Source organism: Acomys minous (genome assembly GCF_964271855.1).
Source record: "Acomys minous genome assembly, chromosome: 19".
Lineage (NCBI taxonomy): Eukaryota > Metazoa > Chordata > Mammalia > Rodentia > Muridae > Acomys > Acomys minous.
The window spans coordinates 230,973-375,151 of record NC_140499.1 but is presented as its reverse complement, the minus strand read 5'-3'; the positions used below and the strand labels follow the sequence as shown (position 1 = coordinate 375,151).

Sequence of the window (144,179 nt, the reverse complement as noted above, 5' to 3'; positions counted from 1 at the left end):
CACACACACACACACACACACACACACACACACACTTCCTGAATACACAAAACTGTTACAGAAGGCCACAGATTTCCACCGCAAGATCCAGACTTTCTTCACAGCCCCTTAGAGCCAATCTTTCAGTTGTTTTTCAGGGTTATTAATAGTACTCCAGTATTTGAGATCACAAAGCACAGCTCATACCTTTCCCAGTTTGCTTTTGTAAATATTGTCAGCAAACTGGCCCCACATTCTGGTTCACTTAGTAAAAAAGTCTACATAAGACAGTGTGTGTCTTAGTTTTGTTTCAATTGTGGTGATTAAAATATCTTGACCAAGCAACTTAGGGGAGAAAGGGATGATCGTAGCTTAAAGTTTCAGGTTACAGTCTGTCACCATGGGGAAGTCATAGTGGTAGGGGCTTGAAACAATTATATCCACAGTCCAGTAGCAAAGAACAAATTGATACATGCACTCTTGTTTTTGGTCATCCTTTCTGCTCTCAGAGTTGGTGAACTGCACAGGGAATGGTGCCACCCATAGTGGGCTGAGTCTTCTCACTTCAATTAACAACATCAAGATGACCCCTCATAAAGATGCCCATAGGCCAAATAAATATATAAAATTCCTCAATACAATTTTCTACTCAGACAATTCTAGGTTGTGTCAAGGTGACAATTGAAACTATACACCAAATTTTCATTTACCCCACCATCTACCTCCTTCAATCATCTTTGTCTTTGATAGTAAACTTAGAATATCTCAGTTAAAACCTAGATAATTTCAAAGCCACTGAGACTCTGGGCATGGTGAGAAAAAACTGCCAGCAGTGTAAACTTATTTGGGGGTCTCTCACAGTGAGAAAATTGTCACCATTAATTGACCACTGAGAAACACATCAGTGTTGAAGTGTAAGTTTCTTTTTTTTTTAATTTTATTTTATTAATTTATTCATATTCCATCTCAATGGTTATCCCCTCCCTTGTATCCTCCCATTCCTCCCTCCTTCCCATTTTCCTCTTACTCCCCTCACCAATGATTGTGACTGAGGGGGACTTGCTCCCCCTGTATATGCTCATAGGGTATCAAGTCTCTTCTTGGTAGCCTGCTATCCTTCCTCTGAGTGCCCCCAGGTCTCCCCATTCAGGGGACGTGGTCAAATATGAGGCACCAGAGTATGTGGGAAAGTCAGTCGCCACTCTCCACTCAACTGTGGAGAATGTCTTATCCATTGACTAGATCTGGGTAGGGGTTTGAAGTTTATGGCCGGTATTGTCCTTGGCTGATGCCATAGTTTGAGAGGGACCCCTAGGCCCAAATCTGCCTATCATAATATTCTTCTTGTAGGTTTCTAGGACCATCTGGATACTTCTATTTCCCCATTCTCCCATGCTTCTCTCACCTAAAGTCCCAATATGATGTCCTCCCTTCTGACCTACTTTAGTGGTATGTGAAGATTTTCATGGGACATGCCCCTTGGGCTAGTGTCTAGATATAAGTGAATATATACCATTTGACTCTTTCTGCTTCTGGGTTACCTCACTCATTATGATCATTTCTAGTTCAATCCATTTGTCCACAAATTTCGGGAATTCCTTGTTTTTAATAGCTGAGTAGTATTCCATAGTTTAAATGTACCACAGGTTCTTTATCCATTCTTCTACTGAGGGACACTTACGCTGTTTCCATGTTTTGGCTATTATGAATAAGGCTGCTATGAACATGGTTGAGCAACTTTTCTTGTTGTGTGCTGGAGCATCTTCTGAGTATATTCCAAGTAGTGGAATAGCTGGGTCTTGAGGAAGCCCTATTCCCAGTTTTCTGAGATAACACCAGATAGATTTCCAAAGTGGCTATACTAGTTTGCATTCCCACCAGCAATGAAAAAGTATTCCTCTCTTTCCACATTCTCGCCAGCATGTGGTGTCACTTGAATTTTTGATCTTAGCCTTTCTGGTGGGTGTAAGATGGAATCTCAGAGTTGTTTTCATTTGCATTTCCCTGATGATTAAGGAGGTTGAGCATTTCTTTAAGTGTTTCTCAGCCATTTGATATTCCTCTGTTGAGACTTATCTGCTTAGTTCCAAGCCCCATTTCTCAATTGGGTTATTTGGTTTGGTGGTGTTTAATTTCTTGAGTTCTTTATATATTTTGGATATATGACCTTTGTCAGATGTAGGGCTGGTGAAGATCTTTTCCCAGTCTGTATGCTGTCACTTTGTTCTCCTGACAGTGTCTCCTGCCTTACAGAAGCTTCTCAGCCTCATGAGGTCCCATGTATTAATTGTTGACCTTAAGGTCTGGGCTGTTGGTGTTCTGTTCAGGAAGTTGTCTCCTGTGCCAATGTGTTCCAGGCTCTTCCCCACTTTTTCTTCCATCTGACTTAGTGTCTCTGGTTTTATGTTGAGGTCTTTGATCCACTTGGATTTAAGTTTTGAGCAAGGTAAGAAATATGGGTCCAGTTGCATTTTTTTACACATAGAAATACAGTTAGACCAGCACCATTTGTTGTAGATGCTATCCTTTTTCCATTGAATGGATTTGGCTTCTTTGTCAAAAAAACAAGTGACCATATGTGTGTGGATTCATATCTGGGTCTTAGATTCGATTCCACTGATCAACCAGCCTGTTGCTGTGCCAGTACCGTGCTGTTTTAATTACTGTTGCTTTATAGTACAGCTTGAGATCAGGTCTGGAGATTCCTCCAGATTATTTTTTATTGTACAAGATTGTTTTAGCTATTCTGGGTTTTTTTGTTTTTCCATACGAAGTTCAGAATTGAACTTTCAATGGCTTTAAAAAATTGTGGTGACCTGGAGAGATGGCTCAGAGATTAAAAGCACTGACTGCTCTCCCAGAGGTCCTGAGTTCAATTCCCAGCAACCACATGGTGGCTCACAACCATCTATAATGAGATCTGATGCCCTCTTCTGGCCTGCAGCTGTACATGCAGGCAGAGCACTGTAAACATAATAATAAATAAATCTTTTAAAAAAATAAAAAAATAAATAATTGTGTAGGTATTTTGATAGGGATTGCATTGAATCTCTAGATTGCTTTTGGTAAGATGGCCATTTTTACTATGTTAATTCTCCTGATCCGTGAGCAAGGAAGATCATTCCATCTTCTCATGTCATCTTCAATCTCTTTCTCAGAGTTTTGAATTTTTTTTCAAATAAGTCCTTCACTTGCTTGGTTAGAGTAATTCCTAAATATTTTATATTGCTTGTGGCTAATGTGAAGGGTGTGGTTTTCCTAATTTCTTCCTCTGCAAGCTTGTCATTTGTATATAGGAAGGCTACAGACTTTTTTGAGTTAATTTTGTATCCAGCCAATTTGCTGAAGGTGTTTATCAGCTGTAGGAGTTCCCTGGTGGAATTTTGTGGGTCACTTATGTAGACTATCATATCATCTGCAAATAGGGATAATTTGACTTTCTCCTTTCCCAGTTGGATACCCTTGATCTCCTTTTGTTGTCTTATTGCTCTGGCTAGAACTTTGAGGACTATATTGAAGAGATATGGAGAGAGTGGGCAGCCTTGTTTGTTCCCGATTTTAGAGGAATTTCCTTGAGTATCTCACCATTTAATTTGATTTTGGCTATTGGCTTGCTGTATATAGCCTTTATTATGTTGAGGAAAGTGCCTTGTATCTCCCGATCTCTCTAAAACTTGAAACATGAGTGAGTGTTGGATTTTATCAAATGCTTTCTCTGCATCTAAGGAAATGATCATGTGGTTTTTGATTTTCAGTTTGTTTATATGGTGGATTACATTTATGAAGCCTACCTGGTCATGGTGAATGATATTTTTGAAGTGTTCCTGTATTCGTTTGCAAGTATTTTATTGAGTATTTTTGCATCAATGTTCATAAGAGAAATTGGACTGAACTTCTCTTTCTTTGTTGGGTCTTTGTGAGTTTTAGGTATCTATGGCTTCATAGAATGAATTTGGTAATGTTCCATCTATTTCTATCTTTTGGAGTGGTTTTTGGAGTATTGGTATTAGTGCACCTTTTAAGGTCTGTTAGAATTCTGCACTGAAACTATGTGGCCCTGGGCTTTTTTTGGTTGGGTGACTATCAATGATTGCTTCTATTTCTGTAGGGGAAATGGGACTATTTAGCTTGTTTATCTGATCTTGGTTCAATTTTGGCAAGTGAAATTGATCAAGAAAATTGTCCATTTCCCTTAGATTTTCAAATTTTGCAGCATATATGCCTTTGAAGTAGGATCTTATGATTCTTTGTATTTCTTCAGTGTCTGTTGTTATATCTCCCTTTTCATTTCTGATTTTGTTGATTTCAATGCTGTCTCTCTGCCTTTTAATTAGTTTGGCTAATGATTTGTCTATCTTGTTGATTTTCCCAAAGAACCAGCTCTTGGTTTTGTTGATTGTTTGGACTGTTTTCTTAGTTTCTGATTTGTTAATTTCAGCCCTGAGTTTGATCATTTCCAGATGTCTACTCTTCTTGGATGTTTCTGCTTCTTTTTTCCCTAGGTCTTCCAGATGTGTTGTTAAGTTGTTTATGTGGGATGTTTCCAATTTCTTTTTAAAGGTACTTAGTACCATGAATTTTCCTCTTAGCACTGCTTCCAATGTATCCCACAAATTTGTTCCCAGTTTCTGTGGTATCTTCCTCGCAGATCAAATGCCACAGGAATCCCCAATCTTTGTCAGAGGGGTGAGTTTCAGTGTTTGAGTCATTGCTGGGCTCTGGAGCTGCGATTCTGGGAGCAGGGAGCAGGCAGGAAGCCGGCTGGTTCTGCTCCATGGAGCTGCTTCCCCAGTGCACAGTGGACTCCACCTGGCTTCCCCTTGACCTCTCCTCAGCTCCTTGCCTGTGCAGCAGTGCATGTGGAGGGTGCTGTTTTGCTGCTCTGAGCTGTCGAGCAGTCTGCCCTTCTGTTTCTACCTGCGGTTTACAGCCCACCACTGAGGCAGGTTGCTGGTCTCCACTCTCTTTCACCTACCACTGCTCACAGCCCCTGTTAATTGCCACTTCCCATAGCAATTCTTAAGGGACACCATGCCAATCACCTCTGCCGGCGGTTCCCTGTAGGCCTTCCCATCAGCCTACCTCAGCAGTTGCCACTGCTGCCATGCTAGTCTGCTCTCCAGGGAGTCCATGCTCTTCCCATGTTCAGGGGAGCACTGTTTTCCCATAATTTATTCCTTTCAAACTGTGGAGTTCTGCCCCTGTAGTAGGGTAAGGAGCTTGGTGTTCCTGGTTAAGAAATCAGTCCAATTCCCTGACTCGATTACTCTAGCTTCTAAACAAGGTCCACAACGCTTGCCATCTTGGAATCTGCCCTTAATTATTTCTTCTGGGTATTTATCATTCTGTATTCTGCTCTCCCCACAATTTTTAAAATTTATGCCTCTTTACTTTGTCTGTTGTCATCATATGTGATGAAGATTTTGCTGTCTTTCCTCCAAGTCCTAAAACCTCTTCCCTGCCTCCTCCCAGTTCTCAATATCATCATCTTGAAGAAAAGGGGAGTCAGGGGGCAGGGCTTGTTCTTTTGTATACTGTGAAGTCCATGTAAACAGCAGGCAATGAGTAAAATAAGACAGCAGCCAGCACCTACCTGATACTTACGTTGTGCTTGGTCCAGTTCCAAACACCTGCCATTTATTAACTCACTCAATCTCCACAGACACATAATAAAAATAGGTCCAAGGGCCACTCCACAGTACAGATGAAAAAAAACAAAGGCCAGAAGAGTTTAAATAACTGAATGCTACAAAGCACCTATTGTTTAACTAGATCTGAAATTATAGACATGAGGCTACTTTGCAAAGTTAGGACACCTTTTCGAAGGGTGATGGTGCCACCAGGGATCGCTACAGGAATATGCCTGGACTGGACTGACTTGACACTGACTGGACACATGTGTGTAGCCAGGAACCAGAACAAGAAAGGAGGAAGGAATTTGATCTGGATTTATGGAAGCACAACATTATATAATGCATTCTATTATTATATATTATGTAATATATAATAAGAGTTCAAAATTAGGTACCAAAATAATATTTATTTAGAGGGTTTCAGTCTGTTGATTTGGTGAAATACTCATGCCAAAAGCAGCTTAGGTAAGAATTTATTTGGCATATACTTCCAGGTCATAGTTCATCACTGAGGGGCATTAGGGCTGGAATTTAAGCAAAAAACATGAGAAAATGTTTGCTGTCTAGCTTGCAGGCTAATGCTCAGGTTAGTTTCTTATACAATGCAGGACAACCTGCCTAGGGAATGGTGCTGCCTATAGTGGACTGGATCCTCCCACATCAAAAAATAATCAAGATAATCCCCTGCCCCCCCCACCCCCGACATGCCCACAGGCCAGTCTGATCAAGGCAATTCTCTATCAAGGCTTGCATCACAGGTAGTTCTAGGCTGTGTGAAGTTGACAATTAAATGACAAAAAGAAAATAAATCATGACAATTACAAAAATTGTGGCAAATTCTATAATCCTTAGAACATCCAGAACAATAACATATAAACAAGTCAGCAAAACTTTCCTCTCTAATTTCCCACCTCCAGTTTCCTCACAGGCAGAATTTGCTACTTTGATTGCCTCACTATACCTCAACAATTTTGCATTATCATTTACTGTGAAGAGCATAGAACATGAATTCATTCTTAGAATTGTAGGTAAAAATGTAGTTTTCATATTAATGCCATAAGAGTTCTTTTCTCTTTCACAATTCATCATTGGAAATACTGTGTAAATTTTAGGTACTCCAACTTGGAGAAGCCTTTAGGACCCCCATCTTTAAGATATGGGTGTTTTGTAAGGAACTGATGATTCTGGGCCATTTCCAGTTGTTTGAGGTCATGACTATGTTTGTTTACTCCTTAAACTGATGTCATTCACAAACATCAGCATGGAGTACTATAACTTGCCTCCTTGAAGGACATGGAGCCCCAACACAAACCCCTTGGCCTCTAATGAGTCAATCACTTCAGGCCTCATCTGGAAGCTCTAGTGTTGCAGCTCAGCCCACGGTTGTTGTCCCTCAAAAAAACTGGCATCCTGCCTTCCAGAGAAAAGTAGGTCTGGTTTCGCAGGTGGACACTGGAGGGCAGCAGCAGCATGATTTTTCTCTGGCCTTGTGACCCAGGCCAATGTGTGCAGCGGTTGTTAGGACAGCAGAGTCCTGCAACTCCTGGACCTGAAAAACTTTTTCCCCCTCCCTTTTTATTGAAAAGCAGTGTTTTCTCACATAATAGATCCTGATTACAGTTTCCCCTCCCTCTACTCCTCCCAGTACCTTCCAACCTCCCCTCCCGTTTGGATCGGCTCTCTTTCTGTCTCATCAGAAAAGAGTAGGTTTCCTAAAAATTAATGCTGAAATATCACAAAACAAAATAAAATAAGATAAAACAAAAACCTTCACATTGAAATTGAGCAATGCAAACCAACAGAAGGAAGAAAGTCCAAGAGAAGGTATAAAAACCAGAGACCCACTCACTCTCACATTCTGGAATCCCATGAGAACACTAAACTAGAAGCCACAGCATGTGCACAGATGGCCTAGTGCAGCCCCACACAGGCCCTGTGCATGTTCCCTCAGTCTCTGTGAGTTCATATACATTTTCTTCATGTTGATTTAGAGGGCTTTGTTTTCTAGAGAGTCCTGAGGGGAGGGATTTAATGATGACATCCAATTTAGGGCAGAGTGTTCCAAGGTCTTTCACTCTCTGCATAATGTCTGGCTGGGGTTGGGGGGGGGTGTCTCTGTATTTGTTCCCATCTGCTGCAGGAGGAAGTTTCTCTGATGATGGTTGAGCAAGGCACTGATATATGAGTATAGGAGAATATCATTAGGAGTTATTTTATCACTACGTTTTTGTTTTGTTTTTCTTTTTAAAGATCAGTATTATTTGGTTTTACCCTATGTCTGTGTGCTATGTAGTCTCTGCTTCTTTATCACTCAAGCTGTGTCAGATATGGGCCCCATCTCATGGAGTGGGCCATAAGTCAAATCAGTTATTGGTTGGTTACTCCCACGAGCTTTGTGCCATGCCTCCATTGCACTAGCATATCTTGCAGTCAGGACATCATTGTAGGTCAAAGGGTTTGTGGATGGCTTAGTGTCTTATGTTTCTCTTTTGGTAGTGTGCAGAGTACTTTCCTGTACCAAAGGCACTAGAATGTAGGGGCAAAGTGAAGACCTGTCTTACTGGTGGAGAAGACAGGGATCCTAGGGGCAGGCCTGAGTAGAATGTGCTGACAGAAGCTTGCAGACTGCATGAGCTGAAAGGCAAAGGTATTCTTAGGTTGTTAGAGTCAAACACCCGAGACATTCCAACCCCTGGTAAGAGCAAAGCAGCTGTGAGAGGGAGTCCTGGGTCAGCAGCGAGGAGACCTGCACTCAGCTGCAGTCAGTGAGCAATTCACCCCTCAAGTTCCTCACTGAAATGAGGCAAGAACAGGTCACAGCCTAGTCCCTTTCAGTGTCCTAGACCAGGCAAGTGACAGGAATAATGGGAATCCTTTCCTTCAAATGGTAGCCCAGCACCAGCAAGCACTTAGGGGAGCAAGGGACATACCCTTGCTACCTTTGCTGGTTCCTCTGGGAGAAGTCAAGGTCATGTACCAGCCTGGGAATTTCAAAAGCCATCCAACAGAGAGCACCGTATGCCACTCAATAGAGACGGTTTTTTCTACTGTCATCCCACAGTTTTAGAAGTTTAGAAACACATGAGGCATGAAAAAATAAAAAGCGAAAGGGAGGATGGTGACAAGAGGAATGCTGAAGGAGCACCTTCTAAGAAAAGGCCAACGTGGTCTATTTTCAATGGAGAGAAGTCGAGAGAAACATTCTCTAAGACTTCTAGATGTTTCCAAATGTCTTTGCCTACTTTTCATTCTCTATTATCTCATTTGTTCAAAATAAATATTAATGTACATAAAAGGTCTGCCACTTTCCATGTTGTGCCAGCCAGCTGTGGTGGCCCACGACTGTAGTGTCAACAGAGGCAGGCAGATCAATGTGAGTTTGAGGCCAGCCTGATCTACAAAGTGAGTCCAGGACAGTCAAGGTTACACAGAGAAAGCCTGTCTTGAACAAACAAAACAAAACAAGAAACCTTACTATATAAATACTAGGAAATGAGACCTCAGGTCTCTCAGCTTTTCTGGTCAATGGGAAAAGTGTATTTGACTTGATTTGTGTGTGTGTGTGTGTGTGTGTGTGTGTTTTCACATGTGGAGGTCAGAGGGCAACTTGTGGGAGGCAATGTCTTCTTTCACTCTGGGGTCTTGGGAATCAAACTCAGGTTGTCAGGGCTGGCAGCAGGGCCCTCTACCACGTGCGTCATCTTGATGGCCCAGACAGCACATTTGACTGTACGCAGTGGCCAGATGTGACCAGGTAGGTAGAGAATAGAAACGTATCTTCCCAGATTTTAGGCACTGGTACTCAGACCTGTTCAGAAGGCAAGACTGACGGCCAGGAATGGCACTGATGAGCTCCTGGGATGAGCTGCTTTTCAGAATGGGAAAGCAAGCTTTTCTCTGACTAGAACTTTTCTTGCTTATTACAGCATTACCATTGTTATTCCGCATAACAAAACTAGTACATGGCTGTTGAATGTTATGTGTGTGTAGAATAGGGAGTCCCTCCTGCACCAGAGACAAGCACCGAGTGTGTGATCCCAGGTTTTTATAGCATTTGTAAATTCAAACAAGAGCACACAGCGTGTGGCTTTCCCTGCAGTTTTCTCCCTTTAATTCTGATCTTATTCTTCCTCTCTTCGGGGGAGGCAGGGAAGGACTCTTGTAGCCCGGGGTGGTCTCAGAAGAGGACCTAGAATCCTTGGCTCTTCCTTACTCATCTCCCAAGTGCTGGGATCAGTCTTATATCACCATAGCTCACTTATGCATTCTCCTTCCCTCCCCCCACCCCTGATAAACTTCAAAGTTTAATTTTTGGGTGTATGTGGTGTATGTGTATGTGTGCAAGGGTATACATCTGTGAGTGAACACATGGAAGGAGGTCATAGACGTGCATGGCCATGCTGGGCCTTAAGTGGGTACTAGGGATTCAAACTTAGATTATCAGGCTTGCACAGCCAGCCCCACCCCATCTCCACAATCTTTCACTTTATGTCCCAGTCTGTCCTAGAGTTCATGATGTAACCCAGGTTGGCTTTCAACTTGTGGCAATCCCTCAGTCTTGCCATACAAATGCTGAAGAGCCACTATGCCTGGCTCAGATCCCAAATGTGTACCTCTATCTATGTGGGTCACCGGTATGGTGCTCCACTCTGAAAGTGCTGAGGCTGCTTAACCAGCTGTTGCTGGGCGTTTGGGGTTGTTTCTGATTAATAACCTCAAAGAGCTAAGCAATAAAGAAGATGCTTCTACAACAGTCTCCTCTCATCTCTGTGGGTGTTCCTGCAAGATAAATGTCTGCAAAGGAAACCACTAGGTCGAGGTTTGTGTATATTTTAAATTATGACAAATAAAGTCAAACTGTCACTTTGAGCCCCCACTACAGTTATAAACATTAGCCTGTCTCTTTCCTTTCAGAGTTTTACTTATGCTTGTAAGTGCTTTTAAGGCATTACTAAACTGATAAAAATGTTTCACTTAAGTATCATATAACTGGATTTATTACTATGTAAGTTATACAATGTTATACAAAGATAGTTAACAAGATATCATTAATGAGAATGTTTTACATTCATATATTATCTGAGCATGTGTGTGTTGTGGGATACAAATACCATGCCTGTGTGTGGAGGTCAAAGGACAACATGCAGGGAGTCTGTCCTCTCCCATCAGATGGTTTCTAGGGATCAAATACAGGCTGTTAGGTATGCATGTCAGCGCCCTTGTCTGTAGTGCCATCTCATCAGCCACAGATGATATTAACAAAAGTACTGTTTAGTGCTGATGAGAGAGTCAGTTAAGTACTTTTTAAAACTTTCTCCAGCTTTAGACATACAAGTTAACAAATTTACAGAGTACTACAGGTGTCTCAGAGGCATATTGGAATCAGAAGGAACTCTTCCAGTTCCCTAGTGTAGAAGGCTCCAGAATTGATAGTCTCTTCTAGGTCTTGTAATATTCCTAACCATTTGCCCTTTCCTCTTTCACCATTGTCATTCAGCATCCTGAGGAGAGCAGATAGACCTCAAGGTCAAAGGTCCCATTTCAAGAATGGCTAGAGTGCTTTGGGCAAAGCTCGTGCACTAGGCTGGGATATGGAAAGAGTTTTTTCCATGGAGTGTTACAGTTTAGCTCTTTTAGAATGAAATTGCTGGTATTAGATGGCAGTGGAGACTGGGGAGCTCCATGATCCTGTGATGATACCAAAAACTCTTTGTTTAGCTGCCATGCTAAGAACAGCAGAGGATGTGGGCTGATCCTCCAAACTGGCCAGAAGGCAGGCCAGGCAGATGCTTCACCTGAGGTCGGCACTGAATTAGTGGAGCAGGCTTCAGTGGCTGCCAAGGCAGCAGTCAAGCTCAGGGTGTCCAGCAGTGATTCTTCCCCAGAATAAATGGAGTCTCAGATGATCGTGGTAGAGGAATGGTGGAAGCACTTTCTTGAGCATGCCAGCCAACTTTTATTTATAAGCCTTGCAATGGGGAGGGGTTTGTAGGTGAATGTGTCTGATTTGCTGGCGGTAGTGATCCCAAGATACTTAATTTACATGTAGCTGTACAGAACCTCATTTACATGCAGTAGCACAGGATCCTACAAAAGAAGGAAAACACAATACTTAATTATCCTATGAGTGGAGGAAGAACTTCTAGGTATGATTAAAGGTCATACCTTTGCCGAAGGCTAGGATCTCTTTAGCATAGGGTAAGGTATCCCCAGGAACCCCCAGATGCTTGCTGAACAGGTTTTATTAGTAAAGAGTAAGGCCTATAATCTTTCCTGAGGGCTATGTGATGCTTCTTAGAGCATCTGGGGGTGCCCAGATCAGGGGAAGAGAGAATGCTTCTGAGAAAGGGAATCTGTAGTAATAGATCAAGCTCAGATGGCTGTCTGAATAAACCAGAGTTCAACTTCTCCAGTAGCACCCCACTGCCTATCCTCCCCAGATCCCAGGATTTCTCACCCTTCCTTCCCTTCTCTCCCATTTATTACCTTGTCCCTCCATGAGAATGAAGACCCTCCCATCTATCCCTCTGTAAAAATGAGGACACCCTTTAGATTCTTTGGCCTGTACCAGATATGAAGGAGTTTTGGAGCCATATCTACTCTCAGTCCCATGAGCTCACATATTTGGAATAACACTAGAAAGACCTTGAAGGAGATGTGACATATAAGAGAACTTCTCCATGTTCTTCCAAACATCATCAGAACCAAATCACACTTGTTCTTTCATTCAAGGGACAAATGTGGTCTTTAAGATGTAACTGCCAAGGAGGGCCAGCATCCCTCTACACAGGACTTAGCCTCCTGTCCTGCATGGCATCAGTGTTGGGGAGCCCCTTTCTGTAATGGCCTATCATTTTGTGCTCTTCAATGCCTTTCGCTGGTTAAAAAGAAATGCATGGGCAAGATTTTTTTAAAAAATAAAATAATATATCTACTTTTAAGGAAACAAAAATATCTCTCTTGGTACAGACCTCCAGTGTTGTATTGCCACATATAATAACATTTTGTGTACCCTTCCAATAATTTTTATGCATTTACTTACTATTTTTCAATAAATAGGAACATATTAATTACACTATTTTATGCCTTGCTCTTTTACATTGACACAAGTATCGATTATATCTCATGTGGTTGCACGGGCCTTCAGATTGATCACTGTGAGTTCCAGTCCAGCCTAATCTCCATAGTGCATTCTAGGCCAGCCAGAGCCACACTGTGACTCGCTTCTCTAAAACAATAACAAGACCAGACAAAACAAAACAAAATAAACAGCAACAGAAGTCCAAAACAAAACAAAAAATAAGCAAGTATAGATTATTCTGAATTTTCATGAAGCCACAGGACTCTACAGTGAATCTTGTCCATTCTCTACTAAGTAGAGCTTGGAATTTTTTTCCACTGTGTGGCTATAAGCACAGACCCTAGGCATACAGATGCTACTGTATGAGTAAGGGCTACTTATAAACTGTAGTTGTAGGATTTTTACATTTAACTCTGCTAGGTACTGTACAGCTACCTTCTGAAGAGGATGCCCTGATTCCCAGCCTCCCTCCCTCCAGAGTGTGGGGCAATGCACATGAAGGGCTTTTCCTCATCCTGTCAAGAGAAATCCTTTGACAACTAGCAGCTGTGCAAGTAGTGAAATTACCCTGAGGAAATGTATTGTTAAATGAAAGGCCCAAATTATACAAATTGCAAATTGCCTGAGTCCCTCAGAGGGGTCAAGTCCAGCCCTGATAGCCCATGCCTCCTACCGACTCCTGGTGGACCACCCTACTTTGGCGGATCTATCCATCAAACACTGTCACCAATGGAAAGGATATCCTCAGAAAGTTCTCATATGAAGCCACCTTCTAGTACATTCCTCCATCTGAAACCTGAGTCCCAAGTTATTACCAGAATCATCTTCCTTTTTTTAATGGATCAGGGGAGTATTTTTTTTTTTGAGACAGGCACTCACACTGTAGCCCAGGCTGGGACAACTCTGCTGTCTCATCCTCCTGAAGGCTGGGGTTACAGGTGTGGTCACCATGCCTAGCTTCAGAACCACGTTCCCTTGCCCCCAAGTTTCTACTCTAACTGAGCCACTGACTTTCCAGAGCAGGGACGTCATGTCATACTTCTTTGCTGGGTAACAGCTAGGTTTCTAGGGGTCTGCGGGCAATGAGTTAGAATGAGAGGCAGGAGCTGGCTCAGTGGGTAAGAGAGCTTGCTGCTCCAGCGGAGGACCCAGGCTCAGTTTCTAGCACTCATGTCAGGTGGCTTACAACTGCCTGCAACTCCAGGGGATCAATGCCCCTTCCGGCTTCTGTAGGTACCCGTTACACTCTCACACAGAAACGTACACATATATACATACAAGGAATAAACAAAAAGTTTAAAAAATAATGTAAAGCAATTAGTTCAGTCAGTGAAGTGCTTGTTACACAAGCTTGGGGACCTGAGTTCAATCCCCACAATGAGTGTAAAAAAGTAAGGCATAATAGTATGTGTCTGCAATACCAGATGAGGGGTTGGGGTGGTGGGTGGGAGTAGAGATAAGTGAATCTTTGGATTTTCCTAGCTTAATTGGTGAGTACCAGGACAATAAAAGACCCTGTATCAAAAAACAAGGAACAATACCCAAGGCTTCCCACATGTGCTTACATGCACATATGCACACCTTCACACAGGCATGCCCATACAGGGGCATGTAGCCACACATAGGCAAAGAATGAGAAACAGAAGTGGGCTGGTGACTTTCATCCTCAGAGAGTCACAGCTCTGAAGAGGTTCATAGGAAATCCAGGCATGGAGGTCACAGGGACTCATATTTTTCTAACTTTGTGGACAAATGAGTTACAAAGTGGTGAGAGGACAGGGACAGAGAAGTTGGGCAGTTTCAACCCACCAGCAGCTCAGCTGGAATGTGACTGCAGTGCTCCAGGCTCTTTTAACCAAGTGGAGTGATACAGTTACATCAACAGCCTAGGTGGCTGCATTCAGGGAATACTGTGATTACTCCAGTGAGAATTCCTCAGAAGTGAGATGGCTCCTGATCACAGTAACATTTGCAGTGTAGGCTTGGCTTTTTCACTCCAGAAAGTAAAAGGAAGGTCTTGGGAAGGTTTCCACACACCCAGCTGGATGTCCCATGGTTGAGCCTGGCCATGGAATCCTCTGTGCCCCACCTCTGTCCTGAGACCCTGGCCCCTGTCCAAAGAAACCTGGCCAACAGGCCCATTGAGTGGGTCTTGAATTTTCTATTACCTAAAGTTTCATAGCCTGAAGTAGCATGACACCTTCAAGAACACTGTCTAAACATGGTAACTTGTCCAGGCCTTCAGGAGGGCCAGGAACAAAACAACTCTCTCTCTCTCTCTCTCTCTCTCTCTCTCTCTCTCTCTCTCTCTCTCTCTCTCTCTGTTTGTCTCTATCTCTCTCTCTTTCTCTGTTTGTCTGTCTGTCTCTGTCTCTGTCTCTCTCTTTCTCTCTGTGTGTTTCTCTCCCTCTAACTATTCTAGGAACATATTTAATATTTCTATATTTTCTGCATGGGTAGTGGTCTAAGCATTTCATTAAGAAAGAACATAAAGCCCAGAATCATTCAGCCCTTCCTGTCCCTGCTATAGACTTCTGTTGTCTTTTCCTGCCTGGTGTTCCTCTTAGACAGTAGTTCTCTCTCTCTCTCTCTCTCTCTCTCTCTCTCTCTCTCTCTCTCTCTCTCTCTCTTATGAGTTCAAGTAGCATTGATTGCTCCTTTCCCAGTTCAACCTCTCCTCAGGAACATACATGAGACTCTGAGCTGAACAGTCAGCATTCTGTCTAAGACCCCTGCATTAATATGGCATAGCATCCTTCCTTCCTCCATGCCTCACATGAGAATTGTGTGTCATTAGCTGGAGGAAAGCCTTGTCTTCTTGTCCAAGGGAAGAGACGATTCTATGATATCTGTGGTGGTTTGAAAAGGTATGACCCCATAAATTCATGTGTTTGAATGTTTGGCCCATAAGGAGAGGCACTACTGGGAGATGTGGCCTTGCTAGAGTTGGTGTGGCCTTATTGGAGGATGTGTGTTACTGTGGGCACTAGCTTTGAGGTCTCCTATGCTCAAACTATACCCAGTAGATCACACAATCTCAGATCTCTCTTCAGCACAACTTTGGCCTGCTCCCTGCCATGTCTCCCTCCATAATGATACTGGACCAAACTTCTAAACTGTAAACCAGTACAATTATATGTTTGCCTTCATATGAGTTGCTGTGTTCATGGCATTTCATCACAGCAATAGAATGGTATAAGTGAGGAGGGAAGACGCCCACCCCCTGCTTGTGGGAGGCACCACGATGCAATGGGCTGGGGTCCGACTGAGTAAAAAGGAGAGGGGGCTCTGAGCATTAGTTCTCAGCTGTAGACACAATGTAACCAACTGCTTCAGTCCATGCTGCCCTGCCCTCTTGCCATGATGGAACATACTCGCAAATTGTGAACCAAAATAAACACTTTCTTTCTTAAGTCACTTTAATACATGACCACTTTCCCATGGTTGCAACAAATCTGAGGGTTACCTTGTACTAGTGAGTGGAGGTTCGGGACACAGGGACACTTCTACTGATCTGCATCACTTTTTATTAGTCCAATTGGGGAAAGAAAGCATCGGCCATTGCAGCTCCCCGTGTGTCAGGTCGTATCACCCTAACTTTGGATCTGGCTCTGGGTTAGCTAACTCCCAGGACTCCTTTGGGTATATAGGATAAACCTGGTGCTTCATAACATTCTGGCACTACAGGAAACCTATGGAATCACCCACAGTTATTTGTTACTTACTTGGTAGTTGGTTTGAATAGGGATGACCCCCATAGACTTATGTGTTTGAACTCTTGGTCCATAGGGAATGGTGCTATTAGTAGGTGTGGCCTTGTTGGAGTGGGTGTGGCCTTGTTGCAGGAAGTACATCACTGACAGGGTGGGCTTTGAGGTCTCAGATATCCAAGGTACACTCAAAGTTTGGCAGTCTTTTCTTGCTGCCTGCAGATCAAGATGTAGAATTCTCAGCTCCTTCTCCAGCACCATGTTGGAGTGTTTCCTACCATGGCAGTAATGGACTAAACCTCTGAAACTGTAAGACAGCCTCAGTTAAATATTTTCTTTTATAAGAGTTGTAGTTGTGGTGTCTCTTCACAGCAATCGAACACTGACTGAGACCCTTGGCACTCTTGAATTGCTTCACTGCTCCTGAGCCTCCAGTCCACCATTCTCAGGTCTACAAAGATTAAGAGGAGTTCAATCTCACAAGCCATGCCAGAAAAGACCAGACGGAATCCTTGCAGACATGAGTCTTTTCTCTTTCCTGGATTCAAACCAAGAAAGTAAAGACAGATTTCCTCTGCTTTGTAATCCCCAACTCTATGTGAGATTTTTGTCATTGAACACTCCCCTTGCTGCACTTTAGGAAGGCACAGGTGCTGGCCTTTTCCACCAGAATTTTTTGTTGTCTAGTCTCCCAACTAACTCCCCCACTTCTCTTTGGATGCTCTTGAAAGGCAGTGGGGAGGCATCAGTCTAGAGCAGCAGAACAGGCCTTCTTCTCTAGGGTCTATTGCAAACACTCTAGGCCCATCTGTTCTCCTGATGCCCTGACTTGAAAGCCTGAAAAACAAAAAGCAAAAAATCTAACACTTGCCAGGAGGTGGTGGCACACACCTTTAGTCTCAGCACTCTCAAGGCAGAGGCAGGCAGATCTCTGTGAGTTCAAGGCCAGCCTGGTCTACAGAGTGAGCTCTAGGGCAGCCTGGACTACACAGAGAAACCCTGTCTCAAACCAAAACAAAAAACAAACAAATAAACAAACAAAAAGCCCAAACCAACCAACCAAAAAAAAAAACCCCAAAAACAAAAGTGCTAATATTTGACTCTTTCATGTTCTTTGCTTCAGCTTCTTCCCTTCCCTAAGGCAATAGCGTTGACTCTTTGGAAGAAGGGTCATAAGTTAGAGGAGGCATGGAAACCACATAACCACAGCCAGTCCACATGTGTGTTTCTCTGTCTTCCCTCCCACCTACCCTAGTGCTTGCTAAGACTAGCCACAACCATAACATGTATAGAAGGAATCCGATCACATGGGTCAGGGAAGCGGCAGCTGGATGGTGGGGCCAGCTCCAGTCTGACCTTAGAATTTTTGGTCTCTTCAGCACTCCTACTCTTTCCTTGTAAGTGTGTTTTAGGGACTGGTATACCACCAACCCTCATCAACTGGAGTAGGTCATCGTGAAGCAAGTGTCCCTTCTCTCTAGTCTCCTGCTGCTTTGCCTCTTTCCTCTCTACCTGTTGACTTTCCTCATTCTCCTATCTTCTGCTTCCAAAAGGAGTCAAAGGGCAGTATTCCAGAGTTTTTGCAGGAGACACTTGTTAGCCTCATTTTTAGAGGGACTGTTTACAAACACCTATGGCCTCAACATCCTCTGCAGTTAACACCTCCTGTTGATTCAGTAGTGCTCAGGTAAACCAGTTGTTCTGTTATTATAGACTAATTTGTTCTTAAAAATATATTTCCTTCACTGAGAACTGTTTAAATACTATAAAAATTTAAATGGGAGTTGGAGAGATGGCTCAGCTGTTAAGAGCATTTGTTTCTAGCATCCACACCCACATGATGTTTCACAACCACCTGCAACTCCAGTTCCAGAGGTTCTGATGCCCTCTTCTGGTCTTTGTGAGTATTGCATGCACATGCACACATAAAACAAAAATAAATATTTAAAAATAAACAAATATAAACATAGTACTTAATATATGGCCTCAAAGTCCAGGTCTTAACACAGCATATACAACCTGTGATGATAGGAGAGAGGTCTGGGCATGAAAGGGTGTTAGAAAAGCATAGAAGAGGACTCAATTTTAACAGTTTTAACATTAAAACCTCTGAGGCCTATGAATTTATCTTGGAGCAGAGGAGGGTGGGGCTGAGTGGGAGAAGAAGACATAATGTTGGGGTGTCTTCTAGCGGGGAGTCTTTACTAATGTTAGGTCACCAGGGAATGAAGCTGAAATGGCAGCCATGGGATGGAGAGAGATTCTCGCCAAGGAGTCCTGCCTCCCTAGCTGAGAGTGCAGGGGCACTGAGCCAGGATTCGCTCTGCCCTTCTAATGCCCCCTCTTCAGGGCTGGGTAAGCCTCAAGAAAACACTCCACAGGAAAACCAGAGCCTTTTCTATAATGTAAACAGCTCCTGAAGCAGTAAGCTCCTCTAGACAGCACCCATTACATCTTTATGAGAGAGCGGGAACAACTGAAGCCAGAATGTGTGTTTAAAAACTGGATATTTAGTTTGTTATGTATAAAAATGGTGATTAAAGTCATTGGTTCAAATCAAACTGATAAGAACATTTATGATCTATATTTATGTAGACGTGTAGCATTCTGGTTATGTTTAAACTATTTGGGAGATGGCAGTATGGTAGGGCTCTGAATGCTGGCATCTGGTACAGTGATATACACCCATAATATGAGGACTAGAGAGGCAGAAGCTGGAGATTGAAGAGTTATGGACTACACTTAACTACATGAGACCTTGTCTCAAAAATACAAAACAAGGGCTGGAGAGATGGCTCAGCAGTTAAGAGCACTCGTTGCTCTTTCAGAGGCCCCAGGTTTGAGTCTCAGCCCCAAAATGGTGACTCACAAACATCTGTAACTCAAGTTCCTTTTCCTGGCTCCAAAGGCACCAAGTACACATGTGGTACACAGATATACATGCCAGTAAAACATCTACATGCATAAAATAAGTATATTAAACAAACCAAACCCCTACAAAGTAAATAATTAAAAACGTGCTATATGTTGAGTTCGGGCATAACTTAGTGACAGAATACTTGCTGGATTAGTGGGTGAGGAATCACTTTGTCTTCAGGCATCATTTCCTCCCCTGGACCAGTGGAATGTCTGTCTCAGAGCAAAATACAGGGAGCTTGGTGCATATAGCCCACTGTCACCATTTACTGCAGTAGTGACAAGCATGGTTATCCCAGAGTCTCCAACCTGAACTGAATCACAGTTAAGTCACAGCCTCCATAGCCCATAGTCCACTAGAACAATAAATGCCTCTAGGATTTGGCCAGTGTGATATTCTTTTTCTTAAACAGAAGTGATATGAGAGGGAGAGAGAGGAAGAGAGAGAGAGAGAAAGAGAGAGAGAGAGAGAGAGAGAGAGAGAGAGAGAGAGAGAGAGAGACAGAGAGAGACAGAGAGACAGAGAGACAGAGAGAGACAGAGAGAGACAGAGAGACAGAGATAGAGACAGAGACATAGAGACAGAGAAGAGAGAGACAGACAGACACAGACACAGAGAGACAGAGAAAGAACATATAAAAATATAAGCAACAGGGCTGGGGAGTTGGCTCAATGGGTGAAATGTCTGTCACACAAATGTGAGGACCTGAGTTCAGATCCCCAGACCCCACATAAGAGAAGCCAGGTGGAAGTGGTGGCAATGTCTGTAACTCTAGGGTTAGGGTGGAGTAGCGGGGCAAGAGGGCAGAGACAAGCAGATCCTTGGATCTCATTGGCCAGCAAGTCCAGGCAATCAGTAGGCGCTGGGGTCAGTGAGAGACCCTGTCTCAAAAAATAAGGTGAAGAATATTAGAGAAAAATGTCCAGTGTCAATTTCTGGCATCCATAGACATGTACACACATCCTCACGCATACGAGCACTTGAGCAAATATTTATTTAATTTCAAATTACTGCAGTCTTTTATTAAAAGCATTTAGTCAGAAAAAGTTATTAAAGCCAAACTGTCATAAGACAAGAGAAATACATTAACTAACTTTTAATTTCAGAGAAGATATTTCAGACACATTTGTGAAACATTTAACAATTATTGAAAAATATAGGGATTTTTAAGCAGAAGGAACAGTGGCTACAGATGAAAAATCATATCTTCCCAATAAATAATAATAATGATTAAGAATATGGTCATGGTATCCCCTAACCAACTAAATTTGATTGTAAAACTATACTATCCATCCTTCAGTGTCCCTCAGAGACTTGAGAAGGAATAAAACTTAAATTTCTGAGTGAACCAGCAGTGCAGATTAGCAGCTTCCAAAACAAACAAAATGACTGAGACAGTTTACTGCCTAAACAGTCACCCAATACTCTCTATAATGATGGAGCCTCATGTTCAGCTTTCTGGCTCAATATCTCTGCCAGACTTATTCACAGGGCAGGGACTATTGAGGACTTGCTTACCTTGTCTTGCCTGCATCTTAGCTACCCAGTTTTAGGCAGAATTCTGTTTGTGGCAGGTATGAGGTCATTTTGCCCAGTTGCCGGTTCACCACGTTTGAAGCCGCCTCCATAGGGAGGTTCTTTGATGCTCATCATCTTCTTTGAGGTCAGCAGGGTGTTGTCAGGAATTAACTTGTCTTATTGTCAAAGAAATTTAGGATTATAAAAACAACTTTAAATGCCATATTCTGCGTGTCTCTGACACTTTTGAAGATCTTATTCAACTATTTTACCTCATCTATAGATAGAGTCATATCTATCTGTTAGACTTAGGATATATATTCTTATGCTAAAATCTGACAAGTATTTGACATGCCCATATTTTGTATCAATATACTAAATTGTATACCAATGACCATCTTACCCCTATCTAAATGGTGAACATCAATAACTTGAATGACAATACATGCTGGGGAGGATGTGGAGAAAAAGGAACACTCCTCCACTGCTGGTGGGAGTGCAAACTTGTTCAACCACTCTGGAAAGGGAAAGGAATATGGTGCTTTCTCAGAAAATTGGAAATAGCTCTACCCCAAGAACCAGCTATACCACTCCTGGCCATATATCTGAAAGATGCCCTGTAAGGAGCCAGCCACGATCGTGCCAGCCGCACCCAATAATGGTGCTGGTCTGTGTGCTGTTACCTGTAAACAATTGCCAGTACGCATGCGTTTGCTAGAGCTATCTCTAGTCGCCCCTCTCGTCAGGGGGATTATGCTAATGGTAATTATGCTTGTGTAAGCTGTTGACCTATCTGCATTCATATGTTAACTAGGCATTCTGCCTGAATCTGTGAGGTGTTAACGCGCCGGTTTAGATGGTATTTAAGCTCAAGCTCTGGGGGAGTTTGGGGTCTTTCGCTTCAGCTTCAAGGATGCTCCCAATAAAACGTGACTGAGAAGGATCCTGGTGTCGAGCATTTTTCCTGCTGGCAGGAGGTCGCATCAATGCCCCACTATACAACAAAGCCATTTACACAACTGTGTTCATAGCAGCCTTATTCATAATAGCCAGGACCTGGAAACAACTGAGATGCCCCTCAACTGAAGAATGGATAAAGAAACTGTGATACATCAACACAATGGAATACTATTTAGCTATTAAAAACAAGGAAATCTTGAATTTTTCAGGCAAATGGATGGAATTAGAAATGATCATTTTAATTGAGATAACCCAGACCCAAAAAGACACACATGGTATATACTCACTTATATGTGGATTTTAACCCAACATAAACATCCTCAGAGAGACTCTACCCAGCAGGGAATAGGGACAGTTGCAGAGATTCAAAGCTGGACACTGGACAGAATCCCAGGAGTGTAGGGTGGCTCTGTCAGGCCACAGAGGAAGAGATCACATGTAGTACAGGGGACACTAGATAAACTAAGGTCAGATGTTAGAGGAGGAGGGCTCCCCTTTCTAAGGACTAGGGGAGGGAGAGGGGAGATGGGATCGAGAGTTGATGAGGGAGGGGGCTACAATTAGGATGTTGTTGTTTTAAGATTTACTTATTGATTATGTGTTCTGCCTGCATATACACTTACACACAGGAAGAGGGTACCACATCTCATTATGGTTGTGAGCCACCATGTGGTTGCTGGCAATTGAATCTTTGAGAGATCAGCCAATGCTCCTAACCTCTGAGCCATCTCTGTAGCCCCTAGCCAGTGGTCTTAATCTACTGGTTTTAGGGCTAAATGTACAGCAAACAAAAACCTTGGCTGACTGTAGTCCCCCACTGAACTTAGTTTTATATCCTTCCCCTATGCCATTCCATCGGAGCCCAATTCATTTCAGAGCTCCTTTTAGTGTGGGCTCTTAGAACTCAAGGCTGATAGGAAATCTCTTTCGGGGCAGAGATGGGGCTGTTTTTGGACCATCTTTATTTTACAATTTTGCACATAAAGAGTAGGCAGCCGCACATATTTTTAAATTTATTTTTTCTATTCTCTTTATTCCAACACAGCTCACATTCATGTCAAAGCATCATCATTGCTTTAAATCACAAAATGGTGAACAGTACTCACAGGGTCTGTGAGGTCACATAGATGCCTTTCACCAGCACACAAGTCTGAGGGACATGTATGCAGGGCAGCAGAAACTCTCCAACAGCATTCAACTTATTTGGAAATTCTCTCTCTCTCTCTCTCTCTCTCTCTCTCTCTCTCTCTCTCTCTCTCCATACCAATTTGAGTGTTTTCTTGCTCCCAACTATGTTATGGTGTTAGTTGTCTGGGATGTTAAGGGCATCATTACCTGGCAAGATTTAATCCCACAGAGAGATGCCTCTAATGAGTGGACCTGTGCATGAGCTGAAGGGAAGCAAGCATTGGTTAATGGGCTTCTCTGCTGATGGTGTTTGTGGCTTAGGGAAGGCAGGTAGGTTCTGGCTGAAGTCCTTAGATAAACAAATTAGCTAAACAAGCATCACTTGTCTACACAAGGGCCTCCAAATTATGAGTAAAATCCAATTGTCTTGGGATGGGCTGCTAGAGTTTTGACCACAAAGTCAACGAATCTTCTAGAAAGAAACTTTGCCTGTGTATAACACACACTCTCACTGGAAAGACTTGTCCCAGCATTTCTCAGTTGGGCTTGACGTCACTATTTGTAATACTGAAAGCCTCCCATTAAAAATCTAGGGCATTAGAAATCTAGGGCATTTAGATTTCTAATTATGTGACCATCACACCGTACCTTAATATGGATGGATTGATGTGCTGTGGCTTCCCAAGGTGCTAATGGGAAGATGGTGAATCACTTTCAAAGGTCCCTTTTTTTTTTCTTTCAGGAGATGAATTAGGGGCTCTTGCTCCAATGCTTATTTCAAATACTCCAATATTTGTTTTAAAACTAGAGTTATTGGAAACATTTCTCTCTCTGGAAAAGCTAATGAAGTGTTTTTATGCTATAGTGGAGCTTAACTGTGTTTGATGGCACAGGGGATGGGGTGAGATGGGGTGGGATGGGGGTGCTCAGTAGCTTAAGCCTGAAAGCAGGGGAAGCAGAGAATGACACTCTGTGAGTCCCTCCTAGTAGCAAGCATGTGTCTGTCTCCTCACTTTTATGGGGCCTCCAAGACCTTAGTAGCCCCCAGACCTTAGCACAACTGACTCCATGATGGCAGTGCCATTCATGCTGTAAAATTCAGCACATAGATAGCACCACCTGCCAAAACAAAAACAAAGACTGAAACCATCAAAGTCCATAGTTCTGGGAAATTCCCTAATTTACTGACCTTGCTTTTTAATTTCCGTTGTTCTGCTTCTGGCTAACTGTTCTTGCTAACTAAGTATGTCAACCCAGATCACAGTTTTGTGCTTAACAGCTCATCCTAAGAAAGGCCCCGGGGTACAGTGAGGCCCTGATCACCCAGTTTAGTCATATGCTGGCTAATAAAGACTTTCTATTGGCTTAAACCCATGCCTGAGTATTCTTCTCTGGTGGATGTCCCACAACAGTCCCTTTATTTTCACTAGTTTTCTCTTACTAACCAGTCTTCTTGTTGAGAGAGACCCCTTCGAAGTCTAGCTTTCTATAAATGGTCATAACCATATTTGGGGGGATCAGCTACTTTGAGTTATTTTGCATTACAAAAAAAGATCAGTTTATTTTCTTTATGGTCTCAAAAGACTCAGTCCATACTGTTTTATCCCCCTGGGTGTGGGTGGAGCCTCATAGCAGTGCATAAGCAAGGGCCCTGTCATCTCATGATGGACAGGAAGTAGAGCAAGAGGAAGAAATCTTCAAAAGCACACCTCAGTGACTTACTTCCTTTCTCCAACTAGGCTTCATATCCTAGAGATTCTTCCCTATAGCACCACCAACTGTGGACCAAATGCTCGATACAGAACCCTGCTCAAACATAACACAGTCCCATGTCACTGAGTGCGAGACAGCTCTGCCTGCAAACAAGCAGGAGTCTTTGTTCCTTTTAGTCTCGTTTCCAATGAGACCTTAACCAGGCCTTCAGTTCCATGCCAGTCAGCTTAGTCTAGCCTGTGACACAACCCTCTCCCGAGGAGCACCAATCTTTAAAGTGCTTTCCAGATAATTTGGTCCACAGTTGGATCAGTTTTGGAAAAGAAAATGCAAATGATTAAGTAGCAAACGAATAATAAATGTGAACTTTCATCAGTAATTAAAGAACATCAAATTGAAGTCAAATTTAGATGGTTTTGTGTATGTGTGTGTGTGTTTATGAATTAATTTGGGAAACATTTTTTAATAACTGTAAGGCTGTTCCAATTACAATGCATTAGAGTGCTATGACAACACCATGCTTCTTTTTAAAAAAATAATTAATTAATTTATTAATTCATTCGTATTAAATATCATTTGTTATCCCATCCCTTCTATCCTCCCATTCCTCCCTGCCTCCCACTTTCACCCTGTTCCCCTCCCCTATGACTGTGACTGTGGGGGACCTCCTCCCCCTGTATATGATCATAGGGTATAAAGTCTCTTCTTGATAGCCTGCTATACTTCCCCTGAGTGCCACTGGGCCTCCCCATCAAGGGGACGAACACCATACTTCTTAAGCAATGAGTAGATTACACTATTTTACATAGAAAGGGGTCTCAGAGAAGGGGGCTTCTGGGTGGTTAATTCAAAGGCTCAACAGCTTCACTAGAGTTGTGTTCAAGTCGACATGGTTCAAGGTTATTCATGTAGACACAACAATGCCCATTGAAAGAATGGAAACTATTTCTTTTTTGGCTCTTTTCAAGAATTAAGACCAAAACCCCAGAAACCTTACAGATCTTCTAGGCAGCCAGGGCCCTGTGAGATGCTCACCTCACTCATGATTTTTTTTTCCCAAAAGAGGCATGGACACTTGATCAAGACAGGTCTTGTCAACAGGAAAAAGAAGGTATAGAGCTCTTGGGTAGGCAACCTATGGTGTCCACTCCTGCTGCCAAGCTGGAAAACAGTATACAAGTGGTTAGTGTGTGAACTTTAAAAGAATTTGTACAATGAGTTGAGATAATTAAAAGTGTCCAAACTCTTTGTTCCAGCAATCCCATGTCTAATAATGATGTTAAGTATACCTGAAAGTAGATGAATCTGTAGTCTCAAACAGGTGCATTCTTATACTAGAAAGACAGAAGGAAGGGAGAAAAGAAGTCGGGGGAGAAAAGAAGGGAACTTTAGGCCCAATAATGTGGAAATATTACACAATTCCAGTATACCCATTTAATGGGGCTTTCCTCTTGCATTTAGAAATTATATTTACAAAGAGATTTTAAGAATAGGGAAAATAGTAATATTATAATGTTAAATATAAATACATCTATAAATAAAGATAAATAGATGTAAAATTATAGATACATTTTATGATTCTGTGTAAAATACCAGTAGCAATTATCTGCTCCATCTATACAAGGCTAGAAACATGGGCTCTATCTTTCTCTTTTGGAAGTCTGAAGTGTGGTTACTCTTATACTTTGTTGTTCAGCTGACAAATGGCAGGGTAGGTACTTTAATGAAGGTCTCCCTTGCTGTATGAACAACAACCTCATATTTTGTAATGAATCTCTTTCACTTTCTCTTGATTTATTCACTCTGACCTGCATGAATAAACCTTGCTTAAGAAGTTTAAACACACACAGTTCTCTTGGTTTTTCTCACCTCTTCACTTTTGGCTAGCTCTTGACCTCTTTGCCCTCTTGACTCTTCTCTTCTCTTCTCTTCTCTTCTCTTCTCTTCTCTTCTCTTCTCTTCTCTTCTCTTCCTATCTCCTCTCCCTCCATTTGTCTCTTCTCAAGGACAAGTTCAGTCTGGACTCTTCCAAATCTCTGGCTCATATCTACAATAAAATTCTTCTCCTCAACCATAAAAAAGAAGAAATATAAACGCATGCATATTTGCTGAAGTAGAACTGAATACGGACATGAGAAACTGGGAGCCATGAAGGAGGCAGATAAATAAAGCAGGAGGAGACGGAGAGAGAGAAAGTGGGGTGACTTATTCACCAAGCCTTCTTGAACACTCAGATTCCTTATAGCCAGAATGACTCACTGAGTTTCTTGTTCCAGAATATCAGCCTTCCCACCAAGGATGACCCATACCAATTTACCAACAGTGTCCTTTGGGCTCTAAATGATTCTCCAGATGCTAACTCTTACATCTGTACATTAATCAGAGAGTTCCTGCTGGGATTGCCCAGGCAGGATTGGGCTGGCCCATGCAGGATTGGGCTGGGGCATGAGTGCTCCCAGGCACTAAAAGAGAGCTTGACAAGTCTGTCAAAGGGGAGGATGAAGAGTCATTGTTGCTTCTTAGAACAATTCTTCCAAGCTAAAGACACATGTGAAACTATTAAGTAAAAAGTCTTAAATTAAGGACAAAAAGGGCCAGAAAGAGAATTCTTCGTCAATCTGATTTTATTCTTCAAGTCAAAGCCACCTGTGGGGGTGACCAACACTCAAAAGAAATTTGCACAATGTATCAATATACTTCAACATGTCCAAACCCTTTGTCCAAGCAACTCCATGTCTTAATAATGATGTTAAGTGTACCTAAAAGTAGATGAATTTCTATTCTCAAAGAGGTTCATTCTTAAACTAGAAAGAAAGAAATAAAGGAAGGAAGGAAGGAAGAAGGAAAGGAGAAAGACAGGGAGAGGGAGAACCCTATTAGCGAAAGGCAACATGCTACCGCAGGATTTATCAAATGCAGTGGTTCTCAACCTGTGGGTTATGACCCCTTTGGTTGGGTCATATGTCAAATATCCTGCATATCAGATATTTATATTAAGATTCATAAACTGTAGCAACATTACAGTTAAGAAGTAGCAACAAGGGGCTGGAGAGATGGCTCAGTGGTTAAGGTCACTGACTGCTCTTCCAGAGGTCCTGAGTTCAATTTCTACTAACCACATGGTGGCTCACAACCATCTGTAATGTGATATGGCGCCCTCTTCTGGCCTGCAGGAGTACATGCAGGCAGAGCATTGAATACATAATAATAAATAAATAAATAAATCTTTTTTTTTTTTAAAGAAAGGGTTAAAAAAAAGAAATGGCAACAAAAGTGTTGTTATGGTTGGGTCATCACATGAGGAACTGTACCACAGGGTCACAGCGTTAGGAAGGCTGAGAACACGGATAGAGCAGACCCTCAGACAGGCCTTTATACTGTGCTCTTGTGCCCATTCCACAGGCTTGTGAGTCCTTGCTGGCACCATGCCAGGGTTATAGAAAAATGGCATCCACAGCCTTCGTGGCTCCTTTCCTTGTACGGGAAATGCAAGAATAAAACAGCTATGCAAGAATAATGACCGTCACAGCTGATTCTGGAAAGCCCAGTAAAATAATAAATCAGCAATATCTTTGGCAGAACTCACTGGAGATGAAAGTCTGGCAAAGAGCAGTTTCTTCTGTACTGAGCAAATCTTGCTACTGCTTCTGCTTTTTGCTCTGTCTTGGTGAATGCTCTTCTGTTTAAAGGCTGGTTTAATCTTGCACTTCATATTTTCAGGTTTATCTTCTATGCCTGATATTTCATGTTTAGCAATATGTTAAGGAGGGGAAGAGAAGAAATTCTTGTGTAACAAATGTACAGCGTGGGCACACTATGTCTTTGCAGATCTCCCCAGGTGGCCTGACCAGGAAACATGCCACTGTAATATTTTACAAGAGAGCCTGTATTCTCAAAGCTCTTCCCAATCATCAACCCAGTGGCTCTGGGCTCCCCAGCCAAGAGCCAAACACAAGTCCTTCCTTCTGTCTTCATGGAAAAGAGATTTATAGGTAGAGAGATGCTCAGTGACAGAGGTGAGAGGCCAGGTTATGGGCTGGTTGAAACAAGAGGAACAAGAAAAACTGAAACAGATGGCCTGGGGAAGAGGCTAAAATGTCTGAGAAATATGTTGAAGGAGTACAGCTTTCATCAGACCCAAAGAAGCAAGTTGGGGACTAGAAACAGAATGGGTGCTCAAGACTAAGGGAACATTAAGGAAGAAGCAGGAGAGCTTAGGAAATGTAGGCACAAATCCAAAAGACTCAGGACAGGTTCTCCCAAGCTTTTGTCATATGCCAGTTACAAAGAGTTACAAAGGTGGGTTCAATTGTTTCATAAGCCTTGTGTCCCGAAAGGACACTTTTAAAAATAGACGTATTATTCAAATGACTTTAGATTCACAACAAAATAGAACAGAAAATACAAAGATTTCCCTACCTTTGACACCAGCCCAGAGTAATATATTTTTTTTACAATAGATGATCACGCATTGGTACATTGCTACTACACCAAGTCTATCATCTCTGTTGGGTTTACTCCTGGTGGTATAAATTTACAGCCTATGGCACATACCCACCACTATAATGTGCAAAATCATTCCACTCCTTAAAATTCTTTTGTACTCTCTCTACTCAGTTCTCTTCCTTGACTCCCAGAAGCATGTTTGTGCTTTGACCACAAAATCCTATTGTTGAAATCATACATATATAGCTGTTGTATGATTTTCCCCCATGAGGACACATGAACAAACATGTGTTTTAGCCAGGATGCAGCCCTGATGATAGTTCAAAGAAATTGTTCCATTCAAATCTATCTTGGTGAAACAATATGCTTATTGGAGCTGATTACTGGAGCACAGGGGTAACTCAGTGAGAAACGTACCTCAGTGGAGTTGCTGACCACGAAAGCTGCTGCATCACAGAGCTCCCTACCCCCACTTGCTGGCACCTCCATTGAAGAGGCTCCTGTCTCCCAGTAATTGGTAACTAACTGCTTCTGTGTGCAGTTTGTTGTGTGTACAGAAGCTTCCAGCTCATCTGGATAAATGCCAAGGAGTGGAGCAGCCAGGTTGTGTGATAATAAGAGGGTGAGCTTTGTAAAATCAAACAAATGCTCTTCCAGAGCTTCTTTACCACTTTGCTTTCCCACGAGCCATGAATGGGAGGCCACATGTGTTCAGAAGTCAGAGCATGTGTGTTACTTTGTGCCCTATGCTCTTCTGTGAACTTCTACATCTTTTATCAACACAGTTATGACTGGGAAGAGATCTTACACCGCAAGCGAAGGCCTCAGCACAGACATTCTGGAGAGATCTGAACCTGGTTTCTCTCAGGCAGAAGCTGCCTTTGATTCTTCCTAAACTGGCCTGAAGTGAGTGGGTGGCAGTGGGCCTCATTAGCAGATGGCTGTGAAGGGTCTGAGTTAATTATCCTGTCATCTCTTAGCTATATAAATTGTTAGTGACATCTTTGACATTTCCCTATTAGAAAAATATGTTACTATAAATGACTATCACTTCTGATGTATTGTTGGCTGTGAGGGGAATGGAATTGCCAAGTATGGAAAATGAGAGCCAGGCTATTTCTCAAAAGGGACAGGCCAGAGCAAGTCCTGCAGTATCTGTTCCTGTAAGGGAGATTGGAGGCAAAGGGGAATGTTCTGGAGAGAGCACCTCTGAAGTCACAGTTCTTCCTAGGCTGTCCAAACGTGTGCTGGAAGACATCCAGGCCATTTACCCTCTGCAAAACTTTGGAAAGAAAAGGGCTGGATCTGGTGTCTTTTTGCAGCAGGAATGGGGACATTTTTGCATCTTTGAGACATAACTCTGATGATAGTTTCATGTTGGCCTCTTACTGGCTCCGTAAAGCCACCTTCATTTGTAGCGAAGTGTTTTTTAAGATAATGTTTTGGTTTTGCAACAGTTTCAGCTTTAGGAAAGTCATTAAGATGATTCTGGAAGTTCCCATATACTCCATGCCCAGCTTCCGTCATCATTAACACCACACATTGTTAGTACAGTACATTTACCACAGCCAACGAGCCAACACTGAACACTCTAGTCCATTGCTCTATCCATATTTCCCTAGGTTTTGTCTAATGTGCTTTTTCCCATCGGAATTTCTTCTAAGATAAAATATATCTAATTACTGTGGCTGCAAGGAACATTTTAAGTAGGAAAAGAACAGTATGGACTCATTTAGGGGTTTTTACTTTATACTTCTCTGGGATTAAACATTTCAGTCACCCATAGAGGATATCACTTCTAAGATTGCCTTAGAAGACAACCCATAACCCTGAAACAATTTGGAGTGATTTCAGATCTTTCCATATTGCACATGATATCCTTCACTTGCAATGAAGGCCCCAGAAGAGACCAAGGCATAAATAAATCCAGGAGCAGAAAGCTTGAGAGCATCTCCCTTGCTGTATCAATACAACTTCAGTGCATTGAAGTGATGTCAGCGTAGCCTTCTGGCCCTGTTCATCCTCCGCCCTTCTCAAGCCTTGGGTTTATTTTAACTCATTGTTTTGGCATGAGGCTTTCTGTTTTCCAAATTCAGAAGATATGAAGGGTAGAAGTAAAACACTCCTCACCTGCGAGAAGTATGAAACTCTCCGTATAAGTTTCTCAAGTGTTGAATGAGTCTTCAGACCAAAATCAAATTGGGCTTTGAACACTCAAGGTCAACAAAGAGTATTGGCTAATCTGCAAAACATTGCTCCTGCTTATACATTGTCACAAGAAAAATACGGGCAGTCCCCAGTCTCGGGAGTGTTCATTTAGGAATGTTGATGTAGCTTACTTCAGAATTTATATTGGTTTGTTTTCTGTTGCTATGAGAAACACCATGACTGAAGGAACAAGGAGAGGAAGGTGTTTATTTCATCTTACAGCTTATAGTCGGTCATAAATGGAATCAGGGCAAGAACTCAAGGCAGAAACCTGGAGGCAGGAACTAAAGCAGAGACCATGAAATAGTGCTGAACACTGGTTTGCTCACCCAAGTCTTGCTCAGTCGGCTTTCTTATACCATGTAGAACCACTTGTCCAGAGCTGGACCCACCCTTAGTGGGATGGGTCCTCACACATCAATCACTCATCATGAAAATGCCCCCACAGACTTGCTAACAGGCCAATTGGGTAGAAATATTTTCTCAACTGAGATTCCCTCTTCCCCAATGACACCATCTTGTTTCAAACTAAAAATGTTAGGATTCTGCTTCAGTCTGCCTACCTGTGATGTCACTGCTTACCTGCCACGAGGGTATGACCTTGCCCTGGGCCATATAAAAGACACCCTCCATGTGATGCTCTCTCTCTACTTTTCTACCTCTCTCTCTCTCTCCCATCTTACTTTCTCTCTCTCTCTCTCTCTCTCTCTCTCTCTCTCTCTCTCTCTCTCTCTCTCTGTCTCTGTCTCTGGAGTACCCCTTCCCCATTTACCTTCTCTCCCCATGCTCCTTTAATAAACTCTGTATAACATCTGTTGCCTGGCACCTTGTATTCTATTCTCTCATCTGTCTTAATCTTTAATTTTTATATATAACATTGGTGCTGAAACGGGGTACGAACTTCATAGGACCTTCCCATCTACTCTCCTACTTTCTGCTCTCTATACAACCAGCTGGGACCCTATTCCACACAAAAATTCTGCTACTTTGCTCTCTCCCGGGACCTGAAAATCAGGTATCTCTCTGCTGCTGTCCACATGGCCTCCCCCGACCAACGCTGGACTTCTTGGTAACATACCTATGGATCTCAAATACCACCCCTGGCCATTTCCTCCACCGGCCCTGGACTTCTAGGGTTACAGTGGGCATCTTTCCTCTGATTGGACACCAAGTCCCCTGGAATGTGCGCCTATCACCTCAGATAGTCTACTTTTATTCCTGGAGAGGCCCAGAGGGATGGTCCCTGCTGGTACCCTCTTGACTCTGTACCCCTGCCGGTTACTTTTGTTTCGCCAGCCACAATCTAGCTGGTCATGTTGTTCCACCGTGCTGCCACTGCTGCCGCTGTCCCCCACCCCGGCCAGGACAGGACAGAATGGGTCAGTGGGGACCCTGCAGCCGCTGCTTCAGCTGTGCTTCCCGGGTGGCAGAGCCACTACTCAGCCTTCTAAGGTACCTTGCTCCATCGCTTGCAGCCTGCTACCATTGAAAAATTTGCCAGCTGTTTTCCGCTCCGGCCACATGACTAGGCTAGTCGCCACCTTTGTTATGGGCGACCACGTGACTACCTTCTCTAAGGACAACTTGGTGGTTAGCTGCCATCTTTGTTAAGGGCAACCACTACATGCTCTGGCCCCACCCAATTCCCATTGCAGGTAAACTGGCAATCCAGTAGATATGCTCAGCTGATCAACCAGCTTTGCTGTTTATTACACCTGCCTTTTGACAAAAAAATCGTGTGATTATTTGACTGTGTTTTAATTTATGTTTTTGATAATTCCTAGACAAGTAAATAAATGCTATTTCTCCTATCACCAGCTAACCTGGATTCAACTCCTGTTTACAATATTAGATTTTCAATCATTGCCTTAAACCATGTTTAGCTTAAAATTCTAAATATGATATTATTGGTCATACAAAATCTGTTCTATTCTCTTTTATGGATTGTGTTTTTGGACTGTACTTGTGTTATTAACATTCCAACTTAACAGAGATAAAATCTAAAGTTTTAGTCTGTCTATTTAGATATTCTTAAGATAGACAAGACTGTGGTCTTGTTGCCATTTTAATTAAAAGGCTGAGGATGTGTCCTGAGCCCCATATAAGGACCGGTAAATCTTTAAACCCCAAAAGACCTTCCCAACAGGCTCAAACTACTCCAGGCCTTAACCACTACCTGAGGAAAATAGAAGTCGGCATGCCCCTTCCCACCGGGGTCCAGCCTGAGCCAGCTCTGCCAGGGACCTGTTTCAGATGCAGTCTAAAGGAGACACTGGTCTCACAGCTGCTGTAACCAGAATGGGATGCTGATCCCACAGTCTAGCCTGTTGGCAAATTTTGCCTATGGATGTCGATGCTCATACGCAGGCTTGTTTTCCTTCCTAGTCACTGGAGGTTCAAGCAACACAAGAGCTGCAGACATGTCCAGCCTTCAAGCCCCTTGACCTGGCAGAGTACAGATGGCTCTTAAATTCAACGTCACAAAACAGGGTAATGCTGCAGGTCTGTTTCAAATTCATACTCGAGCTACATACATAGTCACATTGCCAGCTTCTATCATGAGAGACTTCAGGTACCTTTCCAGCCCTCTTTATATGCAAGAGACCAAACTTTAACTGTTAATTTCACCTATTGCTTAAAGCTTCCAAGAAGGTGTTTTAAAAATGTGTTTTAAGTTGGAAAATGTAAGTTATGAAGGTCCACATGTCTAAACAAATGCTTCATTTCTTCCTGTTACTATGCTATTGTATTAACTGTTCAAAATATTGAGACTGATCAGTGGAGCTCTGATTTACTAATCTAATTATGGTAAATCATTCCACTATATGATCCTACCATGGTTCCAATATTTTAAATTTCCTTTTGTTACTGTTCCACAGAGGCCAAAAGGGCTTCTGCTTTCCCTAAGCTCATCTCAGAGCATTTATGCTCTTAACACAAAGTTCTTTTCCCAAGGATGATATATTTATGGTATATATATTTACTACCCTTTTCCTACAATGTGTTCATGTCTAACAATGTGTATTTCACTGCAGATTTCAAACAGTGATGATGTCATATTTATCTCCCTATATGAACTTAGAAGGATTCTTGTAAGCTACAGGAAATCCATCTCTGAGGTCAAATTAAGTCCAGCTAAGTACAGTAATCCGAAACCTAAGTTTCTCACCTATCTTTAAGAGTGGGATTCCTTTTCCATTTCCCTGGTTTTGGGACTCCCCTTTCCTTAACTCCCTGATTGCCACCTTTCTACACCCAACACCAGCTAAATTCTCCCTAAATGCTTCCCTCTAGTTAGAGATTTTGCTGGCCCTCTCTGATTGACTGGGAGCAGGGGACACCCTGGTCCTCTTCACTGACCCTCAACTAGGCTCTTTCTCTCCTGTTTAGTCACAGCCACTGAAAAATTAGAGTGCATTCCTAGCTACATCCCTGTGGCTAACTCATCTGTTGAGTTAGGCTGTGGCTAGCTCATCTGTTGAGCTAGGCTATTGGTTGCTGGTTAGTGCTGATGAGCTACTAACTGGTCTGCACCAGACCCCTGGGTCACTAACCATTTTTGGGACACCCTGATGGCTTACTGACCTCACCTCCCCATGGGAAATGTTCAGTCATCCATTCTTTCTGACACACCTCTGGGAACACCACCTTGAGGCTTATATGCCTCTACAACCAAACTTCAACATTTCCAAAAATAAACTTTTAATTATTGCCAACAATCAGATAAATGAAAGGAAGCTCCCATATCTAAACTTTTTCTTTGCTCTCCCAAAATTCTCACAGTGTCAGCATTGTCTTAAGCCTTTTCTGTTTGCTCTCCCAAGAGTTTCAAATATACACCTAAGTTTTTTTCCTCCCTGTCTTCTGCCCACATATATGTTCCAGTATTTTGCCAGACTGCCTACATGTAAGATATCTTCAAAGAAGCTACACACAAGTGCTCCTGTCCAACCTCAGAAATCGTGCCAGCTGGTCCTGCATGGTTCCTTCTAGCTGGACCTACATTGCCCTTCCCAGCTACAGATGTTCTCAGACCCTGGACAACAAATGCAAGAGCCTGTTCTTCTGGAACCTGACAACATTTCAGCCTTTTAAATCCCCTATCGGCGCCCTACTGTCAGCAGGAAGTAGTTAAGATGATTACTTCGCCTCTTATCTATATACAAAAGACTGAAATGGTGTGTTCCAGGTTCCCTCAGCACTCGTCAGCCCCTATCTACTGCAGGATATGACTAACATAGTCTGCCTTCTACCTTGAATTTTCAGGGCAGAACTTTTCCTTCCTCTTCATGATACAATTTGGACATTTTGTTGCTATTGCTTTTTTTCCTATCTTTTTTCTTCATTACCTACATTTATATACTTTAACTTGCCTTATATAAAAACAATCCAATGTTCTTCATTTTTAAATATAGGAAAAGGAAGGAATGTTAGCAGTCTGCCTACCTGTGATGTTGTTAGACTTTGATTGACCGAGTCTGTTCCTGGAAGCCTGACTGTGAGCCAGAGTCCAGAGATGATGCAAAAGCAACGGATTAATTAAGCTGACGAGTCAGGGTCCACCGTACTTTGGGGAGATGGAAAGACCCGCATTCTGTAATGGCAGAGGGTTTGAATACCCTTACAGATGCAGAACTTAGTACAAACATGATTGGTTAGTTGACCTTTAAAATGCTTGGTTACTAGTTATTTTATCCCTGAGGGGGCAAGTGCTCAGCTTGGGACATCATGTCACATAAAAGACACCCTCCACATGGTGCTCTATCTCTTCTTCTCTACCTCTCTCTCTACACCCCTCTTACTTTCTCCCTCTCTCTCTCTCTCTCTCTCTCTCTCTCTCTCTCTCTCTCTCTGGTGCCCCTTCCCCTTTTTCTTCTCCCTCCTTGTTCCTTTAATAAACTCTGTATTACATCTGCTGCTGGTACCTTGTATTCTATTCTATCATCTGCCTTAATCTTATATATAACGAAAAGCAAGCAAACAAACAACAACAACAAACTAACAAAAAAAAAAACCTAACGAGTATAGAATGTCAATCTGGTTTTTAGAAAACAAATAACAACCATTAGACACCCCTTAAAACCACATTGGATCTGTGCACTATTCTGAAGAAAAGCAGTCCCAGCACTTGGAGGCAGAGGCAGGAAGATCTCTTGGCTCTGCTCCTTAACAATTAGATTTTATTATGAATTTATTAAACAAAACTGTCTTCCTTACAACCCAACTACTCTAAGCAAAAAGGAAAGGAGGTTAAAAAAAAGAAGATTAAATCTTCCGGGTCCCTAGGTGTCTCTGGGCCTGTAGGAAGATCCTCTCCCTGATCGAAGGAATCCTCCCCTTGTGGTCCAAACCTGCAGCCCTTTCTGTTGTCTTTTTGTCTCCTTATTCCAGTCTGTCTACAACTCAGAACTTGGTCTTCTCTCCATTTCCCACCTCCCATCATTGGCAATTTGCAATACAATAGCCCGCCTGGAGTTCCCAGTCCTTTTTCTTAATTTTGGACCCAGGATGGATCCTCTCAGTCCATCACAATGTTTATCACAATAGGTATCCGTGGTGTCTCAAAAAAGCCCACCAAGATTGCTTTTACCTTGGGCCAAGTCATATTCCTTCCACAAGGATCTCTATGAATTTGAGGCTTATCTGGCATCTATATGAGTTCATGGCTGATCTTGAGTAAGTAGCAGCCAGCTAGGACAGACTGCATAGTAAGAGCTTGCTTCTGCTGCTGCTGATAATGAGGAGGAGGAAGAGGAGAAGGAGAAGGAGGAGGAGGAGGAGGAGGAGGAGGAGGAGGAGGAAGAAGAAGAAGAAGAAGAAGAAGAAGAAGAAGAAGAAGAAGAAGAAGAAGAAGAAGAAGAAACAGGAGGAAGAGGAGAAGAGGAAGAGGGAGAAGGGAGAGAAGAAGGGGAGAGGAGGAGGTAGAAATATTTTTAAAAGATATATTTTTTATTGGTTAAATGATTGTCATCACAAGTATTTGTACATATAAATATATAAACACAACCTGCTGAGTGCATTTATGTTTCCCATATGTATATGGTTTTAGAGCTGACTGTTTGGCGTTAGATAATCTATCAGGGATAATCCCTTAAGAAGATTGATTCTCCCTTCCTTAGCAGTCATTAATTGGCTGAAGCTCTTCATTTCTGTATGTGACCTTGTGAGATTTCTGTTCTTCATGATGATGTGTCAATTGGTGGAGTCATCTTTCAACTGTTGTTCAGGCAAGCCATAATGTTGAGATTTCACAGATACAGCTTCCCTGTTATTAATAGAAGATACTGTCTCACAACTGATTTCCTAGTTCTTGGGCTTGTAGGAGAGGTACACATGTTTTTGTATTGATCCAAAATGTGGGATGGGGAAGAGACTTGTGAGAGAGCAGGATGTTTTTTGGCTTAGAAGTCAAACCATTTTGCTGGAGAACTTGGATGTTTCCAGCTGAAAACATCCTAGTAGAGACTCTGGGAATATATATATGTATATATATGAGCCTCAGCTGCTGTCCAGGTTCCAGCAACAATCTTGGTTGAATTGCGGGTTTGCTGAGGGCCTGCTTACTACACCAGGAGAATTGTTCCTTATAACTGATATCCTTAAGATTTCATTATTGTGTTCCTTAATCTTCTTTTCCTATTGTTTGGGTTAGTCGGGTTGTAAGTGAGGTACTCTCTGTTAGGGAGTTCATAATAAAGTATAATTGTTAAGACAATTGGGCCAAAACAGGCTCTTACAGCCTTTCCACTCCCTCTTCCAAAATGTTCCCTGAGCCTTAGGTATAAGGTCTATGTTGAAGATGCATCAATTGGGCTGGATGCGAGGTGCTAGGTGCCAGGTGCCCAATGGTCAGATTTCCACGACATTTCGTCCAGTTGAGGCTTTCTGTAACAGCCTCTGTTTGGTGCTAAAAAAAATAATTAGAAGAATTTTCAAAATTATAAAACAGAGACAGCTGTGAATAGAATGCTTGCTACCATGTTCTGGCTATTATGAAACAGCCTAAGTGTCCCTCAATTGAAGAATGGATAAAGAAACTGTGGTACATATACACTATGGAATACTATTCAGCTATTAAAAACAAGGAATTCCCGAAATTTGTGGATAAATGGATTGAGCTAGAAATGATCATAACGAGTGAGTTAAACCAGAAGCAGAAAGACTCAAATGGTATATACTCATATCTGCATATTAGCCCAAGGGGCATGTCCCACAAAAGCCTTCACTTACCAGGAAACCAAGACAGAGGGGAGGACATTCTAGTGGGACTCTAGATGAGAGAAGCATGGGAGAATGGCAAAGTAGAAGGATCCAGAGGGTCCTAGAAGCCTACAAGTAGAACATTATGATAGGCAGATTTGGGCTCAGGGGTCCCGCTCAAACTAAGGCAACAGCCAAGGACAATACAGGCGGTAAACCTTAAACCCCTACCCAGATCTAGGCAATGGACAGAACACTCTCCACAGTAGAGTGGAGAGTGGGATATTACTTTCTCACATAGTCTGGTGCCTCACCTTTGACCATGTCCCCTGGAGGGGGAGACCTGGTGGCAGTCAGAGGAAGGACAGCAGGTTACCAAGAAGAGACTTGATACCCTATGAACATATACAGGGGGAGGTAATCCCCCTCAGGAACAGTCATAGGGGAGGGGAATAAGGGGAAAATGGGAGGGAGGGAAGAATGGGAGGATACAAGGGATGGGATAACCATTGAGATGTAACAAGAATAAATCAATAAAGGAGAAAAAAACCAAAACAAAACAAAAAAAAAATAGAATGCTTGCTACGTAAGCCTAATGGCCTGAATTCAATCACAGAACTCACACAACACTACAAAGGAGAGAATGATTCCAAAAAGTGGTTCTCTGACTTCTACGGACCCAACACACATACCTACACTCACACATGTGGAATATATGCACATACTAGGTAGATGGATGATAGATAGATGACAGATAGATAGATTATAGTAGATAAATAAAAAGAACAAATAGATGATAGATAAGGAAAAGATGGAAAAATAGATGATAGATGGGTAGAAAGATAGATGATAGATAGATAGATTATAGATAAATAGAAAGGAAACTGATGGTAGATGGATAGATAGAAAGAAAGATGATAGATAGAAAATAGCTAAAAAGATAGATGATAGATAGACAGACAGACTGATAGATAGATGATAGGTAAGAAACAGGTGGGGAGCTGGCTCAGTGGTTAAGACTGAGTACTGCTATCGCAAAGGACCTAAAGTTAAGGTCCCAGTATCTATGTGGGGTGGCTCACAACTACCTGTAACTCCAACTCTAGGAAACTCAATGCCCTCTTCTGTTCTCTGAGGACATCTACAATGTGTGCAAATACCCAACCCCTACACATATACACACATACTTAATAATACAATATTAAAATAATAAACACTTTAAAATTTTGAGACAATTAAAAATAAAAATGTTAAAAAGTAATTGATTTGGGTTAAAACAATTAACTCCAAACACAGAATTCTTTTTATTTTATTCTTATGGAGACTATTGTACCAAGAAGCAAATGTGTGATGAGACTAGATTGGTCACTGAGAAAGTGGCCCTTACTCCCTGTCTCCTCCATCTGCCTAGTACAAGCTTGCCACTCTGCTTCAGTTCTCCCCTCTTCACCCCACCTGTACAGACAGCTCATCTATGTCAAACAAGTTCATCTGGCATTTGAATACATTCTCAAAACAACAACAGAGTGAGTATTGTATCAGAAACAGCCCAGAGGATTGCAGGGATTTCTTGAAAGATGTGTGGTGACACCATTCAGGGATGTGGGGTACACTGGGGGTGGGGGAGGGACACTGAAGCTCCCTGGGCTGGAAAAGGAGATGTTGTGGGTTGATTTCACTTTCAAAACCCATAAGCTGATATAAAATCAGGACAGTAAGAAAAGGGGACTTGAAGTGGCCACTTTAATCTTCTTTGCTTTCCTTTGAGAGACTGAAGGAACCTAGATTTCCTTCTTCTGCAGGGCTGTCCAGTGTGTTGTGGCTCCAAGACTGGATCACATGGGCCAGGACATCATTCCAGTTATGAGTGCCAATGGGGATGAGCACATCATGGTTCAGTACTGAGCAGCTGCCCCAGCCAAGTCAGCATGACCCTTGAGCCTGTTTTCTTATTTCCAAAGCAGAGAAACTCAGTAGGACCAGAATTTCCAAGGGATGTTCTGTTGGAATTTAATGCTGATTATCTGGAAAAGGGCATAAGCAAGGTGAGGTGTGAAAATAGTGCGTTAAACATATTTAGCTTGTTTCCTCAAGAGTTTCTGAGATATTCATGTCGTGTGGCTTGAGAATTCTCAATCATGCTCCTAGTTCATGCTTGATTGTGGGATTCTTCCTACCATCCGGCTTACCTCAGGGTTTCTCAGATTATACTGTGGGTATGTGCTAATACCCATTAAGATCCCTGCCCCATCTCCAACTATAACATGCATGATTTTAAAAAAATCCATATTCATCAATGGAAGATGTTATCTATTTGATCTGTTTGGAAAAAAATACACAAGGAAGGACTGAATGCAGGTCACAGGATCTCTGAAGGAGGATATAGAGGTCATTGCCTTTGTAGCTCTAACTCTGTCATGGATATTTCATTATTGGTGGTAGATAAGTGCATAAAAATATATCTAATAGTGAAAGTGTAAAATCCAATGTTAAGCTCACTGAAATGTCATCAGTTTCAATGTGTGATTGCTACCTTATTTCCAAGTTTTTAATGATAAATTTATTTTTAATTTTTTAAATAAGTAGAATGAAAAGTATATTTTCTATGAAGTGAGAAAAGTCAGAGATCATGAAGAAGACAGCAGGAAAGAAGGTTGAAGGGGAAGGTGGGCAGAGAGGGTCCCTTAGGGCACTGGCTGAAGGAGCAACCAAAGCATGTGTGTGTGTGTGTGTGTGTGTGTGTGTGTGTGTGTGTGCGCACACACACACACACACACACACACACACACACACACACTCATGCATGTTTAAAATGATCTGTGAGCCCATGGGTGGTTGCTGACAGGTAAAAGAAGGCTTTGCATTATAGGTTCAAAAGTGTTGCCACCAGTACCTTTGTCTATTGAATAGCACAAGAGGGACAATGAGCAAGGCCTTAGCACTGAGCACTGAGCACTCCTCAAAGGAAGCTGAGTAAACTTCCTGTTGCTTTTCCCTGAGATAGTGTGGGCACTTCCTGAATATCTGCCACAGGGATGTAGAGATCCTGGATTCTCACCAGTTTCTAGAAGTAGAAACAGTCTCCCAGGATGACCAGTATAAGTCAGTTGCAGTGACAATTAGAGCTGGTTATGACCTGTGACTCACTCCAGCATCCTATCCCCAGATTGACACAGCCAGGTTCCACCAGAAAGCAAAATCAAGTCTAGGTGCTGAGCTGTGCTTCCTCCTGGAGTCTCTCCCTCTTTAGAAGTTAGTTAGTGGCCTCTCCACATGAAAATAAAGGCCAGCTCCAAAATGGCTATAGGGGTGTTTTCCTCCCCCAAAACACTTTTCTTATCAAAAGTTCTTGTTCAAAAGTGCTTGCATTCTATGGGTTCTTGGCTCTAAAATCTGGCCAGATAACCAGACACAATGGTTCTCTTCATTTACTCTGTGGAAGGGTTTGTTTTGTAATGAGCTGAGAGTCTTGGTGGACCTAACAGCCCATCAGATACCCAGCTGTCTAGGGTGCTGCCTGGTAATCAGGGCTTAGAAGAGGCCAACAATTCTTAACACTAAAACAGCAGCTGGAAAGCAAAGCCTGGTGGCCTAGCCTTACCCAACCAGATTGCAGGGCTATTTTTGTCCCTGGTGCTGACTATCCTGATGGAATGCAGAATTACTTTTGTGATTAAATGTGACCAAAAGGCTAGCAACTGTTAATCTCTGGAAATCTGTTACAAATTGGATGGCAAGCACCAGCAAACTGCTATTTTTTTTAAGTCTAAAAATAATTCTTAATGCCCTTTAATGTAAGTAACGCAGGAGTAAAAGGGATTTTCATTTATTAGGTTGGAGTGGTAATGATTGTTAGCAGTCAATTCTAAATATAGTAGGAGGCATGGATGTGTGGGCTCCCAAGGGAAGAGGAGTGGGTGGGGGTGCTAGAGGGGCAGGCAGAGCAGCAGGTAGGGCTTTGAGCTTCCACACTTTAGTCATTCTGGTCTGGAGAGTACTGCACAAGAGCCGATATCCTTTAACTCTGCTTCTGGGGAGCTTTCGTGACTGAGATGAGAGTATATGAGATGTGGACCAAAACAGGGTGGGGGCCTCACTGATTGGGATCACTCTGAAGTAGTGGTGAATATATTGCTAGTCTGGCTGTGTGTCATCTGTGTTTGGTTTCTTCGGAAATCAGGGTCAGATCCAGAAGAATGTTCTACCCCAGAAAAGGCTGTGATTTCTAATTTGGGCCATGTGCAGTCAGCTGTACCAAGACAGGCTGAGAAATAAGTGAGACTCCGGGGGGCGGGGGTGGGCAGCAAAATGCTTTTGTCATCCAAATCTAGGCTTTCTGAACACTCTGAAGATTTCTTGTAAGGAGTCTAGCCACACTGGCCTCAGTTTCATTTTTGTTTGAGTAGAGACCCAAGACTCCAGAGATGTTCCTCCCTACCCTCCTCTCCTCCTTAATTTCACTAGTCCACAGTCATGACTCACTATTTGCCTATTATCCTCAGGACTGTTCTGTACATATAAAGAAACTATGACAAACAGCATAAATTATAAAGCAGCAGCAGGAGCAAAGGTCTAGGCAGATTCCCACATCTTGTTCCTGAACCATTGTACTTTAAAAACCTATCCAATCACAGATTTAGCAAAGCTCCTTAAGCACACCCATATGTATTGCCTTTAAACATGACAGTGCTATATGCTTCTACATGTACACATATGCTGACATCATTTACTAACATATGTTTGTATATACACACATCTCATAGTCATGAGCAAACAGTATTTGTTTTAATTTTTCCTGTCTCAGATAAATCTTGCAGTAAAGCATTGGATTTTCAGCATTCACAGGAAATACATCCAACTGAATCCATGAGGCATCTCAAGCTAACACTGAGTTCTTGCTTATCCTGGGGGAGTCTTTCTTAAATGCCCTTCACTATTGTCTCTGCCATAGAGAAAGAATCACAATTATCCAGGTATTATATGATTATCTAGTGTGTAAGATGACACGAGGGTGGGGTGCATGCATTTGAGTTCCTGTGAGGAATTTGAGCATTAACACTACTCTCGAATCCATGAAATTACCTCAGCCCATGGTGCTCTTAGAATGCCTGATTCTACAGTTCAGAGTTTTTCTTTCCACATCTGGGCTTCAGCTTGTATCTGTATCACTTATATCGATATCCTTTTACTCTGCTGCTTCTAATTTGTTCAATAACTATATGATCAAACTCAGTGATTTGTGGGCAAGGTAAGAATAAACATGGTGGCCTGTGAACCTAAGGACATTCCTTGTAGGTGGCCTGCAGGGTCTTGAGTACCTAGCCCTTGTGAACAGCCTAAGTCCTAAGGCAGTAAAAACCAAAAGCCTGGGCAGAGTTTGATGTCTTGTTCTTCAAGCATTACACTTGTAATACTACTGGGATGCTAAGGGGTGTGTCTGGCCTTCCTGGGTCAGATATGTTTAACACACATGAAAGAAGCTGTCAAAACAGAGTGATTGTTCAGAAACACAAAATGAAAATATCTCCTAAGAGCATCCTTGAATGGAGGCTTCCACTTTACTCTGTTTAGGGAGAATGGGATTCAGTAGCATGGACAAGTGAATACTGATCTTAAACCCTCAGCAAACCTCAGCATCACTATGTTAGAACCCAAAACTTAGGTTACACGTGATCTTTTTAAAAGAAAAAAAGCAATCGATCCTTTGCCGGACCTTATTTAATCAAATTCACTGTACAAAATGGATCTCTGAAACACTGAAGGTCATAGAAACTGCTTTGGTTCCCCTATACACAAATGCCTGATGCTAATGGGGCACCTTATGTGAGTGGTCTTCTGATTTAGAGAGTTTGGGGCAGGGGTCTGGTAATATAACTGAGTGACAGAGCATTGCCCTGGTGTTCAAGAGACCCTGGGTTCAGTCCCTATTTGCTGATGTTGGGAAAAAATTTCCTGAATTAATGCAGCAACAGTCTGTACCATGGCCTGGACAGAGTTAGTATAGACCTGCAGGCACATTTTTATACAGCATATACTTGAGGTGTATTGCTGTAATTGGATGTTTCTTACTCTCTCACTCAGGATACTCAGAGGGGTCCACCCTCCAGGTGCTCGAACGGAACGCACCTGTGGTCTGCATGCAGCCTGCATATAAAGCATGAATTCACTGTGTGGGATGGTGGTACACCAGAGCCCCTGGCCTGGGGAAGTCTCAGGGAAACAGGAGAATCTGCCTTTGGCCCCCTCCACCTGCCCCATGCCAATTTGTGGAGGGCCCGGGGGCCACGTGGAAACACAGGTGACTGGGTCCACCTAGCCCAGTGAGGGCTCATGCGATGATGGAGGGGACTTAGCCTGCAAACCTGAGCAGCTAGAACCCAGCTTAGACAGTGCCCACAGCCCCGGCAGGATCTCCCACGCACCTGGGAGAGGCTGGAAACCCCTGAGGTGTCTATACACTGGTGTAAAAGGCAACAACAGCTCAGAAGGTCTGACCTGGGTGGGGTCTTGACTACAGGGCCATGGGAAGTACAGGCAGCTTGGAGCAACCTGCCCAGCCAGAGCATACAAAGCCTGTGGTCTGAAACATCCCTGTCTCTGGACCATGGCATACCAATCCTGCAGACTCCACCAGACAGAACCTAGCAGGATCAGTTCCCATAGCCATGGCAGGATCTCTCATGCTCTCAGGAAAGGCTGGACATACCTGAGGTGTCTATATGCTGGTTGAAAAGTTGCCCATAGCTCAGTGGGTCTGATCTGGGTCAGGTCTTGACTACAGGGCTGGGAGCAACTTGCCCAGCCAGAGCTCGTTGTCCACAGTCTGAGTCCCAAAACAGCTGGTCTGCATCATAGCACTAATGTGAAAGGGACAAGGTGGAAGCCCATGTCTGCTGACCCACCCTGGTGCCTAAGGTATATAGCAAAGTCTCCAGGAGTGGAAACCAGGTCACCTGCCTGTTCCAGGGAAGAACTCCCTGCTCCCCATAGGCAAGGGCACATGACCTGTAATCATTCACCAACTATCTACTCTCAATGACCAGTGAAGAACACCAAAAGCTATGTCCCATCACCAGAAACAGTAAAATTACCAAAGGAGAGTGTAAGAATGCAAACAACAAAAACCAAAACAGTTCGGCATCTCTGGATCCCAGCTATCCCAAAGAAAGTAGCCCTGAGAACCCAAACATAATCAAAATACAAGAAAATGATCTCAAGTCCTTAGTATGGAATATGATAATAAAAGAAACGAATAAAACTTGTAAACAACTGCAGGAGGATGCAAGCAAACAGGTTGAAGACATAAAAGAGACATATAGAGAGGCACAGGAAGAATTTCAGGAAAATACAAACAAACAGATGAAGAGGATCAATAAAAGAGTTCAAGATCTGAAGATGAAAATGGAATCTATGATAAATGAACACATAGAAGAAAAACGTGATTGAAAGACCTTAGAGAACATAGCAAGCAACATAGAGATGACCTTCTCTAACAGAATCCAAGAAATGGAGGAATGAATCTCAGGACTTGAAGATACAATTGTAGAATTTGAAAGAACCATCAGTGAAAATGATGAATCTGAAAAGTTCCTGACACAGAACATCCAAGAAATCAAGAACACTATGAAAAAAAGAAACCTGAGAATAATAGGCATTGAGAAAAGAGAAGACACCTGACTCCACAGCCGAGAAAATATCTTGAACAATGTCATAGAAGAAAATTTCATCAATCTGAAGATGCATATGAACATGCAAGAGGCCTATAGAACATTAAATAAAATAGACCAGAAAAGAAAATCTTCCCATCACATAATAATAAAAAGACAAAACATACAGAACAAAGAAAAATATTAAAAATGGCAAGAGAAAAAGGCAGAGTAACGTATGATGGCAAACCTATCAGAATTACACCCGACTTCTTAGCATAGACCATGAAAACCAGAAGGACCTGAACAGAAGTCCTGCAAACCCTAAGAAAACACAGATGCCAGGCCAGACTACTATACCCAGCAAAACTATCAATAACCATTGATCGAGAAAACAAAAGATTCCACGACAGAAAAAAATTCAAACAGTTCCTATCCACAAATCCAGCTTTACAAAAGTTACTAGAAGGAAAACTCTACCCCAAAGGGATGAGTAACAACCAAAACTAGACAGGAAATAGATAACTACACCATTGTAAAATCACAACCTCACACACTCCCGACTATAACAAACATCAAAAATTGAAGGGACTTAACAGTCACTGGTCATTAATATCTCTCAACATCAATGGTCTCAATTCTCCAATAAAAAGACACAGACTAACCAAGTGGATGCATAAACAAGACCCAACATTCCTCTGCCTTCAAGAAACACATCTCATCCACAAAGACAGACATTACCTCAGGGTAAAAGGCTGGAAAAAAATATTCCAAGGAAACGGTCACAAGAAGCAAGCTGGTGTAACCATTCTAATTTCTAATAAAATAGACTTTCAACCAAAATTAATCAAAAGGGATGAGGAAGGACATTTCATACTCATCAAGGGTAAAATCAACCAAGATGACATCACAATTCTGAACATCTATGCTCCACATACAAGGGTACCCACACTTGTAAAAAAAACTGTTAACAAAGCTTAAACCACTCATTGATCCCCACACATTAATAGTGGGAGACTTCAATACCACACTTTCACTGAAGGATACGTCACTGAAACAGAAACTAAGCCAAGAAATAACACCATTAACCAATGCCATGAATGAAATGGATCTAACAGATATTTACAGAACTTTTCACTCAATCACAAAGGATTATACCTTCTTCTCAGTACCCACAGAGCCTTCTCCAAAACTGTTGAGAAAGTAGGTCACAAAGCAAGCCTCAACAGATACAAGAAGATTGAAATAATACATTGTATCCTATCAGATTACCATGGTCTAAAGCTGAACTTCAACAACAACAGAAATAACAAAAAGCCTACTCACACATGGAAACTAAACAACTCTCTACTTAATGACACCTGGAAGGAAGAAATAAGGAACTCCCTGAAATTCAATGAAAATGAAGGAACAACGTACCCAAATTTGTGGGATACATTGAAAGTAGTGCTAAGAGGAAAATTCATAGCACTAAGTGCCTTTATAAAGAAATTGGAAACATCCCACATAAGCAACTTAACGACACATCTGGAAACCCTAGGAAAAAAAGAAGCAGAAATGCCTAAGAGGAGTAGCTATCTGGACATATTCAAACTCAAGGCTGAAATCAATAAATTAGAAACAAAGAGAACAATTCAATGAGTCAATAAAGCCAGGAGCTGGTTCTTCGAGAAAATCAACAAGATAGACAAACCATTAGCCAAACTAACTAAAAGATGGAGAGACACTAAGCAAATCAACAAAATCAGAAATGAAAAGGGAGACATAACAACAGACCCTGAAGAAATACAAAGAATCATAAGATCCTACTTCAAAGGTATATATGCCACAAAATTTGAAAATCTAAGGGAAATGGAAAATTTTCTTGATTGATTCCACTTGTCAAAATTGAATCAAGATCAGATAAACAAATTAAATCATCCTATTTCTCCTATAGAAATAGAAGCAATCATTGATAGCCTCCCAACCAAAAACAGACCAGGGCCAGATGGTTTCAGTGCAGAATTCTACCAGACCTTCAAAGAAGAGCTAATATCAATACTCTTCAAGCTACTCCAAAAGATAGAAATGGATGGAACATTACCAAATTTTTTCTATGAGGCCACAGTCATGTTGATACCTAAACCCCATAGAGACCGAACAAAAAAGAGAATTTCAGACCAATTTCTCTCATAAACATTGATGCAAAAATACTCAGTAAAATACTCGTAGAACGATTACAAGAACCTATCAAAGATATCATTTGCCATGGCCAGGTAGGCTTCATTCCAGGCATGCAGGGATGTTTTAATGTATGGAAATCCATAAATGTAATCCACCATATACATAAACTGAAAGAACAAAAAACACATGATCATCTCCTTAGATGCAGAAAAAGCATTTGACAAAATCCAACACCCTTTCATGTTTAAAGTTTGGAGAGATCGGGAGTACATGGTGCATACCAAAACATAATAAAGGCTATACACAGCAAGCCAATAGCCAGCATCAAATTAAATGGAGAGATACTCAAGGAAATTCCTCTAAAATCATGGATCAGACAAGGCTCCCCACTCTCTCCATATGTCTTCAATATAGTTCTTGAGGTTCTAGCCAGAGCAATAAGATATCAAAAGGAGATGAAGGGGATTCAAATGGGAAAGGAGGAAGTCAAATTATCCCTATTTGGAGATGATATGATAGTGTACATAAGTCACCCCCAAAATTCAACCAGAGAACTCCTACAGTTGATAAACACTTTCAGCAAATTGGCTGGGTACAAAATTAACTCAAAAAAGTCAGTAGACTTCCTATGTACAAAGGACAAACATTCAAAGGAAGAAATTAGGACAACTATTCCCTTCACGATAGCCACAAGCAATATAAAATATTTAGGAGTAACTCTAACCAAGCAAGTGAAGGACTTGTTTGAAAAGAACTTCAAATCTCTGAAGAAAGAGATTGAACATGGCATCAGAAGATGAAAGCATCTCCCTTGTTCATGGATTGGAAGAGTTAACATAATAAAAATGGCTGTCTTACCAAAAGCAAATTACAGATTCAATGCAACTCCTATCCAAAAACCTACACAATGTTTTTAAGACATTGAAAGACCTATTCTCAACTTCATATGGAAAAACAAAAAAACCAGAATACCTAAAACAATCCAATACAATAAAAGATCCTCTGGAGGAATCTCCATTTCTGATCTCAAGCTGTACTGTAGAGTAATAATAATTAAAACAGCGTGGTACTGGTGCAGCAATAGGTGATCAATGGAATTGAATTGAAGACCCAGAAATAAATCCACACACATATGGTCACTTGATTTTTGAAAAAGAAGCCCAATCTATTCAATGAAAAAAGGATAGCATCTTCAACAAATGGTGCTGGTGTGACTGGATTTCTACATGTAGACAAATACAATTAGACACATATTTGTCACCATGCACAAAACTCAAGTCCAAGTGCATTAAGGACCCCAACATAAAACCAGAGAAACTAAATCAGTCAGAAGAAAAAGTAGGGAAGAGCCTGGAACACATTGGCACAGGAGACAACTTCCTGAACAAAACTCTAATAGCCCAGGCCTCAAGGTCAACAATTCACAGTGGGACCTCATGAGGCTGAGAAGCTTCTGTAAGGCAGGAAACACTGTCAAAAGAACACAGTGACAGCGTACAGACTGGGAAAAGATCTTCACCAACTCTACATCTGACAAAGGTCTAACATCCAAAATATATATAGAACTCAGGAAATTAAACACCACCAAACCAAATAACTCAATTAAGAAATGGGGTTCAGAATTAAAAAGAGAATTCTCAACAAAGGAATATCAAATGGCTGAGAAACACTTAAATACATGCTCAACATCTTTTGTTATCAGAGAAATGCAAACCAAAACAACTCTGAGATTCTATCTTACACTTATCAGAATGGCTAAGATCAAAAACTCAAATGACAGTACATGCTGGCAAGGATGTGGAGAAAGGAGAACTCCTTCACTGCTGGAGGGAGTGCAAACCTGTACAATCACTTTGGAAATCAATGTAACATTTTCTCAGACAACTGGAAATAGGGCTTCATCCAGACCCAGCTATTCCACTCCTAGGAATATACCCAGAAAATGCTCCACCACACAACAGGGACATATGCTCAACCATGTTCATAGCAGCCTTATTCATAACAGTAGAACATGGAAACAGCCAAAATGGCCCTCAGTTGAAGAATGGATAATGAAATTGTGGTACATTTACACTATGGTATACTACCCAGCTATAAAACACCAAGGAAATCCTGAAATTTATGGACAAATGGATGGAATTAGAAACGATCATACTGAGCAAGTTAACCCAGAAGCAGAAAGACTTACATGGTATATACTCACTAGCCCAAAAGGCATGTCCCATGAAAGTTTTCACTTACCAGGAGATTGGACCAGTTGTGAGGACATCCTCTTGGGACTCTAGGTGAGAGAAATATAGGAGATGTGGTAATAGAAGGATCCAGAGCATCTTAGAAACCAGAGCATCTTAGAAAGAAGAAGATCATAATGGATGGATCAGGGCCCAGGGGTGACTACTCAAAATATTGCACTAACAAAGGACAATACAAGTAATAAACACAAAACCCCTACTCTGATATAGGCAATAGACAGGACATTCTCCACAGTTATGTGGAGAGCAGGGACTAACTCTGACATGAACTCTGGTACCCCATATTTGATGACCTACCTTTGGTGGAGAGCCCTGGTGGCACTCAAAGAAAGAATAGGCAGGCTGCTAAGATGAGATTTGATAGCCTGTCACCACAAAGTGGGGGAGGAGATCACCTTTGATCATGGACCTAGGGGAGAGTGGAAGGGAGGGAAGAACAGGAGGATACAAGTGATGGGAGAACAATTGAGTTGTAATCTGAATAAATTAATTTTTAAGATTACCAAAGAAATGTACAAAAGGTTTGCATTCTGTGGAGATGCACATGTTCAATTTTGTGACCTTATGGAACTCTTCAGAATTGGTAGGAAATCTCCAGACACAAACTACCTATTCATGAGTGACTGTGTAGGCCCAAGTTATTATTCTGTGGAGACTGTGGCTCTTCTAGTAGCATTAAAGGTGCACTATCCAGAGCACATTACAATACTGCCAGGAAACTATGAAAGACGGCAGATCACACAAGTATACGGATTTTCTGATGAGTGTCTATGGAAGTATGGAAATGCCAGTGTACGGGAAAACTTTACAGACCTCTTTCATTGTCTTTCACTTACAGATTCAGTAGACAGATATTCTGCCTCCATGGTGGCTTCTCTCCACCCATAGATACAGTGGATCATGTGAGAGCTCTGGATCATTTACAAGAAGTTCCTCATGAGGGCCCAGTATGTGATCTCTTATGGTCAGACCCAGAGGACAATGGTGAATGGGGCTTTTCACCATGTGATACTAGCTACACATTTGGACAAGATATTTCTGAAACACTTAATTATGCCAAGGATCTCACACTGGTGTGTCATGCTCTCCCGTTTGCAATGGAATGATATAAATGGTGCCATGATCAGAATGGGGTTACCATTTATAGTGTACCCAATTACTGCTCTTGTTCCAGAAACCAGGCTGCTACCATGGAATTAGACAGCCCTTTAAAATATTTTTCTCTTCAGTTTGGTCCAGCATCTCATGATGGAGAGCCCCATGTGACCCAGTGCACCCCAAACTACTTCCTATAAATTCCTCCCTGGACCTTTTTTTTGTATTTGCAAGTATACCTGGCCCTTTACTATGTACATATGTACATATATATTTAAAAACAATGGTTATCTATGTGTTTCTGTAACAAGTGGTGGTATGTCTTGACATAAAGCCACATCATGGACCACAATGTGATGTACTAATGATAAGTGTTGAGTACAATTTGCAACTTAGGACCCTGTCCTAGACGAGTCAACTGGACTGCTTGCCTGTTGTACTGTAGTAACCATTGTTTTTGACTGGTTAAGCAAAAAAGGTCACTGACTACCTCATTTCCTTTGCGCTTTCTTGGAAATCTAGTTACAATGCTTTAACTGGCATGGATTAACAGAGTTGGAGTTTTATTTTTAAGAACTCACAAGCTGATTTACACTTAAATTCATAATCCTTTATTTTATTGAAATGTATGACTAATTGAAGAAGAGATTCCTTGGGAGTATGTTGTCATAACATTAAAGAGATTTTCTTTCATTTAAACTAAAGTACTATTTGATGTTGAGCTGCGTATTTCTGTCTATTTGTCATGACCATGCATGCATCCTATTTGGTGTCCTGCACAAATAAAGTTTCCAATTTAAACAAACAAATCTGGCTTTAATACTAAACTATTGGTAGACATCAGTGTCCTGACCACCCTCTTTAAGCTTCTTTTTCTGTTAATGGCACATACAAGTGCAGTGAAGAAAGGCCTCCAGATAGCCAAAGCAGAAAAGGCTGCAATACAGGGGAAGGGTGCTTATGATCCAGGAAGGGCTGAAGTACTTTTTCAGTTAGGAAAGCCAATAGGCTTTCAGGTCATGCCATCATCACCTAACTCCAGAGGACGTGAAACTACTGTCTCTGCCTCACTAATGTGGTAATCAACACTGAAATTTTGAATTCTCTGTAGCAAACATACACATTGCGTCTAACCTGCTAGCATCAAGAGAAGAAGCAAAGAACTTCCTACCTCACACCTAGATTTCAAATTTGGAGCTATTATTCCTCTGTGGTAAAACTTTTTACAGGTACCTTTGAGCGAGTCTAGGTTTTACATCACCAACCTCATTAACAGGGAGATGTACATAGAGAAAGATAGGAGTGCATGCTGAATGTGGCACATATATGGGTATGATTCTAGTAAATTACAAGCTCATCTAAAGTACGTAGTGCTGTGTCTGGAATATAGCAAGTACTTAATATTTACAAAGTTATTTATATTTATATAGCTGGTGTAGTGTTGGAATTCAGATGCCACATGAGAATTAAATGGGATTCCCATTTTTCAGGCAACTTTTTCAAAATCCATTTTTAGATATTTAGTCTAAATTCTGAAATCACTTTTCCTTTAATCTCAACCTGCCTCATATTTTCCCTCAATTTCCAGTTTTAATCTAACTTTATTCACTAACATACCCTCATCTGGAAAAACATACCCTAGTGTCTTTACCAGTAGAATCCAAACAGAAACCACCCATTTCCTTAATGACAGTGGGGAGCTTGATTTTCTGACACTACAATGTCAGAGAAATCTTTTCCATTCCCTTTGTCTAATATAGGAAAAATGGAGGAGAAAAACAAAATCTTTACCCATCCAAGCTGAGTTGAGTGGAAAGGTCATATCCTGGCAAGTAGCTAAAGTCAGGTCTCAAAAAGTCAAGTATTTATAAAGCTCCTAAATCTGGATTTTACTTAGTATGAGGAAACTCATTTCAGAGAGGTGAGGATGCAGAAGGCACCCTTAGTAGGGAGCAGTTCTTCTGCTGCCTCAGTCTTGGACTTCCCAGCCCCAGCAAACAGGAAGTGAGGAGCAGCTCTCTGTTTGCTTACAAGTTACCCAGTCTGTGGCATTTTGTTACAGTGGCCTAAAGGGATTCAGACAGGTCAAGAATCGGGAATGAACTTCCTGAGGAGATATGACATGGGGATCAGGTGCACGAGCACCTCAGGCTAGTAGAAAAGAAAACCAGAACAGGCACAAGAGCATGCCTTGGCAGATAAGTCAGTCAAGGGCAGCAGAGGCTGGATCATTCCCTGCCTCAGCATGGCTCCCTCCTCCCCTCCTGCTAGCCCAAACACTGACTTCTAGCAAGTGGCCCTCAGCAGAAGAGGGAGGGTCCAAGAGACAGCGTAGCAGGTAAAGTGCCAGTCATGCTGTCACTAGAACCTGAATTGCACTTCCCTACATTTTAAAAATAGCCTCTCATGATAGAATGTGCATTTCAGTGCTAGAGCGACAGAGACAGGCAGATCCTTAGGGGCACTGGCCAACTAGTCTAGCCCACTTGTCAAATCCCAGGCAAACAAGAATTTCTTTCTTCCTTCCTTCCTTCCTTCCTTCCTTCCTTCCTTCCTTCCTTCCTTCCTTTCTTTCTTTCTCTTTAATTTTTTCTCTCTTTCTCTCTTTCTCTTACTGTCTCTCTCATACACACACACACACACACACACACACACACACACACACACACACACACACTGGAGTGGTAGGTAGTTATGAACTGCCCAAAGTGGGTGTTTGGAGCCAAATTCGGCTCCTCTGCAAGGGCAGTACATGCTCTTAGCCATGGAGCTATCTTTCTAACTCCAAGATTCTGAGACCCTTAAAGTTCCTAACATGCTCAGGCCTCTCACTAACCATCACCAAGACTCCCCAAAAGCCGATGAAGCTGCTTCCCCAGAGGACCAGCCAATCACCTGCTCTAAAGTTAATTCCATCCCCCCTCCAAGTTATGAGGAATGGTCCCATTCACACATCTACCTATCCATCTCTGGCCAAGAGAAGCCTTGCTCTTGCTTTCAGCTCTGCATGGACTCACTTGAAATGATTTCTGGCCTTTTCTGCCCCACTTGCTCTTTAGTCACATAGCACTCCTCACCCAAACCCACTTCAACAACTCCAAAGGAATACTTCAGGTACTGGAAGGAATGTGAGAAAAATGACCCAAATCACAGTTAGACAGAAACCTGTGTCCATTGCAGGACCCCAGCACTTCAGTTTTTCAGGTGAACTGTACCTTTCCTTCTCGCTGAGTCATTTTGTTAATAATCCTGTCCTGGTTTTTCCAGCCCCAACCGCAGCAAGAATGAATGAATCCTGAGACTTTGGATGAGTATTTAAGATGCATAGCAGGTGTCTAAGCAAGATTAAACCTAACTCAGCAATTCCCAGGCTGGCATTCTTCTTAGAGAGTCCCAGTCTCTTCTCCAGAAGGGTTAGTGGTAAGGTTTGTCACTCTGGGAACTCTTGGACAACTGAACCTCAAACTTACAGTAACCTGCTGATAAGAGCTTGGCTTCCATTCAAGGCATGGGCTTGGGTGATGTGCTAGAAACCTAAGCCTAAAGCAGTTAGGAAAGGCTGGGGTCCAAAATTACAGCGTGGGTGAGCCCAGACGATGCCAAGTCCAGCACCACTCATCTGTCAGGCCTGATTAGGGGCCCCACTTCCGGGCAGACAGGCCTGAGGTTAAAATCTCGATTGCTATTTTTCATGCTATGGGATTTTAGGCAGTTTATACACAGTGCCTCTTCTTTAAAACGGAGACTGTTAATAATAATCCCAGTGTCATGAACTGTGAGGAGGATAACACAAATGGTGTTTATTGATGAGCACTAGCCCTTTCTCACTTACATATGCATCACTTTTCTCAGAAAACAGGAACTTTAAATAACTGTTACATCATTTTAAAATTGCAATAGACAGATGGATGCATCAGACATACTGAATTGCTCAGGGGGAAAGAAAATGAAGCCATGAACTACTATTAGAGATAAAGGTGGTGAAGTTCACACAACTAACCAATCAGCAAGGAGAGAACCCAACACAGATGGGTTGGGAGAAGCACTCTGCCATTCAGATCATCCTCCACTGTCCAGTGCATAGTGTCCGTCAGCTTTGCATGGGTCCCAACAAAGGCACGCCAAATGAAAAAGCCTGGAGCAGTTCTCTAAGATTCTGGGCCGGCTGAGAAAGGGTTAACTACTCTGGAGCTGAGTGAAGCCCTCAACAGCCTCAGGCTCATGGCACTATTGTTTACCTTGTGTTCTGAGCACCTGACTCAAGCTGAGCAGGAGGGTTTATTTTCTCACTTGGAAAGTTTTCAAAGAACCAAAAGGATTTGGTTAAAAGGAAATAAGTCCACACCAGCCAATTTTTTTTCAGTGGCCAAATGGGATGGGCAGGAAAAAAAAAAAGAATTAATCAGCAATCTGCTTCGGGTAGTATACAACAGACCCATTCAGAGGACACTGTCATTTGTTTATCAGTACCAGCCAGCAGCTTCCTGCAACCAGCAGCTGCTGTCACTCTGCAAAGGGATGTAGTAAAAATGTTAGGGCAAAGCAAATGAAAAATATTTGACTGCATTTATCTTCCTTTTTGGCTATTTTTACCCCCTGCCAGCTTCTCTGACAGCATCTCACTTTTTATTCTTGCTTTTGCTTAGCACTGGAGGTATAAGTGTTGTTATTTAATGTTCTCAAGAGAAGGTGAGACCATGAAACCTAAGCGATGAGGACATGGTGGGACCACCTCTGTGCTGGACCTAAAATGGCCTCCTAGTCCTTAGGCAGGCCAATGGCAATCAGGAAAGGCGGAAATGGCCAAGTCTGTGAATGTTTGAATGCTTACTCACCTGAAGCTGGGCAGAGCAAAGTTACTACTTACCTTCCCAGTGAAGGGCTCCATAAACATACCTGAGCGCCTCAGTTTGAAGTGTAGGGATTTTGTTTTCTTAGCTTAGAATGATATTTATTATCCCATACTTTATTGGTTGACTGGTTGCATAACCCAGGCTTTGCTTGGAATCTGTCCCCTTCCTGCCTTGGTCTCCCAGGTACTAAGATTATAGGCTTGTGCTGCCATGCCCATCAAGATCCAGTGCTTATTTCTGAAGTTTACTTACCCATAATGCCCCTTTATATATTGTAATCTCGGTGAATTGTCTTCATCATTATCAGCAGACTGTGCAGTACTTTCTTCATGAAAAATTACTGTAATTATCTTCCTATTGTGCCTTAATCCATCCATCCACCTATTCATCCACCCTTTCTTTCTTTCTTTCTTTCTTTCTTTCTTTCTTTCTTTCTTTCTTTCTTTCATAGGTCATACACCAGGTTCTTGTTATGAGTGTAGTGGTGAGGACCTGTGGATACAAAACTGAATGAGTCCCACTTGCTAGCATCAAGCTCACTCCAAGGAGCTAGAAGGTAAACAAGCAGGAGATTTGCAAGGAAATGTCCTGGACCCAGGAAAACCCATCTTCTGTGGGTGCACAAAGGGTGCCTTCTCTTCTGGCTACCTCTGCTTGACCCTGCCTTCTCTTCTCCCTTCGCTTATTGCCCTGTAGTGTTGGTATGTCTCCTACCATTTCCCTCACTGCACATCATACCCCATTTCTCATGCCCCAGCACAGAGGGCAGGCTCATGCGTGTACTTCTTACTCTTCTAGACGTCTTGCTTATGAGCAGCCTTTCACAGAATAAATCAATACTAGTTCTTTAAAGCAAAGCACCACTAAAGCGTCTTTCTCTTTTTCTTGAAGCACATTGTGAAGATTCTAATCTACAAAGCATACTAAAATGAGAACAGACTCACTGTGCCTCCCTTCATACTCATTTTAACTCGTCTGATTTACAGAGCTGATAGGTGAGGAGATGCTGTCCTCCACCCTGCACTAGGGGTACCCTGACAGGAACATCCATCAAGCAAGCTGTCAGAGCACAATGCTTCAAGACACCGTTAAACAAAGGTCTGTCTGGTTAACACTTCCAGGAGATGAGAAAGAAGACTGGTGGAATTTTGGGGTCACTTATATACACTATCATATCATCTGCAAACAGGTACATTTACACTATGGAATACTACTCAGCTAATAAAAACAAGGAATTCCCGAAATTTGTGGACAAATGGATTGAACTAGAAATGATCGTAATGAGTGAGATAGCCCAGAAGCAGAAAGACTCAAATGGTATAGGGGCATGTCCCATGAATGTCTTCACTTAGCAGGAAAGTGGGACAGATGGGAGAACATCCTATAGGGACTCTAGGTGAGAGAAGCATGTGAGAATGGGGAAATAGAAGGATACAGAAGGTCCTAGAAACCTACAAGAAGAACATTATGATAGGTGGATCTGGGCCCAGGGGTCCTGCTCAAACTATGGCACCAGCCAAGGACAATACATGCAGTAAATACCAAACACTGACCCAGATCTAGCCAATGGACAAGACATTCTCCACAGCTGAGTGGAGAGCGAGGACTGATTTTCACATGAACTCTGGTGCTCCATATTTGACCACATCTCCTTGATGGGGAGGCCTGGCGGCACTCAGAGGAAGGATAGCAGGCTACCAAGAAGAGACTTGATACCCTGTGAGCATATACAGAGGGAGGAAGTCCTCCTCAGTCACAGTCATAGGGGAGGGGAGTAAGGAGAAAATGAGAGAGAGGGAGGGAGGAATGGGGGGATACAAGGGATGGGCTAACAATTGAGATGTAATATGAATAAATTAATTTTATATGTCTATATATATATATATATATATATATATATATATATATAGAGAGAGAGAGAGAGAGAGAGAGAGAGAGAGAGAGAGAGAAAAGAGTGTTAACGCCAGCACTCTGGAAAAAGTATGTCCCTCCCTCAACAGAGACGTGGCCACAGCAGTAAAGTCTCAAGACTTAAAAATGAATTACAAATATGTCTTCTTTTATGAATCAACTCCTGCCTGAAATATATTGATGCCACTGAAAACAGGATTTCTCTTTATTAGTAAACTCAGGCTCTTATTTATGTATGTAAATATAAAGATGACTGAGGATTTTAAGCCCAAACAGATAGTTATACTGGTCTGATGGGGTGCCAGACGGGAGCTGGGGCCCTGAGACATGAGCACATGAGAGGACAGCGGCCACTACACAGTCATTGCATTAGTATCTTAGTGATTGAATGTTTCAGAACATCTTGAAATTTAAACACATATTAGAATCTAAAACACACATGTTAACTGCCATGTGAAATAGTATTTTGTTGTTCCTTTCAAAAGCCTTAGATCTTTCTGGTTTTGGGGTCACTCAAGGCAAGAGAGAATTCCCACAAAGATATAAGAGACTCAGAAGCATGACATCAGAAGCAGGTGGGGAGCAAGCCTAAATGGGGTTCTCAGATATCAGGCTGTGTTTATGTGGGAAGCCGCACTCACATTCGCCATTACAAGATGGCGCTGACACCCTGTGTCCCATGCTGACAAACAACTAATCTGCGCATGTGCGAAGGGATTTTCCACTTGTGCTCTGCCTCTCCCGTGCGTCATCTCGCCCGATGAGCAACAGCCAATCAGGAACTGACACATCCTAAGCGGAGGACAGTTTCCTATATAAGGGATGGGTTTCTGCTGTTTGGGGTCTCCATTTTACTTGTGTAAGCTTATGCTCTCCCTCTCAAGATGCATTAAAGCTTTACTGCAGAAGGATCCTGTTTGTGTGTGCAACGTCGTTCTTGCTGGTGAGACGGTAACGCTAGCCACATATGGTGCCAAAGCCATCGTCATGCACCATCGGAGACCCCCTGACTACAGGGAGGATTCAGAACTGCAGGGTTGGTAAGTTCGGAGAGGTATGCATATTTTTGAAATTCTTGGGCTGATTCTGGCTGTAATATTTACTGCCGTAATTGTCAAGAGGGCAGTAGATGAAGGACAGGTCACCCTAGAAGAAGTTCAGGATAGCATGTCAGAAACCGAACATAGTGAGAGGTTGGGTGCGCGCAGGAAAAAGGATGCCCATAAAAAGAAAAAAGCTCAGGACCCTCCTGTAAAAGGAGTGCAACCCCCCTCAGGACCTAGTTCACCGCCGAGAGAAATATCACAAAGGTTTTATCCTTTAAAGGATCTTGAGGCATTGAATATTGATAGCTCTACAAGCTTTAATACCTCTGACAATGAGACTCTTGATTCGGAGGAAGAAGCCGAATTAGAGGAAGAGGCAGTCAGGTATGAGGAAGAGAGATACCACCTAGACAAACAAGAGGGTAATAAAAAACCCTCCCTCAATTCATCTCGCAGGGTGACACCCACTGCTCCTCCACCCTACGAACTGCAGTCTGGATTTTCCTTCTGGCCGGAAATGATTCGTAAAAAATTACATAATTTTTTTCCTGTGTTTGAAACAGAGAACGGGGGTCGAGTCCATGCAATAAAGGACTTGGCTGAATCTGTTCGCAAATATGGGGTTAATGCAAATTTCACCCTGGTAATGTTAGAAAGAATTGGCACTGGTGCCCTAATTCCTTCTGATTGGCAGATGGTGGCCAAAGCCGCACTTCCAGATATGGGCCAATATATAGAATGGAGAGCCCTGTGGTTTGAGGCCGCTCAAACACAGGCTCGGGCCAATGCCCTTGCACTTACCCCTGAACAGAGGGATTGGACCTTTGATTTGTTAACAGGTCAAGGTCAATTTACTGCAAATCAGGTAAATTACCATTGGGGAGTTTATGCTCAGATTTCACAGACTGCCATTAAGGCCTGGAAAGCACTCTCTAAAAAAGGGGAAGCTAATAGGCGCCTCACAAAGATTATTCAAGGCCCTGAGGAGTCGTTTTCCGATTTTGTGGCCAGAATGACAGAAGCTGCAGGGCGCATTTTTGGAGATATTGAACAGGTTGAGACAAGTTTTTCAGTCCGCGATAAAGCGGGGGACGTTCGGAGACCCTTTAAAAGTGGGAAACTCTTCATCATGTCTGATCAGGGCGACTCAGAAAGGGCTGCTGAAAACTAAAGGCTTGAGAGACTCATGCTAAAAATGGAGTCGCTCGCGTAGAAACAGCATGAGCAGGGTAGGAGGAAGAAGAAGGCAGAAGAGGCCGCGCCCAAACGAGATAATCCGCCATCTTGGCGTGCCTCGGAACTGGCACCGCCGCCTTATGCGGACACTTCACCTTTATCAGCACCACAGGGGAACTATCATTCTCTGTGCCCAGAGGTTTGGAAGCAGGCTCGTGCCACCTTCCCAGTGTTTGAGGATGCCAACACCAATGGCCATGATTAATGGAGGAGCATTTGGTAATGCTACTTTCAGCTGGAATACATCTGACCTTTTTGAAACTTCTAACAGGTGGTTCAGCTCAGATGCGAATGGACATGTCAGGGTTATGCATTACATCTGTGCCATATAACAATTTTACATGAGCTGCTAATTTGTCTAAGAGTCTTTCATCTTATCTCCAGGGGAACTGGTCTGCAGAGTTTGAAGAGATCTGCGCACTGCCGCCATTGTTACATGCGTAGATGTATCCACCGCTGAAGGCCTCGCCTCTTGGATTCAACAAGCTATGCATCATCTTAAGGAGTGGGCAGGTATCGGGACTTTAGCTATGGCCCTTCTGATTATCAGCTTCCTCTGCCTTGTGTTCCTTCGACGCTTGGTCATATCCCGAAACAGAGACTGTGCCCTAATTGCACAAGCCTTCTATGCTATTGAGGCTGGACAGTCCCCTCAGGCTTGGCTGGCAGCCTTTAAGTCCTGATCCTCGTCACATTCGGGGTGCAAGGCAAAGCACTGCACAGGAGGTACATTGTTTGCAGTTAATGGCTTCCTGGAGAGCACGTCTGATTGCATGTGGGCTGACACCCAAAATCCCACCTCCAGAAAAAGGTGTCGGTCGGGTCCAGAGCTAGGCTGGGGCCGAGCCCCTAGCTGAGTTCTGTTGTACATCAGTGGCCAAACTTCAGGGCGGGTTTCGCACATGATCAAGGTGAATAACCTGGGTTATGGACGGTCATACATCAGTGCCCTCTGGAGATCAGACCTCTACTCTCACCCGTTTCGTCCTGATCTTACAAAATAAAACAGGGGGGACTGTGGAGAGCTGCGATGTGCTGTGCCTTAACAAGGCGCAGGTTTCTGCCATCCCTACGGCGAGCGCTCTCTAAGATAAACAAGTCCTTATATGGCAAAAGGCTGTGCAAGGGTAACTGGTGATCTGATGACGAGCAGTCCTGCTCTGACGCGGACCTATGAGGAGGTGACACCTGGCATGAGCTGATTGGTCCTTGAGTTGTACTTAAGCTTGGCCCTCCCCTTCTTCGGGGCCATTCCCACAGAGCTTAATCCTGAGTAAAGATCTCGAGAAGAAGTCTGGTTGTTAGCTTCTTATTTCCGCTGGACGGTCCGGTGCGACAAGTGGTTTTGACTGGCCCAACTGGGCTGTGAACAAAAATTCCCTGGAATTATGTGTTACCTCAGTTCAATATGAAAATTTCACTAAAGCAGCTAATCTGTCAAAAGAGTCTCTTTCAGTTTATTTTACAGAATTGGACAGCGGAGTTTGAACAGACCTTAAGAGAATTGCGAACTGCTATCATTCAAGTCAATTCCACATGGCTGGATCTGTCACTTACTGAGGGATTCTCGTCGTGGATATCCTCAGTCTTCTCCTTCTTTAAAGAATGGGTTGGGGTTGGATTGTTTGGAGCTGCAATCTGCTGTGGATTAGTATTGACCCTATGGTTGGTCTGTAAACTCAGGGCTCAAACAAAAAGAGACAAGGTGGTTATCACCCAAGCACTTACTGCTTTAGAGTCTGGGACCTCCCCTGATATATGGCTAACCATGCTTAAGCAATAAGTCGCTGGCTGCTCAGCTCTTGCACCCTCAGAGTCTCATCTCATTGCACGAGGTAGAGTGAGTAAGCTTCAGCAGCCCTGGAGAGTTGCATAGCGAAGCATTGCAGTAGAATGGCTCTGCAGCATATATGAGCTAATTCTAGGGAGGCATGTCATCTTGCATGAAGGTTGCGTGCCCCAGTGTCCTTCCCCCGGAAAAAATGGCACAGGGCCAGGCTATGACCTCTCCAGGTGAAGAGCTTAGATGAGAGTTGTGTATGCAGGCCTGATATTTTGTTTGGGGATTTGACCTCTGTCTTCACTCTCCTTGTTGGGTGTCTTATTGCTTCTTAATAATAAGAAAAGGGGGAGATGTGGGAAGCCGCGCTCACATTCGCCATTACAAGATGGCGCTGACATCCTGTGTCCCATGCTGACAAACAACTAATCTGCGCATGTGCGAAGGGATTTTCCACTTGTTGTGCTCTGCCTCTCCCGTGGTGTCATCTCACCTGATGAGCAACAGCCAATCAGGGACTGACACATCCTAAGCGGAGGACAGTTTCCTATATAAGGGATGGGTTTCTGCTGTTTGGGGTCTCCATTTTACTTGTGTAAGCTTATGCTCTCCCTCTCAAGATGCATTAAAGCTTTACTGCAGAAGGATCCTGTTTTTGTGTGCAGCGTCGTTCTTGCTGGCGAGACGGTAACGCTAGCCACATGTTTAGAAGCCATTGCACCTAGAATGGGGCTAATGCAAGGGAGGACAGTGAGGCATCACCAAGAGGCAGAATCTGCAGTCTCTGACAATTTGAACTCTGTGGGCACTCTCTAATAAAGACCCCTGCTCATCACTTGTATCCCCCCACCCTCATTTGACTTTGATTATTCATTCCGTGTTGGGTCATGGAACTCCATACTGTGGCAGAAGACTCTTCATGGTGGTATGCCAGCTTAATTTGCCTCTAATGGTAGGTATAACTGTCCTCAAGAATGCTAGTGGGGATGGTAGAGGGTGGGTCTGTCCACAAAGGGGTTCACAATTGAGAGTGACCAGGGAGACATAGCTGTCTATTCCTTTCAGGTTCCTCTTCAAGTCTGCCTTTGTCTCTTGTCTTAAAAGGCCCTAAGAATGCCTATTGCACTTCCAGGTGCATTTTCCTACATTCCCATCCTCTCCTGTCCTCAGGGCTTTGAGCATCCAGACTGCATAGTTAAGTACCCACACTACATAGATCTGTCAAAGGATCTAAGTATTCCATTAACATATTCATTGCCTCCCAGGGAAGGCTCCAGAGGCACACTACCTCATAGACCTCCCAGAAGACACAACTTCCAACCTCCTTTTAGGGTCTGGGTTAGCTTTACTTTGGGAAGAAGAACACATCCAATGTGTGAACTCAGCCTGGAGGCAGTTGTGTCTAAAGAGAATATCTGAGTGTCCTCTGTTGGAGTTTGTGCGTAGGGGTGAAGGAGGTACGGTGGGATGAAACTTTACTATCCCCTATAACTCATAGGCTTAAGTCTTGACTGCCAGCCTATAGGGCCATTGGAAGGTGGAAGCAGTGTTAGGAGAAGGGATGTTGTCCTAGTCAGGGTTACTATTGCTATGATGAAACTCCACGACCAAAGAAGGAAAGCGTTTATTAGGCTTATACTTCTATTATCACTGTTAATCATCATAGGAAGTCAGGACAGGAAGACAAACCTGGAGGCCACGGAGGGAAGGGCAGTGCTTACTGGCTTGTTCCTCCTTGCTTTCTCAGCCTGAGTTCTTATAGAATCCCAGATCATCAGGCCAGAGTGGCACCATCCATAAAGGGCTGGGCCCTCCTCCATCATCAATTACCAATTAAGAAATACTCTATGGGTTTGCCCACAGCCTGACCCTATGGAGGCATTTTTTCAATCAAAATAACTGCAGCATATGTCAACTTGATATAAATCTAGCCAGCACAGATGTAGTGAGAAAGTTAGATCTTGGGGGTAAGTCCTTGAAGGAGTCTGGAGTCCTTTCTCTCTCCTTGCTGGTTCAATAGTGTGACCCACCCTGAACCACTATATGCTTTCCGCCCCCTATAGCATTTGCTTTGGTTTCCCAGTTCTTAAACAGAATATGATGACAAAAACAACATAAGGGAGAAAGGGTTTATTCTGCTTCACAGTTCTAAGGTACAGTCCCTTGTGGTGTGGAAGTCAAGGCAACAGGAACTTGAAGCAGCCGGTCACATCGCATCCAGTCAGCTCATGAAAGTGCTCAGCCCTGTTTTCCAGTTCATATAGTCCAGGACCCTGGTCAGCAGATGGTGCCACCCACATTTGGCATATCATCTCACCTTAACACATTCAGGAAAACCCCCCACAGGCATGCCCAGAGGCCAGTTTCCTTGGTGATGAACCATCACAGTGTTCTGTTTAGAGATAGGTCACAGGGCCAAAAGACTATGAACAGAAGCCCGTGAAAACATAAGCCACAATTAACCTCTTCTCTTTCAAATTACTTATTTCATATATATTGTTACAATGAAAGGACATTAACACAGGAAGGGTAGCTGTCAAAAGCCCCTCTCTCCTGATCCCTAAGCAGGAAGAATCCCAAAGAAGAGTCCTTTGAAGCTGAAGGAAGATGAAAGTATGGGAGTGATTTAGGTGCGAGGATGCCAATCAGAGGAATAAGGTGTGCCAATTACTCCGCGCAGAGAAAAGAAAGACGCCACTGGTGAAGAACTGGCAGGAAGCAGAGAGGCCCAGGAGATAGTTACCTCTGAGACATGGATGGAGTTGTGCCATGTCTGGGTAATGCTACCTCATCAGCATACTCCCACAAACTTGCCTGAAGAGTGGCCATTACCAGAAAATGTTTTTGGAGTTCTATGGGGGTGGGGTGAGTGTGTGAGTGGCAAAGTTTAAGTTTGAAGAAGTGTCTGTACATGAGCAAAAAGGTAGGAAGAAGGATGGTCTAACAGGCTGATCCTGCACTGGGCCATGGAAATTAGCAAAAGGTGAAGGACAATGCTCCATTTTCATTATTGTTATTGCCAAGGTCATTTAAGGTTATAGGACAGCTCACTATTATAACAGGTCCCCAGACCTTAGCATGAGTTGCTCCATGACAGAAGTACCATGCAGGCCATAAAGTTCAGAAAGTAGACAGCAGCACCTGCCAAGATGAAAACAGGGACCTAATCCATCAAAGTTCATAGTTCCAGGAGTCTCAAAATGTACTAACCTTGATTTTTGGTTTTCTGTAGTTCTGCTTCTGGCTAACTGTTCTTGCTAACTGAAGATTGCCAACCCAGGGCATGGATTTTGTGCTTAAAAGGCCACTCTGAGAAATGCTTGGGGCTACACTTCGGTCAGAACACCCAGTGTAGTCACAGACTGCCTAATACAGATTTTGTATTGGCTTAAACACATGTCTGACTTGTCTTCTCTGGTGGATACCCCACATCCCTGCCACTGAGTGATGTGGGAGTGTGTAGAGAACCTGCAGAGGTGGCCTCTGGCAACTACATTTGTCTGTCTGCTGGAAACCTGTCACCAAAAAGCCTTCTCTGGCTTTAATCCAGTATCAGGCAGTTCACAACTCTCTCCAATTCCAGGTCTAGGGCCACTGATGCCCTCTTCTGGCCTTTGCAGTACTTGTGCACAGGTGGAATAGGCACACATAGACATGCACACATACAAAACAAATCTTTTTATCAACTTGAGAGTAAGGGCATGGGAGGAGTTCAAAGGACGGGGACTGGGAAGGGATGGAGGGGAAAGGGCTGGAGGAGGAAGCAATGCATTTCTATTTTGATTAAAAACATTTAAACAGGAGGTTGGAGAGATGACTCAGCAGTCAAGAGCACTGGCTGCTCTTCCAGAGGTCCTGAGTTCAATTCTCAGCACCCACATGGTGACCCACAACCATCTAAAATGTGCGCTGATGCCTCTTCTGGTGTGCAGGCATACATGCACACAGAACACTATGTACATAGTAAATAAATAAATAAATAAATCTTTAAAGAACATTAAAATAAACAAGCAGAATTAACTGCGGGCGGGGATCTATTATTTGAAGGCACCCTGGATACTTGGTAGGATGGATACCCCATAGGTATGAGTAAGATGTGCACCCAGATGTCAGCTTAGTTGGTGGTCTTCACTTGTGGACCCTGGTCTATAAGCATAACTTTTCTCCTGCCATCTTGATAGAAACTCCAGAACTCAGATTTTAAAATTGCCAAGTGGGATTTCTGGGCATAGAGCCTGGTGTCATAGTGGAATGGTTCCCTAGGAGACCTAGACACATCTGAAAGATAATAAAGCCTTCTGGGCCAATAAAGAAACAAGAGACAAGCAATTTGATGTTTAGATCTTTATAATAGAGCCTTGTCTTCTGCAACGCGTACCACAGGGCCCTGCTAACTGACCTGGCCCTTTCCCAGTCAGCTTCAAGTGCTCATCCAGACTGCAGTGACTCAGCCTCCAGGCCACTTCTTATTAGGCTTAGTCTTCTCAACGGAGATCTGATTCTCCAGGTGTGGGGAGCTTGGCAGGAAGCACCGATGTCAATCTCCATCTCCTCTCCCAACTCTTCCACTCTCACCCCTAGATTTCAGGGTTAAGACGCTTGATCCTGGCTAAACAAGATTCTTATATTCATACTGACTGCCATAGCCATGACCAGAGGAGAACATTTCTAGATAGAAAGGCAAGCCAGAAGAGTAGAAACATGAGGCTGGTGGTGGCCATCTTTCCCTTAGGTAGAACATGGAAGAAGCAATTATGTGAGTCCAGAGAAGAAATGGAGGGAGACAGAGCTGGGATCCAACCATACTTGGAGCTAAGTGCACACAATTACAGGTATAAAAGCCACAAAACCCTTTATGTTCCCTTAGACTAGTTCAGAAATTGAGCTTTTTAAGTTTCCAAGTGACAGAGCCATAACTCTTACACAGAGAAGTTTAAAAATATTAAAGATCAAGTCAGGCGCGATGGCACACACCTGTAATCCCAGCACTCGGGAAGCAGAGGCAGGTGGATCTCTGTGAGTTTGAGGCCAGCCTGGTCTACAAAGAGTCCAGGACAGGCAAGGCTACACATAGAAATCCTGTCTCAAAACAAACAAATAAACAAACAAACCAAAAAAGCAGCACACTAACTGAGGCCCATGGGATTATAAGTCAGTGAGCTGAGACTTGAACCTAGGCAGTCTGGCCTGAGTCTGTGCTGTAGTGACTGAGCCAACAACAACAACCATGAAGCAACACAGTGGTGTACAGTGATGGAGGAGAACAAGCCATAACGTCCCCTCTCTTCCCATCTTTGGCCGTCCCTAGGTACTGTTTTAGCTTTCCAAGATGACAAAGAGGCCTGGTTCCCCTGGAGATTTTGAGTACCACTGTCCTCTAGACCTAGGGCAGAACACTTTGGAAGAAATGTGACAACCCCCCCTCCCAGATCCAGCATAAATTCCCACAATTCCCTGGACGTGCCGATCTTTTCCCGAGTCCAGTGAATGATGTTATTTAACCTGTGATGAATCCAACCAAATCCCAGGGTAAATTGCGGTATATGGTATACAATACATTTATCGAGGAAAGCCAGATGTTATGAGAACAAGCACTCCCCCTGCTCAGGGCCTGCCTAAAGTGGAAAGCAGGATGACCTGCCATGCTTCATGGGACAAAGTCACTAGGTTTGCATATCCCATGGATAGCTCCCGAAGATTCTCCCTGAAGCTCCAGTTCTCTCTGCCCTCTGTCTAGTATCCCTAGAATTGCCAAATCCTGAATTTGCACTTAGTTTCTTGATTACCCGCAGAAGCCCTGAAGCAGCTACAGCTGCTGCTGTTTTAGGCCCTGTGCATGTCCCTTGCACTTGCCTGAGCTATGGCTTTTGAAATGAGCAGCGACATGGGGACAACAGTTGCCAGGCACGAGGATGGCAGAGCAAAGAAGTAATTCTGAGACTAGAGGGGCAGCAACAAAGGAAGCCTGGCATGCATGATATGCGCATCTTCCTGAGGATGCCAACTATTTTAAGAAGACAGTTTTGCCTCCTGCCGTGGGATGGAGAGGGTACCTGTGAAGCACAGTGGCATGACATATGAGAAAAGGCATTCTGGGGAGGTGTGTAGAGAGGCTGCTTCTTAAATGGCGTAACCTAGAGAAGACGAAGCACTTTCCAAAGGCCCCTTTCAGCAATAATGCATGGCAGCAGGTTGCAGGGTCCCAGTGAGGTAAGGGTGTAGACACATTTCTGTTTTCTTTCTTTCTTCTCCCTCCTTTTTTTTTTTTGGTTTTGTTTTGTTTTGTTTTTCGAGGCAGGGTTTCTTTGTATAGCCTTGGCTGCCCTGGACTTGCTTTGTAGACTAGGATGGCCCAGAACTTAGAGAGATCCACCTGCCTCTGCCTCCCTAAGTGCTGGGATTACAGACGTGCACCACTGAGCCCGGTTCTATTTTCTTTTTTCTTTTTTTTTCATTTGGAGAGAATTTTATTTAAAAATGTCACCTTAAACTGCAAGGATGTCTGTTCAACATCACAATTAAACATGCCAAAGGAGAAGCCATGTTTTCAAAATGCCCACTTAATCCCCCCTCAGACACCTCAAACCCACCCTTTGCTGACCTTCTATATACCTCCTTTTTTTTTTTTCTTTTTATTAAACAAGAGAAAATAGACAGATACATGTTGGTAAATGCTAACTGTCTGTATTCACATAGAGACACAGTGTAATCTCTGAGCCCAATATACAGAGAAAGGAAAAAAAGCTAGAATTCTATTCAGTACTACACAGGGGCCTAACACCCTCCAGCAGAGCCAAGAGAACTGAAGGGCTTCTCTTTTTTCCCCACCAAGCACGGTATTGATATTGAATCCACAGTTTTTGAGACACGAAAGGATAAAATGAATTTAGGACAGAAAAATGGAGATCCTTTTCCTGTTATATTTTGCTCAAGGTATTTTCCCCAAATAAGTTGAGAACCATGGTGTTAAGAGAGACCTCGAAACAGGGCAACTGAGCACAAGAGGGGGAGGGAAATGACTGCAACTTGCTCCCAGGGACTGGAGAAAATTAAAAAAATAAAAAGAAAATAAAAAAGAAGGTTGGAATCCATCGGTCTTCTGTGCTAGTCATCCTCGCCTTCATCCTCCTCTCCTTCCTCCCCTTTGTCCTCCTCTCCTTCCTTCCCTTCATCATTATCTTCATCTTCTTCACCTTCATCCTCATCCCCTTCTTCATCAATATCTTCCAACCCTTCTTCCTCTTCATCATCATCATCATCTTCTGCCTTTCCTTCTTCATCCTCATCCATATCAGGAACCAAATAGTACTGCAAGGGATTTGGCCAAATGTCGTCTTTGATGACCTCTCCTAACTCTTCGGCACCCGCGTCAGAGTGGTCGGTGAACCAAGTGAAGAAGCTCTCTGGCTCTTCGTGCTGCTGCTTCCTGCTGGCCTTATTCTGCGTTTGACTTGAGCACTTTGTCAAATCCTTTCCAGATTTCCATTTGATTTCAGTGGACTTTGAAGATGGGTCACCACTCTCATTCAGATGAAATTCTTTGGAGAGAACTTCATTTTCAAAGTAAGGATTTTCATCAAAATAAAAATCTATTCTGTAACCTGATTTAATGTCTTCAAATTCTGTCACTTCCACTCTGGTCAAATAATGCAGAGCCTCTTCATCCTCCTCCCCAAGCAGTGCGGACATTTGTGGATGGTTGACAAATGTTGTTACCCCAAAATTTGGGACTTTGGCGATCAATTCTGTCCTCTTTTGAAAAAACGGTTGGTGGAGTTTGTTATATTTTTGTTCTACATTCAAAATTTCCTCACTGGCTTGTTCATTAAGTCTGTCTATTTCATTTTGTATTTCATAAATATGTTCAATTGCTTCTTGCTGTTTTTTTTTTCTCCTTCTGACAGGACAGGAGAGCCGATGCGTTCTCCAGCTTCGGGACAGGAGAGCGTTTGAGTTTCTTGGGCGGAGGCTCGTTCGCGGTTTGCCGTTTTGGGGCCCTGGCACGAGGGAGGTGGTCTGAAGCCAGAGGGCAGAGACCCGATGTTCACAGCAGGAAGGAACTCGCAGGACTATTTTCTTTTCTTAATAGAAATCAATACTTTGTTTTCTTCAAGATCTAGATGAAAATGAGTTCAAACCAAAGAGGAAACCAGGCAGCCAGTTCTCATGAGTTCTCTGCTCATTTGGCTTTGATTTGGGCTAATCGTTCCTCATGTTTGTTTGACCCTCAGACCTGCCATATTGTCAACGTCTCTTAGGAAGATGAAACAAGGCAGACAGCGGAGGAAAGTTGTAGATGGTGAAGGAGAGTTATGGAAGGTGAATTCCACAAGCCCTAAAGGACCAGATTTCTCCACACTTTCAGGTGTTGAGACCTTGTGTCCCCACAACAGCATCTACTGGCTCTTTATGCCCAAAGGCCTAGGCTTGAGACTGCATCTCTCTCTTGGTGCTCAAGCCACCACAGGCTGGCACACATCTCTGTTTGTGTGTACAATAACTCCTTCAGAAGCCAAAGGGAGAGGACACACATCCTCACCCCTGTCAATCCTAATCCAGGCAAGAGATTCCACAGGCCCTGATAACATGAAATTCATTCAACAAATCGTTGCTAAGCCTTCAAAGCAGAGCCACTTGGGTTTAATGTGTATAGTGTATGTGTTTTTACAGAAAACCTTCTTATTTGAAATTAAGAAAAAATAAGAGATGGACTACTGGCACTTACCTTAGTTACTGTTCTATTGCTGTGAAGAGACACTATGACCAAGGCAATTCTTACAAAAGAAAGCATTTAATTGAGGATTTGCTGAGAGTTTTTAACTTGCTTAGCAGTGTGAGAGGGTTACTCTGACCATCCTGGCAGTATGTAGGTAGGCATGGTGCTGGAGCAGTAGCCGAGGACTTTACATCCAGATAAAGACAGAGAGACAAAGACAGAGACTGAGCCTAATGTTCAAACCTCAAAGCCCACTTCAGTGACATGTTTCCTCAAACAGGTCCACATCCCTTAATCCTTCCCAAACACTTTACGAACTGGCAACAAAGTATGCAAACATATGATCCTTTGGGGGCCATTATCATTCAAACCCGCACAGTGCATGTTTGCCAAGGCTTGAGGGACATTAACTTTGATTAGAGAACTCTTGAGAGCCCTAGGTAGCAACTGGGTAAACAAAAGATTCATGGTTAAATGAAACTCCTGAGCAAAGGCTTCACATACAGGGTGACTTTTGCCTCTGCAGAGAATTCTGCTGGTGATGGTCCTACTGTGAAGAACTAAAATAGTCACATCAAATTAAAAACTGTCAGGGGGCATAGGAGGCCTGCCTGTTCCTTGATGCCTAGAAAGTGCATAGAGCTGCAGAGTGGGTGTTCTTGGCTTGACTTGACCTTCTTCGTTACTGGTGTGTGTGTGTGTGTGTGTGTGTGTGTGTGTGTGTGTGTGTGTGTGTGTAGGGATGTCCATGCCAAGGTGAGTGTTTGGAAGTCACAGAACTTACGGAATGTCTATTCTGATTGAATTGAGGTTGTCAGGCTCGGGGACAAGTGCCTTTACCTTCTGAGTCATCTTCCTTGTCCTAGGGTATCCTTTTTAAAAATAAGTTTTGAGATAAAATTCAAGTAGTTGTTATCTGTCTGTTCAAGTGTTCAATTCAGTTTTTTGGTTTTAGCATGTTCAGTTGACTACTAAGTTTAGAATGTTTTCATCACCTCCCTACCCCCAAACCATATACCTATTCATAAGCATTTTTTATTTTTCCTTAATCCCCAGTGGCTATTATTAATTTGCCTTTGTGGATTTTCATTTCTGACATATTTGTGGACATAGTGTCTGGTTTCTTACACTTAATGTATTTTAAAGGTTCAGTATGTATCAACACTTCATTTGTACAGCCCGAATTTCATTGTATATATATTCATTTTGCTTACCCATTTCTCAAGTGATGGACATTTGGGTTGCTTTCAGACACATCCACATGACTTGGCACAATTGCAAGGGCATGGAATCAGTCTAGATGTCCATGAACAGATGGGCAGATCCCGGTATTGTTGCAAACACATACAGTGTTAACTGTACTCCGTCATAAAGAAAAATGGAATTTGCATGAAAGTGGACAGAACTGACAACCATTATTTTAAGTAGGGTAGGCCAGGCTCAGAAAGAGAAATTGGGGGGAAGGGGGAAAGGGGAAAGGGGGTAAAGGCAATGAAGTAGAAAGGGTGGGTAAGGATGGTGAAGGGGCTAATGGCTTGGAGAGAGGCCTGGGAGCTGAGGAGTGTGCACAGGGATGGACCAAATGCAACCCGTACAGCAAACTCCATATGGAAACCTACTACTTCCTGAGCTAAAGATGGAAGGGACATTCACTAACGCTCTTATGTGTTCTCAGTTCTGTGTGCATGTATCTCTCCAGATTAGCGCTCCAGATCTCATAGTGACTACACTTTGGATGGTCTGAGGAATTGCAAACTGCTTGTCCCAAAGCAGCAGCACCGTTTTCCCATCCCAGAAAGGGGACACGGACACTCACATTCCAACCTCTTACAAAAGTTCTGCGATGGTCTTTTTCTGCTGTTCCAGTGGATATAAAGCTGAACTGTGCAGTTTTAATTTGCAGTCCTCAGTGGTTAATAGCGTTGAACATGTTTTATGTGCTTATTTGACATTTATGTATCTGAGGGGGACAACCAGCTTTGACCATTTTTAGTGGCATTGTGTTTTTGTGAGCAAGTTGAAATTCAGATGCTTGATCCAATTTCCTCGTGAGACCTACGACCACTACATTTTGACTCCATTTTGTGAGTTATCTTTTTACTAATTACAGCTTCATTTTGTGCACAAAAGTTTTTAATTTTAATGAAATTCAATTTGTTCATTGGCAAAAGGCTTTTCCCCCCAGTGTAGTATTTAAGAAACCACTGACTAACCTAGTCAGAGGGTTTAAGCTCTCTCTTCTGAGAGTTCTACAGTTCTGCTTTGACCCACTGAGTTATTTTTTTAAGACCTCACTGTGTATGGGTCTTAATTTCATTCTTTTGCATGATGATAACCAGTGGTCCTTGATCCCATTGTAGAAAATACCATTTTTCTCCACACTGAGTGGTTTTCAGCACACTTGATGGGTGGGTGATACCTTATAAGTGCAACTGCCTGTTTTACTACAGAAACACATTTTACAATTCATGACATCTTAGATTTGATAAAAACAGAACATCTGCATTCTGTTTTAGAAATTAAAAACCTATTTCCCTCAATAACAGTTATAACTCTTGATATCAATTTGAATAGAAAAAATTCTATCACAAATGCAAGTATTATCTTATGATCGACATGCTAGATTAAGTCTTAAAGGCTTACACATCATCCTTTTGCTATTGAAAAGAAATTAAGACTACCACAAAAGTAATAACACAATTATAATGATCATGAAAAAAATCCATTAATTCTACAAGCCAGGTTAAATTCTCCTACAAGTTAGATTTATTTGACAGTGAGAAGATGTCACAAGAAATAGTAATATAAGCACCAATGGAGTGTCTTTAATAAAAATATTCAGGGATTTCAGAACACAGATGTAAGTATGTGGTGTGCAGAGCATAAGACAACAATAAATGTCTGTTTGGGATTCATGTGGCAGTTCAAGAGATGTACAAATACCTATTATGTCCTATAGTTCTGTATATGACATATGCCCCCAAATACAGGAAGCACCCCACCTTCAGAGTCTGTGACACCATAAACTCAGCTTCATCGGATGTCCTGATTTGTGTAACAATTATTTTGAAGATTTTTTTCCTGTAAAATGGCTTGTATTTTCACAGGTACAACAGTGAAGAAATAAAATTTTCAATTTGACATGGAATATAAAAGAACAGATTTTACAAAGATAGCCATAAAATTTGACTGCTTATAATACTGTCCACAGTAAATATGACTAGTCCTCTAACTCCTAGATTATTCAATACCGAGAAGCAATATGTGATTTCATCATAAAAGACAGAACAGCCTTTCCAGCATGTCTATTTCTGTTCAGAAAGTTGAGCAGAACTGGAAAATATATTTGTTTCCCTCTACTGCCCACTAGGGAGTCAGGAGGGCATGCATTTGTTGAGGACACATTACACAGAACTGGTTTTATTTATTTATTTATTGTTCACTGCTTCAGTAATGCTTAGCTTCCTTTACAAATATTCTGAAGTTATTTCATTGGTTGTAACATGACTGGAGTTTTGTCCCATGTTCACTACCATAGGAGCTTTAGACCTTTAGTCCAAAAGAGGGAGAACTATAGGACCATGAGATTGACAGCCAAGTGAACGGGACCACATCTGCCTTGAAATCAAAACCCTGGGCCTGTCTATCTGAATTTCCACTGTTAGAGGCAAGACTGCATGAAGGCAGCACCAAGAATAGCATGACTGTCCACCTCTAGTGCATATCCAGACAGCAGAACAGCTCTGAGGAGGAAAAGAAGTTGGGTGAAATCGTAGAGCAACCTTTAGTGCATGTAAGTAGAAAATGTGTTTTCTAAGCTCTTCAAAGTGTTCAAATATCAATACGGAGGCTCCTAACTACAGAGACTGGTAAGCAAAAATGAGAGGCATTGATATTTTATGAAGAGCTCTCAACTCTCCTAATACAGTATTTGTAATAACTTAAAAAAAATTTCCCTCCTAGTACTGGAAGGCAAATTCTACTACAATCACATTGATGCCAGCCCCGGCACATTTCTGCACCTACGTTAATTAGTCTCCTTAGTAGAGCCCATCATGTTTTCCAATGGCTTTCTCCTTTCTCTATACCCTAATCCCCAAAGTCTATAACCAGTTACATCACGTGGCTTCCCTGAGGCACAAAGGTACCAAACTCTATAATTAACCATGAGGAATGATATAAATATGTTCTCTATTTATATTAAAAGATTTTAATTCTTTTGGGCCACAGAAGTATGGAGGGGGGCCAGAAAGCTTAATACTTACTCTGCAGTGTGAACTGTAGCTCTTTTTGAAAAAAAAAAGCCAAAAAAAAAAAATCAGAGAAACGTTGACAGCCACAGTCTGCATAACCCAGCAACACTGTTTAATAATAATAATAATAATAATAATAATAATAACAACAACAACAACAACAATAATTTTAAAACACTAGAAAAATAATCAGAGCTATACCCCATTCACTCTGAATTTTTTTCAGAAGAAAATGACACAAGCAACTGAAAAACAAATATCACTCATGGAGGCATGACATGAGGTCTTGACTTCTGGTCATGCTGAGATGGGGATGGGCAGTTTGTGATGTACTTATGTACAGGTGGGGGTCGGTTAGCATGCATCCTTTAAAGTGATGACAAGTCAAACCTGAGAACAGACTGACCTTGGAGAAATTTCCTTTCTCAACTGTGTCCTTTTGCCTGGATGAACCTGAGTCCTTTACTCTCAAAAATGAAATTGCTTCCTAACTTGAAAAGCTTTCTTCAGTAGAAAGTGACTTATCAGAAGTTGTGCAAGTCAGCATGGCTTCCTTTGCAGTGTGACACCTCTGCTATCCCTCTGGCAGGGCGGGAGGGGACCCTCACCTGGAAACCAAAGGAAAAGATCAAGGCGGCACAACTGCCACTGAAGAGCCTTCAGCTTATTGCCCGAGCTGAGTTTATGGTGTCAGGGACTCTGAAGGTGGGGTGCCTCCTGTATTTGGGGGCATATGTCATATGCAGAACTATAGGACTGGCACAAAGCAGTCCTGGTATCAGAGTGAACTTCACTGAAAAAAAAAAAGCTTTTTTTTTTTTGGATAGGTGAAATTCAACTTTATCTTATTAGATTAAGCCTAAGATAGCAAGATTTCTCAAAGTATTTTTCTCCATATGACAAGAGGCTGCGAATACATTCTCTAACCTTTCTCTGAAAACCAGCGCTGGGCGCTCTGGCTGCCTCAGATGACATCCAACAGGATTCTCTAGAAAGTACTTCCCTCCTCCCTCCCTCCTTCCTTCCCTCACTCCCTCCCTTCCTTTTTTGTCTGTAGGTGATCTATGTAGAGCAGTAAGAAGACTGCTGTTGGATTTTCACATCATAAATATAATTAAAACAAAACAAAAAAATCCATCTTCCTACACAATGGTCTCCATGGGGAAACAGCTATTTTTAAAATAACAGGAAAGCTCAGCATAGTCAAATTAAGCAGCAGCATTAAACAGTAATTAATATTATCATTTTGCTCTTAAGAAAAAGTACTCAGATAGGTTTAATTTGCTGAAAATAGGCAAACTGTCTGCTAACAGGCAAAATATGGAGAAACCAATTCAAATATGGATGTATCAGGATCATATACTATATGCCTGACACCGGTGCGACACAGCTCTGCAGACTGGGCACTAAGACATCTGTTGAATACATTTCTTCTACATGTATAAAAAGGATGTAAATCTTGCCCAAGTTTACAAAGGAAAAATAAATCTTGCTTAAAACGTTAAAATTAAAATAAAAACATGGCAGTTGAAATCCAGTTATTACACAGGTATTAAAGTTTAATCAGGCAGACCTCAATGCTGCTGCTGCTGCTCCGAGCATGCAAAACACAGTTGTATCTGTGGGCTCCTGCCTAGTTTCATTATCAGCCCCGTTTCCCCCAGCCCAGTATGCCTTTCCCTTAACAAACAGCGTTATGAAAGTAGAATCTACAGTTAATGGCAAAATCTTCACAGTAACATGTTAATAATGTATAGATGGCTGTCCAGGGTGTCAGTCCACTGGACCTTGGAAAGTCAATGTGATGCAGTTCTGTTCGCCAACTGTGGGCCCTTGTCTGCAGGCGGAGGAGACACTCTCTCCCAGTAAACTGTGTTCCGACATAGGTGAGCGGACCCCTGCCAACAACAACCTAACAGACCCAAATGTGTTAAAAAAAAAAAAAAAAGATAGTTCCTTGCAGATCCTAACCTGCACAGGAGGTGTCAAAAGCTGGTTCTTTGAAGAAATACATATCAAAAGTACCCAGGAGACACAAGCCCCAGGAAGTGTCCTGGGAGTGTCTCCTGCTATCCTCCATCCCTCCCATATAGAACTGTCCTTGTCCTTTCTTTAAGCTTAATGAATTAAAATCTAGTTGTTTGACTCTTTTGTCTTTATTTTTATTAAAGTGTAGTCTGGCCTTTTACAAGCCAGAGGCCCCCTTTCCCCCCTGGAAGGGACGCAGATTTTTCTTGCCTCAACCTGGCTGAATGCAACTGCCCTGCGTTCCTCCCTGCCAAAAAGGCCTTCTTCAAGGACTGGTTCTCAAAATGGAGCCTTCTTCAGGTAGCCTCCAGAAGGCTGAAGAAAACTCTGGGGCCAGATTCTGAGCCCAGCCCCCGGGAGAAAGGAACCCACAGCCAACCAGCCGCGTGGTGCAGAACGGACCGGCGGCTTGAAATGCGTGGGTTCCGTGGGTCAGTGGAATCTGAAACCAGTACTTTGCAGACTTCTCTGAACACACGTGTCAGCAGGGGGAGAAAGCGTGAGTTGGGGGGTCCTGCGTCAACATAAAAATCCTGCCTCACAGCTCAGACAGAGAGGGCTATAGGGTCCCACAGTCCTGCACATGGGACACTCCCTCTCATTGACCTCTGTGTCGTTCCGATGGCCCCAGTTATGGTAGCCATGCATATGGCCGCAACTCAGGTATGCCCAGGGCGGCTTCTCCTCCACCCCCTCCTTCTGGTTGATCTAGGGAAGGCCAGGGCGTTGAGGCTCATGGGGCACTGGGGTTGGGTTGCATTCCTGCCGTGCTTCTGACTCGGAGTGTGAAAAGGGCCATCTGTAGTTCTCCAAAGAAGAGTGGCCCCACACAGGTCAATGGGGGAGCTGTCTTACAGGACACTGATCTCAGTTTTCACCTACAACAGGTTCAACAGATACACCTTTAAAAGCAAAATCTTCAGACTGTGGGGGCAAAGGCACCTCAACACCCTTTCCTCTGTAAGGGGAAAAACAGAAGACACAGGAAGGTAACATATGCAACTAAAAAGTACATGGGAATTGCCCTCCCCAGCCTCAGGACACATAAACGTTCAGGGTGAAACACTCAGAGCCTTTTAGGTTCGATTAATGCAGCAGTTACTTTAAGAGTCCCACAAACATTACACTTTTATCTTTAACTTTTTATGTGGAGAACACACCCATAGACCTTATACGGGATGAGTGCTGTCTTGCCTTTGAAGACCCACACTCTTCTAGCAGAGCGTCCAACACACTGCAGGTGACCCTTAGCTACGCACACCTTGATCTGTCTTTCACCCATGTTTTTCCTAAGGTCAGAGGCAGAAGTCTTCATGGAAAGCCTTTTGTTTTCAGAGGGCATCTGTCTGTGCCAAGCACCCCGTGCCTGCACAGGTCATTTACAGCTGACAAGCAGCAGGGTCAGGCACTGTCAGCAGGAAGCAGCCCACTGCTAATACTAGATGCATACTAAACCCTGAAGGGATCAAGGCTAAGGAGTCATAAGCGCAGTCTGCAGCAGTGGGAGGCAGGCATGCCTGGAACCGGGGGAGGCCACTGTCGCACAATGGCTGACACTACAGTCTGAGGCTTTTGGCCTGTTAAGGACCTGGCTCTGTCCTTTATAGCTGTGTGACCTTGGGGGTGGTTATTGGAGCATACTGCCATACTCTCCCCTTCTTTAGAATGTAGAAGGCGGCCCTGAGGGTTAAACAGATTACAGCAAGCTGAATTCTTGGAAGCGAGGTCTGGCATGTGTGGGTTCCTTTCCCCTAGAGGCTGGGCTGAGAATCTGGTCACAGAGTTTTCTTCAGCCTTCTGGAGGCTAGTTGAAGAAGGCTCTGTCCTGAGAACCTACCATGAAGGCCAGGGAGGGAGCAAGGTGCAGCCACACTCAGCAGGGGTTGAGACAATAAAAATCTGCATCCCTTTCAGAGGGGGAAGGGAGCCTCTGGCTTGTGATAGGACAGACTGCACTTGATTAAAATAAAAATAGTCAAGAGTCAAAGAACTAGGTTTTATTTCACTAATCTTAATGATAAAAAAAGACAAAAAGAGAGAGCTGGGGGAGGGAGAGAATGGGGAGTGTGCTGCTAAACCTTCCAGTCTCTGGGTTTTTAAACTAAGAGTACTTGACTAGCAGGAGACACTCCCAGGACACTCACCCCCACCCTCCCACCCCACCCCCCACCCCGGGCTTGTCTCCAAGGTACCTTTGATATGTTTTTCTTCAAAGAGCCAGCTTTTGACACCTTTTGTGTGGGTTAGGGTCTGCAAGGAACTATCTTTTTAACACATTTGGGGCTGATGGGTTGTTATCAGCAGGGCGGTTGCTCACCTATAGCTTAACTGGAGGAAGAGGCTCCTTTGCCTGCAGACAAAGGCCCACAGTAAACATGCATGCAGTAAACATCATTGATGCTAATACTCTGATGAAGATAGGTCAGGATGGGTTCTGCAAGAATTTTTGCCAAGAGCCACCCTGTTAAGGGAGCTCACTAGGCATGTGGGCTGGGTAGGAGGTAATCTGGTGTCTGCAAGGTCTTGTACCATGATGCCCCTCCCCCCCAAATGACTTTCAGCCTCTGACATGCTGTCAGGAGCTATTGGCTTGGAGAAGTCCAGTAGGCATGAGAGATCTCTGGAGGTGATCTGATATTTGCAAGGTCTGTGTCATGATGTACCCCAGAATTGTTTCCAACCTCTGACTACCATGTCAATTGTGCTTTGCTGCATCTCTCTAAAATCTAGCGTTAGAGCCAGGCATGGTGGCACATGCCTTTAATCCCAGCACCTACAGAAGCAGAGGCAGGTGGATCACTGTGAGTCTAAGGTCAGCTTGGTCTACAAAGTGACTCCAGGACAGCCAGGACTACATTCATGGCCAGCCTGGTCTACAAAGCGAGTCCAGGATAGCCCAAGATTACCCAGAGAAACTCTATCTCAAAAACCAAAAGTAAAAACATCTGGTATTGGTGTAAACTGTTATTTTCTGGGTACTGACCAGCTCAGATTGAGCAAACTTCCTACAGGATCTTGTTGAAGATGTACTGTTTGTTGTTTAGATGAATTAATCCCTGATTATGGAATTCCTGATTTGATTCAAATAGTTTTAAAAGTCAAAGTTAGTTTATGCCTGTAATAAATACCTTTGTGGACCTCCAGATGCCTCACTAAGGATAGCCTTGTAGTAGATTTGTGGCTTCAGATAAGCCTCCACTGCAGATGGCACCATGAATCCTGGTATTTCACCATAAATATAGGCAAGTTTATTTAAACTTTGCATGAACCTAAATGGAATGAAGCTACCTTGATATGTCTGAATTTACTCTGTTTCTTAGAATGAAAGACAGATAAAATTATTGTCTTGAGCTCATAATGAACTAAGAGATAGCTAGATAATGTATAATTAGGTCCGTCCTAATTGATAAGTGGTATACTTTTGTAAGTTTCAAACCCTATTAACCTTAGACTCTGCCAACGTTCATCATTCTGAACTTACTATGAGCTTATGTAATGGATACATAGATAAGAAAGGCTTAGCTTTAAAACATGTAACCAGTTTTATTTTAGAATTCATCTGTTTTGTGATTAATTTTAGTCTGTTGACTATGAGGTAATTCTCTTTTCTCAGAAGTATAAGTATGGTCATCAACAATAAATAGGGCTGATATTGGGAAGCTTAACTTCAGTTGAAGTCGAGATGCCCAAATTCATCCACCCTTTCTCTTAAATGTATGTGTGTGAGTGGTTTATTCTCTCTCTCTCTCTCTCTCTCTCTCTCTCTCTCTCTCTCTCTCTCTCTCCCTCCCTCTCTCTCTCTCATTTCTTACTTCCCTGTAGATTTGCAAATGAGCTAGCAGACTCATTTTTATCAGCCTAAGTTTACACCATCTCATTGGAGATCTCCGTAAAGAGGCCTGCCTACAGATCAAAGAACCTCCTTTTATGACCCCTGTGCAGTTTCTGGCTAGAAGCTGCTTTTACAGCCTCATCCATAGGAAATTTGTGGTCAGTTTAAATTCTCCTCCTTGGCCGCAGTATAGCCAGTCCCTAGAGAAGAAACCTTGGGCTCTTTTTCCCCTTCCCTTCTTTCTCTTTCAATTGGTTGCCTGAGCCATCAGCTCTGGCCACCCAAGAGATGAAGCAAACAAGACAGACATCCGCATGCAGCCCCAAAGACCCTACCCTGGACCTCTTCAGAGCAGCAGCCAAACATTAACAGATTTTTCCTGAATGGAGATTTGGAAATGACGTCAGGATCCAGGAGGAGGGTGATAAGAGCAGCACACCAGAGAGGTGTGATTACCCTAAGCATGGAGTGGACAAGGAACTCACATGGCCTTGGGAAATGAACAGGCTAGGGAACTGTAGGTGACAACATAGCACCAGGCACCAGGCCTGGGCTGGACAGCTGGGTGGAGAGGTCTGGGTGCCGAAAGAGAGTCAATGTGCCTTTCCTTAGCTCCCATCTAGCAGTAGTAGACAAGAGAGTCCCTAGGAAGGCCTTGTCTTGTGGTTATCCTGTTGTCTCCATGTCAACAGGTAAATCAGTTGATCTGGGTCAATCTTGTGTAAAAGTCTTGGATCATCAGAATCATTCTTGTTAGGAAATTGTTTTCACAATACCTTTCCAATTTACAATTTCTTAAAAAGTATTCAAATAAAACAGAGTTTGCCTGACCTTTCACAGAAAATGTTTTTCATGTGTATTTATTGGAGACACTAAGAAAAGGCTATTTTCTGTAAGGTGAAGGGGCCTTGCTTGTCCCTGAAAGGTGTGAAATAGAAATAATGAAAATGACACCCTAGAAGTAGGCCTCAGGTGTAGGACAGCAAACTGTCCACCAGGCCCCGCTTCCTTTCTCCATCCCAGAAACATCTCGTTGCCACTTTCATCTGAGCCCATAGACCACACGCCCTCACTGCTGTGTGTTTTGCCTATGGCTGCTTCGAGAACTGCCTCCCTTTCTATAACCCAGAGCTTCTCTCCTAGCTTCTATGCAACAAAGGAGGAGGGAAAGGTGAATAGGTCTTTTAGGGCTTGTGCCGCACTTATGGTGTGATCAGACCTCAGACTGCCACTTGGCAGTGACACTTCTGAGATGTCAGCCTGTCGTAACAGGTCTGGCCTCAAGTAAAATATTCTTTTTCTTTTTAAAAAGATTTATTTATTGTATATGAATGCTTTATCTGCAGAAGAGGGTATCAGATCACATTATAGATGGTTGTGAGCCACCATGTGGTTGCTGGGAATTGAACTCAGGACCTCTGGAAGAGCAGGTGGTGCTCTTAACCACTGAGCCATCTCTCCAGCCCAAGTAAAATATTCGTTTTCCTCTGGTGAACAATACTGAGAATGCTACTAATTGCTAACCATGAACCTAAGGGAGGGTTCATGGCAAGTTGAGTATTTCTTAATTTTAGAAAATCTAGACTTTTGTTTAATTTAAAAATTTCACTCACTGTTTGATACTGCCCAGGATTTTTTCTGGATTAGTAAAGTGTTATGGGGGAAAGATGAATTCTGCAATGATAGTGTAATAAATGACTGTTCTCCTGGAGTGGCCCACCCTGAGGATAGACAGCCACACTTTCCAACTCTCCAGAGCCTGTAACATTGCTTCTGGACCAGGGAACTGCACACCTGCCTTGCACCAAGGCTCTGAGCTTCAGCAGGGGAGAGTGACAGTTGCCACAAAGTGTCTGTGCTTTGGTCTGTTTTCCAGAATGGAGGCCACTGACTCACTAACTTTCCCCTCTCCTATGCCAACCTGGTCTCTTGCAAGATAATCACATCTCCACAGACAGATATCTCTCACCATATTCAGGGCTGTGACTCCTCTGTAAAACCACCCTGGGAGTGCATCAACAGGACACCATTGGTGGTGAGTCTGTCCATGTGCCATCCATGTTCTTCCACTATGCTGCATTTTTCTGGAGAACAAGACCACAGAACAGAAAAAGCCTGCTAAAGTGATACTTGAGAAGCAAAACTCCGGAGTATCCTTAAAATACATGGGAAGCCAGTCAGGCCTGGTGGCACACTCTTTTAATACCAGCACTTGGGAGGCAGAGGCAGGCAGATATCTGTGAGTTTGAGACCAGCCCCATCTACACAGTGAGTTCCAGGCCAGCCTGGTGTAGAAAGTCCAGGACAGCCAAGGCTACACAGAGAGACCCTGTCTTGAAAAAAGAAATACACAGAAAAGGTGGAAAAGAGCAGAGATGTCATTTTCTACTTAAAGCTGGAAAGTGGAGGATAAATGTGCTGCTCTGACAATGGGACAGAAGCTAAGCTGTCAGAAGCTGAACAGTTCATCTCTGACCACCCACTGTATGTTCTCCTCAGGAGCTTAGCTAGGGCTGGCACCTGATCTCCTCACTCAGGGACCCCTTCCCCTGTGTCAAACCTGGAATCTAAGCCTTCAGTTCTTTCTTGAGTGTCACTTCCACCTGCTCTTACGCAGGTACCTGAAAGCATTTTTGCATGTACTCATTACCTGGATGCAGAAGGAAAAATAGTCTAAAGAAGTACTTTTTATCAAACATACAAAATTTTAAAAATTAAGCCAACAATTGGGGGGCGAGTGTGTTTCCATGCAAACTGCTGTGTCTATCCTTGAGGCGATGGCAGCAGTGATAGGACAGACACCCTCTCATCCTCGTACATGCACTGCTTTGAAGCCCCTCCCCTTTCCCCTTCTGGCCCTGTGGCACTGCAGGGAGGATCAGAGTCCTGCTTCATGTAAACCCATCAGAGCAGCCCCAGGCTTGGAGGCCTTGTGACCGCTGTGAGGTGGCTATGCCCAAGTACACAGCCACTTCTTTCTCAGGGAGCTGCCCCACACAAGCAGATGCTGGGAAACGCAGGAGCAGGTGGCAGACTCAGGAACAGACCTCCTCCTCTTCCCAACCCTCAGGTGGCCACTGCACCAGGGGAGGAGTGGGCAAGACAGAGAGAATCAGGTCCAAGATGTTGCAGGACCACTGCATCACCAGGGCTGAACTGGCTTTCCTCAGTACTTCCTGTCATATTTTCCTTTAGGTCACAATAGACAGTTTTCTCTCCACAACGATGTTCAGATTCAAGAGGTATTTGTATTAAGATAGGTTAGCTACTAAAGCTTTCAGGGTTAGTTTATCAAGTACCCCTTGAAGGCAGGGCTTTCTGTTTTCTGTTATCACATAAAACAGGGGATACAGCAAACGCTCACCTTTCAGTGAACAGCTAACAATTTCCTTTGTACACTAAAGATCTGAATTTGGCCACTTATTTTTCCATTTGAAATAAACCTCCCAATTTCACCATAAATGTATGTATGCATGTGTATGTATGTGTATATATATATATATATATATAATGTTAGCATATACTTTTTAATTAATACAACAAATACAACAACAACAGCTGAGTAATCTACAGAGTGTTTTCTTTTTATTGAGGCAGGGTCTCTCTGCAGTACGACTGGCCTTGAACTTATAACCCTCCTGCTTCTCTCTCCTGAGTGCTGCATACACGTGGCCAGGTTTTTAACACTGCCTTGGGCTGTTCTTAAAACTAAAACATCGGGGAGTTCCAAGATGACAGCGAGCAGCGTGCACCTTGCTTAGACGCCAGAGAAACCAAGGCAGAAAATTGGACTTATTTCATAAGCAGGAACACCAAGTTCCCCACCCAACTACAGGGGGAGAAACCATAGTGCACCAGGAACAAACTAGGGACAACCTTGTGCAACCCCAAACACGGGGGGGGGGGAAAGCGCAGACCCCCCGAGGAGCAGAGCATCCGCAGCGACAGCAGCAGCAGCGGCAGCCCACAGCTAAAGCAGAGCGACAGGATAGCAGTGGTGGCTGTGGCGCCAACAACACTAGCAGGGCTTGCTGAGGTAGGCCTCGAGGGACAAAACACTCGCAGTGGTGATTGGCGGGGCGGGGATTGGTGAGCTCAGCAGCGGGAAGTGGCAAGCAACAGGGGCTGCAAGGGACTGTGTGCAGTGACCGTGGGTGACAGAGAATGGACCAGTGCCTTGTTTCAGTGGAGAGTGGCAACCAGCAGGGAGAAAGGGGAGGTCAGACTGCTGAATGGATCAGTGCTCCAAAGTGGAGTAGCCTGTTTATAGAGCAAAAGATTAACAAAACAAAAGTCACACAGCATCTGACATCTAAATCACAGATTCATTGTGTGGTGAATCCCTTAGAGGAGACAAACAGCCAGAGGAGCCCTATAAAACCAGAGAATCTAGGTGGTAGAGCTCAAACAAATAAAGACACAGAAGGCAGAGTCTGAGAACCCAGTATAGAAAACAGCTCCTTATCAAAGGTACTCACCCCCAAGCTTGGAAAGCCCAAGCCTCCTAAGCAGATGCCTAAAGGAAAGAATAAGAGGTCTAATAACAGAAATCAAGACATTTTGGCTCCACCAGAAAGCCCAGAAACCAACAGATATCCTACTATGGCAGAGTCATAGGAAGATGACCTCAAAACCATGCTTATACAGCTTTTTTGAGAACTATAAAGAGGAAATGAATAGAGCCTTCCAGGAATTCCAGGATAGCACAAACAAGTGAATAGAAGCCATCTGGGAGAAACAAGATACCACAAGCATACAGGTGAAGGATTTAAATAAAACAATTCAAGACACGAAAACAGAGTCAGACAATATTAAAAAATCACAAATCGAGAAAAAAAGTGAAATGGAACAATTAAAAAAGGAAGCAGGAATCCAACAGACAAGTATAACTAACAGAATCCAACACATGGAAGAGAGAATCTCAGGTGCTGAAGATACAATAGAAGTAATGGATACTTCTCTCAAAGAAAACCTTAAAACAGAAAAATTAGGGACACAAAGCATCCAAGAAATTAAAGACACCATGAGAAGGCATAACCTCAGAATTATAGGAGTTGATGAAAAGGAAGATGCAAAGTTCCAAGGTTCAGGGAATGTTTTAAAGAAAATTCTACATGAAAACTTCCCCAATCTACAGAAGGAGATACCCTTGAACATACAAGAGGCCTACAGAACACCAAATACACTAGACGAGAAAAGAAATTCATCCCGGCACATAATAATCAAAACACTAAACCTGCAGTATAAAGAAAAGATACTAAAGGCTGCAAGAGAGAAAGGCAAAATAACATATAATGGTAGATCCATCAGAATTACACCTGACTTTTCAACAGAGACTATGAAGCCAGAAGAGCCTGGTCTGAGATTATGCAGACTCTAAGAGACCACAGATGCAAACCTAGGCTACTATATCCAGCAAAACTTTCAATCAACATAGATGGGGAAGTCAAGATATTCCATGACAAAACCAAATTTAAACAGTATCTAAACACCAACCCTGCTCTACAGAAAATAGTAGAAGGAAAACATCATCACAACGATAGCAGCCACACCCAAGAAAATGTATCATACTGATAAGTGCACACCAGCAAAACCAAAACAGACATGCCACACATAATCACCACTAACTCCACAATAAAAGAATCCAATAACCATTGGTGAATACTATCTGTCAATATCAGTGGTCTCAACTCCCCAGTAAAAAGGCACAGGCTAAAAAAATGGATGCAAAAACAAGACCCTTCAATATGTTGCATTCAAGAAACACATCTCATCAACAAAGACAGACATTACCTGAGAATAAAAGGCTGGAAAAATTTTTGTCAAGCAAATGGTCTCAGGAAGCAAAGCAGGAGTAGCCATTTTAATATCCGACAAAATAGACTTTCACATAAAAGTGATCAAGAAAGATTGAGAAGGACACTTTGTCCTAATCACAGGAAAAAATCCACCAAGAGGACATCACCATCCTAAATATCTATGCCCCAAATATTAGGGCACCTGCATTTGTAAAAGGAATACTTTTAAAGTTTAAATCACTCATTGATCCCTACACAAAATAGTGGGAGACCTCAACACACCACTATCACCAATGGACAGATCCTCAAGGAAGAAATTAAGCAGAGAAATAATCATGCTAACAGAGATCATGAATCAAATGGACCTAACTGACATTCACAGAGCTTTCTACCCAAATAGAAAAGAACATACTTTCTTCTCTGCACCACATGGAACCTTTTCCAAAATAGACCATATAATTGATCACAAAACAAGCCTCAATAGATACAAAAAATTCAAATAATCCCTTGCATCCTTTCAGACCACCATGCCCTAAAGCTGAGCATCAACAACAATAGAAATAACAAAAAGCCTATGAACACATGGAAATTGAACAATCTTCTACTCAGTGACAACTGGGTTAGGGATGAAATACAGAAAGAAATGAAGACTTCCTAGAGTTTAATGAAAATGAAAGCACAACATATCCAAACCTTTGGGACACAATGAAAGCAGTGCTAAGAGGAAAATTCATAGCACTAGGTGCCTTCACAAAGAAACTGGAGACATCGCATATAAGCAACTTAATGGAACACTTGAAAACTCTAGAAAAAAAGAAGCAGACACACCCAAGAGGAGTAGATGGCTGGAAATATCAAACTCAGGGCTGAAATCAATAAGTTAGAAATGAAGAAAACAATTCAGAGAATCAATGAAACGAAGAGCTGGTTCTTTGAGAAAATCAACAAAATGGACAAACCCTTAGCCAAACTCACTAAAAAGGAAAGGGAGAGTACACAAATTAACAAAATTAGAAATGAGAAGGGAGAAATAACAACAGATACTGAGGAAATCCAAAGAATCCTTAGGTCTTACTTCAAAAGCCTATACGCCACAAAATATGAAAATCTAAAGGATATGGACAATTTCCTTGATAAATTCCTCTTTCCAAATTTGAATCAAGATCAGGCAAACAAATTAAACAGTCACATATCCACTATGGAAATAGAAGAAGTCATCAAAAGTCTCCCAACCAAAAGCCCTGGGCCAGATGGATTCTACCAAACCTTCAAAGAAGAACTAATTCCAATACTCCTCAAACTATTCCACAAAATAGAAACAGAAGGAACTCTTCCAAACTCATTCTATGAAGCTACAATCACCTTAGTACCTAAACCACACAAAGACCCAACAAAGAAAGAGAATTTTAGACCAATCTCCCCTATGAACATAGATGCAAAAATACTCAATAAAATTCTTGCAAACCGATACAAGATCACATTAAAAAGCTCATCCATCAGGACCAAGTAGGTTTCATACCAGGCATGCAGGGGTGGTTCAATATAAGGAAATCCATTAATGTAATTAATCATATAAACAAATTGAAGGAAAAGAATCACATGATCGTCTCTTTAGACGTGGAAAAAGCATTCAACAAAATCCAACACCTTTTCATGCTAAAAGTCTTAGAGAGATCAGGTATACAAGGCACATATCTAAACATAGTAAAGGCTATATACAAAAAACCTATTGCCAACATCAAGCTAAATGGCAAGAAACTTAAGTCAATCCCACTGAATTCAGGGACACGACAAGGCTGCCCACTCTCTCCATTGCTCTTTAATGTAGTACTCGAAATCCTAGCTAGAGCAATAAGACAGCTAAAGGAAATCAAGGAGATACACGTAGGAAAGGAAGAAGTTAAAGTTTCCCTTTTTGCAGATGCTATGATAATATATATCAGCGATCTCCAGAAGTCAACCAAAGAACTACTACAGCTGATAAACAGCTTCAGCAAAGTGGCAGCATACAAAATTAACATGAAAAAGTCAGTAGCCCTCCTGTATACAGAGGACAAAAAGGCAGAGAAAGAAATTAGGGAAACCACTCACTTCACAATAGCCTCAAACAACATAAAATATCTGGGAGTAAATCTAACCAAGCAAGACCTATATGAAAAAATCTTCAAGTCTCTACAGAAAGAAATTGAAGAGGATATTAGAAAATCGACAGATCTCCCATGCTCATGGATTGGGAGAATAAACATAGTAAAACTGGCCATACTACCAAAAGCAATCTACAGATTTAATGCAATCCCTATCAAAATACCAATGCAATATTTTACAGAACTAGAAAGATCCCTCAACTTCATATGGAAAAACAAAAAACCCAGGATAGCTAAATCAATCCTATATAATAAAGATCTACTGGCGAAATCTCCATCCCTGATCTTAAGCTGTATTATAGAGCAACAGTAATAAAAATAGCATGGTACTGGTACAGAAATAGGCCAATCGACCAACGGAATCAAATTGCGGACCCAAATATACACCCACACACATATGGCCATTTGATTTTTGACAAAGAAGCCAAAACGATACAATGGGGGAAAAGGGTGTTTTCAACAAATGGTACTGGTCCAATTACATGTAAAAAATGCAAATAGATGCATATTTATCACCCTGTACAAAACTAAAGTCCAAGTGCATCAAAGACCTCAACATAAAACCAGACACACTAAATCTGTTAGAAGAAAAAGTGGATAAAACCCTAGAACTCATTGGCACAGGAGACAAATTTCTGAATAGAACACCAACAGCTCAGGCTCTAAGATCAACAATTAATAAATGGGACCTTATGAGGCTGAGAAGTTTCTGCAAGGCAAACGACACTGTTAGCAGAACAAAGCAAAAGCCCACAGATTGGGAAAAAAATTTTACCAACCCTACATCTGACAAAGGGCTGATATCTAAAGTATATAAAGAACTCAATAAATTAAACACTACCAAACCAAACAACCCAATTAAAAAATGGGGTTCAGATCTAAGCAGAGAATTCTCAAAAGAGGAATGTCGAATGAGAAACACTTAAAGAAATGTTCAACATCCCTACTCATCAGGGAAATACAAATCAAAATGATCTTGAGATTCCATCTTACATTTATCTAATTAGGTGTATCAATAACACAAGTGACGACACATGCTGGAGAAGATGTGGCAAAAGGGGAAATCTTCTCCACTGCTGGTGGGAGTGCAAACTTGTTCAACCACTCTGGAAAGGAATGTGGTGCTTTCTCAGAAAATTGGGAATAGCTCTACCCCAAGACCCAGCTATACCACTCCTGGGCATATATCCGAAAGATGCCCCACCATGCAACAAAAACATTTGTGCAACTATGTTCATAGCAGCCTTATTCATAATAGCCAGGACCTGGAAACAACCGAGATGCCCCTCAATTGAAGAATGGATAAAAAAAAACTGTGGTACATCTACACAATGGAATACTATTCAGCTATTAAGAACAAGGAAATCTTGAGTTTTGCTGGCAAATGGATGGAGTTAAAAATGATCATCCTAAGCGAGATAACCCAGACCCAAAAAGACACGCATGGTATATACTCACTCATATGTGGATTTTAAACCAACACCGACATCCTAGGAGAGACTCCACCCAGCAGGACATAGGGACATTTACAGAGACTTAAAGCTGGACAATGGACAGAATCTTGAGTGTGTAGAGTGGCCCAGTCAGGCCACACAGGAAGAGGTCATATATAGTACAGGGGATATTAGATAAACTAAGATCAGATGGTAGGGGAGGAGAGCTCCCCTATCTAAGGACTAGGGGAAGGAGGGAAGGGGGTTGAGAGAGGGGATGGGATCGGGGGTAGATGAGGGAGGGGGTGGGATCAGGAGGGGAAGAGAGAGGGGTCCACAATTGAGATGTAAAGAACTCAAACTACAGAACAAGCAGGTAATTTATATTCCTAATCACACTACATGGGAATAGGTCTGAGACTGGCAGAGGTATAAATGTATAGGCATAGAGAGGCCTCATGTGGACCACAGAAACTCTGTGAATTACTATTAGAGGCCTTTACTAGTAAGGAAAGAAGGAAGATTTGTAAATGCTTTATGTCGACCCATACACTTTAATTGTTCCGGGCATCCCGCAAACCTCATACAATTATAATGTTAGAACTGGATAATACTTGTAAGAGATTGTGTTTTCAGAACAAAATAACCAGCTGGATCAGACTTGAGAGGAATCAATCCCCCCCAGCACAATGGCACTGATATCCTGCATCCTCCTAGATCCAGCCCTGGATGATTCTGTTCCTTTTACTCATCAGAGTTGGACAGCTTCCTGAACAATATTGTAGAAAACTTCTGATCCAATTAGGACCACCATTGCAATCTCCTACTAAGCCTGGAATCTCTCAACATTTAAAAACTGAATCACAAATGAAATCACTATATTGCTTAAGCATTCTCTCCAATTTTGGGGGGCCCACTCCAAAGTATTATGTGCCCCAATTGAACCTGAAGAAACCTTAAGAGAATGATGCTCCATTCCCTCAAAGGGGGTGGGGGGCACGGTTGTATAGGTTGCGGTATGTTTGCCTGTTCTAATTGGGAGGTGGTCATAAGTCAATATTGGTCTTATACAGAGAAAAAATTAGGGGAAACACAGGAATGTCTCTCTTTGCCTTTATCTTGCATACATAGGCAAGGAGATGGGAGCTGAAAGGAAAGAGAGATTTAGGGACATAAAGGGAGGATAGAACAAAAGCTAGATGATTGAACCTATTCCTTAACTCAAGGCCTTAATTGTTACTTATAGTGAAGGGTATGTTTAAGTCCTTGCGATAGATTTCAATATATTGATACAAAACATGGGGATGTCAAATAATTGGCAGATTTTAACACAAGAATATATATCCTAAGTCTAACAGATAGATATGACTATATCGATATATGAGGTAAAATAGTTGAATAAGGTCTTCAAAAGCCTCAGAGACACACAGAATATAGCATTTAAAGTTGTTCTCACAATCCTAAACTTCTTTGACAACAAGACAAGTTAACTCCTGACAACAACCAGCCGACCTCAAAGATGATGATGAGCATCAAAGAGCCTTCTTATGGACATGGCTTCAAAGGTGGCAAAATAACAACTGGGCAAATTGTCCTCGTTCCACCACTAACAGAATCTGCCTAAAAATGGGCAATTTAGATGCAGGCAGAGTAGACGGCTGCACTCTGCCAAGTCAGGGTAAGCAAGTCCTCTATAGTTCCTGCCCTGGGAACAAGTCTGGCAGAAATATAGGCCAGAAAGCTGAAGGTGAGGCTCCAACATTATACAGTGTATTGGGGGACTGGTCAGGAGGTAAACTGTCTTAAGTAAATTTGTACATTTTGGAAACTGCTAACCCACACTGCTGGTTCACTCAGGAATTTAAGTTTTATTCCTTCTCAAGTCTCTGAGGGGCATTGAAGACAAGATCATATAGTTCTTTTTCTGTTTTTGTTTTTGTTTTTGGTTTTTCGAGACAGGGTTTCTCTGTGTAGCCTTGGCCATCCTGGACTCACTTTGTAGACCAGGCTGGCCTCGAACTCACAGCGATCCGCCTGCCTCTGCCTCCTGAGGGCTGGGATTAAAGGCGTGCGCCACCATGCCAGGCTTGATAATAGAGTTCTTTAACCAAGTTTAGCTGGTTGGGGGACAAGATCATTTTAGATCAAGATAAAGAAGTTGAGATAAAATAGATATTGAATCTCATTTGGAGATCTAGACTCAACAAGACAGGAAAAACACTTACTTCAAAGGAGACAGATGCAGATGGCCAAGTCACTATGAATGTAACATATATAGTACTCAGTATTCTCATGATTGTCACATGGTTCTCCCTGCTGTATGTAGTTTGTTTTACACATGTGTGATAAAATAAAAGTATATATATATAGAAAAAAAAACCTAAAACATAAAAAAAAACCTTCTAACTACAGACTTCACACTAAGCATGTTCTCTGCAATTAACTCCATCACAGCAGTGGTGGAGTTCTGAAACCAGAATATATTGTAGAACTTACTCCAAGAAATATATTTCTGGAAGAGTCAAATCCAGCTGAGAATACTAATGCTGTGTATGGCTTGCTCCTGTCACACATGATCCTGCAGGCAAACCTAGAGGTGGTGCTCTGTGTGATCTGGGCATCATAGATCTGACTGCCAAAAATGGTGTTGATGACCATGAAGTTGATAGGGCTCTCTGTTGATCTGCCCACTTGAAGAAACCAAACACTCTCATGACTCATATGAAAACCATCAGGCTCTGTGTTGCACTCACAGGAACAGGGACTTGGGACACTGTCAGCTTCCTTATCTTTGTTTAACTGACTTCATGCTCTTCCTTGTTATCTAAGAGAGAAGTTACAGGGAATAAGGATCAGATCCTTTCTAAAATCTAGTTCATTTTATCAATGGACCAAGACCTAATGGGACTGATATGACCCCTCCCCCACTACACACGTGTGTGCATATGTGCATGCATGCATGCATGCGTGCATGCGTGTATGCACACACAGACCCACAAGCATGTATAAGCCAGAAGACAGTCTTAGATATCATCTTCAGGGATGCCATTCACCTGCTATGAGAAGTCTTTCTTTGTCTGTAGTTGACCAGTTAGGCTGGGCAAGCTGTTCAGCCAAGCTGTAGTGAGCCCCATTTCCACCTCTCCAGTGCTGAAGTTACAAGCACACATCACCACCCTTCGTTTGGGTTCTGGGGCTTAAACTTAGGTCCTCAGGTTTGTGAGCTCCTCTCAGCCTGAGGTGGGTGTGTACAAATGCACAACACTACAGGTATAATGCTGTACAGTAGATTCCTAGATCTTAGTCATTTTGTTTAAGTGCAACTTTAGCAAGAAAGCTCAATTTTCTATTCTGGGAGAATGAATGATATTAGATTTTCTCTCTTGGATCAAGTTGGAAATACTACTTTTACAGCAAACGCCTCTTTGTTTTCTATTTTCAGAGGAAGCAAACTTTTAAAGAAACAAAGGGACTCTGCTTGCTAAACTCCCTAAGTCAGTCAGTCCATGAACAAACAAAGTGCTTACCCTGGAGGACAGAGGGAAAACACTGGCTGCCATTGCTCAGTGAACATGAGAACATGGGATGTGGGGCTTACCCAAGTCAGCCCAAAGCTCGGAGTGTAAGTGGAGGGAATATTTAAAAGACTGCTCTTAGCACTTCATGTCTAGATTAAAATGAAACCTCTCTGGAGAGGGCTAAAGTTGCCACCAATGTTATTGTTGCTTCCTTTCCTTGGTAAGATTTCAAAGCTGCCAGGAGATCATATTTCACTACATATTAGAGTCTTAACAGAGCCTTTCCTGTTCAGTAGATTCCACTGAAACAGGTCTTGCCTTCCCCTGTTAACTAGAAGCACATTTGCTTATGTGTAGGGACATCCTCAGGGTGTGATATTAAACACGTATGTACTGATGCTCCCTATCTGTCTGCCTGAAGGCAGCAACAGACATGGCCTCCAGTCGAAACCATTTACATGAAGGCGAAGAATGCCTCACTGAGTACACCCAAATGTCCTCGCCTGAAAACAGAGGATTCAGGAGCTGCCTGTGGGATGAACATATAGGCCCTGACATGTATGCACATAAGGACATGAAAATCAACTTCCATGGTGTTTTTATTTTGATCATGAATTCTATCTGAAAAGATAAATGATGTAAAATATATGATTTTTTTAAATCCAAAGGAATAAAGTAAAAAGAAGAGCTGCTCCATCCTTTAGCTCCACATGCTTCCCAGCAGGTCATGAATTTCCTTTGTAAACTTCTCCTCTATGTCCCCATGCACAGAGTACCCATACCAAGCCAACAAGCATTACTTCTTTCTTGTTTATTTAATGGCCTTTAATTCCTTGCTCCAGTGAAATGTGCCTGGGATAAACGAAGTTACTAGTTTCACTGGAACCCATCAACCCGAGCAGATGTATATTGCTTAGCTATATGCATTTCAGGCTTAGGAAACATGTAACTTGCTTAAAAATGCAACATAAAAATCTAAAGGAGAGATAGCATAAAGCCATACAACATAAGCCATATTTATAAAGCTGGGCAGACTCCCCTCTGCTGGATTAGTTTTCAAGATGTGTAGCACCCACGCTGCATATACCCCGATGTATCGAGCGAGGAACAATGAGTTGAAGAATCACTTCAGACAGCAGGTCATCTATTCTAAGAGAATGCTGTTTAATAAGGAGGGCCAAGGACTTTTATACAGTACAGAGGCAGGTAGAAAAATACAAGACTATGTAGATGGGAAGTCCCCAGGACAAGAGGAACCATGTAACCAATGTAACCAGGGTGCAAAACAGGAACTTGTGGTCAGCTCAGCAAGGCACAATGTTCACAACAGGAAGCTGCCAGGACAGAATAACAATTACATACCAGCCAGGGCATAGCCCCAGGGGGCCCAAGCCTAACAGTTACCAACAGGTACTACCTTCATATAAATTAAATGAGCTCCTGTCTTAGGTTGCCAGGACATTAGTCATCTGCCTTACCCATCCTTGGTACAGTTTCTCAAAATACAGTCGCCCTGTATTAGGTTGGCAGGGGCCTCCATCATTGGATACTCATTTATCAAGGCTAAACCAAATTTTGGGCAGTGGGATTATCCAATGCCAGGGATACAAGGACCTGTTCGGTGTAGAACTGTTGAATGGCCTGTTGTTTTTTCATGTAGAAGCATTGGTCACCTTAGCTGGGGTAATGCAAGCATAATAATACATAGGATAACAAGGAAGGATATGAACATCCCACAAATTATCAATTTGTTCTTGCAACAAGGCTGTCTGCTGATTAAAATTCTGAACAGTTAATTGAATCATGAAGTCCAATGAATTTTGAGTAGATAGGGCACTGGCCACCTCCTCAAAAAGTTTGTCCAAAGTCTAAATTCTGGGGGATGACAATTCTAGTAGCGGTTGCAGTGGTGGCAGCTAAAGCGATGGCTCCGATAATGGCGGCAGTGATGTCAAAGTCTCTCTTTTCTTGAAAGAGGATCAAACTGATCTCTTCTGTATGCTTCACCGGAAATGGAACTACTCCAGGCACTCGTACTTGTGATGCTCCTGCCTCTGCTTCCTTCAGCAAATCCTACCGGTGTGCACCACCACAACTGGCGTCACGATCGGGGGACTTTTCACTGGTGTCCATGCTGCCTCCTGAAGGCTGATGGGCAGATGGATGAGAGACAGGATGCACACAGCACCCAGGAACCCAAATAGGTACCTCATTGTCCTGTGGGAAAACACAAGCAGAGCCTCAGGCCCATACCAAAAGAGGATCCAGACCCTTTCATACACCAGTGGACAGATCCTTCCACTTCACCATTCTTTTATGTCTTGTAGAAGGTCTCCAATGTTTATCTGCAGCAGGAGCATCAATAGTTTAAAATTTTAAAATATATAATATATAGGCTAATTGTGGATGCGGGGTAGTTTTTCCGCTGTATTCACCCTTCTTTATCTTATATAAATAAGCTTTAAGTATACGGTGTGCCCATTCTATAATCGCTTGGCCCTGCGGATTATGGGGAATGCCAGTCTTATGTAAATAATCGTAGGAAGAGAGAAAGGATGCAAGCCCTGCACTAGTATAGGCTGGTCCATTATCAGTTTTTAATTGTTTGGGAGTCCCCATGTATGAGAAGGCCAGCAATAAATGCCTTGACAGCCTTAATTTTTTCTCCTGAATGGGCAGATGAGAAAAGGAGTCCAGAATATGTATCAATGGAAACATGTGCAAACTGTAATTTACCAAAACTAGGAACATGAGTAACATCCATTTGCCAAATGTGATTAGGCATGAGTCCCTTAGGATTGACTTTAGAATGTAAAATAGGAAGGAATTCAGCACATGATGATCAATCCTTTACTATTTGGATGGCTTGATTTCTAGATACTGCAGTATGGTGTCACAAGGATTGAGCATTAAGATGAAACTTGGCATAAAGTTGGGGAGCTTGATCCATACCGGTCATTTGAAAACAAAGCATGGGCGTTTGAGTTAACTGGTCTGCCTTGTGATTTCCTTCAGCTAAGGGACCAGGTAAGGAAGAGTGAGTTTACAAATGCCCAATGAGGATGGGTGAGATTCGACACCAAATAAGCCCTTGTAATTCCAACAGCAAGGATTGTACATTAGAGAGAGGTGAAATATATGAACAAGTCTTTAGAGGGCTAAAATTTGAGTTACATACTTACTATCAGAAAAAATATTAAGTGGCTGGTCAGGAAAGAGTTGTAAAGCTAATATAACTGTCTATAATTTAGCTAATTGTGCAGACCGAGTGGGTACAGTTACGGACTTGCTTACAGACTCTTATACTATGATGGCAATACTTTTAGAGGTTTCATCAGTATACACCACTCTGGCCTTAGGAATAGGTTGTTGTTTAATTACTTTAGGAAAAATCACAGGATGTTACTTTAAAAAGTCACTCAACTTATTAGGAGGATAGTGATTATCAAATTGACTAGAAACAGAGGACAAAAATATGGTCCAGTCATCATTATTGTTTTGTAACTCTAATAATTGTGCTTCAGAAAGTAGTGTAATAATATGATCTGGGTTTTTACTGAAGGTTTGCATACTAATTTTACAAGCTTTGAAAAGAAGCAACACCATAGCCTGTGGATATGACAGAACCATTTTTGCAGACAACACTTTTGACTGAACCCATAAAATGGACCCAGTTTGCCAAAACAGCCCAGTGGAGGCATGGGTTGTACAAAAGATTAGTCACTGTAATGTTTGTTTCTAATCTACATAATTAACATGTGCTTTGGTCAATGCCTCTTGCACTATCTGCTTACATGCACGTCCCTCAGGTGTTAATATTTGGGCAGAGGAGGGATCTGGATTACCCTGCAGGATATCAAAAAGAGGCTTCAACTGACCAGAGGAGATTCCTAGGCTAGGTCAGATCCAATTGATGTCTCCTACGAGCTTTTGAAAATCATTTAAGGTTCTCAAAGAATCTAAATGCAAGGCAATCTTTTGTGGCTTGATGCCATTTTGAAGAAGTTGATGGCCTAAATATTGATAAGGGTGGTGTTGTTGAATTTTCTCTGGGGCTATCTGTAATTTGGCTTGTTTTAATACTCCTTGTAAGGCTGCTAAGGCATCTGAGGCTTCAGATTCCAGTTGGGCCGCTATCAAGATATCATCTATGTAATGAATGAGATATATTTTGGGATACAGCTTTCTAACTGGTTTGATGGCAGCAGAAACATACATTTGACACATGTTGGGACTATTGGCCATACCCTGAGGTAAGACTACCCATTGGTACCTCTTATAAGGCTCCTTAAAGTTTCCATATGGGACACTAAAAAGCAAACCTATGAGAATCCTTAGGATGCAAAGGGCTGGTAAAAAAGCAATCCTTGAGGTCAGTCACGATCATATGCCAGTCCTTTGGAATGGCAACTGGAAGAGGCAATCCGGGTTGAGTACCCCCATTACTATCATGGAGAGATCGACTGCATGGAGGTCTTGCAACAGCCTCCATTTACCAGACTTCTTTTTAATAACAAAAATAGGAGTATTCCAAGGTGACATAGAAGGTATTATATGGCCAGCAGCTAGTTGTTCTTGAACTACAGCATTAGCATCCTCCAGCTTTTCTTTAGAAAGGGGCCATTGTTCTACCCAAACAGGGTCATCTTTTCTCCATGTTATAGGAGGCTGCTTTACAATGGCTCCTGTGGAAAATTTCCTAACCCTGTTCTATCATAGGGACAACGAGTCTCTTGAGCTAAATCAGTTATGGGTTGAGCATTACCCTGAAGATGCTTTCCCAGGCTTTGGCCAGGGTAGTATCCCTGTTGCTGTAACATCTTTTGTACAGAGGGTGTAATTAAAACAGCTCCCATTCCCTCCAGAATATCTCTTCCCCATAAATTAACTGGAACATGATGTAAAACATAGGGCTGAAAAACTTCTGTATGCCCTTCAGGATCTCTCCAAGTTAAGAGCTGTACGCTCTGAAGGGGACCAGGATCCATCCCAATACCTTGCAGATGAGTATCACTTTGTTGCAATGACTAAACCTTAAGCCAAAAATTATGTGAAATTACAGAGGTATCAGCTCCAGTATCCAAAAGTCCTTTAAACTCTTTGCCATTGGTTGTGAGTGTCATGGTGGGGCAACTATTCATGGCAGCTACCCAAAAGGCTTCAGATTCTGTGGAACCAAACCATTGTCCTTCTCTTGTGTCTTTTAAGAAGGGGTGGAAGTTTTAAACTGAGGCAACAGGACAAGTTGAGCCACTTGGGAACCCTGAGGTATAACAAGGATACCCTTAGTGGTTTCCATCATTATTTTTATTTCTCCCATCGTATCTGGATTAAGGACTCCTGGTATGACCTTGAGGCCTCTCATTAGAACATTACTGCAACCCAGCAGTAAGCCAATTGTTCCTGTGGGTAGGGGGCCTTTGACCCTTGTACCTATGGCTTGGAGACCCATCGGTGGAGTCAGTATGACTCTGGAGGAGGTACAGAGGTCCAGTCCTGCACTTGCTGCTGTACCTCTGATGAGGTCTCTGATAGAAAGGGGTTTCTTTGTGGGATAAAATGTGCATGTCTCTGTGCGGGTGTCTGCAAGGCTCCATACACCCACTGTGTTGGGGCCTGGAGCAGACCCTGAGACCCGTTTCCCTGTAAAGGTCTACCTTGCTTGTCCATTTTAGAGTGGCACTCATTTGCCCAATGATGTCCATGATTTACATCGAGGGCACAACCCAGGTTTGCCTGGCCCTGTGGGAGGCACTCTAGTGCCTTAACAGCCTTGGGTACATTCCTGCTTGAAATGCTCTTCTTGTTGTCATTGGAAACAGGTCTTAGGCCTAGCTCCACCAGAATATGCTTTCCCTTCTACAGTGGAAGCAAGGACTTGTCCCATGATATGTGTGGAGTTAATGTCCCGGGCAAATTTTTAAATAATCACCAACACTCTTGCTTTTATGTGGTCACAAGGCATCTTGACAGTATTTGTTAGCATTTTTAAGGGCCAATTGCTTGATAATAGGCATGGTTCCTTCTACATCCCCAAATATCTGACCAGCTAACTGCATAAGGCGATCTACAAATTCCTGAAATGGTTCAGAGGGCCCTTGAATTACCTTGGACAATTGTTCTCCTGCCCCATTGTTAGGTAAATATTTCCATGCCCGGTGGGCACAAGTAGCAATTTGAGCATACACAGCTGGGTCATAATGAATTTGAGCTTTCAAAGCGGCGTATTGCCCCATGCCTGCAAGCATATCTACATTCCTTTGAGGAAAGCGGGCTGCAGCATTCTGAGTGGCAGTTTGTATGCATTGCTCCTGATAATTGCTGCACCAAAGCAGGTAGTTGCTACTGGCAAAGACGGCCCAACACATTTGTTGCCAATCACTGGGTGTCAGGTATTGAGTATTAAGAGATTCAAAAATTGCTACAGTAAAAGGGGCATGAGGGCTATAAGCCATAACTGCATCTTTCAATTGTTTTATGTCCTTAAATTGAGGAGCCTCATGCTGTCTTTGAGCCTGTCCTGGATTATTGGGGTTAGGCACTTTTATCACAGGAAAAATAACTCCTTTTGGAGGTGCAGAGGCCTCAGGCAAAGAGAATTGACTCTGAAAATCAGGATTATAGGGTGGGGGTCAATCCTTGTCTCTTTTACTATCTGTCCCACCCTCTATAGTCACTTTGTGTAAAGGCTGTTTCAAAGTCTTGCTATCTGCTCTTAATAAACTTTCCTCACCCTCGGACTCCAAGGAGAAAGTGTCCATTGTATCTAAGCCTGTGACTTCAGAAATTCCTGTTCTTATACCTCATTTAAAGTTCCATTCAAGGCCCCTAACTGTTCTTTTATTTTTTTCATTGGTACTATGTAGGGCATCTTGAAAGAGGCGCCATAAAGAAAAGGTAGGTATAGGGACCTTTTCTGAGCCCTCCCTCTGTAACATCTGCTGTAAATCACTTTTTACCTGTCCAAGTCTTGTAAGTTTAATCTCCCCGATACCAGAAACCAGGGGCTGCTCTGTTCTATATTTTTAATAAATTCATTAGCTGTTTTATGTTTAATCCTGTTGCCCTGTTCCTTTAATAACTTAGTTAATTGGCCCACCATGATGGCAGCGGATGTAGTGGCATCCATTTTCCAATACGCCCGTATCTTACCTTCCTTGGGTGCTGGCCAACTTCCTGGGGCAACCTGTCTGTATCCTCCCTTCTTTCTTGATCTTGGTGAAACCACCATTTGTAGCACCCGCACTGCAAATACCCCGACATATCGAGCGAGGGACAACGGGTTGAAGAATCACTCCAGACAGTGGATCATCCATTCTAAGAGAATGCTGTTCAATGAGGAGGGGCCAAGGACTTTTATAGAGTATAGAGGCAGGTGGAAAAATACAAGACAATGTAGATGGGAAGTCCCCAGGACAAGAGGAACCATGTAACCAACGTAACCAGGGTGCAAAACAGGAACTTGTGGTCAGCTCAGCAAGGCACAATGTTCACAACAGGAAGTTGCCAGGACAGAATAACAATTGCATACTGGCCAGGGCATGGCCCCAGGGGACCCAATCCTATCAGTTCCCAACAAAGATGGATGTGTTAACTTAGCTCTACTGACTAACAGCACTATGAAGTCTTTTTTTGTGGTTATTAAGCTTGAGATTACTTATTAATAAATGTAAAAGTAAGTTGTATATGTACACATTTCAAAATAAAAATTTACAAAAGCATAGGATAAAAGCACCATCTCCTTTGCTTTTAAGGTGATAGTATTTTACATTTGTTATTTGAGACTTCATACATGTACACAATGTGTTTGGATCACACCTGCTCCCTGTCCCCTACTCCGAAGCCCTCTGGGTTCCTCCCCATATCCCCCTCCCAACTTCTTATTTCTTTTCCTTAACCCTGATCCTATTGATTCCCATATGTGCACTGGCATAGGGCATATTCCACCTACCAGGGTCAGCAACCTCAAAGAAAACCGACTCTCCCCTCCCCAGCATCCGTCATCTCACCAGCTGTCAACAGCCTCTCTCCCACCCATGCACGAATGACTGACCAGTCTGAGCTTGTGCAGATCTTGTGGAGGCAATTTCTACATTTCCTTTCTTTTCCTTTTTAAAAGCTTTTATTTTTTTTTAAAGAAAGGTCACAAATACTGCAAATATTTAATGAATATAGAAACATAAAAAGGAGAATATATGGTTTCTTCAAACTCAGCATCATATCTCACCCTAAACTTTCATTCCAAAAGATGCTTAGGAGTGAGTGCAGTAACTGTGAGAAACCCTGTATGTTCCTGGTCACAACACAAAACCTGAAGCCTGGGTCCTAATGTCCATTAGTCTTAGAGAGAGGTGGGACTTCACACACTGTGGGTTTTAATTTCCATCAATCTTATAGAGAAGCGGGACTTCACACACTGTGGGTCCTAATGTCCAACAGTCTTAGAGAGAGGCGGGACTCCACAAACTGTGGGTCCTAATGTTTATCAGTATTAGAGAAGAGAGATGGGACTTCCACACACTGTGGGTCCTAATGTCCATTGGTATTAGAGAAGAGAGGCGGGATTTCACATACTTTCTAAAAGTGAGCACTCTTTTAAAATGTCACACACTGCTCTTAGAAGGCTAGGCAGGTGGTCTGCCACTGAGGTCCACTTCCAGCCCCACCCCTTCATGCCCACAAGCATTACTTCCCTCTAGAAGTGCCACACTGTGACTTTAAGTCACTGACTTCATGTCTCATGATTCAACTGAAATTGACTTTAAGATCTGAAATTTTACTTCAATTAAAACACCCTGCTAGGATCAATCACTGTGAGCCATGTGCTTATCTGCCTGGCCATACATGATTTATCACCTCACTCCCCTTCACATCTAACCTCTGGAGCGCTAGTAAGATTCTCTCCTTTAAGACACAAGCCTCCTACCGTTTTCACCAGCAAAGAAATTTCAGACACCTTCTGACTGAAACCCCAGTTGGTGTGGGAAACCTGCAGTCCATCTTTTCTTCTCTTGGATCAGTTCCACTTTCTCTTACAGGCAGTCATGTAGACAAGATGAGATACCTCTAAAGTTTGTTAGACAACTGAGTGGCACACAGGCCAAGATGCTTCTGAATTTATCTGCTATTCATAGGACACTGGCATTCAGAATAGCCACAGTGAGAACTTGAAAATTTATGTATAATGAGAGCACACTTGTGGAATGCCTGTGCAGCCCAGAAGACTGAGCTGAAGTGGTACAAAAAGTTTCTCTTGTTTCTTCCTTCCCTCCCACATTTATTTTCTGACTCTTTTGTTTCTATGGCATGGAAGTTCCTATCCAGGAGCCCTCTCTCAGCTTTGCTCTTGGTCATCTCCCTTGAATCTTCACTCACTCCTTGATTTTGGATCTTGTACCCATCCAAACATACACTGGAGCACCTTGAACTGTGGTTAAAGGCACAGGTTTGTTCTGGTTTCTGTTAAAGATTCAAGCCTGTCTCTGGTAACCTTTGGAAAATATACAAAAGTGAGTCTTTGAAAAGAACCCTTGGCTTAGATCATGTCAGCCATGTTGAGCTGCTATACAAGTTTCAAGGGCTGCTCTTGGAACCTTATACTGCCACCAAGCATCCTGATCCTAGCACAGCCCCTTGTGACTAGATGCTTACCTTAGGGAAGCTCTCCTGGCTGTCTGCAGCTACCAGCTCACCCACCAGTAGTACACCTTAGAAAACCAAATCTATTTCCTTACTCATCTGATCAACTTCCCTTCTCAGCTCAGGCCAGCTGGCTTCCTACCCCTCCCTTCTTTGGGGGCCAGTACACCTCTAATACAAGTCTGAACACATCTGCCCTTTCAGCCCCCCCTTTCTCATAACCCCATCCAATCTCCTTCAGCTCTGATTCTTCTGGTAGGTACAAGTTGAGCCCACTCTATGGCTAAGTGAACATCTCTGGTATGATATGCTCTGAACAAAACTTTGACCCTCCAGCCCTTTTCTGGATGCTAACGGCTGCCATACAATTTGCTGAATCTAAATATCCCAGGGACCGCTGTATAGCCTTGCCACTGTAGCTCCCAAGCACAAATTAAGTCCTTCCATTTTTTCCTCTTTACTCCTGTTATTGTTACTCTGTACAGGGACTCTCTTTTGCTCATCTGGCTCAAATGAACATTTCTGATAGTCTCAGAAAGGCCCAACCACACATTTATTTTTGTTACTACTTTATAACTGTTAATTTTTCTACTGAGCGGTCTCTCAGCTCCTGAGATCATTGGAAATATGTGTTTTCCAAAAGTTGAGACCCAAAGGTTGAGAACCACTGATTTAGTTCTTTCTTCACAAGTAACAGCATCTCGTTCTTGTTGTTTATCTGCCCCGACTTCCTTCCTGCTGACCTTTGACCCTGTCTTGGAGCTCAAGAAACTTGCTATTTGACCTGGAATGTCTACTGATAGGTGGGTGTTCTATCTACCTCCTTGGTCTTGTATTAGTATATGCAATGTTGGGGATAGAGGAGGACTGTGCCTGTCAGGTAAGCTGAGTCACAGCCCTAGCTCTTTGCCCCTGTAACTGGCTGAGTATCTGATACACCAGACACTCTCTTTCATGTATATGTATATATACATATGTATATATACATGTATACATACATACATGATATAGATGATGAAGGATTCTAATGGTAAGCCAACCCTGTAAGTGAGCTCGTGAGGACACACACACACACACACACACACACACACACACACACACACACATGAGGGGGGGCGTAAGACACTTTTCAAAAATGAGAGGGGGGTGGGGAGGTGGGAGAAGGAAAAGGGAAAGAAAGAGGGAGAGGGAGGACACTTTCCAAAAATAATAGTTTTAAATTCAGATATTACTAATGTTTTTTTAAAATTAAATTGATGCTGAGTGCGGCAATCTAAAACTATTGTAAATGGACTAAGTTAACGCAGCGTCCTGGCTGAATCACATGTCCTTGGTCCTTTGTCTCATCTGAGTGACACTGTAAGGCATCTGTTCTGACTCCCTCAGATTTTATGTTTTACTTTCTCTATTTTCTTTCCTCATTTACTCCAACCCTAGGAAGCAATTTCTAAGATCTTTCTAGCTTGTATTAGTTCAAACTCCACCATCCTTAAATCCCTTCCTTAACCCAGACCTAGCCCTGACTGTTCGCTCCGATACCCCACCATTGCACATGCAACACTGACATCAAGCTACTGACACCAAGCCAATGGGGATGGCTGGAAAACACAACCTTCTATGCTGAGGCCCACTGTCATCTCTGACCTGGGTTTCAGTTGCTTTCCCCTTCAAAAACCTGCAGTTTTCAGATTCACAATCTAGCGGCTATAAAAAATAAGTATTCTTCCATAAAGAGTGTGTATGAGTGCTTGTTCGTGTGTTTGTGTACACTGAGGCCAGAAGTCAATGTCGGTGTTTTTTTCCGTCACATTCAGCACTATTTATCTTTAGATTTTCCCTTTTATTTACTTACTTTATTGTTGTGTGGTTGTGTATATGTGGGGCAGTGGTGTGGTGAGGGGCATGCATGTGGGCGATCATGTAGAGGTCAGAAGGTAACTTGCCTGAATTGGTTCTCCTCAACCTTGTAGGTCCTGGGAATTAGACTTGGGTCATTAGGCTGGATGACTAATGCCTTTATCAATTGGGCTTCTTTGCTGATTCTTTTTATATTATTTTGGGAATCCCTTGTGATTTACTACTGTGACAAAATGAAGCACTCAGAAGTCAGCTGGGGAAAATCCAACTTCATCTGTAATTCATTCTGAGAAGGGAAAGGCACACACACACAAAAAGACTGCATTCATCATCAAAGGATGTTGCATGGCTGCAGAGAATTACTCAGGATTCTCCTTAAGAGAACACACTGTCTCACACTCAGCAGCATCTGCCTGTCTACTTCCTGTGGGAAAGCAAGCTGTTGATTTAAGGGTGGGACAGTATCAGTGACAACTGTCAGTCACAATTCTCTTCCCTATTGTTGAGGATGCTTCCAGCCCACTCGTAGTAAAAAGGCTTTGCAGCGGGAAGAGTACACGTCTTCCAAGCTTTAAGAATCATTATAAAGTCCCATAACAGTATTGACAGGAAGTGCATGCTCATCATTGCCATAACAAAGAAGAGAGCTCTTAGGTGGCACTTGGAGAGTGGAGCTGCTGTTAATACTGTGTGCAAATAGCAGAAACCTTGCTTCTGAGTTTGAGATGTCATTTAAATAACTAAGTGTGTATTTATGGTTATGTCTGTTATTCATCTACAGTGCCCAGCTGTCTAGAACTGTTTAGCTTCACACGGTCCCCAAATCTGCACATCACCTGTCTACTCCTTCCTTCCCAAAGCTAGCTGCCTAGTCAATGTTTTATTTACCCTTTTAGAGACTTTCAGTGCACCGAGGAATTGTTTAAGTCATTCAATAATACCAATTTAACAATACAACACTTAATGTTAATACACCACTTAGTATTATTGTGTGTATTTAATACCATGATTTAATTATTTGACACTTCCTAGTAAGTAACCTTAACTGACCCCAATACTAACAGCAGGACTCACAAATGCCATTGCTATTTGCTCCTTCAGTCTGTTTTGATGAGTTCTTTCTGAGTCTGTATTCAGAGCTTTTCCTTGCTCAGCTCCATGGCCTTGCAGGATACCAGTGCACTATGCACCCCTGCACTGCTGCACTGTGCTCTGTGCACTGTGCACTGCTGCACTGCCACACTGTGCACTGTTGCACTGTACACTGCTGCATTGTGCATTGCTGCACTGCCATGGGCCCATACTCAAGTATTTCTTAAGCAATGCTTTGAGCAAGAACTTTGTACAATGTCACCGTTGTACATGTGTAAGGACATCCCTGGGATAAATCTGTGGGAGGAGGACAACTTTTCCTTAGAAAGATCAGAGCTCATTCAAAGCATGTGAACATCTCTGATTTCTCATAGCCATTTCCAAATTTCTATGCTGGGAAGTTGCATTAATTTATAATGTGTAGGAGATTTATCTGTCTTTCTCACATTTTTGACAAAAGTCTTTGGGTGTCTCTAATTTAGTAAGACAAAAGTAGTATTAAAATCATTTTCCTTTGAAGTACAGCATATTTTCTTATTTTAAAGAGCCATTTATTGCTCTTTTAAAATGAATATCTACTAAATTCTTTGGTGTATGTATGTATTTTTCTCAGTTATTTCTAGGAGTATCTTATATTTTGGGACATGCATTGTAAGTATTTCTCCCACTTGTCACTAGCCTTTCCCTTTATTATATTTTGGCTAAAAAGGAACTTACCTAAAATATAAAACTCATTCATAATATTCATAAAAACTTATTTTATGTTCTTTGGGGATGTTTCAGGATTAGGAAGTTTTAACTTGAGCACTTTATACATTAATTATTTAATATAAAAATCTGACCATTTAGTCATTTAGAATTTCATAGTGTTAGTTTCTGAGGCAGTTTTCTTCCTCAGGCAGCTACTTACACCAATTTTTATCTTAATTTTTAATCTGATAGCTATAGAGACAAATATTTCTCCAAAATTTTGAGGATAGTTTAGATAAAGAAGGTAACTCTGATGTAGGTTGCCTCCTCTTAGCTGGAGCTGTTGAAGCTCACATGTGCTATGGAGCTTTCTGGTCTACCCACTCTACCTATGCTGAAGTGTACATTTATACTAGAAAATATACTAGAAAATATAACTCTGAACCAAGGATTTTTGTGGTTAAGTCATGTTTCATAGTCCTTAATTATGTATGCATAAACTGGTGGCAGAGTCATTTGGCCAGTAGGTCTGCTGGTTTATGTCATTGTTGTTGCTATAGTGTTGTTCTGTGGAGACATGACTGTCTCACAGCGCTGTCCAGAGGCCACTTCCACACCAGGTGCTCAGTGCTGCTCTTCCAATTGGTAACTGTAAAGTGTACTGTGAAGTGAGCTCATCTGTATTTAATGATCTTAAGGTACAGTTACTAGCAGAGTTATGACTCTCTTTCTGACAGCTGTCCCTAGTCTGCTTTTGGTTGTTGTAAAGTCTGGGAAAATGGTCCGTGCAGGATGGAGTCAATCTTTGGCATCCGGATTTGCTGTCTTAAGCCCCCACTTTACCTTTCACATTTCCAGCAGACATAAAGAAGCTACACTGTGAAAATCAAAACCTGCTGCTTTACTTGCTGACCAACCTTCCCAATCTAACGCATGAAATCATGGCTCACTCTGTCCACACTTCTCTCTTATACAGAAGTGCAGGCCTCACTTCTGCCTTTTATCTTTATGAGTCCACATTAAAACTTTCTGCTGTTTCTTAAGTCCTGAGTCTTGGGTGCATTTTCTAATTCTTTTCTTTTCAATTTCATTGATTCATGTTTTTTGCTTTCTTTCCTTCTGCTTTTGTTTGGTTTACTTCTAGGCTCTGTAACATGCCATTAACTCTTCCTACACTCATCTTATACTTTCTTAAGGTCATAGAAGTTTTTTGAGACAAAAGCAGTTAGTAGGATATCAATCTTTGTCTTCTTAAAATATAATTATAAAAGTGCTCACGCTTTGCGTTTTCTAGAACATGGTAAGGCACTGACCACATAGCATGAGTATTTCTATACACTGCTGCAATTACCTGCGGAAGCCTCAATATATTTTTGTTTTCTTTGACTTACACTATTTACAAAATGTTTCTATTAGATTTGTTTTAAAAAGTGGTTGCCTTTACTTTTTTGTGTCTACTGTTAATATCTATTTTTATCGCATCAAGAGTGATAAAAAAAAAAGAGGCCATGAATTTGAAGGAGAGTAAGAATGGGTATGTGCAAGAGTTTGGAGGTGGAAAAGGGAAAAGAGAAATGCTGTTATTAGAACACAATCTCAAAAACAAACAAACAATCAAAAATATCTGAGGATATGGTTGTATTCTATTACCATTTTAGAATAGGTAATTTTTATAATTATCTCTATCTCTTTCCTCCTGGGGATGACAGAATGGTAGATGTTCTGGTCAAATGTCAAAGCATACAAGGAAGGGGAAATGGGACAGAAGTGTTAGAAAGAAGTGTTAACTGAAACATGTCCGTGTCTGTATCATGCACTCCACCACCACAGTCTGGTTCCTTGACAACGTGTAGGATATGCTGTGCTGCCCTTTGCAGATGATTGCCTAATCATGAGAAGAAAAAAAAATAAAAAGGAAAAACTCATTTACCTCTCATCATAGCAACTGGCCACACTTCTGTTACAGTTCTGAGTCACCTCTCTGCCAGGAAAACCCAGCATCTTCTCAGTGGTCATATCCTATCTCCATTCTCTGCTGTAACATCCAGAGGAGCTAAAAGGGTTAACTTTGGGAAGCTTTATCACATACTCTATGAGGTGTAAAAAAATCAGTTATTTTATTTGCAACACTGGATTTCATTATCAGAAAAATATATACATCCTTCCTACTACCAAACTTTAAGACTAACTATAGTGATTTTTTAAAAAAATTTAAAGCTTTCTTCATACAAGAGGTAGATTAATAAGAATTTGTCACATTGCTTCAGCTGCATTACAGTGATTGTAAGCACAGTAAAAGCTCAATGAAAACACAATTAGCACTATTGATATCCCCTTGCAACTCCTGTGGTGCTGCTGAATGAATGTGTTCCATACCTTGAGATTGTGAACCACAAATCAAATTTACTGATTTATTTGTAACTGTGAATCTGGGGCCAACCCATCAGATTGTACATGTTGGGGTTGTGCTCCAATTGTCAGCTGACCTGACTTCACACCTTGAAGCTGAGACACTGGGGCTGATGGCACAGAACCCGACTTCACACCTTGAAGCTGAGACTCTGAGGCTGATGGCACAGAACCAGACTTCACACCTTGAAGCCAAGACTCTGGGGCTGATGGCACAGAACCCAACTTCACACCTTGAAGCCGAGACTCTGGGACTGATGGCACAGAACCCGACTTCACACCTTGAAGCGGAGACACTGGGGCTGATGGCACAGAACCAGACTTCACACCTTGAAGCAGAGACTCTGAGGCTGATGGCACAGAACCAGACTACACCTTGAAGCTGAGAATCTGGGGCTGATGGAACAGAACCCGACTTCACACCTTGAAGCTGAGACTGTGGGGCTGATGGAAAAGAACCTGACTTCACACCTTGAAGCCAAGACACTGGGGCTGATGACACAGAACCCAACTTCACACCTTGAAGCCGAGACTCTGGGACTGATTGCACAGAACAAGACTTCACATTTTGAAGCCGAGGCTCTGGGGCTGATGGCACAGAATGCTACTTCACACCTTGAAGCCGAGGCTCTGGGGCTGATGGCTCAGAACATGACTTCATACTTTGAAGCTGAGACACTGGGGCTGATGGAACAGAACTCGACTTCACACCTTGAAGCTGAGACTTTGGGGCTGATGGAACAGAACCCGACTTCACACCTTGAAGCTGAGACTCTAGGGCTGATGGCATGAAATCCTTATGTTGTGATTGTGGAACGGGGGTTAATTCCTCAGGGTGTACATTCTGCTGATAAAGTTCTGGGGCCAAATTGGTAGATACCATCATTGAGGTCAACAGTCTATGTTTTGCCCTTTCTGGGACTAAATCTGTGGGTATGTCCACAGATTTCATACTTGGCAATTTTGGATCCAGGACTGGGTTCTCATATTTTATATCCTGTGAGTTCCAGGGCGAGTTCACTGAATCCATGAGCTTAGGTTGTGGGATTGTGTGTCCTCCCAAATATCCCATTTCTTGAAGTGGCGGTGTAGCTGGCACTACTTTGGATTCTATAACTGGATGCTGCTGGCTCATTCCTATAGGTGCTGCCCCTTTATCTGGTGCCCCTCCGGTTGTTCTCACATCTTCATGATTTGATGGTGTCATCTCTAGAGTAGTCTTCATTTGTGGCCAGGTCCTGGAGGCCAACACTGCAGTCTTCATCACTTTGTGACTTTGCCTTGAGCTCACCTCTGAATAGCCCAATTCTTTGCACCATGGGGTGAATTTTGAAGGGTCCATGTTCTGATGAGGTTGTCCTGGAGTAGATGGGCTTTGGGGAAAATCTCACAGATGTGGTGACCCTCGAGTGTGCTTCTGGGCTGAGTCCCATTAAGTCATAACCTGAAGCAATGGCAGTGGTGTGACCTTTATGCTGGCCTTGGCTGAACATGGCATTTTGGGTGCCAGCTCCATGTTAGGTACTTGTGCCTTTTGTGGCTGTACCCATTTTTCTGGAAGATCTATGACCCTCTGTTCTATACTCTGTTCTGACAGGTGCTTTGGATCCTTTTTCAGTGAATGAAGTGATGAAACACCTGAAGATCTGTATGTATTTTCCTCATCGCTCTGAGGAATGGGTATAGGCAACTGAGTCTTGGGTCTTCTTGTTCAGAGACCCCTGGTACCTCTGCCAGATCATTGAGCATGTCCCAGGATTTCTTTACAGGCAGAGGTACTAGGTGTTTCCGCAAAGCAGAAACCTTCCAAGATATATGCCCTTCCAGGTCTCCTCTGACAGAAGGAGAGAGCTGGAGTGGAGACCATACTAGGGGTCCCCGGCTCTCATTCAAAATAGAATTTGGCCCATGTAAGGGAGGAAGAACTGACAAATCCTGAAAAAAAACCAACTGATTTTTCAGGATCTGTCATCTTAAAAGTACTCTGAGGTGTGCCTTGGTTCCTGGACATAGAGGGTGTCTTTGGCAGGGAAACAGGTCCACTATTGCTGTGGGATTGCAAAGTTGTTCCTTCAGAAAGGGCAGGGAGATAAGACAGGCTTGAGCTGTTGTTGGAGGATCCAGAGGATGTGCTGTACTCACTATAATGCTTTCCCTTTTTACAGTAGGAGCCAGGTGAGACAGCCTCCTGAGCCACAATTCAGAGACAGAGGAAGAAGACACAATGTGGGACTCATGTAAACTTTGTCCCACGAGTATCACCCTGAAAAACAAGAGAAATGTTTTCATTTTCATAGGAGCCAGTAAAGGAAAATTAGGAAGAAGAAAGGGAATAGTCATTTCAAATCCAAAATATGCTTGGTCTAAGGGAGATGTGATGGGGATAAGGAGTTGCGTTCACAAACATCAATTATGTGCATGAAGAATTCCTCCATCAAGAGCAAGATAGACAAGTCAGTCAGTCAAGTGCATGCCACACAATTAGAAAAGCTGAGGTCCATGCCCATAACCCACATGATAATTAAAGGACAGGGTGCCCTGGTGCTGGGGAAACAGAGACGAGTGCATCCATAGGCTCACGAACTGGCCAGCCATAGCCAATCAGTGAATCCAAGTGGGAGACTCTATCTCAGTAAGCAAGGTGGATGGCACCAAAGAAGTGACACACTCATTTTACACACACACACACACACACACACACACACACACACACACACACACACACCTGTGCTTGCCATTAAGCCAGAAGACCTGAGTTTGATCACTAAGACACACATGTTGGAGAAGAGAACTGATTGCCTTGGCTTGCCCTCTGGCTTCCACATGCATGATATGGGACAGATGTGCACACATGCACACACACACACACACACACACACAAAAGAAAAAATATGTGTAATATAAATATACTTTTAATAAACAAACACACAAAACCTCATTGCTGTGGGAGCTGGATAAGTGGCTCATCAGTTAAGAGCAATGATTTCTCTTCCAGAGGACCCAAGTTTGATTCCCAACACACACATGTTGGTTCACAAATTTCTGTAACTCCAGTACCAGGAGATACATACAATCTTCTGGATGCTGTGTGCAGCAGGCATGCCTGTGGTACACAGACATACATGCAGGCAAAACATTCATACACATAAAACATAAATACATCTAAAAATTTCTATTATTCAAACTTTTCTCTTTATCTCTCTTTTTTGATTCTGTTTTCTTCTTCCTTCCTTTATTTTAAATCTTTCTCTACCCTCCACCCAGAAACTCTGTTTCCTGACCTTGCATTTTCTAGTTGTCGTAAGATCTGTTCAAGATGCTTGTATATTGCCCATAGTGCGTAATCCTGGGTCCACTTGATATGAAATCCTGTAATACTGGACACAGCAAAGAATGCCAATGGAATTGAAGTGATATTAAAGTACCAGTAAGCTAACCCAGTAGAAATAGTTAATCTAGGAAGGAGATACTTGCTCTTATAGTAAATGAAGTACAAATATTTTACTTATAGCATTTACAATTAAGATGGTACCTTCATTCGGGTTTCTATCACTGTGATTAAACACCGTGACCATAAACAACTAGTGGGGAAACGATATGTTTTATCTTACTATTCTCAGATCATATTCCACTGCTGAGGGAAGCCAGAGTAGAAACTCAGGTCAGGATCCGTGAGGCAGGTGCTGATGCAGAAGCCATGGAGGAACTCTTGTTTACTGGCTTCCTTTCATGGCTTGCTCACCCTGCCTTCTTATACCACCTACAACCACCAGTCCAGGGTGGCACCACCCACAGTGAGCCGGACCTTACCATACCAGTCATCAATTAAGAAAACGCACCCTGTCTTGCCCCCTGGGCAATCTGGAAGGGGCAGTCGAGGTGCCCTCTTCAACACAACACTGGCTTATATCAGGTTGGCATGAACCAAGCCAGCACAGGCATTTTGACAGGAGGACAGACTGAAGTCAGACTCTGCTTACCCCGTCACTTCGTCACCACTAATAAAACGTAGCCTGGCTTCTTCCACCTGTGAAGCTGGTAATAGGAGTAAAGAAGATGCTATTTAGCATAGTGCCTGCTGATGTCATTCTAAGAGAACCCCCTTCATTTAACAACCATGAGGGCAAAGGTGAAGTTGTGCTTATCATGGAGCCAATTAGTGGCCCAGCACAGCTATCAAGTCTTTTCAAAGTCCATGCTATGCTCTCTCCATCATGTACTGTAAGCGTCCCATTAGAAGCACGGGACTGGGAAGTACATGGCAGTGGGGGACACAGAGATTCTGATACATTTTTCCCTCAAAGATGTCTACCACAAATCTATGCTAGAGGAATACAGGTAACAGACATCCTTCATCAAACTCTTGGGGATTATCTTCATCCATTCTCCTGACCCACTGAATTTCCTTCCCACACTTTGGGCTTTACATAAAAATACATGGACAGAGAAGCATGAGAAAGGGAGGTAAGGGGGGATATGGGCTGTTCGCATGACTTTGGAAGGTGTTAGAAAGATGGTATACTCTCCAGTCACATCCCCTTTCCCCACTTTCTTCCACATGCTGTTAAAGACTAGAATGTTAAAACAGATCTGCCATCAGCCTTGAGGTAGCAAAAAGGGGTAGAACTGTTCTGACCTGTGAGCTTCTGGGTCTGTTGCTTCGAAGCCTAGAGAAACACAGAAAGAAACACTAAGTCAGGTTTACATTCTAGGTTGGAGATTTTATTGACAATACATCTCATCTCATCTATGGATATTCTTATGTCCCACATCAAGTATCAACTCAGTTGTCTTCCCTAGCCATACCATTAGTTACCATCTCATTTATTTATTTGTGAGTGATTTATTAAATATACTAAGATATCAGCAAGATAATATCTGTGACACCATGTCTGATGACTTGAGTTCCATCTCTGGAGCTCACATAGTAAAAGGAGAGAAGCAACTTCCACATGATGTGCTCTCACCTCCCCATGCATGCCATGGCATCTGTGCATACATGCACACACATACATATAAGTTGTTTTTTAAAACTAAGTTCTATATTATTGTGTGGAGTACTAACTCTAAAGTAAATATGAGCCACGTACTCTAGAGACTTGCATTAACAAGGGAAACAGCCACTTAAACAGTGGTCAGTGGGTTAAGGTGCCTGCTGCCAAGCCTTGGCAGCCTACATTGAGTTCCTAGGACCTTCAAGGCAGATGGAAAGAACTGACCCTTGCAGGTTGTCCTCTACTTCTACCTGCCCCATGACATGCACACATGTGTGTACACACACACACACACACACACACACACACACACGCACACACACACATCACACACACATCATACACAAACACTTTCAGCACACTAGGAGTGCTCTGTGCTTCTTCCCACTTGCCTTTTTTTCTTTCCTCATAGTTAAACAATTTTGATTTTCATCATAAATACTTTTCTTTTATCACTTAGCACATGTGTTATTTTGTGATTTTGAATTTTAAATAATAATCATTTAGTATACATTCCTTCATTCGGTGAAAGTAATGTTTTCAGTGTTATATAATGTTTCTGTTTTTTACTATGTCTTAATTTATCCTTAGCCAATAGACATCATGTGTTATGCTTGAAATAGTGCTTAAATTGCTCAATTTGGGGCTGTTTAAAGAAGAGATAAGACAAAACCTTAAGAGAAAACCTAGGATCTTTCGATCCATAAACATGACTCCTCTCTGTTTTATCTTCCTTTTAATACAATAATAGGCTTTTGCATAAATATCTTACACATCTCTTGTGTTATTTATATCTATGCTTGGTCATTTAATATTTCTTTATCTTTATGTTGGGTTGGGGATTGAACCCCACGCTCTTGCACACACTAGGTAAAGCGCTTTACCCTATGTGCTGCTATTTTGGGTGGCATCTTCACAGAAGCTTGGTTCTTTAATTGATTGTCGATGGTGTCAAGAAATACAACTGACTTTTCCCTATGCTGTTGTCACTCAAGTTTGCTTAGCTCATATGTTAATTCCAAGATAAAAATTCTACACCCAAATGTTATCTCCAGATAAAGTTTCATTTTTCCTTTCCAGCCTTAGGACTCTCCTTCCCCCATGTTCTTCTGTCCTGGCTAGGGCCCCTAGTACAGAGAATGAAAGACTCTCCTGCCTCTGTCTCCCAAGTGCTGGGATAAAAGGAATGTACTACCATGCTCAGCCTAAAGCTTCTAAAGTGAATTAAGAGAGAGACATGCTGTCTCAACTCTCCCTTTCCCTCCAGTCATTTCCTCCTATGGCCCAGAGGCTAAGCATTTATACAAACCTACAGGGGTCCAGCATGTGGAGAAGTGAGGCCCAGGATAGAGTGGCTATTACCTACCTTTGTCTTGGGTGCCACCTGCTTCTGGCTCTGGCTCCAAGAAAACAACTCCCAAATTCCACTAACTAACAAAACGAAAATTATAAAGCTGAAACTGGCAGGCAGTGGGATACCCAGCTCCCAAACTAGTACCATTTCTCAAGCCTATTCCTCTCTCAACTGGAGAGATTCTGTCTCCAGGCTGAGATTCCATGACATCACAACTGGCACACAGTCTTTCCTGTGGTTGCCCTCTGTACTGAGATGTCTGATAGCCAAAGATCAGGGAAGAATCCATCTAGGAATCTTCTGGGGCCTAGCTACACAAACTGTTATTAAGGGAGGAGTGATGAGGCAAAGTTTCAAAGGGCATCCAAAATGGCTTGTTCTGACTCCCATTTTCTTTGGAGCCGGCCACTGTCCTAAGTTTGGACTGAGTACACTGCCATAAATTTCACACTGCAGCTTAGCACACAGAGTCATGTAGAATCGGAGAGAGTTAGGACAGCTGAGGTGGGAACCCACATAGACTTCGAGGCGCTTGGTTTTGTAAGACCACGGGTCTCCATGTTCTCTAGTTTCTGTCGCCCTGAGACACATCACTGTGAGTAGTGGCCTTCGAGGAGCACCCTCTCTTAGGACCTACTGTCTCACTGCCGCGTTTATATTTTTTATTTTGGAATAACCAAAAGCTGAAACAATAGTACAGAAAATCCCATTGACCTTTGTTCAAGAATCCTTAACATGGGTATTTTGCCTGCACCTGCGTGCACCACATGCATGCCTGAGAGCCAAAGAGGGCATCAGATCCCCTGGAACTGGAGTTGCAGACAGTTGTAAGCCACTAGGGGGCGCTAGAACAAGGCTCAAGTCCTCTGCAAGAGCAGCCAGTGCTCTTAACCACTGAGACATCTCCCCAGCCCCATTATATACCTCTAGTATACTTGTAAAAACCACGAGACTAACATGGGAGATGGAGGTGGGAGGATCCAGAATTCAAAGTCATCCTTGGCTCCACTGCAAAGCCAAAGCCAGTTTGAGCTAACAAATCCTATGTTTAAAAAAAAAAACAGTGCCTTTATATTAAGTAAAATCCAGCTGTTATTTGGATTTCGTATTTCTCCACAAATGTTCAGTATCTAATCCATAGTACCAAGCTGGTGAACATCAAGCCCAGAGTCCCCTGAGTCCTAGGATTTATAACTTCAAAAAGAAAAGAAATAAAGAAATTAAGAAATTAAGAAAAAGAAAAGAAAAAATAGGCCCTAAATTTGAGTGTGTGTGGTGTTCTCTTTATGTTTAGACTGAGATTATGTGTTTGGGGTGGATGGGGATGGGGAACACACAGCAGTGGTACCCGTCCTTCGCATTCCAGCATACCAAGACTGATAGGTTATCAATTTGTGACCCCAGTGCCAAGTACTTTTTAGGCCAGTGCGTGATGCATTTCTCTACCTGACGTTACCATTTCCCTTTGTTCATACTTTGTTCCTGGAAGCGGTCTGTAGATCTCCTCTTGGGGGTACAGGGAATAGCGTGACTGAGTCCCCATGTCCTGGAGGAACAATATAACACACATATTACTTGAAGTTCCTGTGCACAAAACATTAGCCTTCCTTTCTTTTTATTCTTTGTTCGATTATATTTACTGCTTTGAATGTGTGCATATTTCTCTTGTGCTTTGTATTACAGCTCATTATTGTCATTATTCATCTTAGTGCTCCATTTTTTTTCCAGTTTTTTTCTGTGGTAAGTTCTTCTGCCTGCTTGATTTGGATATATGCCATCACTGTGTAGTTTGGGGACCCTATAAAACAGAGCTCATTTTTGGAGTCAGTCACCAGCTGAAAAGAGACCAGTTCTTCCCTCTCCCATGAGGGGAGTGTTTTATAACTAGTTTCTATATGCCACACTAGATTTAATCCATGTTGACAAACCCTGCCTTGAGTTTAAGTGGGACACTGAGCATTTAGCTGTGTGTGTTGAGACCATATGTGAAATCAGGTTGGTACTTTCATCCCCTACCAGGTTCAAACTCCCTTCTTTGACCTTACACACTCTGTAGAATATTCAAGATCCATGCTAGCTGGCCTAAGTTGTGAAAATAACAATGGATCATGAGTTCCATTTTTAATATATTAGGTTTCAAACATGTTCAGTATCCAACTGTCTCCTACCCTAAGTCCTCTTGGTTTTGATCCAGCAAATGGATATCAGAGAGATCACTTCCTTTATCTTCTTCAGTCCTGGAGTCTTCAGGGTCAGCTCCCTGTCGTCATTGTGTCATCATCACTGCCTACGCTCTTGATGTTTTCATCCCCTCAGATGTTTGGTTTCTCCAGAGAGTGCTAGTATTGAGAAGCACGCTGTAGCCCGTTTGTCTCTGAGGAATTTTTTAACAGGGAGAAAATCTTGCTGGGTAGCCTCCAATTCAATCTCCTACCATATCCTTCCATGTGAAGGGATCAGAGGTGCATGCCTCCACACCTTATTCCATTCTAACAAATTTCTGAACTTCTTTAGCTCTTTTATGTAGGGGACGGGCTATAAGGACAATGTTCTTCCATCTTGTTAGAGCCTAGGTTCCTATTTCTCCAGCAGTCTGCCATTTACCAGAAACCTGCTGACCCTGTCGTAGTTTGGCAGGTAGACACCTGTTGTGGTTTACTGTGGGAGCTGGTCATTTTTAGACCCCCGAGCTACTTTCTTGCTATAAACTAGCTTTTCCAGTAAGACTACTGGTAAGATCAGATTAAAGCAGCTGCCTGTGAGCAGCAGTTCTGGGAACTTTTTCCTGACTAACCAGATTTTCACAACTTCTTTTTCTCTCTGGAATTTCTCTCTTCTGCAATTATAGCAGCTGTAAAGGTAGACACCTTCTGGAACATTCCAGAGTTAGGTATTCATAGCAACCCTTGCTTACACAAATACCCATGCCTCTGTGCCTATGAAAACTTCGTGAAATTTTTCAATAAACGGAGTTTGATCAGAATCCAGACTTGCCCCCTTCTTCGTGTCTTGTGTTCTGTCCCTATACAGGAAAATTCTTCTCCCGAGCATTAGTCGAACCCCGGCGGGTCGGGACATTTTTGAATCTCCTGACAAAGACTTAACTCTCTATTATTCACTCTGTATAACCTCTGTAAGTTTTAAAACAGTTCCAAGTTTTATTTGTCTCATTTTTCCTTTGTTGTCCTAGATTCTCGACCTCCCTTTGTAATATTCCAAGATAGTCCTAACCACTAAAAGTTCCTGTAACTCCATGGAGGAGGTCCTGGGGCATCTCTTTGTTGGCTATTTCTCTGCCACTAGGGGGAGCCAGATCTCAACAGTGAGAGCGTTGGTTGTAGACACCTGAAGACTGGATGGGGATGAATTCGGGTGCCTTTGATATATCAAAACTTATGACAACTTAAGTCTAAGGCTGTTCAGACACCTTCCTAGTGTTTGTTGGGTCCAACCACCAAAGGGTACCCAGCACTGCCAGACTTCCTTATACTCTTTCTTGCAAACACCAGGGGAGGGTGTAACCAAAGCCCTCTGCTCGCTGGTCTCTGAGTGGATGTGGCACTCATTCTAGTCCCAAGGAGGCTGTCTAACTGGCATTGTCTTTCTCTCACGAATACTATCTGGAACACAGCTTCTCTCTTGCCTGGAATACATGAAGCCCCCAATTTCCTTTTTTCTGGGTGCTGAGTTTTATTACTGACTTTTTGGAGGTTAGGTTTCAAAACAAGACATTTAGTTTTATTGCTGAAATCAAAAGACACCACTAAAAGTGAAAACAGTCCAGCCCAGACCTTTTTTTTTTTGACAGGGTTTCTCTGTGTAGCTTTGGCTGTCCTGGACTCACTTTTCTGACCCTGCTGGCCTAAAACTCGGAGATCTGCTTGCCTCTGTTTCCCCAAGTGCTGGGTTACAGGAATGTAATATTGTACCCCGCTTCCATTACCCATCCTTAAAAGAGATGTCACAAGTACTTCATGGCTTGCTAACCTCTATGCTATTGGCCAGAGACCACATTAGTTTCTAGGCCTTTTAGCTGTAGAACCACTCTCATAATGCCTGTAAAGGAGTTTCTATGTAGACACATCTTAAGCTTTAGTGTGCACCTGGAAGTGCAATGATTGTTGCCTGGAAACCTTTCCTCAGATTGTACTGTGTTTCAAATAGCTGACAACAAACTGCCTGGCACTGGACTCCCCATGTCTGATCCATGCTCATGAAGTAGATCTGCATCAGCATTTCATTCTTATCTCTTCACCTGGTTCACTTCCTGTGTGACACCTGCTGGGACCCCCTCAATGTACCTGTGTGTGCATGCATGCAGACCAGAGGATATTTCCAAGAAAGATACACCCATGGAGAAAAAAGCCGTTAACTCTACACCCCTTCCTGACTTTGCAAAAATACTTTCTGTGACAGTCTAGGTTTTGGAGCCTCCTATCACGCTCCCACCTGCAACATGGCCAATGCCCTTCAAAAGAGCTTGGAGTTGGCAATGCGGAGGTCGAGCATGTGGTTCTGTGGGATCTTCCCCAGCAGCACGTGGGCTCCATTGCTCACTGTATTCAAAACCCATTTGGTACTTAGCCTACCCTGGAACTACACATCTGGAGTTAGTGGCTGCGAGAGCACCAGGGTAAAGGAGCCATACTATAAAACAGAAAACATGATAGGAAACCAGACACCAAAAAGCAGACCATCTGATGACAACCCTTTCAACTTTATTCTATTCCAGTGATGGCTGAAGCCTATGCCATAAATCCTCTGTAATTAAGCTCACGGCATCAGCATATCAACAGACCAACCAGTGGAACAAAATAGAAAATCCAGAATGTACCCAAAAGTGGTGGTGCACGCCTTTATTCCCAGCACTCAGGAGGCAGGCAAATCTCTGAGTTCAAGGCTAGTTGGTCTATGGAGTGAGTTCCAGGAAAGTCAAAGCTATGCAGAGATACCTTGTCATGAAAAACAAAACAAAACAAAACAAAACAAAAGAAGAGGGGCCTAGAGAGATGGCTCAGAGGTTAGGAGCACTGTCTTCTCTTCCAGAGGTCTTGAGTTCAATTCCTAGCAACCATATGGTGGCTCACAACCATTGATAATGAGATCTGGTGCCCTCTTCTGGCATGCCGGTGTACATGCAGGCAGAACAGTGTATAAATAATTAGTAAATGGATCTTTAAAAAGAAACTGCATGTTTAAGGTGTTCAAGAATGACGATAGAGGGATGAAGATGCAGCTGCAGGAGTAGAAATTACAGGGAAGATTGAAAAGAAGGCTCTGCAGAAGATCTAGAAATTGAGTCAAATATCCTGCAACAAGGTGTCGTGTAGCCTGGTAGGTTTCTGGTTAGACTTCCCCTCCTTATAAGAACATGTTCAGCAAGCATGTGGAATTCCTCTCCATGCAGATGAACATTCCCAGCACCTCCACCCCAGTCAATGATGTGCATTCACCCTGTGAACCCCTACCCACTCCCCAAGGTTTGTTTGTTTATTTTGGGTTTTTGAGACAATGTTTAGCCCTGGCTGTCCTGGAACTCACACTGTAGACTTGGCTGGCCTCAAACTCACAGAGATTTGCTTGCCTCTGCCACAGGAGTGCTAAGATTAAAGATTTGTGCCACCACTGCTTGGCCTCCCCTTGGTTTAAACAGTCCTTATTCACCCCTCAATAAAGAGAGCTATTTCACTGAAAAAAAGACCTCAGAGAAGGCACCACCACCACCAACTAGCCCATCTGCCCCAGCTAAGCTTCATTCTCTCCAGCCCAGTCCAGCCCAGCCCAGTGCACAACAGTACCTGGATACCCTGAGGGGAGAGACTGAACAGGGGTGCCAAAGGACTGAAATGCCATGTTTAAGAAATGTGCTGTTTACCTAACTCAACCTTTTTGTGGTGATTTTCTTGCTGCTTTAATCCTTTCTCCAACCATTCCCAGTTTACCTCCAAATAAATCCCCACTTATCTCCAACTTGACCCTTCTCAGATCTATTTGCTGGAATGCAAAACAACTGTCAAGATCATAAGCCAACAAAAGACCAAACAGTCTAAGAACACACTTGCTGGTCAGACCTGCTTACACAGACATCTGTCCCAGGTGCCCCGTCTGCCAGTTAGGATTTGTGTTGTCCCTTAGCCCCATCTTTTCCAGTTTATCTCCCAAGCCTCTCTCTCAGCTTAACCCCCACACACACTCTGATGTAGATGCAGACTATCTAAGGACACACTGAGTATCTGTGTCATGTACAGGCCAGAGGAACAATACTTACTGACTCCATGGTCAATCCGATTGTGGCCAGGTATTTAGGCACAAATCTCTTCTCACAGAAGTGCTTTATAATACAGCTCTAGGAAGACAAAAATGCACATATTTAGCAATATATACTGGAGAGATGTGGGAAATGAACAATTTCTTCATCAGAGTTTCATTGGTCAACTCAATGAAAAGTAAAGTGTTTTCAAATGCATGTAAGTGGATGCTTGAAACTCTAGCCCTTGAGAAGGAGAAACAGAAGCATCAAGAGATCAAGGCCAGCCTCAGCCACATGAGACCCTATCCCAGAAATAAAACAACTCTCCAAAAGACAAAAGGAAAACAAACCTCTGATGTACCTAAAACAAGTATAAAAAGTGAGGATTGGTTTGTTTTGAGAGAGACTTGCTCCTAACTGTCTTTGAATTCACTATGGAGATCAGGCTGGCCTCAGACTCACAGAGAGTGGCATGCCTCTGCCTCCCTAGTACTGGGATTAAAGGTGTGTACCACCAACCAGGTCATGGGTGAAAATTTTAAAGAAAAAATTTCACTTGTTACCTTCATACTAAATGTGGATGTATTTTCAATTTTATTGTCAGTCCCTGAGTTCTTGTCTTCCAGAGACCTGTCCCAGCCTTACACATTCACACCACTAAAACCTCCACATCTAGCCTTGCCTCCAGCCCAGGACCAGATCTACATGTCTAAGCATCTGCCAGATGGACTGTACTCCAATATCCGCCATCATCTCATTCAACATGTCCCAAATGAGCTAATATGACTGTCCGGCTGACATCTGGCTCTGTGCATCTCACCATCATTTTCCCAGGGCAGTGACAAAGAACCAAAATATTAAAGCCATATTTCATTCAGGGCCTAACTCTTCAAGTCTACATTATCATTATGTTTAGTACCAATATCCAAAAACCCAGATGGATGAATAAGATGTATTACATCCATAGAAAGGAATATATTTCTACAATATGAAAAATATGCTGATACATGCCACAATGAGATGAAATAACCAGAATTGGTTAAGTCCCTAGAGGCAGGAAGTGGATAATGGTTTGGGGAAATAGGGTGAGCCTGGTAATTGCCATGTTTTGTTGTTGTTGTTATTGTTGTTGTTGTTGTTGTTTTGTTTTGCTTTGGGGGATGATGAAAATGTCCCATAACTGATAACAATAATGGTTTCATAGCTCTGTGCATGACCTGGAAATCAGTGAATTGTATGTTTTAGATAAGTAAACTCCACATGAGCGGTCTTGTTTTTAAATTTCTACTTTCTCTTTAGTTATGTGTATATGTGTATGTCTATGGATATATGCACATGTGTGTGCAGGTGCCGACAGAATACAGAAGAGCATATCAAATCCCCTGGAGCTGAGACACAGACAGCTGTGAGCTGCACAATCTGGTGTTGGTGTAAGGCTGAATGCCGGTCTTCTGCAAGAGTCGCAAGTGCTTTTAATTGCTGAGCTATCTCTTCGGCCCTTATTAAGCCTTTTTCAACTTGAGAGGTTTTTAGTCTTTGGAGGAAGAAAGAGATTATTTCCAGTATTTCTTTTCTTTTAGTCCATCTCCCATTGACTGTGTATATGTATGTGTGTGTGTGTGTGTTTGTGTGCCCTGTATCAGCTGATAACTTTTGGAAATTTGTTCTCTCTTTCTACCATAAGCTCTGGGGACTGAACTCAGGTCACCCATGCTTACACAATAAGGACTTTTACACTAGCTCATCCCTAACCCCTTCCTATATGGGAAACTTTAGATTTCTCAATGACCCTTGTTTATATTCAATTCAACTACTTGCAGTGACAGTCACTGTATTGCAAAGCCCCATGCCAGTCTTCAAGGTCTCCTAGGATCTGAAATTACCTAATATGCTCATTCATCATTTTCCTCATGTCTCTTTCTACATAATATGTTAACTTTGATAGCATAATTTTAAAAATAGTAAATAAAAGTGGTTAGTTTTATTTAAAATATTAAGCAAATTTTAAAACTGTCTTACATTTATCATCATAGAAAGCCAAAAATTACATAGAAAAGGAATTTCAATTAAGCATGTGGGTGTCATTCTTCAGTGGCCACCCATCTTTCTTTCTGAGATAAAATCTCTCTCGGGACCTGGGGTTTGCTGATTAATCAGGCTACTTGGTACGTGAGCCCCAAGGATCCTCCTGTCACAGCTTGCCCATCATTGGGATTAAAAGCCTGTGCCACCAGGCTCAGCTTTTTAAAAAAAATAGTGTTTTATTAATTTGTTCATATTACATCTAAATTGTTAGTCCATCCCTTGTATCCTCCCATTCCTCCCTCCTTCCTGCTTCCCCCCTACTCCCCTCCCCTATGTCTGTGACTGAGGGGGCCCTCCCCCCTATATGCTCTTAAGGTATCAAGTCTCTTCTTGGTAACTTGCTATCCTGCCTCTGAGTGCCACCATGCCTCCCTATCCAGGGGATGTGGTCAGAGATGGGGCACCAGAGTTTGTGTGAAAGTCAGATCTCCTTCTCCACTCAATGGTGGAGAATGTCTGGTCCATTGGCTAGTCTGGGTCAGGGTTCCAAGTTTACTGCCTATATTTTCCTTGGCTGGTGCCATAGTTTGAGGAGGACCCCAGGACCCAGATCCGCCTGTCATAAAGTTCCTCTTGTAGGTTTCCAGGACCCTCGGGATCCTTCTATTTCCTCATTCTCTCAGGCTTCTCTCACCTAAAGTCTCAATAGGATGTCCTCTCCTCTGACCCACTTTCCTGGTAAGTAAAGTTTTTCATGGTGCCTGCCCCTTGGGCTAGTGTCTTGATATAAATGAGTATATACCATTTAACTCTTTTTACTTCTGGGTGAACTCAGGCTCAGCTTTTTGCAGGGGTTCTGGGAATAGAGCTGTTTTCTATAGCACCAGCTGAGCTATATTTCCATGTCTCTTTGCTGTTTAAAACAGAGTTGGAACATAGTCAACAAATGTTAATTTTCATCAAAAGCTCTGTTAACACATACACTAAGGTACATAAAAGTACAGGACCATGCTACATATTAAAACACTAATAAATATTTACTGAGATCTGCTAAGTGCATGGCACTGGTTAGCAGGCCTTCTGCACTTGGGAGAATAGAAGTCCGCGCTTCTAATCCCTTCCCTGTCAATGTTACCTGAACTTGGAGATTCTTAAACAACAGCTTCCACTTGTTAAAAGAAGAAAACAAGAAAGAATAGGCATCTAAATTCATCTGGGAAAAGCCTCAAGTCACTGCTTCCTTTCCCTTCCCATCTGAGGGGAAGTTTAATAGTTAACATGCAGCAGATAGAACACATGGAAAGGTACTATTTAAAAAAAAAAAGACAAGAAAAATAGGCTTCTCTAAGAAAATGGACATGACCTTAACAGAAATTTAAAACAAAAACAACATAGGATCCAGGGCAGCCAGTACAAGTCCCCTTACAACCCACCAGGTTACTATGCTCTAGTGATGGAAATACAGACTTCCAGGCTATACCCAGCAACATTTTTCTGAATCTAACACTCCATGGGCATCCCCTTAAACAGTGCAGCTAGGAGGCAACACTCTCCTCCCCTGCAGGTTCTGGATCCCTGTCAGGGGAAGCAGATTTGGTATCCAAGCTAACCATCCTTCATTGGGACCCAAGCTTCCTTACTACTTTCAAAATACAATCAAAGGTCAGAGGCCTCCATCACCCTCACTCTGCCAGGGCTGCTGATTCCAGTGTCCTTATGCACCTAGCCAGCCTGTCCCTCAGATCTGCAAGCCCAATAGCAGAACCACAGCGCTCCTCACCACTCTGGCTCTGCAGCTCGCCCTGCCTACCGCTGCCTGGCCAGGGACTGATGTGGGCAGTTGAGAAGCCTTGGGCTGTTGGGAAACCGTTGGCAGTTGGGATTCCTCAAGTGGAATCTGGAGATGACAATGCACACTGATGTCATTACAGGGGCCAGGAGGACTGAGTCTTAGGGTCCTGATGGTCAGGTGTAACCTGGGTGCCTGCAGGAGTTTGGGGTGTTTTTGACAGGCCCCAGCGTTGGTCTGCACTTAGTGTACTAAGTGTACTAGAGTCTCTGTTCTAGGGAGTTTCTGAATCTGAGTATAAGGACCAGTCATGCCAAAACTGTAAGCAAACCATGGCCTTTGATGGAATCTTTCCCGGTGGGTGCCTCTGCTGCCCCACATCAATACAGTGACCACTCAGTTTCTGCAGAGGGCTGATCCCAGGATCAGAGTACATTCTGCAGATGTTCCAGACACATAAAGATGATGTCCAGCCAAATGCTTTAATTCTGGCAGAGGCAAGCAGTTCTCAGAGTTCAAGGCCAGGTGGGGATATATTGTGCAGTCCTGTTTCAAATCAATATATAAAAACTGTATAATCTTTACGTAACATATGCGCACCCTCTGCCTATCTTAAAGTCACCTCTCTGTTACTTACACTGTCTTAGGGTATCTATTGCTGTGAAGAAACACCATGACCAAAGCAACCAGAGGAAAGAGTTTAACTTGGCTTATGCTTCCATATCACTGTTCACCATCAAAAGAAATTAGGACAGGAACTCAAGCAAAACAGGAACCTGGAGGCAGGAGCTGATGCAGAAGCCATGAAAAGTGCTACTTAGCGGCTTCCTCATGGCTTGCTCGGCCTACTTTCATAGAGAACACAGGGGCAGCCCCACCCACTATGGGCTGAGCCCTCCCCTATCAATCACTAATTGAGAAAATGCCTTACAGGCTTGCTTACAATCTGATCTTATGGAGGCCTTTATTCCTCCTCAAGACAGGGTCTCCCTGTGTAGCTGTGCCTGTCCTGGACTCACTTTGTAGATCAGGCTGGCCTTGAACTTACAGTGATCTGCCTGCCTCTGCCTCCCAAGGGTTGGAATTAAAGGCATGTGTTATGATGCCTGGCTTTTTTGTTTGTTTGTTTGTTTTGTTTTAAGATTTCTGCCTCAGATGACTTTAGTGAGTATCAAGTTAACATAAAACTAGCTATCAGATTTTGCTGTTATCTTCATTTTCTTAATTGTAGGGGGAGATTGGTCTAGATTAGAGATTAAACATTCAAGTGTCTTGAAACTAAAAGGGGGATCAGGAGAAGGGAGGCAGAGATCTTTATGGAGGAGGAGGAAGAGGTGATGACTTACAAGTGATAAGTAGAATGCGCATTGTCTTGGGAAAGGAAAGAAAGCAGGTAGCAAGGGGTGGGGCCACAGGGGGGAACAGTGGGACAGCAACCACGGAGTATAAAGTTTGATTTTATGTGTGTTTGGAAACATTCTGGTGAAACCAATTATTTTTGTTAACCTAAAAATTTATTATTTTTTAATAAAAATAAAAGTCAAATGCCCTCCATAGGATTCTCTTGAAACAGCACCCCTGGTACAAAGGTCACAGGATGCTCCCCTTGCTTTTTTGGTTCAAGTTTCAAACTCATGGCATTTGCATCTTGAGCCTGTATATCCCCAAACAAACCCACAGTTTTCAAGTCTTGAATCCTTGAACCTGGAGGCAACTTCATAGATTTTATATCTATGGCCTGGGAAGTTCTTGGGAATACCGCTTTAGATTTTTTTTCCTCTCTAGACATTGTCCTGGGGTTAAGGTCACAGATTCCCAATCTTCTAACTTTTGCCTTGAAGGTAGAAACTCAGGTTTTATGTCTTCTGACCTGGAGCATGGAGGCAGCTCCTCAAGTTTCCTATCACGTGCTTGCATCCCTAGTTTTGACAGCGTAGGCTGGACATGTCCCAGCTTTGACCTTGACCTTAACTGCATGGATTTCACAGCTCCCAAATGTGGCCCTGATGTTATCTCCACAGCTGTCAGCTCTTCATGCTTTGAGACCTTCTCCACAGCTTTTATATATCCCAAATGCTGTCCTTGGATCAATTCAGAAGATCCTACACCTTGGGCCTGTGGTCTCTTCTGATCAACTCAGAATGATCTGTATGTTCTAAGTATATTCCAGAAGTCAATCTCATTGATTCTGCATTTGCTATCTGTGTCCTTGATTCCCTGTAACATGTTTTATACCTTGAAACTGAGACTCTTGTACTATCAACTCTGGCTTCATCCCTTGCCTCTCTGGCTATGTGGTCAACTCAAAAAAATTTATACATTCTAATGGTGGCCCTGCATTTAGCTCTGAAGTTTTCACATGAGGTTGAGTTCTTGGTACATCTTGGTACACTCCCAGGATTGTTCTAGTCTCTGACACAATGTCAAGAGCCATTGATTTGTGGAAGTTCAGTAGGCATGAGATCTCTGGAAAGGATCAGAAATTTTGCAAGGTCTGTGCCGTGATGCACCCCAAAAGTGCTTCCAACCTCTGACAAACCCATCAATTGTGCACTGCTGCATGTCTCTAAAATCTGGCATTAAAGCCAGGCATCATGGCACATGCCTTTAGTCCCAACATTCAGGGAAGCAGAGGCAGGTAGATCTCTGTGAGTCTAAGGCCAGCCTAGTCTACAAAGCGAGTCCAGGATAGCCAAGGCTACATTCAAGGCCAGTCTGGTCTACAAAGTTAGTCCAAGAAATGCAAAGTTACAGAGAGAAATCCTGTCTCAAAAAAGCCAAAAAGGAAAACTTTCTGGAGTTGGTGTGAAATGTCACCTTCTGGGTATTGAGCAGCTCAGATTGAGCAAACTTCCTACAGGAACTTCTTGAGTATTTACTATTGTTCAGGTGACTTAATGCCCAACTCTGGAATTCCTGATTTGATTCAAATCATTTTAAAGGCCCAGATGTCTCATTAGGGGATGACTTTGAAGCCGACTTGTGCCCTCAGATAAGACTTCATTCCAGATGGCACCATGACTCCTGGTATTCACAGTAAATATAGACAAGTTAGTTTAAACTTCCCATGAATCCAAGATATAATGGGGCTACCTAGAAATGTCTAAATTAGACATGAACCTTAATGTCTAAATATACAAACTTTTCTCTTATAGTTCCTTATACCTTGTCAATTTGTGGCATCATATATAGTCATTTTAAATTTACTCTGTGTCTTAGAATGAAAGACAGATAAACTTGTCATGAATTCATTATGAACTAATATAGCTGGAAAATGTTTAGCTGTGTCAGTCCTTTGAAAATCATATATCCTTGTAAGTTTTAGACGCTGTTAACCTTTAGGCCTCGTCAATCTTCGTCACTCTGAACTTACTATGAACTTATGTAATGGATACATAGATAAGAAATGTTTACTTTTAAAACATGTATTTTAGAATTCATCTTTTTTTAAATTAATTGCCCCTTTTTGGACTGTAAGGTAATTAATTCCCTTTTCTCAGAAATATAAATACAGTTACCAACAATAATCGGTGTTGAAATTAGGAAGTTTAACTTCATCCAGTTGAAGTTAAGATACCTAACTTTATCCATGTTTTCTCTTGAATGTATGTGTATATGGGTGGGTCATTTTTCTATCTTTCTCTTGTTTCTTATCTCCCTGTAGATTTGCAAATAGGTTATCAGACTCAGGGCTTTACCATTAGCCTTCTAGGGCTGTCAGGCCCAAGTTTACACTAGCTTACTGGAGATCACTGCAAAGAGACCAATCTAGGTATCAAAGAGCCTCCTTTTAAGACCCCTGTGAGGTTTCTGGCTAGAAGCTGCTTTTACAGCCTCAGCTGTAGAAAAAATTGTAGTCAGTTTAAGTTTTCCTCCTTGGCCACAGTACAGCCAGTCTCTAGAGAAGGAACCCTGGGTTTCTTTCCCTCTTTCTTCTTTCAATCCTGAGCAGTTGCCTGAGCCATCAGATAGGCAACCTGCTAGCATTCTGCTTCAGTCTGCCTACCTGTGATGTCACTGCTTACCTGCCATGGGGGCATGGCCCTACCCAGGGCCATATAAAAGAATAAACTCTCCTCATGGTCTCTTCTTACTTTTCCTCTCTCTTTTTCCTCTCTACTACTTTTCCTCTCTCTACTTCTTCTCTGTTCTTACTCTTCCTCTCTCTCTCTCTGTCTCTGTCTCTTTCTGGGGTACCCCTTTCTCCCTTTCCTTCTCCCCCCATGTTCATCTACTAAACCCCTCTACAACATAATATTTGTTGCCTGGCATCTTATTACCTTACTATCTAATTATTAAATATAACATTGGTGCCCATGACTCAGTTACTAAACTGGAGGTCCATTCTATTGTCTTCACAATGGAAGCCCATCTCCCTTTACTGTCCATAACAAATTTCTGAGTACTCTCTTATTTCCTGGCTGTCTCATACTAACCTAGCCACTTACCCCAGGCCACTTGTGGAGAAGTCTTTCTGACCAGCTTTCAAGACTACCACTGAGGTAAACAGATACTCTCTTGGTTTGCCCCCGCCCCCCAAAAGCCCTAAACTTGGCCCCTAGAGCAGTCGGGCACTAGGCTTCCTGTCCTTCCTGCCTGCACATGGGGAAGGTCTTAGATCTAAGCCCAGCCAGGTTAAAAAACATGCTGCAGCACTGCTACATTTCATGGTTCATTTGAGGCTGGTGGGAAAAGAGATTGTACCCCATAGGGTGGGTTTGGGGCAACCAGATGGTGCCTGCTACCACCAATCCCCACTTCATGAACAACTTGTGCAACCGTGCTGTTCCAGAGTGACTCCAAACCATTTCTGGGGTGCTTGAGGACTGTCTGTTCTCTTCCATTAAAGAAATTATTACACATGGTCTGTCCACGTGACCGCTAGCTTCCTGCCACAGCCCTAGCCCCTCCCCCTTCTCACCACAGATATGCCAGAGATTCACTGAAGATGCTCTTGCACAGCCCCTGAGCACAGCCTGGCAAAGGTGCACTAAGGAAGGCTAGGGGCAGGGTCAATCACCTGCACACAGTGACTGGCTCCAAGCCCCTGGACCTCAGACAGGGCAGCTTTGCTTTCTCTAAGACTATATTTTCCAACTCTTTAATAAAGATTGTTTATTGGGTATATGATTGTTTCTGGGGTGTGATGTTTAGATTATTTAAAACTTAAACTGTAAATTTCCTTTTATATTAAAAAAACATTTTATTGTACCCTGGTTCTAAATGTTTCTTATTTCAGAGTTATAAAAAGTCTATTCAAATTAACAAGATAAATGCTGTTCCTCCTGCCATCAGCTAACCTGGATTCAACTACAGGCTTCCTGGCTAATGGGTTTGATAAGGTTTTTATAATGTTCTACTGTATTCACATTCATTTATTTACAATGTTAAAATTTAAATCACTGCCTTAAACCATGGTTAGCCTAAAATTCTACATGTAGGGTTATGGATCATACAAAACTGTTCTGCTCCCTTTGGACTGTACTTTTGTTTTTAATGTTGCAACTTAACAGAGATAAAACCTAAAGTCTTAGTCTTTAAGTATTAAGATAAGCTATACTCAGAGTTTGCCTATTTAAATATTCTTAAGATAAACGAAACTGCCATCTCATTGCCTTCTCAATTAAAAGGCTAAGGATGTTTCCTGATCCCCCATTATAGGAACTGGTAAAATCTTTAAAACCCAAGAGGAGCCTTCCCAACTGGTTCAGTTACAGCCAACTATACTCCAGGCCCCTCAGGAAAAATATAGGTCTACAATGCCCCTTCCCGCTGGGGTCCAGCCTGAGTCAGCTCTGCCAGGGACTTGTTTCAGAGGCAGCCAAAAGGAGACAGCTCCAAGCAGAATGAGACACTGGTCCCACAGCCTAGCCTGTTGGCAAATTTGTCCTATGGATGTCACTGCTCTCACACAGGCTTGTTCTCTGTGCCAAGCCACTGCAGGTTCAAGCAGCACAAGATCTTTACACACTCCAGCCTTGAAGCTCCTTGACCTGGTGGAGTACAAATGGCTCTTAGATTCAGCAACCTTGCCAAACAGGGAGGGTAATGCTACAGATCTGTTTTAAACTCATACTCAGGCTAAGTAGTCACATGGCCAGCTTCTATCATGGGAGACTTCAGGTACCTTCCCAGCCCTCTTTAGATGCAGGAGACCAAACTTTAACTGTCAGGTCTGGATACAGTCTACCTTGTTACCATTCTTTTAGCTAAAGGGCAGTGACTCCTTACAGCAATCTCATCTATGTTTTAGAGCTTCCAGAAAGACATTTTATGAATGTTAGAAGGTCTATGAATGTGTTTTAAGTTGGTAAATGTGAGTTATGGAGGTCAACATGTCTAAAAGATGCTTTATTTCTTCCTGTTGCTATGCTATTGCTGTATTAACTGTTCAGAGGGTTGACACTGATCAATGGAGCTCTAATTCCTTAATCTAATTATGGTAAAACTTTCCACTATACCATCCTATCATAGTTCCAAGATTTTAAATTCCCTTTTGTTTGTCTCTTTCTTTTTCTAAATTTTTTAAAATGTATTTTATTAATTTATTCATATTACATCTCAGTTGTTTTCCCATCCCTGTATCCTCCCATTCCTCCCTCCCTCCCATTTTCCCCTTACTCCCCTCCCCATGACTGTGACTGAGGGGGATTACCTCCTCCATATATGCTCATAGGGTATCAAGTTTCTTCTTGGTAGCCTGCTATACTTCCTCTGAGTGCCACCAGGCCTCCCCATCCAGGGGACATGGTCAAATATGAGGCACCAGAGTTCGTGTGAAAGTCAGACCTCACTCTCCCCTCAACTGTGGAGAATGGCCTGTCCATTGGCTAGATCTGGGTAGGGGTGTTTGTCTCTTTCTTAAAGTGTCTCTCATGGTACTATTCACACTTTAACACAAACTTCTTTTCCCAGGCTTCTGCTGTGCTGCATGTCTACTGCCTTTTCCTACACTGTGTACATGTCTAACAATGTGTATTTCACTGCAGATTTCAAACAGTGATTATGCTAAATTTATCTCCCTTTATGAACTTAGAAGGATTCTTATAGCTACAGAAACTCCACCTCTCAGGTCAAATGAAATCCAGATAAGCACTGTCAGTCAAAAGCTAAGTTTCTCACCAATGTCTATCTCTGAGGGTGGCATTCCTCCCCCTCTTCACGGGTTTTGGGACTCCCCTTTCCCTAACTACCCAATTGCCACCTTTCTGTACCCAACACCAGCTGAATTATTCCTTCCTCATCACGTAAATGCTTCACTTTGTCCAAGAGACTGTTGACACCTCTCTGGTTCATTGGGAGTGGAGGTACCCAACCTCTTCACTGACCTCCAACTAGGACACTTTCCACTGGGTGAGAACAGGCTCAGTTGCACCCCCAGGCTGCCACTGCTGCCGCTTGGCCTCAGAAAAATTCCTAATGCACTAGGTAGATGACTGTGCCCCAGGCCAGCTCAGCCAGGGAGCTGTGCTCTTTGGTCCCTGTCCAGTACTGATGAGTCACTGGAACAGTCTGTGCACCTGTTCTTTTGGTCACTACCCATTTTGAGGGCTGGCATAACAGATTATTGACCTCATGTCCCCATGGGAAATGTCCAGTTGTCCGTTCCTCCTGACATGCATTTGGGATGTCTTTTAGAGAATCTCAAAACCCTATGCCCACACTAAGGGCTTCTATGCTTACAGGCCTCTGCAACCAAACTTGGACAGATCTAAAACTTAACTGTTTTAATTATTGCCAGCAATTGGGTAAAAATGAAAGGACATTCCCAGTTCCAGACCTTTTTGCTCTTCCATGTTCAAGCCTTTCCTAGGGTAAAGTGAAAGAAAGCTCCCTAAATCCAGACCTTTTTTTGTTAATTTATTCTTATTACATCTCAGTGGTTATCCCATCCCTTGTATCCCCCCATTCCTGCCTCCCTCCCATTTTCCCCTTACTCCCCTCCCCTATGACTCTGACTGAGGGGGACTTCCTCCTCCTTTATATGCTCATAGAGTATCAAGTCTCTTCTTGGTAGCCTGTTATCCTTCCTCTGAGTGCCACCAGGTCTCCCTCTCTAGGGGACGTGGTCAAATATGAGGCACCAGAGTTCCTGTGAAAGTCATACCCCACTCTCCACTCTACTGTGGAGAATGTCCTGCCCATTGGCTAGATCTGGGTAGGGGTTTGAAGTTTACGGCCTGTATTGTCCTTGGCTGGTGCCTTAGTTTGAGTGGGACCCCTAGGCCCAAATCTGCCTATCATAATGTTCTACTTGTAGGTTTCTAGGACCCTCTGGATCCTTCTACTTTGCTATTCTCCCATGCTTCTCTCATCCAGAGTCCCAATACAATGTCCTCCCCTCTGTTCCAGTTTCATGGTAAGTGAAGACTTTCATTGGACATGCCCCTTGAGCTAGTATGCACATTAAGTGAGTACATACCATTTGTCTTTTTCTGCTTCCGGGTTAACTCACTCCTTATGATCATTTCTAGCTCAATCCATTTGTCCACAAATTTTGGGAATTCCTTGTTTTTAATAGCTGAGTAGTATTTCATGTTGTAAATGTACCACAGTTTCTTTATCCATTCTTCTATTGAGGGACACTTAGGCTGTTTCCATGTTCTGGCTATTATGAATAAGGCTGCTATGAACATGGTTGAGCAAATTTTCTTGTTGTGTGCTGGAGCATCTTCTGGGTATATTCCAAGGAGTGGAATAGCTGGGTCTTAAGGAAGCCCTATTCCCATTTTTCTGAGATAGCACCAGACAGATTTCCAAAGTGGCTATACTAGTTTGCATTCCCACCAGCAATGAAGGAGTGTTCCTCTCTCTCCACATCCTGGCCAGCATGTGGTGCCTCTTGAATTTTTGATCTTAGCCATTCTGATGGGTGTAAGATGGAGTCTCAGAGTTGTTTTGATTTGCATTTCCCTAATGACTAAGGAGGTTGAGCATTTCTTTAAGTGTTTCTCAGCCATTTGATATTCCTCTGTTGAGAATTATCTGTTTAGTTCTGAGCCCCATTTCTCAATTGGGTTATTTGGTTTGGTGCTGTTTAATTTCTTGAGTTCTTTATATATTTTGGATATTAGACCCTTGTCAGATATAGGGTTAGTGAAGATCTTTTCTCAGTCTGTAGGCTGTTGTTTTGTTCTCTTGACAGTGTCTCCTGCCTTACAGAAGCTTCTCAGCCTCATGAGGTCCCATTTATTAATTGTTGACCTTAAGGCCTGGGCTGTTGGTGTTCTGTTCAGGAAGTTGTCTCCTGTGCCAATGTGTTCCAGGCTCTTCCCCAATTTTTCTTCTAAGTGACTTAGTGTCTCTGGTTTTATGTTGAGGTCTTTGATCCACTTAGATTTGAGTTTTGTACAAGGTAACAAATATGGATCCAGTTGCATTTTTTTACACATAGACATCCAGTTAGACCAGCACCATTTGTTGAAGATGCTATCCTTTTTCCATCGAATGGATTTGGCTTCTTTGTCAAAAATCAAGTGACTATATGTGTGTAGATTCATATCTGGGTCTTCAATTCAATTCCACTGATAAACCAGCCTGTTGCTGTGCCAGTATTATGCTGTTTTAATTACTGCTGATTTATAGTACAGCCCGAGATCAGGTATGGAGATTCCTCTGGATGATCTTTTATTGTTTTAGCTATTCTGGGTTTTTTGTTTTTCCATTTGAAGTTCAGAATTGAACTTTCAATGTTTTTTTTAAAAATTGTGTAGGTATTTTGATGGAGCTCCCTAGAGCAAAGGAAAGATCCAGACCTTTTCTTTGCTCTCCCAAAATTTTCATGAAATGTCAACATTGCCTCAAGCCAAGGGTTTCAAATGTGCACCTAACTTTGTTTTCTGCCTGTGTGTGTGTGTGTGTGTGTGTGTGTGTGTTGTATGAATGTTGAGGCAAGAGCCCCTTTAGAGACCATGTTTATATGGAGGAGATGTAACGTGTATGAGCAGGTGTGTGAAAACATATACCCATGCATGCATGTGCATGGAACAGAGGATATGAGATGCTTTTTCTGCTTGTTTGTTTGTTTGTTTGTTTGTGGAGGTTGGTTTTTGGGTTTGTTGTTGCTATTGTTGTTTTGGGGTTTGTTTTTGTTTTTATTTTTATTTTTCTGAGACAGGCTCTCTCACTGAACTGGACTGTTTGAGCTAGGAAGCCTGGCTACACAGCAGGCTCCCAGGATCTGCCTTTTTCTGCCACAAGGAACGGCCATGCCCAACTCTTAGGTGGCCTTCAGATCCTCGGGCTTCACAGAGATCCAAGTTCTCTCACCTCCTGAGTTGTCTCCCTAGGGCCCACCTGGATTTGCAACATAGGCTTGGCTAGCAGCCTGCCACTGAGAGTTAGGCCGGGTGGCCAGAGAGCCCCAGGGTCCCCTGTCTCCGTCTCTCTAGTAGCAGAACTGCAAATGTTCACCCCCATGTCCAGCCTTTATGCTGCAATCAACAGATCCTCATGTTTGCAAGGCAAGCACTTTGTCCCCAGCCCAGCTCTGTGCTTCTTTTCATGGCATCTTACAACTGAAGCATTGCCAGGCAAAGGTGGAGACTTCCCTGACCTCTCTGAAGTGTTTAACCAGGCAGGGCTGGGGACTGCCTCAGTCAGCTCCGCTGATAACACCTGAGCCTCAGCTTTTCTGCAGTCACTGTCACAGTCAATAAGTGTTCCTCCCTTGCTACGGACCACCGAGGGGGCTTCTAGCTGTGGAGAACAAGGGTCCTAGGATATCAGGTGGGGACAGATTTGGCACGACAGACAGACATAAACACAAGGGAGGTTCAGTGTTGCTGCCAAAATCTTTACTTGAGCTCAGTGGTTTATACAGTCATGACAGGAACTTCGGCTAGCTACAAACCACAGTTTAAGAGATACAGATCAGGTTACAAAGTGCAAAGTACAGCAATAATCAGAAACTAAAAGTACAACAAGGTTCTCTGGCTATGCATAAGAGCCAGAGACAGACTGCGGTTAATCACCTCAGAAGGTGGCATGAACTTTTCTTAGAATTCGCAGTCAGCCAGGCGAAGCTGGCTCCTTTCTCAGGCATGTTATTATGCCTTTTACCCATGAGAGAAGTGCAAGTCTGCATGTCTGCAGCCCATACTTAGATAAAGTTGTTATATTCCTTTACACATCTTAACATTTCTGGTAGTCCCATACATTGTAAACCAAAACAATTCCACGAGGTGCCATACTTTACTACCACCTTGGTGAGTTGTGTAATTATGTCATTTTTCTCTGCTGCAGTTAAAGTGCACCATGGAGGTCTGGCCCTCAAGATTCTTTCCCAGGGATTCAGGTCCTAATATATTATCCTTTTACCATCCTTAGTAACCCATCATGTTAAATCCTCATCTACACTCCTATATATGGTAATGGACGGTAGGGAGTGGTTCTTAGAGCATATGGTTCTCTGTATTTGGGTCTCTTCTACCATTTCCCTTCAATCCAGTCATAAGTTGTCCCATTTTCTGTTTTCCTGGTAACTCCTGGGACTGCTTCATTCTCCTCGCTATCCTCACATTCCTGGATATGCCTTCTCTTTCTAGAATTCTATTGCCTATACTCCAGCTGTTGCCATTTGTCAAGTGTCTCCTGCACAGTCTCATTTTCTTTCTGTATCAACTGCACAAACACCTTCACCCCAAGGTGTAATTTCATTTACAGTCATGTTTCTGGTAATGTTTAATATGAGACGTTCAGTTTTCTGCGGAACTACTTCATCCACTGCCACCATTGGTTCATTTCCCAATGGGCTCACATCAGGTTTCTCAGTTACTGAGATGTTCAGAGGGTAAGAACGACCTTGCCCTGGAGGTGAACTTAATAAGAATGCGTGAGTGATTATAGAACAAGGAAGGAGGAAAAGCAGAAGTAGGCCAATAGCCAGGCTCTGTACACCCAGGACCCGGATGCTCACCTCAACAAATCCCTGGGCTTCTGCCAGGGACCCTCGAGAATCTGGTTGCCCATCACCTGATCAATGTCTGAGCATCCTCTGAGCCGATAAGGTCGCATGTCACACAGACTCTAGCGGAATGGGTGTGACACTCCCTGTCCCCTCAATTTCAAGTCTGTGGCCTGGGTTACAGGAGATTGTCACAGTGAGCTTGAAGACCCACAAACACCGCACGTGTACGTGTAGCATATGTGTGTTTTGTTCTATCCCTCGCCACTTGGAGAGTGTCTTTATGGCGAGCCTCCTGACTCTGCTGTTCACCCACCACAGGGCTGTCACAGGCAGTACACAGTCACTTCTAGGTTATATATCTTTCTGGGACTTTGAACTCTGGTCCTTATGTTTTAAAAAATGCTCTTAGCGGTTATGTAGCTCTTAGATAGAACTAGCCCAAACATATTTCTTTTTAGATGAGCACTTTGAGAACAAGTTGCTGACACTATGACTTACTGTATATTGAGGATGATCTTGTCTTCTGATCCCTCTGCCTCCACTCATAGGAGCTGGGCTTGCAGACAGCTCTAGGGATCAAGCCCAGGGTTCATGCATCCTGTCAAGTCCTGAACCCACTGAACTACAGTCCAGCCTAAGAATTTTGATTTCCTGTTGTTCACTGTTACTATACAGAAATACAATTTATTTTATGTTGACAAGGTACACTGTTAAACCCGCTCTTTCTAGTAGACATTTTTCTTAGAATGTCTACATAAATCATTACATGATCTTTGTGGATTTTTCTTCTTTCCAATCTGCATACCTGTTCTTTTTCTTGCTTTTAACACTGACTATGAACTGCAGCACAATGCTTACAGAAGTGACAATAGACCAACCAGGCCGGGTCCTAAAATGGTAGGGAAAGTGTTTTTCTTTAAGCTTGAGGTCCACAGATCTGCTCATAAATGCCCCCTCAGATGATCAAGCCATACCTTCTATTGTGCTCCTCATAGAAAGTTTTTAAAAATTTATTTACATTGATTTTAGAAATAAGTGTCTTGGTAGTCCTGCATTCATTCCTTGGACAATTTCTACTTTGTCATGATGCATGAATACTTGTTTCTTTTTGGGTTTGCTTTTTGTTTTTGTTTTTCCAGACAAGGTTTCTCTGTGTGGTCCTGGCTGTCCTGGACTCACTTTGTAGAGCAGGATGGCCTCAAGCCCACAGAGATCTGCCTGCCTATGCTGGAATTAAAGGTGTGTGCCACCACATCCGGCTTTGTATATGTGTTTCTATGTTTATATTCCACTTGCTTATGCTAGACTCAGATTGCGGGATTCGATTCCTGGAAGCCCAATTGAGAGTCAGAGTCCAGAGTCGATGCAAAAGCAAAGGAATTTTATTGAGCTCACCGACCAGGGTCCACCAAGCTCTGAGGAGAGGGAAGACCCCATTCTGCAAGAGTCAGATTAATATACCATATTCAGATGCAGAACTTCGCAACAATGGTTAACGAGTGATAGGGTAACAAGAGGTGACCTTTTAGGTAAATGGGGGTCTGAGGTAGTAAGTTCTAAGTAGGGTGAGAGAGGGGCAGTAAATTCTGGGGGTAGGGTTGAGATGGGGGTTAATGGAGAATTTTTAAATTGTCCTTCTCAGTTTACTGTTGCTTTGTTTGCCCTTGTTATCAGCCTGTAATTCTTAGCTTGCTTTGCTCAGCTAACAGTGCTATTGTTATGATGGCTAAGCCCAGGCCACCTGGAGTCTTACACTTAAAACTGAATACTTTTGTGACCTAATTCATGTGGACATCGTTCTGTCTGTTGTCATTGTTCTTGTAATATCTTACCCTGATTTGGCATCATGGCAATGCTGACCTCGGATCACAACAGAGAAATTTCCCCTTGGCTGTTCCACATGTGCAGTGTGTCACAGAAGCTTTATTACTTACATAAATTTTGCAAGAATTCTGCAGTGAGGATATCTGGTGTTCTTGGTGGAAAATCCCCAATGTTAGATACAGGAAGAGTGTACCTGTACAGTCTCTGAGGGCACAGAGCATGACAAGGGAAAGGAAGGGAAATCAAGGCATGAAAACCTTTATTGCATAAAGAATGCTTCCAGCACCCGGATTCACCAGTTTGTTCAGCTTTTGCAGTAGTAAAAGAAGCACTGCAGTCGGGTGTGGTGGGGCACATCTTTAATCCCAGCAAAGGCTGGCCAATCACCCTGAGTTCGAGGCCAAGCCTGGTCTACATACGAAGCAAGTCCAGGACAGCCAAGGCTACACAGAGAAGCCTTGTCCCCCAAAAATAAATGAACAAACAAAACAAAAGTAATGCGAGTGGTATCAATAGAATGTTTGTAACGACCAGTACAATATTTCTTTTTTTTTCTTTATTGAGGGTTATTTGTATCATGAAGTATGTTATTGCAATTCAATTCATACATAGAGTGTAATAATCAAATTGAGATAGTAAATATTTCCATCTCTTTGATCATTAATCATGCCATACTGGAATTTTCATGTTTTCTCGTCATTTTTAATATATCAGACTGTGTGAGAGGAGATTTTTTTTGTTGTTATTTGTTGTTTTGGGCCTTGGGGATTTGTTTGTTGGTTGGTTGGTTTTTAGTGGTGGGGTTTTATTTGGTTTTTTGAGACAGGGTTTCTCTGTGTAGCTCTGGCTGTCCTAGACATGTTTTGTAGACCAGGCTGGCCTCGAACTCACAGAGATCTGCCTGCCTCTGCTTCCCCAGTGCTGGGATTAAAGGCGTGTGCTGCCACACCAGCTATTGTTTTGTTTTTGAGATACAATCTCACTAATTAGGCCTGCCTGGTTTAGAATGGGACTCTCTTTGTGGACCAGGCTGGCCTTGAACTTGCAGTGATCCTCCTGCCTCAACCTCTATAGTGCTGGAGTTATAGGTATAAGCTAACATGCCCAGTTTTGTGTTTTCACAATACACCCTTTAGCTCACAGTTACTCTGGTCTCAGACCCACTGGAGTCATGCTGCTATGCTGGGAAACCACAGACTCCTGAGAATGTCTTTCTCTCCACTGCATCCTTCAGAAAGAATGGACTTAGCAAAACACCTATGAGCTCAGAAAAAGAGGGATAGGAAAGGGGAGGAGAAGGGAGGAGAAGCCAGGGCAGAGGAGGGGATGTGCTGGGGATGGTCTGATGTATTCTGGTGCTAATTACTGCTTGCTGTCTCTATGACCCACCTTTTGCTTAATAAAAAGCCATCCCACCTGGAGAGAGAGGGAGGGGGGAATTCTGGGAAGAAGAAAAAGAAGAGGAAGGAAAAAGACCCTAGGAGGAAAGGAAGGCTGCCATGGGTTAGATGGAGGAGAAACATGTGGCAGGCATGGATGGAGATTCGACACAGATGGAGAACTTTAAAAGAATTTGGGATTATGGATGGGAGGTGGCTTGATAGAAGTTATTTAGAAACAGATGGCATGGGATTCGGGCAGGTATCACATACCTGCCCCACAATGGGAAGTAGTTTAGAGGATTAATGTCTTCCCTGCCCCAAGTTAACTAAGGCTATTTTAAAATATAACAAGTGTGTCTTAATTTAATACTAGCCGGGCATATTGGGAATATGAATAATACAGATAATTTTTTTAAAAATAGGCATGCACACCTACATCTCCATGGCTCCTTGGCAAATGTCGTATTGCCCTGTTGGCTGTGTTGACACGGTGCAGTGGCTTTCTCCTGAACTCACTGTTTCCTCTCCTCCTCTACTGTCCTTGTTCTGAGAGATCTGCCTTCTCCCTAGAAATCCACATTATTCTATAAAAACTACAGCAAGGTTTTCTTCATTTCTCTTCTTTAAATCCACACTAAGTAAGCTTGGCATGGGGGTACACACCTGCAAAACGAGTGAAGACTCAGGAGGCAGAGACAGCAGGACCACAAGCCCAGGCTAGCCTCAACTACATAGCAAGATTCAGACCAGCTGTGGGCTGCATAGTAAGACTGTCACTCATAAACCACACCCCAAACCATTTTATAAACCTGCCACTCTTAGTCCACATGGGTTCTGCTTAACCCCTTTTTAGACAGGTCTCACTATGTAGTCCTGGCTGGCCATGAAGTTACTATGGAAACCAGGCTAGCCCTAAGATTGTAGTTTCTGCCTCTGCCTAATGATTCAATCCTGGGATTAAATCCCTTCACCACCATGTCTGGCTTTGTCTCTTTTCTTACTGGCCATCACTGTGCCACACACATAGCTCACTGGATGTTTCATCTGAGACAGGAACAACTGCACATCAGGGCTCTCTGCAGAGGTTACAACAGCCATAAGATCATCACGAGCTGTGAAAACTAGGCCCAAGGAATCAGTATTGGTTATGGGGGGAGTGGGTGACACTGGAAAATGCCCCAGACAGCAGAATGTCCAGAGTGAAACTGCAATCCCACTTGAACTTGTTTTAAACATTAGTTACTGAGCACATGACTAGTGTCACACTGGAGGCGATGACGATCAGACTTTGGTAGGTTAGTCATTTGGTTGGCTCCTCTGTGACCTTCTCCAACACAGACCCTGGGAAGTGGAAACACAGCTGCTTCTCCCTGCATTTGGTTTGAAACTAGCATCCGAATGGCACTCATCACTCCTTGCATGCATTTTTGATGAAGACATGGCTAATTTTAGGATTAAGAGGGGAACATACAAAATGAGCCTGGGTCATCTTGTTCCAGAAAGCAAGCAAGCAAAAACAAAATGATGGAGATAGCATGAGAGACACACACAGGGGACAGCTGAGAAGAACTCAATTGCCAATGCTGGGATGAACAGGTGACAGAGTAAACAATATTAGGTAATAGCCCAGAGAATGAGTTCATGCTGATACAAGTGATTCAATAAGTGGATGGGAGGGGCAATCTTGAATGCAGAACTCCAATTTATGTCAATACCATATATTCTCGAGGAGCTAAGGTGTAATTCAGAATGAAATTCTACCCACTTCAGAGCAGGGTGTCTGGCTAGGCACATAGCTCAGTTGGTACAGTGGCTGTCTATTATGTGTGAAGCCATAGGTTCAGTCCCTGGCACCACCACCTAAACCTGGTGTGGTGAGACATGTCTGCAAACCCAGGACACAGAATGTAGAGGGAGGAGGATGGGGAGTTCAGGGGCATTGCTACTTAAAGAGCCTTTGCAGCCAGACTGAGCTACGAAACCCCACTTGGTGGGAAGGGTAGAGGATTGGTTCCTTAGCAATTATAGAGTATACCATGCAAAGAGGAAAATGACTTGAGAGAAGCCACTCGGCAACATGGTCAAGGGTACTAACACAACAAACATCCTTGCTCTGATGTGACAATGTAGAGACAAATCCTACAGCCAGGCACAGAGCTTGCTACACACCTCTAATCCAACACTGGCAAGGCTGAGGCTAGCCTGGGTTACACAGTGAGAACCTATCCATCCTAACTTATGCAGTCTGCAAAGTAACTGACCTCTGAGCTGTCATCAAAAACACTGACACAAATACAGAAAGAAAAAAAAACTTTCATAACCTCTAGGTGTGGAAACATGACTGTAGACTGCCATTATGCATGGGATGCTTGGACAGAAAAGGGACCTTGAGCATAAATTAATAAGATCCATCTAAAGTATGACATTTTGTTAATATTATGCCATTATTTCCTCAGTTATGCTAAGTGTGCCACATCTGGATGTTGACAAAGCTAGACTGGAGTGCCTTTGCTCCTTTTCTGGACTCTGAAGCGATTCCAAAATTAAAGTGATTGGTTTGGTTCTAGAACCGAGGCTTGAACCTACAACCTCCGAAGTACCAGGCCGGTTCTCTACCTGCTCACACAGTGTGCTGTCATCCTCTCGGTGGCTGAGGCTCCATATTGGTTACTCCATTTCCTTTCTTACTGATGATTTATGTTAGTCCACCAAACTTAGTGACCCAGTGAGTCTGGCTGAACCCAATTAGTGATGTATGGTCATTAGATG

At 42.7% G+C, this 144,179-nt stretch overlaps 2 protein-coding genes and 2 pseudogenes across 8 annotated transcripts; 1 reads left to right on the top strand and 3 right to left on the bottom strand.

Annotated features, from left to right (window-relative positions):
* Window positions 1-50,875: 50,875 nt before the first annotated feature.
* On the top strand, window positions 50,876-51,849 carry LOC311590047 (serine/threonine-protein phosphatase 2A catalytic subunit beta isoform-like; annotated as a pseudogene). Its single transcript has one exon. The product of its transcript is annotated as a serine/threonine-protein phosphatase 2A catalytic subunit beta isoform-like (transcript).
* A 17,288-nt stretch (window positions 51,850-69,137) lies between these two features.
* LOC311590169 (protein SET-like) lies at window positions 69,138-70,281 on the bottom strand. The gene has a single exon (XM_084769071.1). The coding sequence runs from the start codon at window positions 70,162-70,164 to the stop codon at window positions 69,580-69,582; it is 585 nt and encodes a 194-aa protein (XP_084625197.1). The 5' UTR covers window positions 70,165-70,281; the 3' UTR covers window positions 69,138-69,579.
* Window positions 70,282-77,140: 6,859 nt separating this feature from the next.
* Window positions 77,141-111,226, bottom strand: LOC311590220 (E3 ubiquitin-protein ligase pellino homolog 2-like; annotated as a pseudogene). The gene is made up of 6 exons: window positions 111,176-111,226; window positions 109,293-109,360; window positions 93,176-93,395; window positions 83,201-83,388; window positions 77,845-78,350; window positions 77,141-77,267 (listed from the first exon to the last, which is right to left on the bottom strand). The product of its transcript is annotated as an E3 ubiquitin-protein ligase pellino homolog 2-like (transcript).
* A 62-nt stretch (window positions 111,227-111,288) lies between these two features.
* Window positions 111,289-126,300, bottom strand: LOC311589729 (uncharacterized protein). Of its 5 annotated transcripts, XM_084768315.1 has the most exons (6): window positions 126,188-126,300; window positions 125,310-125,420; window positions 122,501-122,578; window positions 114,521-114,551; window positions 113,865-113,919; window positions 111,289-112,147 (listed from the first exon to the last, which is right to left on the bottom strand). In XM_084768315.1, the coding sequence occupies exons 2-6, from the start codon at window positions 125,310-125,312 to the stop codon at window positions 111,853-111,855; spliced, it is 462 nt and encodes a 153-aa protein (XP_084624441.1). In that variant the 5' UTR covers window positions 125,313-125,420; window positions 126,188-126,300; the 3' UTR covers window positions 111,289-111,852. The 5 variants fall into 5 exon arrangements, 4 of the variants coding, with proteins under 4 accessions (XP_084624441.1, XP_084624440.1, XP_084624438.1 ...); XM_084768314.1 differs by lacking the exons at window positions 125,310-125,420; window positions 126,188-126,300 and adding an exon at window positions 113,166-113,261 and having other exon boundaries at window positions 122,501-123,075; XM_084768312.1 differs by lacking the exons at window positions 122,501-122,578; window positions 125,310-125,420; window positions 126,188-126,300 and adding exons at window positions 113,166-113,261; window positions 116,245-117,090.
* Window positions 126,301-144,179: the final 17,879 nt, after the last annotated feature.

What these genes read in the sequence shown, in the direction of transcription:
- LOC311589729 (XM_084768312.1), bottom strand. Translation starts at nt 116,379, where the DNA reads ATGGTACTAGTTTGGGAGCTGGGTATCCCACTGCCTGCCAGTTTCAGC. An exon ending in AGGTGGCACCCAAGACAAAG is followed by an intron (nt 114,552 to 116,244) that starts GTAGGTAATAGC and finishes GTGTTTCTCTAG; the next exon opens with GCTTCGAAGCAACAGACCCA. An exon ending in ACAGACCCAGAAGCTCACAG is followed by an intron (nt 113,920 to 114,520) that starts GTCAGAACAGTT and finishes TCCTATTACCAG; the next exon opens with CTTCACAGGTGGAAGAAGCC.
- LOC311590169 (XM_084769071.1), bottom strand. Translation starts at nt 70,164, where the DNA reads ATGTCCGCACTGCTTGGGGAGGAGGATGAAGAGGCTCTGCATTATTTG.